General features: G+C 41.1%; 5 protein-coding genes across 15 annotated transcripts; 1 reads left to right on the forward strand and 4 right to left on the reverse strand.

Moving 5' to 3' along the window:
- Positions 1-510: 510 nt before the first annotated feature.
- Positions 511-11229, reverse strand: si:dkey-118j18.2. Its single transcript, XM_046371594.1, has 5 exons — positions 10717-11229; positions 10406-10486; positions 10130-10289; positions 4867-4999; positions 511-2653 (listed from the first exon to the last, which is right to left on the reverse strand). Exons 2-5 carry the CDS (start codon positions 10423-10425, stop codon positions 2439-2441), a joined length of 528 nt encoding a protein of 175 aa, XP_046227550.1. The 5' UTR covers positions 10426-10486; positions 10717-11229; the 3' UTR covers positions 511-2438.
- A 1262-nt stretch (positions 11230-12491) lies between these two features.
- Positions 12492-15476, reverse strand: timm21 (translocase of inner mitochondrial membrane 21). Of its 2 annotated transcripts, none has more exons than XM_046371980.1 (6): positions 14910-15476; positions 14528-14590; positions 14319-14416; positions 13098-13166; positions 12846-12951; positions 12492-12685 (listed from the first exon to the last, which is right to left on the reverse strand). In XM_046371980.1, the coding sequence occupies exons 1-6, from the start codon at positions 15217-15219 to the stop codon at positions 12678-12680; spliced, it is 654 nt and encodes a 217-aa protein (XP_046227936.1). In that variant the 5' UTR covers positions 15220-15476; the 3' UTR covers positions 12492-12677. The 2 variants fall into 2 exon arrangements, with proteins under 2 accessions (XP_046227936.1, XP_046227935.1); XM_046371979.1 differs by having other exon boundaries at positions 13093-13166.
- A 789-nt stretch (positions 15477-16265) lies between these two features.
- Positions 16266-85820, reverse strand: neto1l (neuropilin (NRP) and tolloid (TLL)-like 1, like). Of its 7 annotated transcripts, XR_006841381.1 has the most exons (15): positions 85601-85815; positions 85068-85216; positions 73576-74414; positions 72794-72850; positions 72556-72690; positions 71896-72144; positions 36807-36848; positions 36397-36524; positions 30544-30626; positions 29256-29401; positions 23228-23341; positions 20776-21403; positions 19837-19911; positions 19642-19694; positions 16988-18895 (listed from the first exon to the last, which is right to left on the reverse strand). XR_006841381.1 is itself a non-coding variant. In XM_046370664.1 (14 exons), exons 3-13 carry the CDS (start codon positions 73601-73603, stop codon positions 16931-16933), a joined length of 1656 nt encoding a protein of 551 aa, XP_046226620.1. In that variant the 5' UTR covers positions 73604-74414; positions 85068-85216; positions 85601-85815; the 3' UTR covers positions 16266-16765; positions 16914-16930. The 7 variants fall into 7 exon arrangements, 6 of the variants coding, with proteins under 6 accessions (XP_046226620.1, XP_046226619.1, XP_046226617.1 ...); XM_046370664.1 differs by lacking the exons at positions 16988-18895; positions 19642-19694; positions 19837-19911 and adding exons at positions 16266-16765; positions 16914-16976; XM_046370661.1 differs by having other exon boundaries at positions 16985-19694.
- Positions 85821-89226: 3406 nt separating this feature from the next.
- On the reverse strand, positions 89227-131006 carry fbxo15 (F-box protein 15). 4 transcript variants are annotated; one of them, XM_046370668.1, is made up of 10 exons: positions 129621-130549; positions 128445-128684; positions 126647-126850; positions 126411-126540; positions 126230-126312; positions 124057-124202; positions 123380-123504; positions 122985-123099; positions 90849-90955; positions 89227-90748 (listed from the first exon to the last, which is right to left on the reverse strand). In XM_046370668.1, exons 1-9 carry the CDS (start codon positions 129848-129850, stop codon positions 90888-90890), a joined length of 1341 nt encoding a protein of 446 aa, XP_046226624.1. In that variant the 5' UTR covers positions 129851-130549; the 3' UTR covers positions 89227-90748; positions 90849-90887. The 4 variants fall into 4 exon arrangements, with proteins under 4 accessions (XP_046226624.1, XP_046226625.1, XP_046226623.1 ...); XM_046370669.1 differs by lacking the exons at positions 89227-90748; positions 90849-90955 and adding an exon at positions 102853-103939 and having other exon boundaries at positions 129621-130547; XM_046370667.1 differs by lacking the exons at positions 89227-90748; positions 90849-90955 and adding an exon at positions 106879-109008 and having other exon boundaries at positions 129621-131006.
- A 3404-nt stretch (positions 131007-134410) lies between these two features.
- cbln2b (cerebellin 2b precursor) lies at positions 134411-137820 on the forward strand. Its single transcript, XM_046372065.1, has 4 exons — positions 134411-134958; positions 135346-135899; positions 136562-136681; positions 136788-137820. The coding sequence occupies exons 2-4, from the start codon at positions 135612-135614 to the stop codon at positions 136983-136985; spliced, it is 606 nt and encodes a 201-aa protein (XP_046228021.1). The 5' UTR covers positions 134411-134958; positions 135346-135611; the 3' UTR covers positions 136986-137820.
- The last annotated feature ends 6359 nt before the right edge of the window (positions 137821-144179 follow it).

Below are 144179 nucleotides of genomic sequence, written 5' to 3' on the forward strand. Positions count from 1 at the left end.
TAACGCCGATGATGCCCTTGAGCTTGTCTCGGTTTGGGACTCAGATTTCTCACAGAACTTTTAATCAAAGTTAGAGTTACATATTGAATTTTCCTCAGGATCAATAAAGTATCTATCAATCTATCTACTGGCATAAACTAGGAAGCCATTCAGGAGACAAAGGGCCTTTCTCACTCTCTGAATGAATGGGCACAAATTCCCACAAAAACACTCAAAAATCTTGTGGAAAGCCTTGTCTGTTTGGTGTAATGATCAGGTGTCCCAATACTTTTGTGTATATACAACACACAATTTAATCTAGTCTACTCCAATGTAGTCTTCCACAGCAGATGTATTCATTTGATTGTAAAATTTTGCATATTTAAAACAGACAGCTGCAAAAACCAAGCAGCTTTTTAGTGGAAATGTAAATAAAGATCTATTCTGAGACCAGACTGTAGACGTTGTTCCTCTTCAGTGCTGGGAAATTCTTTATAAGCGACGTGACACATTACGTAAAGTAAGAAAAGATTATAAACAACAGTTTAATACAGATGATGTATTTCCCCACAACAGAAAAACAAAATTAATTCTCCTTAATTCACAAAGCTACTGGAGAGCTCTAATGTCACGGGAATGAACATGAAGTGAACAAACAGGACATGCGTTACAGTAGAAGCCTGTAACACCACGGTGCAGGTGGTCGATCGCCATCATGTCGCCGCCGCCGCCGCGTTAGTAATGTCAACCAAGTTAAAAGTTCAGATGTTTTACACTGCAGCTTCTCTGTTGCAACCTTCAGGCTGTAAAGAGCACAGGAGAGATTTCCTTTGACAGGCATCAGTGACAGATGCTCCACGATTTATCACCACGATACCAAGGATTATCATTAAAATACATTACATTTTAACATTTAAGATGACGCAGCGTCGTGATATATCCTCCGGCTGTTATGCACTTTCCCAAATTTCATGTATACAGCTTTCATTTTGTTTTACTTTCTCTCGCGCTCTGCAGCGTTCAGAAACCGTACACGATTATATTGTTACTGTAACAAACACACGGGAGGTGGATCATTTGCAAGCATCTTCTCAAGGTTATTCAAGGATTATCTGAAATGCAGTGACAGAAAAAAGCACAGTAATAACGTTTGCCAAAGCAACACTTTTCCAGAAAATACAAACAGAACAAATGCACAAGGTTTGCAGATCTCTACCAGCCTGTGGTAGAATAACAGGAAGATTACTCATGTTACAAGGAACAGAAACTGCTATTAAAAAAAAAAAAAACAAAACATTTTTTGGTTAGTCTTCATTTTGCAATATTATGGAAAAAAAACAGTTTTGTCAATGACTTATGAGCAAGTGCAGTTTCAGTTATTATTTTTTGTCAATTTAAGCCCTTAGCCCAACGTTACAATCCATCACATCAAATCTCATTATCTTACATCTGAATTTGAAAGAACCGACTTTCTGAGACAATGAAATAACAAGAATGGTGTTTATACTGTATAGATGATAAAGTAAAGCAGCAACAGACAGAACCCAGCAGGAGAGGTGATAATCAGCAGTGTTCATTTATTTCTTCAACTCGTCCTCGCTCGCTCCCGTTCACAGATCTAATGGGCACGCGTACTGCCTAATGTGCCAGTATAATCAACATGATATATTAAACAGAACTGGTTATGCTAATGAGGCCATTACTTAAAACAATTATTGCATTCATTATCAAATGGTTCTCCGTCAACATACTTTGTCTTCAAATAACACACGTGCAGCACTAATGGAGCACGGAGAGCAAGAACAGCTTGAAGACGCTGGAGCACAATTTATTCAATATGCACACGTATGCTGCAGAATTGCCAGAAAAATCGAGTAAGACTCTCCAGGCTGAGAGCTTTCTATCACAAGTCACTGTGCTCAAGAACAATGCCTACAGACAGACAGACAGACACAAGTAATATCCCACGGATATCACAGCAGCAGGAACTACAACATCTTCTCATTTCCCCAAACGTGCTTTTAAAATGACTCATGTCTTAGATCTGTGAAAGGAAGTGGCTTTGGACATACAGAAGGACGCCATCTTTGCGTTCACCTGTATCTCACCGACTCCCTTTGAGCTTAAGGAGGTCAAAGGGGTTTTTATCCTCATCCTAGCTGGGGGGGCAGGTACTGCGGTCCTGACTGAGGCACACAGGCTTGCTGATATCATCTGTTATTGCCAAACTCATCAGATGACCACTTTTTTTTTCTTTTTTTTTTAAACAATACAAAGTAGAAAAACAAGTTAGTTCTAAAACCCACCAAACACACACACACACATGCGCGCACGCACACACACATACCCGATCAAACAAACATCTGCTCTCATGTGACGAGAGTTAGGCTGGCAACGATCACTGAGGTTGAGTGTCAGAAGGCAGTGCATGGAGAAGGCAAACTGGCATCAGGGACTGATTAGGTGGACCTGCTCTCTGAATCACTGTGGCTTGCAGGACGGTCTTGTTGAGCGACTTGTGCCAGGGAAGATGGTGTGTAAGGAGGCGGGGCTTCATTTACGCTAACGGAGTCTCCACCCTCAGAAATGAGGGGAGTGAGATGGTTGGGACGGGGAGCGGCGGCCTCATCGCCCTGAGCACATTCGCTGTAAGGAGGAGGCTTCAGGTCGTCCTCTGCAACATAAAATGAAAGGAAAAAGGAGAAAACAGGTCAACCAGGCGATCGGCTGTCTACAAAAGCAGAAACATCAGCTCAAACAAGCCTCAACATTAGAAGAAAGGAAAAAAAAGACAACAATCTTGATTCATTCCTGCAAGACTCGTTTTTTTTATGCAACAGTGACTCTGTTTTGATGCAGTGCCTCACTGCACACAGCAAACGCTCCCACTTTCTCCCCAAGCTGCACCAGCAACCGACAAGTGTGTGCAGCTTCACATGACAAACTGAGCATGAGCAGAGGAAGAGGTGGGCGGGACACTGATGCAAGTAAGTCTTTAGTGCGTGGGAGTCACCGAGAACAATGTGGTGAGAGGGAGAGTTGTTAGGAGCAACAACACAAAGAATACTGTCTGAGAAAACTGACCCCAGAGCTCTTCTGAAACTTGTTGCTAACTTGTTAGCACCTTCACAGCCACTCCCTCAACCAACGCGCAGTCTGACCACACTCTCATCTGATTGGCTGTCATGAATAAATGGCTCATATCATGACCTGGCCTACACATTTGACTTCTTCTCTTTTACTTTAATGTTCAGAAGTTCAGCATGAGAGTTTGGCTCAGAGGACGATGGCGTATCTCAAATGGTCACAGAATTACAACCTGATAACAACGGAATTTGAAACTGTGGTGCAGGAAAATATAGGAAACGATACTGTATGGCTGCAAGACCTTCCTACAGGACTTATTATACATTCATGCTGCCATAGTGAGCCCTCGAGACACTCGTTATCTCTCACAGGAAAAAAAAAGATCACATGGTGATGGTGAAAGTGAGGCTACAATATCAAGTAATACAATTAGCGTTAAGATGTCACCACTTCCACCTGCGATAACCACATCCTACTGTCAGACTGAATGAGCACTTCAGATCAAATGAGGTGCCATTTGCAGATCAACAGACTAAAACTCAAGATCACGACAACTGGCCGGGCTGGCTTACGTCCTCTATCACAAAGTCACAACTGCACTCTGGGAAACACCAATATGTTGTTCGTCACGTGAAAAGCACAGGCGCCGAGTAGAACGAGAGCACTGTGACTGGCTTTCCGCTCCTTTAAATATCACCGTGAAGAAAGGAGATTATCGGAGTGATGTCGGTTAAACTGCTGCTGACTTTTTTCTATTTACAAGAAGAGAGAGGAGACTCTAACTAACTAACCACACGTTACTGTGTGCTGCGGACGCTTCATATCCTGGTCAGTTCACACGCCTGTGAGCAAAGCTTACAAACGACAAACTTTGTGCTCGTTCTCTTAAAGAAGCATCACCCAAGTCCTTCTAGCACTAAAAAATGTCATTACATTTTAGTAAATTAACACAGTTTGGTTATACAACAAAGTAGTGATGCAAGTTAATTCTCGTAAAAATGAATTAATGAGATCGACAGTTCAAATACCCCAAACAATCAATCAGGCACGTGAATCTCCAGCCTGGATCCTAACGGTACAGTATTTGTCATGAGTAGTTCCAACCTGTACAGAACACGTGTAGGCAACTGGATTAATAAACTGTACTCTGATCAGTGATGGGGGTTTTAGGCTGAAGCTGGATTTACACGTCTGTGTTAAGAGGTTACGCTGTGCCCAGCGTTGGCAACGTGTGTCGGCGCCGCTGCTGCTGACGTGTGCTTCTTAAAAGAAAGTCGCTACACATCAGGAGTACGAAGATGCAACGCTGGGACTGCAAGAACTGTGACCGGTCAGACTGGGCTGCTTGTGTTTCCTACTACAAGTATCCAATGCCAGCAGAAACTGAGATTTCAGTATCACACGTCCAGCAAAGCCAGCTCGACTGCAAACCTTCTTCTTGTCTAAACCTAACTAATCCAAGTACGATGAGCGCATTAAAGATATCAGACGCTTAACCTACACTGTATGTTTTCTACAAGGGGACTCCCATTAATCGCTTGCTTAAAGCAAAAACCTGGATTCACTTTACTGGATCCTGTAAGGACCTTTTGCATTGTAAACCTGCTACTGAGAAAAACAGATGCGTGGACAGACCTGAGGCTGAGAGGAAATTAAGAAGACTGAAGAAGGAGAAGGGAAAAAATAAGAAAGAGGCCGTGTTCCTGGCTCGACTTTTGATCAGCTTATTGAACGAGGAAGCAGCAGGCACGTGCCATAGTGCTGTGTTGAAGAGTGTGTGTGTGTGTGTGTGTGTGTTACCTCCAGACACTGCCTCGTATGGTGGTGGCATGTCCAAGTGGGAGAAGGATGCAGCTGGTGGCAGGGCTGTGGGGGGCTCCTCTAATGACAGGTCATCCTGAACACCATACCAACTTGGCCAGACAGAAGTTTGCTACAAGAGGAAGGAAACAGAAAGTCTTACTGACAGATACAGCAAAGGAGAAGAGGTTATAAATACATAAAGTACGTATAAGTACACATACATGAACACATTCAGTGCACAGACGGCAAAAAGACGCAGCTTAGACAGTCACAGATCCATTAGCTAAAGCCAACAATACAAATGTCAACACTATTAGGACACTAACTCAGCTGGTTTTACTTTAAACATCACCAGAGGGGACACTGCTGCTGGTTATGACAATATTGGATTTATCTGCTCCTCCAAAGAGACAGTCTTTAACCCTGTAGACTCAAGCTGTTTCTGGAGTTTGTGTGCTCCTGTCTCATTTTTACTCACTGTGGGCATGTGTTTTGTAATTGCATTTAAATCCTGCACTTCTATGGAAACAATACAATCCTGACTAGAAGTTGGGAGAACTAAAAACAAACAGTTAGAAATCCATAACGCATAAAAAACAACTTGAAATGATTTTTTTTTAGAATAATAACAATAAGACACATTATTATACACCCATCAGCCAAAACATTTTTACCACTGACAGGTGAAGTGAATAACATTAATCATCTGTTTGCAATGCAATGTTCTGTGGGGAAACCTTGGCTTCTGCAATCATATGGATGTTCTTTAACCTCCCACCCCAAAACACCTGGAGGCTCCACCCCAAAAGATCCAGCAGTCCGAAGCCAGTGACAACAAAATACCCCCAGAGCTGTTTTGAGAGCACAAGAGGGTCTTATAAAATATCAAGCAAGTGGTTAATGTTGCGGCTGACTGGTGTACACACATTTTCCATACATATACAAGATTTTTCTACAGAGGCGATGTGTGTTACCGCTATTGGGAGAAAAAAAAAGAGACTGCAATTCAGTCAAACTTTCACTCAACGTTTCACTGGCATCATTACTGACTCACCAAAATCATTCGAGGCTTCTCAGTAGCCCAGAATTCCAAGTTTTTCCACAGGATCTGGTGAGTCCAAATGGTTTTTGGCAAAATTCGGCATACAAAATAAAGTAATTTCAATGAAATGTCGCTGTTTTTAGTTTCGATTTGGTCGTTTTTCCCGCTGGAAGCAGTAGTCACACGTGAGTCATTCAAGGACTGTCTGCTTTTTCAGTTTCTGATAAAAGGTGTAATTTTGGTAATTGTTCAAGAAAAAGTCCCTTAAAACCCACCGCTGGGTTGTGTGGCTCAGATGCATTGCTTAAAGGTTCGACCGAAAATCAAATTTATACACTGAAGCACTAATCAAACAGCAAGACAATAGACACTTTAATAGTGCTGTCCTGCAGGTTTTGTTCCTCTTTTCTATGTTTAAACATGTGTTTTCCAACTGAAAACCTGATCGGCATGGAACGTTTTCAGCCCAAACCTGGTGAACCACATTAATCACCCATAAAGTCGTTTACACAAAACAAGATGAAGCAAGATGTCTGCTGGAGAATTGCACAAACAGGAGGTGGTGGTGTTTGTTACTCCAGGCTGTGACATTGCAATAACATTTTGCAAAGATATGTTTTATAATATTCAGTTCTTTTAAAGAGGAAAGGGCTGAAATAACAGCAGACAAACAGACAAATTGAAAAAGGGTTGATTTTCTTCTTTGTCTTTCCTTCTTTGCATGAAGAAAAGACGACAAGGCAAGCAAGGAAAGTCAGTTTTACTGAATGATCCATTAGAGGCATCAGGCTTTCAATAAGTTTACGACTATCAGAATAAGTTTTTGACTATCAGAACAGACGAATGTTAGATCTTTTTTCCTCCTCTACCTCTTCAGCAGAAGCTCTCTTTTATTCTTCTTCTCTTGCTGGCAAGCAAAACGCAACAATAAAAGTAAGACAGCACATTCAGTCCTGGTGATGGACTCAACTGCTGCAGACTGACGCTTTAATTAGTTCAAAATTGCCATCCTGTTGTTGTGGGCGCAACAGAGATTGATAAGGAAAGATGCAGCGCAGGCAGACCACGACAAGTTCAAGGTAATTACCGGACAAACCGCCTATAATAGTCTATAGAGTCACAATTATCGTGACATGTTTTGGAAAAGTCAAACTGGATCCTCATGGCTGGGTGGCAAACGTTCAGAGGCCAGATACGAGTCACATCCCTGCAGCATGGCATTTAGGAACAACCACATTAAAATAAACAAACAAACACCACCACTTTTTCCTCTAATCCTCCACAACCGGACCAAAAGAAATTACTCTAGAAACTATTCAACTCTTCCATCTCTCTCTCCAGGGCCTGCCATGTATCAAAAGTTTTTCCTTTTAGCGCTTCTGGATTCGGTTTTCAGGTAGCCGCGAATGTCCAAGTTAGTAAGCGATACTACATCAAGACTTTGTCCCCCACGCTGTGTTTGATTCATTTAAACCCAGGACTACAGTCGTCTTGGCGTCCCTCCAGAGAACGTTCAGAGAGCTGGGTTATGGATGACCGTGGGGCCTCTCAGCAGCACATTCCATTAAAATCTAAACAGGCAACATCATACACCAGAGATGGCAGAAGGAACAAGGAGTAAAGGAAGAAAGGAAGAGGAGCAGAAAGGAAAACGGGGGGAAATGATGCAGCAGAGTGTCAGAGGAGCAAAACCGTGAAAGAGGACATGAGACATGAAAAAGCAGAAATAGAAAGATGAGTGAAGAAGATGAGATTGTGGGATAATTAATGAACAAGTAATTAGCGATCTGACAAAAGACACAAAGAATCTTGAACTTCCTCTAACATCTGACAAACACTTCAGACGGCACACAACAGGGCCTGCCTGCCTGCCTGCCTGCTCGAGGCAAGTAAAATGCATTATGGCATGTTGGGAAAGTAAATCTAGCGAGTCATTTCCCTGAATGGGCAAATGGTAAAACAGAAATAAACAGCTGGTGATGGGCACAGCTAAAGAGAGGGACATTTCAGAAAGAGTCGGGCATTGGACGAACATTCTCAACTATCCTGGAAACAGGAGTTTGGTCAGTTGCTTATTTGGACTACAATAACTTTAAACTCTGTTGTTATAAGACAACCACTTATGCATAACAAAAATCTGTTCAGTGGAAAGTAAAAACAGACTTCGGGCAAGTTTAACATTGATACTGAACCTTGTACATGATGTTATAAGTGGTCTGGGAAAACCCAAGGTCAAAAGCTCAGGCATCTCTTAGTTTCAACTGCATCATTTATTTATTTTTTCTTACAACGGAGGCATTTCCTGTTAGACAGAAATTCCAAACAATGCTAAAAATATCATAGTATGTGCGTCTTAGATGCAACTACCACAATGGAAAAGAACCCAAAAGCTGAGATAGTGTTAATAATAATGATGATGATAACTAATAGGGAGTGACTAAATGTACTTTTTAAGCACACTTCCATTTAAATGAATCTAATCTTTGAAAATACCCTTGTCATTCACGCAGCATCTTTTGCAGTAACTTCTAAGAAGAGGTTGAAGATAAGAAATCGGTTAGAAACATCAGAGAAACCTGTTTCGTATCAACCACAGAGCACATATTGAAAGCTTCTGAATCACGAAGATGGCTTCCAGGTGTTTTAGAGAGACAGTAAAGCAGAAAAGGCCTGAGGGGACACACAGTCATGATGCCAGCCTGAACCTGTGGCACAAGGTATGAGGAAAAAGGCACCACACAAATGGATGATGAGCAGAGACATTACTATGCTAGACATACTACTGAAAACATCAACCCAAATAAAACTACCACTTGAAGGGAACAATCAAGGGAAGCACATATTTTGTAAAAGACATAATAAAAGAAATGCTAAGACAACCATCAAGGTCATCCAAATTACTCTTAACGGGCATAAACTAATCAGAATGAAGACCTTCAAAAGGGACAAACATTTTAAATCTGTGTACTCCCGATGTCCTGTCTGTGTCTTCACTGACGATATTTGCACAAAATAATCTCACATGCACGGTTGAAATTTCACAAACTTGTCTAGAAAAGAAGAGCACTCAGTCACACACTCAAAATTACTTTCTAACTGAAGAAACGTCAAAGGTGAGACCTGCTCTGTCAGACCTCTGACATCAACAAGGTCAAACAAACAGAAAAATGTTAGCACCCAAGTGCATGGAAACGAGAAGCTCTAACAGATTAATGCAGATCGTCTACTGGCTCTGTATGTCACTGAAAGTGAAATGTGAGGGAAATGTGAGTGAAAGTTGACTGACTGAAAACCACATGAGAGAACAAACAGGCTGTCTGCAAAACCTAACACAACTGTGACCTTATCTGACTTTTTCTTACTTCAGGCTTGCAAACTTCACTTTACAATGCACTGCTTTCAGTGAGCCACGGCTGCTGCGGGGCCAAAATAACACTAATGCAGTTACAGAGGAGCTATAATCACATGGAGTCTGGCTGGTATATGATTTTAACACAGATGATGTTACCAACAAAACTCATACAGCCTATAAAAAAGCTGCTACTTTTTTACTATTTTATTTATTTTCATTATTATTTTATTATTTATTAGCTTGTATGTGCCTGCTTGGATTTGAAAGTTTGGCTCAACAGAATTGTCTGAACTTTCCCCAACGATGACAAAATATGGAAGGCTCCAACGGCTATCACAGAATGAAATAAATGTTCTTCTAGAGGTTCTCTAAATATCCATCAGACTCAGTGGTGATCAGTCTGTGTCTCCCGTCCCTCACGCTCTACGCCGACCAGAGGTCGCGCTTCCTCCAGTCGCTGCTTCTGCAGTAATTCACCGTTGCGTTATATTTTTTTTAATTTGCGGGGATATAGTGTATTAGAAAAATCTGAGGGTGTGGTTAACCTTTAAGTGCACTTTGAATAAGGTTACATTACTAAAACTCAGTCGGATGGGGAGTCACAGCAAGTGAAAACAGTCTCACCACAAACAATCGGGTCAAGCTGGATCCTGCCTTAAGTGCAATGTGCCTGCCAAGTGTACCGTACTCAAGTCTTTCAGCCTACAGAGTGACATTCTCTTTATTACCCAAACCTTTAAATACTCAGACTCAGTCCTTATAAAGACATATTCTGGAGGCGTAAAAACCCCCTCTGTGGTTGACAGCAGCGAGCTGAAAACGCAAGACAAGTTGGCGTTTGAATGACTGTGAGGGTCTGCACTTACACTCTGTCTCTCACACATCTGATGAAGGTATGCTCGTCCTCCTACAATGACTATCTGAGCATTGCGGGGGTTGCTCAGGTATGCTGCCAGCTGCCTCTGTCTTGATCGGTACCAGCACACGTAGAAGAATATTTTGATAATGATGAATATGATGACAACTCTGTAAAGATAAGACAGGCCTTTATTAGAGGAGGGCGAAACAGCCTTGTGCATCAGTTTGAAACTCCACTTACATTTAAAAACAGATGCAAATGTAATTATAGGTGTTATACTCACATGTACCAGTACAGTTCCATTTCTGTGAGATGTCAATTACTGAGAAAAGGCTCTCATAACTGGGGAACAACTTGCTGATCCCTGGCCAAAAAACGGGAACAATTTTGAGTCATTTTGCCCTAAGAAGCAATAATCATTGCGTTTCATGACACGCTCGAGTCTTCTCACCAAGTTAACATACGTGAGGTTAAAATGCTCAAGCACTTTGTGTAACTTAAAACTGATGTTAGGTTTAGCACGACATCTCCTCCGTTTACTTAGCTGCCTTAACTTGGCTAAACGCAAACACAAGAACGGGATTTTGAACTTACTTTATGGAGTGAACTCGACCTTCTGAGTTAGCTGGAAAGGTGTGCCATCTCCCTCGTCGTCATAGGGGATGTGATGCGAACAGAGCTTCAGGAACCAGCTGAGGCTACAGCTAGCGTTAGTCTGGCTAACGTTAGGCTATCGTGCGAAAGGCCACAACAACAACAGCCGCTACTCTACCGCTACGCATACAAAACAACCGCTAAAATGAACCGTGTCTGTCAGCATAGTTTCCTGGTACTGTCCTCAAAGTCACTAGCTAGTTATCCGTCAAACTACTCGATAACTTTACGTTGAGGAAACAACTAAACCAGTCCTGGAGAGTTCTAGCTTAGCTCATCTCAACGCGTTCCTTCTTACTGCCTCACACAGTGGGCGGCGTTCGTAAGACTGCTGCCTTCGAGCTTCCCGTAAACTGCTTTCTCTGAACCCCGAGCGCAGACGTAACAAACAATTAGTCGGTTAGTTTGTACGTTCAGGTGCTGTTGTTGATGTCAGAAATCGTAACTCGAATTGACGCTTCGGTGACGGTCGTATTCAGTCATTCAGTACCGAGCGACTTTGTGCTGCCATAAGGATAATGGAAATATGTAAGCACATCTAAGGAAGTTGATGTGTTAATTATTTTAAAAATATGGTTCCTCGATGAAAAATACCCAAATACTAAAATTTGTAAAGAATTTAGATGAGTAATTGCAGCTTCTCTGTATCTCAACATGAGCATTATCACAATAAGTGATTTAAAAAAAAAAAAAAGAAGATTTTCTTCCTTTCCGGGGTTGTTGCTAGCGCGTTACACTCATGTCATTCATAAATGCCAATATTTCCGAAGCTCTCAAAGGTAGCATAGCTTTAACTAACAAAAGAGTAACAACTGGACCAAATACAGAATATTTGAAAGAACAGTGTCGATATATTATGCATGTGACTGAACATATACAAAACATAATGTAAATATATTTTTATAATGTAGATGTATACAATTAAAGAATATAAAATACAATATGAAGCTAAATTTTCACTTATTGTTCGTTTGAGATCAGATGTTCAACCCATCTCATTTTGATAAAGTCTACAAACACCATCTCACAAAATCTATTGCAAAAAAACCATTCAGAGACAGGCCCGCTATTTCAAATACATAGAAAAATATTAACTGCATGAGAAATTAAATCGTCTATAAGCTCACGTCGGGTTGTACGTACATCGTGGTTCTTTGCCGCCATCTAGTGGAAAACGTTTTATAACACAACGTAAACGGACACCCAAGTGCAATTACTCATTAAAACAAAAACTGAAAGAGATACGTACCTTGAAAAGAAAACCAGACTTATCAGAAAGTAAACGAGGTGATCTCTGAGACAACAGCGTGACGGACTTGATCCTTTAGGGCTATTTGTTAAATGAACTGCCTGTGAACTGATTAGACCATACATCCAATTGAATTAACGTGACAGATCAATCATGGTCACATCCATATGTTCAAACTCAACCTGCTCAGAGAAAAGACAACACTGATACGGATTTTTTTTTATTGCGCGTCTGTTCTGTGTATGTAAAGTTAAACATTTGTATTACAATTTAAAAGCATCTTTGATTATAAATTATTTCAAAATTCGTCCCGGATAAAGCGGAAGAAGATGGATGGATGGATGGATCCTGGAGTCTTTCAGTCAAAAAAGAAAATACTATTTGTAGCACATGTGCATGATTCATAAATAAAACAAAAATATCAATGATCAGTTTCTGTGAAAGAGACCAGGATTTGCAAAGCAAACAGCTTTTAACAGTCAATTTAATTTAAATTAACAGTGCATCGTCAGCTACTTGTCCTGTTACACAAACACAATGCTTTTTCAGTGAAGTCCATTATCTTTCTCATCGGTTGTCTTCCACAATGATGGTCCTTCTTGGGTAGGTGTCTACATCCACAAATATGTAACGAAACTCATATTTCCCAGTTTCAGGATTCTGCGAAGCATCAAGAAGTTAAAACAAGATCTCAGCATTAAGTCTCAGCAGTCACACCCGAAATCATTTTGGCGTATACTTCACATATGTAATTCTTAAATATTGAGCAGTACTACTTTGGTATGTCACATCCTGCAATCTAACAAAAGAAAATACCAACCTCTTTTGACTCTGAATGTACAGTTCCTTTGAGGCCTGGCTCCGAGCCTTCGATGTAAAACTTTAACTGCATGTGCTTCAGTCCATCCTTCATGTACTCCAGATGACTAAGGTGGAAACACACACACACAAATGGTGCTTAACTTGGTTGCTTTTATTGCCCCACTAAAGTCTCATATCTGGACAGACGTGTGCAACTTATTCATCAGCTCACAAACAAATAATGAACAGAGTATGAAAATTCCCACCTGACCTGCTGCCTCCTTCCTCGACGCGTAGTCTCCCCATAACACCTGATCGGCTCCCCAAACGCACCGATCACCTACATTTTCAGTACACAAAAACGTTCTGTTGCACTTTACTTTTCAACACAAGATGAATTCAAGAATTGCATAACATAAAATAAATTTTGAGTTCATGTCTCTCTCCTGGGGCAGCCGTGGCCTAGAGGTTGGAGAAGTGGCTTGTGATCGGAGGGTCACCGGTTTGATTCCCCCACTGGACGGGCAGGAAAAATTTGGGTGTGGTGGAGTGATTAATGCGAAAAATGCCCCCCACTCCATTAGCCTGCGGATGTGCCTTTGAGCAAGGCACTTAACCCCCCCAATTTGAAACGGACTGGACTGTCTACTCAGCTGCTCATGAACTTTTACAGAGCCACGATCGAAAGCATCCTGTGTCTCAGTGTGACTGTGTGGTATGGCAGTTGCACAGCGCAGGACAGGAAAGATTTAGCCCGGGTGGTGAGGACAGCACAGGGGATTGTGGGCTGCAGTCTACCAGATCTGGACTCAGTTTACACTGCCCGAGTCCAGAAGAAGGCAAGACGCATTGCCACAGACCCCACCCACCCGGGCAACAAACTGTTTGTACCGCTTCCATCAGGAAAGCGGTACAGGAACATTAAAACCAGCACCAACAGACTCAGGGACAGCTTCTTCCCCAGAGCTGTTAAAGCAATAACCCCCCTACAGTGAAACACTCATACACATAGTCTGGCACTAGTGCACTTTGTTTTATCTACCTCACTCTGTATTCTGCATTTTGTACTTTGTATTTTATATTTTTATATTTTCTTCTAAGGTGTGCAATTTTTTATTTTCCTATTTATAAGTGTGTTTTGAAGCTGAGAATCTGCACAAAATTTCGTTATGCTTGCATAATGACAATAAAGACTCTTGAATCTTGAATCAATATGCTCCCCGGGCGCTTGATGCTGCCCACTGCTCCTGTGTGTGTTTCACTGCATGTAATTTTCCAGGTGTTGCATGTGTGTGTTCAGCTAAGGATGGGTCAAATGCAGAAGACGAATTCAGTGTGTGTATGTAAAAATATATATACTGCCAATAAAGCTGATTCTTAATCTTAAATTCATGCATTCAACGTAACACAGCTGAGGTGCTGTCTACAGTTCATACTGCTGTCACGAAGAGACATCCTGTTTGGCCTCAGTAATCTGTGATCTCATCCTTACCTCTGGGTCTAACCTGACTTTGTTGAAGGCTTTCCCATAGATTTTATTTGGACTTGAGGAAGAAAACAACTCCTGGAACACCACGTACAGCAGCCCACCTGAAGTACAAACAACCACACAGTGCACGTTAGTGCTCATATTTGTTATTTTGCTTAAAATGAGATGATAAATCTGTTTGTCTATGATGGAAATCTCGAGGTCGTAGTCACCTGTCACTCCAAGCCCGATGAGAACAACTATAAAATAGGTGAAGTCTCTGCCAGCTTCTTTCACTGGAAGATTAACACGGTGAGAGTTTTTATCAGTCAGCTCTAAATAAGATTATGAAGCTGCTGCTGGTTACAGCCTCACAAATGCAAACAGGTGTTAAATATATGTTTTTCCTCTTATAAAAGACAGAAAATTATAAGACATTGTACGTGTCTCAGTTACTATCATCTTGTCACCCTACTGCTCGTTTGGAAAAAGTCCACTTACTGCTGAGGTCTAATTTAAGACTTCTTTTCGTTGTCGTTACTTTATCTTTGCACATATAGTGGAACTGCTTTGACAGAGTGGAAGATATCTCACATGTATCAATGCCTTGCTTACCTTTTTGTGTAGCGGAAGCCTTTGGGCTCCCGCCCTGATACCTGGACACTGACTTGTCTCTCTCTTCGGGGCTGCTTTTGCTTCTGGCCGTGGAGTCGGTTGAAAACCCCCGCAGTCTGTGCGTTTGACGGAGGCAACTCAGCACTGCGATAACAGACGAAGCAGGCTCGACTTTTCTGCGGAAGGTCAGTTTTGATACCGCTGACACCGTCCTGTGAGTGTGTGTGAACACGCATTTCTGGACGGAGTGCTGTGGAGTTGTTTGTTGTAGAGTCCGATGCAGAGCTTTCAGTATTTGCATATAAGCCATGATGTCCTCTGTGAGTTAGCTTAACTGCACAGCCAGCTAGCAAGCGGAGCTAATGTGTCCTTTAGTCGTCTCAACGCCTCACGTTAGCAAGCTAAAGCAGTGAAAACCACAGTCACCTACCAGAGGCTACAGTTGGATAAAAGTTACTGTACGACGCGAACACACAGTTCACACCGCTAGCTAACTTACTTGGAAAACCAATGCACTGCAGCGGAGGAGCGAGGCGCGTCATTTTGTCGTCACACACCGTCCGCAGGGTTCATGGGAAAATGAGTTGTTTGTGTAGCAACTGTCGTCGTATTTACACACCTTCACAGACTGGTAATAATATGTTTATTTATTGTTATATTATTAATAGTTGTTAGTAACATTATAGGCTTTAAATGCGGGAATTTCCTGAAATAAATAAAAACAATAATAAAAAAACAATGTAAAGACAAAAAGCGTCTCCCTCATTTAACATGTATGATCCATGAGAAGTCTGTGACTGTGTCTGTGTGTGCAGAGACCCTGCCCTCTGACTTCTGTATTTTTTAATTTTCTCATTATTTTGACATTTATGGAGATCGACGATCCCAGAGAAAGATAGTCGTTTGTTGCACACAAGTCCTTTCCTTTATTTCCTAAATTATCTTTACGGTTGTGAAAACTAAGCTGCAAGCACAACACTGACATATTACCACACTTTAAATTGGTATCAAGCTATGTTGGTTTTCACAGCTAGAATTTTTTCTGCAGCATCAGCATATAAAATTTCCAACCTGTGTTTTTGAACAGTTGAAACCCTTTAATATAACTATAATTGTAAATTTATCTCTCAATATCGAGGACATGACCTCAGTGTCCCGAATGACGGGGGCTGCATGGTCCTGACCAGAAGTGAATATAAAATTAGTTTGTTACTGACAAAATGAATCATCACAGTAAAATCAGTAAACATTAGTTTATTGAAAACATCAGTCCAGCATTTTCTTAATGTTTTATCAAATAAATATGCAAACTAGTAAAAAAAAAAAAAAAAAAAAAAAAAAAAAAAGAAAGAAACCTGCCACAATGCAATGAAGTCCGACAAAGAGAAAGACATAAAAAAAGATAAATTAAAAAAGGGGATAGTAATCAGACATCAGTGGGAGTGGAAATAAATAAATGTTAGTTGACTGGTTAGTAGAATCATGTCTATGCACCTACTCATGAAGTTTAACATCACTCTGTTTCAAACATTCAGGTTTTTGTCTTCGCAGCAAGGGTTTCTGAAGTAGTTTAGATATAAAAACAACCTGATAACTCTACTGTAAAGACATGACATTAAAATAATAAATATTATAAGAAATCAGCAGCTCAAATATGCTATTTCATATCGTGACCGTTACATGAAAATGATTTTAAAAAAAACCTGATTCTGCTTCTTTTTTCTCCATGAACAACTTTACATTAAAGGTACTCTATTGTTCCAAAAAACCCAAAGTTTCAGTCCCGTATCTGAATCAGTGTTCCATGGCTCGTCAATCCCAGCCAGCTGTGGAGCACAGGTAGGGAAAATGCACCTCTGCGGTCCAAACAAAGAAGAAAAACTTGATGCATACACCACAAACCTTTTTTTTATTATTGTTTTTTTTAATTTTTCTCATCACAACACTCTACACTGGTAAAGTTGCTCAGGGCAACAGTTCACTCAAGATGCAAGGGAGAGAAACCTTAGCTCCGAATGCTGTCAAACTTGGCAAGATGCAGAGGAATGATGCATCTGTCTGATGTATCTGCAGAGAAATGAAAACACTATTACTTTAAGTCTGTCCGGGGCTTCCCAGCTCTCTCATCTGCTGCCTGGGATGCTTGTGATCGAATTGGTTCAGACTTTCCTAATTACTGAGGTGTCTGCCTCTATCTGTGTACTGGCAGCTGAGTTTGTGACCTTGTGGCGTTTGTGTGTGTGTGTGTGTGTTTGATGGAGAGGGAGGTATGTGAGTACACGTTTTTAATAAATACAGTAGAACAGAAGTGTTGGCCCAGTTGTAAAACAGAAACAACACAGAGACATCAGCAGAACGTCTGCATAGAAAAGAAACATTTTATTCGATATCTGCATATGGGTCTGTGTATGATCATGTATATATGCAGGAAAAAGTGGAGAGCATGGATGTAAATGATACATACATGACACTGAAGACAGAAAATAATATGCACATAGATGATATATCATAAAAACTGACACAGAAAGTAGGAAGTCGGACAATGACAGAGCGTATAAGAACAAAGACGTCATATGCATCGTGTGTGTGAATCGTTTGTGTTGTTGTGCTCACAGCTGCTCTTCTAATTTTCCACACGAGGCAGTTTGTTTTTCAGTTTCTCCTACAAAAGCCTGCCAGCGGTCGATGTTGTTAGTGTGAGTTCCTGTGTGTGGGGTTCATGTCATCCGGACAAACACAAAAAGTCAATTAACTCGTCTGTCAGGTACCTGTGATTACCTGGAATTATGTGGACCGTCTACGACTCGTTTAATTGTCCTGTCTGGGGAAACAAATCCTTTGAAAACCAGCAAAAAGCATATGACTTTGAAACATGAAAAGCTGAGCTGACAGGAACTACTGACCAAAAGCCAATAAAAGAAAAAAAGTGAAGCTTTATTGTTATTTATTTTTACAAAGCATCAGTAAAATCAGCCCTGAAAGATAACTGGAATAACTGTAAAAACTTCCATCTTTTCAATTTGCCTCAGTAAAAAAGTTTTAATACAAAGATGTTAAGCTCCTACAGTAGAAGAGATTTAGAAGACAAACAGACTTGAAGTAAACACATTTGCCAAAAATAAAACTCCTTGTCAAATTAAAAATGAATACTGAAAAGTTAGTCAGCATATTTAAAAGGGAATTTGTGTTCAAATGGAAATGGTGAAATTTACCTGCGCAGTTATCTCTATCTAACGATTTGCCAAAGCAACGACATGCAATGCAATTAATTAATTTTGCCATTTGATTTATGTATTAGTAGATGAAGGCTTCTTGTATTTTTATGTTAGTGTGTTAATGCTTTAATGGATATTAAAGAAGCATGCACAAGTCATACAACTCGGCCTTGAATTGTTATCCAAATTGAACTGCTTATTCCAACAGTATCACATTTGATTAGGTAATTGGTTAATCGAGTTCAATTCCAATTTGCACAAGTAAAGTAAATCTTCCACACTTGTCAAAGTGCAAGCATCTATACTTTGCTATTAACATAACATGTATGCTACTAATTTGAAAAATACATGCTTAAAAATTAACTTGAAGATGTTTGATCACATTCATTTTCTTATGAGTGAGGAATCTATGACAATGGCAGAAATGTTTCTGACTGACATTCCAAATTTAAAGTTAAATGGTGAATAATCAATAGTCATGTTCATTGAACAGGTCCATTTCTTTCCAGTGAAACAAAAAAATCTGGATAGACTACAGAGCACACAGAGCTGACTGATTTTCAGAACTTTCCCACTTCACAGCTGGAGTTTTTTCATCTAGTCCGTTGTGTTCACCTTCGCACATGAATTCACGTTACACATAATCAATATCCTTTCGTCAAAGTGTCCCTTCATCATCAGCATCATGCTGGTGTAAATCTCCGCTCCGCTTTTTCATATGTCAGTGACGCCCGTTCGTACTGATCCAGGATTGCACTATTCTCAAGAAGTCTACATGATGGAGACAATGCAACATAATGTAGAACATAAGCGGACACAGACAGACAACAGGACAGCACATCTCTCACACTAACAGACAAAACAATGGGTAGCACTTTATGTGGCTGCTCCATCATGTGCAAACACGAAGCTGCAACTGCGATTGAAGTAAATTTCTTCTAAATTTACCATCTTAATAAACAGGCTCGTCTCATCAGGTATCTGCAGCTCTGATGCTCATATTACCGTGTCCGGTTGTAGTTATTACAGCCTCATGAGAGCAGAGTCGCGGGGCAGACACATAAACTGTTACACACACAGGCATAAATGCTATGCTTCACAAAATCAATTACGACAAGTGACATAAATCATGCAAAACCACAGAGGAATTCTGTGTGAATGTGTGATCAGTAAAGATTTGCAAATTACAAAGATGAATGACACATTTAATTGATCTCAGTGTGCTTTTAGTGTGTGCAAAAATTCCCACTGATGTAATTTAATGAAAACATGTGGGATTGTGTCTGTTTTCAGCTTTGTGCTTTTACGTGAGTATCTCTACACAACTGATATACATTATTTGCTGTAGGCCTACTGTCAGAAAAGTGCAGAGATCAGACAAATTATCCGATAACAGCTTCAACCAAAGATCACTGGGAAACAGTCCATGCTAATGAATCTCCACTGAGTGACACAATGTATGACCTTGGGAGGACATACAGTAAACTTGAGCATCACAAAGACTTCAACAAACTCACTAGAGGGGCAAGATGGCTGCAAGCAAGAAAACCATCTTGGTGAAAATGAACAACTGAAAAACAAACAAAAAAAATTATAAACCTGCGCAAAAATCACAGAAAAGAAAAAAGAACTTACATAAAAGTATATACTGACTGGGCAAATGATGACTACACAACATATAAAGATGTTGATTGTTGGATAAGGGTGCTTACCTTGAGATTGTCTCTTAGACCCTAGTTGTGTTGTACTCTGATTCATGTTTGCTCAAAGAGCCAATGAGGCAGAACCTGAAATGTCACGGCTCTTTCGTTTAATATCAAACTCCTTATTGCATAGAGAGGTCAGAATGCACAATGAGCTACATAACAGCAATAAACTTCATCAGTGCTTTCCTAGTCGCTGGGAGCTTTGCATGCACACTTGTAGAAAATTAATAAACAGTCAAGGACCCCCTGAAAAGAGCACACAGAAAGTGCATGCAAGAGAAGTTCAGAAGTATTTCCTCCAAAAAAGTTGCTCTGATACCTTCACGTAGTGTCTTCGTAAACATGTGCAGTTACTTTTCAAGCAGTTAAGGTGCAAGTACACAGTAAAATATTTCTCTTTTCTATAGAAAATCTTGTTCATGCCAAAATGTTACGCTATATAGAATCTCGGTCATATGTTTTCACAGTTAGGAATATAAATGCATATTTTTAAATTTGCATTCATGTCAACGAAGTTAGTCTCAGAAGTTACGCACAGATTCAAGCCCTTGTGTTAGCATTCAAAATTGGACCGATTACAGAATGAATATGAGGTCTGTATTTGCTTAAAGAGCTCTAACAAACCTCAAAGTACAGCAGAGTCTAGAATCACCAGCTGAGGAAAACTAGCCTAACAAGTTCAAGGATGAGCATGCAAGAGGGGGCAAATTCGTCATAATTTAGCCCTTTGTGGAAGAACGGTTTTAATGGCAGAAAGGGGAGAAAGGATCAATGCAAACAAAGAAGCTTATCATAACCTTAAAAAAAAATAATGAGAGGAAGAACAAAGCTAAAATAAGAGTAAAACAAAAATAAATGTAAGTAACCCCAAACACATTTCAAGCATCCCCATAGTTAACTTAAAGGTTGTTGTTCTTTCCTCATCAGAAATCTATGGATACTGACCGCTGTACTGCCTTTTCGTGGCGTGAAAGCCGGTGGCTGGTGGTGGGAACTTCTTCCAGGTCGTCCTCCAGGTCACATCCATTGTCTGCTGCCTCTTGCGAGTAGCTGTGCTTCATGACCAAGATGCTCCTGCGGTTTCCAGCGGCCGGCAACAAGGGCCGCACTGCCATGGGCGGCTGTGGGAGGTCTGTGAGCAGAGCGGCGGCCGCTGAGTCTCGAGCGCTCAAGTTCCCACGGCTCCCTCGTCCACTTAGTGACAGCTGGGATATGTGGGCGGAGCCGGGGTTGGAGGAGGAGCCACAGTGGTGATCGTGGACGCAGCGCGAGGAGGCACGGCGAAGGGCGTGGTAGTTCTCAAAGTCTTCCGCCAGGTCAACTAAGTCTGCTGATGCCGCAGCGGCTGTGGTGGCACTCCGTAAAGTACACAGCTCATAGTGAGGCGGCTCAAAGACCTCTTGGAACATGGTGGGGTCAAAGTCCTCACGCCGCAGGATGTACTTTTTGCGTGGCTGCTTGATCTGGACGATGACGGAGACGATGAGGAGGATGAGGACGATGCAACAGGTGACACCAATAATGGTCCCGTTTGTGTTGTTCAGGTTGTCCAGGATGTTGGCTTTCCTCTTCTCTGTACAGCGAAATGGAAGCACAACAGAAAGGGAACCTTTATGAGAATATGAACAATTCTAAACTGTGCTGCAAGATGTATAGAGGTTTTATAAACTGCATATGCAAGGAGATGGGGCTTAGCTTATAAATGCATTAAAGAAAGAAAGAAAGACATCCTGTAGTTCAATTGTAAGGAAATCTAACAAATGAACCTTATCAAGTACAAGATTAAGGGCATGACTTTCACAAGCTAATGAAAAATAGGGCCAAAAAGGTCATATTGGGTCATATGTATAATCCACGCTACCACAAAGAGTAGCGCAGACTACCAGAGTGTGTTGAGAGGCAATCTGTGCGTAGATCCCCGATATTTAAATGCTGGATGAACACGTAGCACAGCACACTGAGCTTCAGTGACATGAGTGGTTACGCTGAGAAGTGTAAAGGAGAAAGGAATAAAACCTGACATTTTTCCACTAATGAGAACAAATGTGGGGATCACAGTGGCCCTATGCATTACTAGAGCGGAGCGAACGCAGAAGATGAAGTAACAGGCCGAGAAACATGGCCTCTTCTTGCTGAGTTCTGCACAATTTCAAATTGCAGTGTGGAAAGGTATCTTAGTCTGACGGAGGAATAGGCTGTGCAAGATCAATGAACTGATCCAATTTGTCACTGGATCTGCTTAAAGCCTTATAAATGAAAAAAAAAAACCAAACACATACAGAGTACACAGGTTTCTTTGTGTGCACTTTTTCTGTCTAATCTAAAGGAAGGAGGGTAACTGGAAGACTTTAATGCAAGTTCACTGAAAAAAAAAAAACGTGCTGAATGACAAATAAACTAAATCTTTTCTCAAATGAAAGCCAAGTCAAACAGTGTAAATAACATCAAAAACACACTGTGGTTTTGACATGGGAGCTTCAGTGCTGCAGGGCTCAGGGGACATGACAGAGAGAAAATCTGCCTTTTTTCACTGAATCCTCAGGCGTTTCATCTAAATCCTGGGATGGCATCAGTACAGTAAAGGAATCTGAGTTAGAGGTTAGAGGTACAGAGCTGTGTTTGGGGATCAATGTATAGATCCACTGGCTTTAAAAGTCCAGGTGGAGGGAAGGATTGAGCTACAGAGGAAATGAAGAAATTGACAGTATCGCAAAGTCAGGACACAGACTACTCAGGACCCACTTGCCTTGGGGCATGGAAACGGTAAAATAAGGACGCTTCAAAGAACGGAAACAAACAGCAACACATTTTCACAAGTATCCAGTTCTCGCACATTGATCTGATCCTGGACTGAGAGCAGGATCAGCTGACGGTGAAACATAAAAATCTGATCTTCTAAATTATATAATTCATTATATGTAACAATTGTGTAATTCAATTAGATGCTAAATACATTACTATTATTAACCTTTAATCAAAATAAAATGTAGCTTAGTAAATCCAGGAAATTAGCTGAAACAGACATCCAGAGATACTGAAATCTGTATGTGAAATAACCAAACATGTTGCCATGTAGGACACCGTCAGTCATAGTAAGAAGCTGACTGAAACAAAAAATGGTTCGGTGCATTAAAAAAATGCTCAAAAAATTAAGATCAAAACCTGGAAGCAACTAGTAATGGCTAAATTTTATACAAAAAAAAAAAAATCACACACTGGATATCCACCGCCATCCAGTAGTAGCGACAGCGAGTCGTAGTACTGGAGAGCCTGAGGCCCATAACGAAGTACAGCCGTTCAGTTCAAGCCCACCGTCGCTGTCCATGGTGCTGAAGTGTTGTGGTCTCTCCTAACGTCTCCTCACGGAGCTCAAATGAGCTGAAGTGTAACATCTCACCTTTACATTGGTTCTCATCCCAGGGGTAGACACAGTTCTGCATGCCATTGCAGACCAGCGTGTTGTTTATGCACATGTTGCTGTGACAGAAGAAGGCATCTGCATCGCATGGAGCTGGAGAAGGACAGAGCAAATTAACACCAGAGCTGTCACACTGGGAGCTTTTCATACAGAAACAGTGAAGAGGTGACCGTGCTGAGACATTATTCTCTCGCAATCTAAACAGAACCCACAGAAACAGTTGAGTAACTACTTTTTTTTACTGAACTTCCCATCATTAACAAAAGCAAAAGTCCAGAACGCAGCAGCACAAATCAGTATTTGAAGTACAGCTGAAGACAGGTAAGAGTGTGCCAGATTATGAAGAAATAAACTTGGATGGGCATGACTCACATCAGGCCTGTTTCCCCCTGAACCCATCTGTTCTTCATGAATTTTCATCCTCATCTTCAAACATTTGCAGACACAACTTGTGGATATGAATGAAATTCTTGTATATGTGCCTGCACTTGTGCATGCGTGTGTGTGTCATGACATTTCACAGTCATCTGCACACAAACAAATTCTTTCTGTTTATGCAAGATGTCGTACTTTTATTTGTCCTTGGAGCGCAGCCCTTGTCAACACAAATCTAAACCAGGCCATAAACAACAGCATGTCCTCAAACACACCATCACCACCGTGACACCCGCCATCCCAGTGTGTCCTGTCTGAGAACACCTTTATGTGACGACAGCATGATGGTGGAACCACCAATCACCAAGACATGCTCGTAAAAGCGATGTGATAATGTTATAGGCTCCGTTGTAATATTTATGTAACAACAGAGCTGCATAGTTTAAAGCCAAGGTGCCCTTACTCTCAACAACCAATCATACTAATGCATAAGCCAGCTGATTGGCCAATTCATTGCTTCCTACTGTCAGTCACATCGACACAGCAACCTGACCACAGGCTGAAATACTTTGTCTAATTTAATCTACTGTGTGTTTTGTAATTTCACTGCCACCTTGTAGAGATTTTATTAAAGGAATTACACAACAGTAGTTATCTCTTTATTATCTCGCAGTAGTTGTATTACAGTAGGCCACACTGCAGACTATGGCACATATGGCAATATTAGATTTAGAGGATTTTTGCATCAGTGTGATAAGATGGATTTTACTGGTTTGACCAAAAGTACATTTTCCCACCTGGTTATATTTATCTATAAACATTCTGAACAGAATTTCCAGAAAATATATTGTATCAAGATACACTATATATAGACAAAAGTACTGAAAACTGTCTTTATTATTGAATTCAGATGTGGTGTGGGGCTGTTTCTCAGGGTTTGGACTCGGCCCCTGACTTCCAGTGAAGGGAAATCTTAATGCTTCAGCACACCAAGACATTTTGGACAATGCTATGCTTCCAACTTTGTGGCAACAGTTTGTTGAAGGCCCTTTTCTATTCCAGCATGACTGTGCCCCAGTGCACAAAGCAAAGCTCCATAAAGACATGGCTGGATGAGTTTGGTGTGGAAGAACTTGACTGGCCCACACAGAGCCCTGACCTCAACCCCATCCAACACCTTTGGGATGAACTGGAACGGAGATTGTGAGCCAGGCCTTTTGGTCCAACATCAGTGTGTGACCTCACAAATGCTCTACTGCATGAATGGGCACAAATTCCCACAGAAACACTCCAACATGTTGTGGAAAACCTTCACAGAAGAGTGGAAGCTGTTACAGCTGCAAGTTTCATCTTAATGTCTATAGATGTGTAAGTCTGCCAGATAGATTTCATGGTGTAAAAACTACAATATTCACCTCTAATGTGTAGTGGAGGAAAACTATAAGATAACAGAAACAAATAATGTACATAACAAACATACCAATGGGGTACTGTGTGCGATACTTGAGTTAATGTTTTTGTTCCCTCAGAACAGTAATAAAAAAATCACTCACACAAGAGGTATACACACGTATGCATACTATCCATTATGCACAGGGAAAAGTACGTGAAGGGTAAAAGTATTTTAAAACCACTTTCAATGTTTGATTGTTCCAAAAGTTACTTATTTGCCACAACATGTGACAGTAATGGATGATTCTGTTTAGCTGTCTCTCTCTCTCTCTCTCTCCCGTCTCACACACCACACTGGCACTGGGTACCAAAGCAGCTTGCCAGTGCTATGGCAGAGTTGGGGACTGTTTGACAGCATTACCACCGTGATGTATGGCTGTTTTCATCCCAAGTGAATAATAACACACCAAATTAGAGTGACTTATCTCTATCTGTCTCTGTATCCCATCCTGTCTGGGACTTTGCCAGCATTTCCTGAGTCATACTGGCTCTCTGTGTGTTTTCTTCTCATTTTCTCCCCGTTTCTCTCTTTCTCAACCCTTTTCTTCCATACAGCACGTGCCAAGAACAGTTTTGTGTTGATAACCAGCAGAGGGAGCTCCCCTCCTTCTCCTTTCAATCCTCCCGTCTCCTCCACGTCCCACAGGGCGAGACCGAACGGTATAAAGAGTGAGATCCACACTAATCTCCTGCAAAATTAATTTCAAGACATTCTGTAATAAAACTGACCTTTTGCCCACACAGAAACGCTCCCAGTCACTGCTGGAAGCATAAATTAACTCCTAAATGAGTGGCTGATGAAAATAGTCTGAGTGTCTCTGCAGAGGCGGACTCCAAGAGCAAAGAGGCTTCTGCAGTGAAGTGCCAGGAGCAACACATGGTTAGAATCGAATATTTTAAATCAAATAAACACCACAGATCTGTGTTGAAGTTGATCTGTTTAAGTGGAGTTAGGCTATTCCATGAAGATGATGTGCTTTCACACCTTTATATTTTGTTTTATTTTCTATTTTTACAGTTACATTTTTTTCAGCTTTCACATGCACAGCAATCCAGTCCCCCGCTTGCTCTAATTTGTAACAGAGTTACAGGTTATGTGCAACTCACTCTTGTTTTCAACTCATAACTTTTTGAGGCTACACTTTTAGCGTTCCTGTCATCGCTGACTGACTCCCACTCTCTTGATGTGGGACTCGCATTTTTAAATGACGTGGACAGACTCCGACCCTGTAGTCCCTACTTTACGTCAAGACCCCTCAAATCTTCAAATTCCAAAGGTGACTGAGCCTTCACCATCGCAGCCCCCAGTCTGTAGAACAGTTCACTGCTTCTTCTTCCCCATTCATTAAGACTTTTACATCCTGACTAAAGAACCACCTTTTTTATTTATAATTTCCTCTTAATAGGCCCTTAATTATTAATCAAACTATTCATCTGTGACTGTCATTATATTCTGAACTTTTTTACTACTTTTATTATGATGTAACTAAATCCCAGTCCATGGTATTTCTCCAAACCGTTGCAAAAGAGCCATCCATCCATCCATCCATCCACCCATAGTCCCACAGTATTCTATTTAAAAGCAACCAAGATAACAAGTACGCAGATATGATATAATCTGATCTAACAGCCAACAAAGATCCATATGTTAACAGACATTAGCATACTGTGTTGTTCTCAGACTCCTTCATGCATACAGTAAAGAAGCTTTGCAGAAACAAGAAGGGATGTGTGTAGTGGAGCCAGAGCAAATTTCCATCTGCAGCCCCAGAGACGAGTATCTGTTGATGAGGCGTAACAATGCTGACAGCTAAGATGTCACACAAGCACATTTATCACCGAAGACACTACACTTTCTTTTACTTCGAATGAGTAATCTTACACCCTAGTTCTGCATAGCAGGATTGTGTGTGTGCGTGTGTGAGTCTAGAAACAGAGCAGGATCAGTGGTATCAGCAGGGGTGAACACAGCAAAGACAATAAAGGTGGATATTTGCGTTTGGGAACATTGCTCTCCCTATTGCAGAATCTCGCTGGGAGTCAGCAGCTGTGAATGGTACACTAAAAGCTGCTGGTCCCACTGGGAACGTTATTGTAAAAACAGCCCTATAAGCTGCACATCCTGTAGTACACACACTCACTTCACACAGTTGTTGTTTCACCCGAGGAGCAGAATTAAATAACTTCTTACTGCATTTCTGTAGTACATAATACGCATAACATCTCGCTGTTCCTTGTGTCAAGTCCAAGCAATGACTATTTTAAATAGATTTATTTTTGTGATTCATATTTACTAAAATGCGTAGCTGTTACCAGCACCAGCATTCTGTTCGGCAACCGTAGGGAAGATTTGTGGAATCAAACAAAATTTGGCGAAAAATCTCTTTTTCATGAGTTTGTCCCCACTGGCTGATGAATTTTTGAGTGACAACACAGTGCCCCAGATTAGGATACCTAAGGGTTATTTGAGATGAAGTTCTTTTGATAGCCATATAAACGTTGTTGGTCGAGTCATTAAAATTCCTGCCTTTCTGTTTCTTGGCAAGCAGTGATGTTTAAAATTTTGTCTAATTATTTCCTTGCGCCTTGACAAATACTTTCAAATGCAATGACTGCAGCCATTTGTTCAGTACATATAAGTAACAGAGTGCACACTAGTAAAAATGAGACAAAACCATACGTACACTATGTACCACAGTGGGTTTTACCTCAAATTCTTAAAATAAGTTGACGTCCACTTTAATCAAGTTTAGACTGAGTTACTGCTCAAGATCCCGGTCCACCTGTATACATTCGGTGTTGACAGGGTTGGTGCAGGGCTGCTTGGCTTTGCTGGATGCTGCTCTAAAGGCTGAGGTCTGGCTGGCGATTGCCTCAGTGACTTATAGGCAGAAGCGTTGCCCCGGCAACAGCACATCCTGGCTTTGCTTGGTGAAAAGGCCTTACAAAAGGGACACTGACTTCACAACAAAAACAACTCTGCCTGCCACTGCCATCGCCTGTTCTGCGGAAGCTAACTGCTTATCGCTTGGCGTTGCTACGATGTACACGTCCAAACCAGACTCCATGCAGGCATGTGTGGAGTGGTGACTGATCGTCCTTCAGGGTCTGATGACTCTCTGCGTGTGTGGGTATATTGTGTCATTCAGTCAATCAGCCAAGCATCACAAAGGGAGAGCGAAGTCAGCTTGCTTTTAAATAGCATGTCTTTATCCAACATTATGTCTTCCTTTCAATTACTACAGCAACAATATGACTCACTGTGACATTAATAGAGCAATCTGAAAGGAAGCATCCGGCATGGCTCTTCCTTTTGCCGTCACAAATAACAGAAATAAAGAGCAAAGCGCCTCTTTGAAATTTCAGCAGGATTGTAAAAGAAATTCAGTGAATAAATGAAAAATATGATGCAGTTTTTTGAGCAGCCCTTTGTACTTTAAATTTTTATCTCACCCTCTGAGAGATTCCTCTTCAAGACCTACAAATGGAGATGCAGCATTCAGTAGTGCTATGTTTGTGTGTGTGTGTGTGTGTGTGTGTGTGTCTGTGCAACTGACACATCCTGCATAAGCACAAGCCTCAGGGCCTCTTCATTCACCTCACTAGTATGAAGAATGCCCTCTGTGACCCCTGTCAAACTACGAGCTCCACCAATAAGAAGCCCATGAATGAATAAGGGGAAGACCGTGTGTGTTGGTTTACAGTACGTGTGTGAGTTTGGCTCAAAGAAAACTGGTAGATACGAACGTACTGCAGTTCATCCTGATATTCCTGTGTCTGCCTGTCCATTAAGAACAGCGCTGGTCGTACTGTGGTGCTGAGCTAAAATCTACCAATGCTGTCACTTTCACATTCACCCACGGGCAATATTCCCTATAATGGAAATCATATTCCTTGGTTTCCTGCCTGTTGCTGTTTAAATGGTCGTAAAACTAAATTGAAACCTCTGACAGCACCTTTCCCATGAATGACACACCATCTAACATGCCATAAATGTGGTCAATGTGCTTCCATCTCCCTTTAATGGCTGCCACTGAAGACCAGCACCTGTTTTATTTTGGTGCAAATGTCGCTGTCACAGAGTGGTGGTCTGGTTAATAAAGCTAATCAGTTTCGAACAGGAGGTGGGTCATTTTGCAATGAACATCTTTTTATGATGTGTGTGTCAGCTGTGTCTTACGTTCTTGGTAGGTTGTGAAAAGGATGCGGAAGCGGCTTTTGCGGCTGGCCTCATCCGCCCACATGCGAATGACGCCCAGCGTGGAGACCAGCATGATGTCATTGGCCACCGTGGAGCAGAACTTGCTCTTCAGGTCTTCCACCGAACTGAGATGAGACAGGATGAGATAAGAATCCATAGATTATTATCAAATAGCATTGTTATTTGCTGTGCATTTCAATAATCCACATTACTGAACAGAAGCCCAGAGCAGAAATGGTGGCTCATGTTTATTCAGGCCCATTATTGTGTGATCACTGCTTTATATTCTGGTTATCGCAAGACAATAAATTAGATTGCTGAGGAGCTAATATTTCTTTTGAAACCCATTGTAGTTAGCGATTCAATAATATCCATATCTCAAGGTATCAAATATTGTTTCGTTGATCATGATTTTAATATCTTCTTACCCTGAGATTAAAAAAGGTTTCACTTTTGCGAGTGAAGTTGCAGATAAAATTGTCATCTCGTGGGAGGCTTCGAAGAACAACAGTGTAAAAAGATGACGGCACTGTGTTGATGCTGACTTGGAAAGAAAAGAAAACCAACAGTGACCTTTCCCACAGGTCCATCTCGCAGAAGGAAAAAGAATTCTAATGTGCCAGTCTTTATGTTGAAGGTAAATCCGATGTGGCCTCCATGTAATACAATGATAAATCGTCAAGCCCAACACCGATTGGCGTTCCTGAACCAACGCGCTGCATTGCTGGATCGGGTCAGGCTGTAATCAGGCTGATGTTATGCAGTCCGAACCCAGCAAAACTGAAACTTATAAAAACTTACTTGAAATTTGTCTAGAATAAATACATATATTGATATTTCTCTTTATGTCAGAAATTGACTACTGTAAAATAAAAGTTCACCTTGGACATCTTAGTTTCCAGTTACCAAGTAGCTTATATTGGACAAACCTGATGTACAAACTAGAGCACGGTGACTGTGTCTTGCCAAAACCATTAATTTCTTATCCTGACATAAATATGTTCAGGTACAGTGTGAAGGACTCAGGAGGATCTAATAGCCTTTTATATCAGCAGAAGGAGTGGGTCACTGAAGTCTGCCATGTTGTCCCCCCTGGAACCTTACAACTGCACACTAGACCTTTGGGCCTTCAGCACCAAAAGCCCAACTGTAAGTTGTTATCTCAAGGTAAGTCATGATCACAAAATAAAGGGCCTAAATGAGTGAGCGACTATAGCCACAGTATGATTTATCAAAACAAAAGGGAGAAAATGTCGAGGAGTCACACCTGCCACCATCATACACTGCCACAAAGTTGCGCTTGCATTCATTGGAATTGGCCATCTCGTAGTCGAGAAAACGCAGGTAGATCTGTCGAATCCAATGAGGGAGAGAGGGGGTAAAATACAAAGACAAAAAGCAGATATCAAATGAAGAAATTTAGAGACACGACAGGAAAAAGGTGAACAAAATAGAACAGAGAGCCGTGACAGAAAAGATTTCAGCTCCCTCCTATTATGGCCTTGCATCTTACTCATTATCCCAGTGACTGATACAGCAGCTCAGTAATGAAATAAGACTGACAGACTGCAGCTTGTACAAAGTCATTACATATGCATTTCAAATGAGGGTTCAGAGACAGACAGAGTCTATTAGCTTTTGACTCATTGTCCATATCTGTAGAGATAAAGCAAACTACAACCTTGTTAAAGAAGACCTTGGACATTTTTGCCACAAGATTTGGATGTTCAAGAGAGAAAACGTCATCCACTTACAGTTCATGTCACACAGAGAGTCGTTCTTGATCCATGGGCTCCAAACATACACTATATATAACACTTCAGACTTTCAGACCATGGCAGATTTATGCAGTATATGGTTTATTATCTTATTGTAACATTCCCTCCTTGAGTGAAATATCCACCTTGCAGTCAACCACGACTCTTCACAACACCCCTTCTAGGTGAGACTAACACTTCCTGATTGCCTGTGCATCATTGTCTGTCACCCATTCATCAGGGCTGAGATCGCCCAATCACAGCTATGGTTCTGGTCGGCTGCGCACAGCACCCACCATCATTACGGTTAATGAGTGGATCGCTCCCGAACTGTGACAGTGCTTAAATGCCCAAAGACGGAAGCTGCAGATGGAGCAGGATAATGGACCTCGCAATGTCACCTCGCCTTCAACAACATGACAAGTGAAATGGATCGGAGGGGGGGTAACAAGCTCACCAATTTCCCCTGAGCTCTTATATTAGCGTCAGTAATCTCGGATATAAAATCTGGCTTCTTGACAGGGTGAATGACAGCATGATTAGGTCAGTGATCTGGGAGGAATGGCACGAGACACTGTGAGAGAGTTTGAGGAAAACTGCCGTAAGAACAAGTAAAGTACCAAGTAGTTTTTTTTTTCTTATAGATGGATGATGTTTAAAAATGGCTCTGTTCCATGTGGCATGTTGCCAAAGAGGTCTGCTTTAATGTGTTATTGTTAAGGTTATAGTCAAGGTTAAGATTATGGTTGGGTTCTCCTGGCCAACTTTGTCTCCATTTGTTTTAGAGTTCATGAGGCCAATAATGGGAAAAGGTATCCATAGGGATGTTAATTAGGTCACTTGGCCCAGTCATTTGAGAGATATTTTTCCACCCACAGCATAAAGAATGCAGTCGATGCAGCAGTCTGTAACCAATAAAAGTTAATTAAATTAAGGGGTATTAATTACAAATCCAAAACACTGCTGATGAACATTCGGTTTTTTGAACAAATTTCATCTGGTGGTTATGGCCGATTAAAGTGTTGAAACTACAATCATAAAAGAGAATAATCCTGCAGTTCGATCATCATAACTGATTCTGGATGGAGTCACGGGGATGCAGTCGGTGTTGGGGAAGGTGCTCGTCGGATTTTTGGTCTGCCTCAGCAGATGGATAGATGGCCATGAAATTCTCGATCCAAATGGAAAATGAATCCCACTAAATCATCCAGTACCTTGCGTGGATGGAACAGGGTTGTTTTGATATTGTCCATGATTTTAGTCCAGGATAGTTTAAGTAGGTTAGGGTTTGTGGTGCAATGACAAAGAGCTGATCATTTATGTTGTTTTAATGCAAAGTATACTATTGCCAGCACTTGTACTTGAACTGGAAAACATTACAACTCACTAAATCTATTTAATGTGCCCTCTAAAGTTACTACTGCATCTAAAAATGTTCTGCTGCCACTTTAAACTGCAATACCTGAAGCACTAGTGCAGGACAGATGGAAATGTTGCTTCTGGAGATTGCTGCCATTGTAAGCGCTGATAGTTCAGAGCTGAACTTATAAAAAAAATCAAGAACCAAAAGCCTTTCCACTTTGGTCATTCATTTCATTTTTACTGGAATGGAGTAAATGGTATCACAGACTGCAGCCTTTTCCATTTGCATCCTGCTGAGTCAAAGCATGGCAAAATAATAAATGCTATTCCAGTGCCTGTGATGTCTTTGCTCAACCTCTGCATTCACTAAAAGCAGTTTCTGATAGATGCCAGGTATTAGATCTGACTGTAAAGGCAGACAAGAAAGCCTCATTATGTGAGAGAACAATACTCAAAGCCAACAGATACATGCATCAGAGCTTCTCCTGTTGTTTTATCTACAGCTCTTGTTGCTGAGGTCTCCTAACTGACCAATGATGAAGAAAAATCAGAGTGCAGATGGCACCACAAAGCCAAATGACGGCAATGGATCAGATACAATCACCAATTTGTAGGATGAGAGATTGGCTCCAGCAGGAAAATAGGCTGCTTCTTCATTGATTCCACAGCGCACAATAATGACGCAGAATCCATCACTGACTGGGGAAGAATATGTTCTCACTGTGTTCGTGCTGTTCATTACAGTCAGAATGAATGTCCATATTTTGGCCATTATCTTCATGAAAAGATACAGAAGGTGTCAGACAGTGTAGGCAGGTGCGGTGAAAAACAGACAGGACACAAATGATGTCTGAGGAAAATGCAGTGACTGTAAAAAATAAAAATTTCTCCATAACTAACAGCTGTCTGCTGAATTTGGACAGCTGTCCAAACAGAAAAGAACAAGAGGGAGAAAGGTTACTAGAAAAACACAGGCTGCAACTGAAAACAACTGTTAAACTTAATATCCTATTCTTTTCACTGAAACACTGGTTTTGTCTTTGTCCAAAGGGGTGATGTCGTGTTGTTCGGATTTGCCAGTGGATGCATGTTGTTATTGTTTTTTGCTAATTAATTTGTGGTTTTTAAGGACGTTTTCTGAGAAATCAATTTATAGGAGAAACTGAAATTAAAACGACACACGGTGATGTAAAGCAATCACTTTATGGCATTAAAATTGGTGCAGTGCTGTCACTTCAGGCAACAACACACGGTCATTATTGCTTACTTGCAGGTATATTTTTCAGTCACTCTCCCCTTACCTTTAACGCCATTCCTCTCTCAGACACCTTCCATTCCACCCCTAAACACCATCCCTATACATTTAGATCTCCGATAAATGCATTATTAAGTACATATCTTTAGCTTAACCCCCTCTTCCTCATTTTTCCTCCGCCTCTGTCCCTCTCTCCTCCTGTCTCTCCAGAGTGCTCCGGTGCAGTCTAATTAGAGCCTCCGGTATAGGATGTCATTATCTCTCTGCTGTTTCTGGCACACTGTGTACAGTGCAGTACAGTATCAGCACAGGGAAATGAAAGTCCTGCCCTACACACAGCACAACTTCACACATGCACATACAAAGTGTTGGGTTGGGGTTTCACTGGAGTAGTATGTGAGCATGTGTGTGTGTGTGTGTGTGTGTGTGTGCATGAGACAGAGAGAGAGGGAGGGAGGGAGAGGGAGGGGAAGTGAGAAACAGTGTGATACAGTACTCTTTATATATTTTACGTGTAACTGTGTGTGAACAGTGCTGGTGGAGGTGAGAGCTCCAGGACTGTGTGTGACTGAAGATAGATTTGTGCTAAAAATTTTATTTGCCGACTTGTCCATCAGTGCCAAAGACTGTCAGCCTTTGGCCCGCGACTTGCCAAGTGAGACACTCCTGCAAGGCGAAATATGACACTGATTCAGACCAAGAAAAGTACATCATACTGCCAGGCTCGCTCGCTCTGTCGCTCCTTCATGCACATACACAGCTTCACACACACACACAGATGCATGCGTGTGACGCGTGCAGAATTGACTTATGGTCCTCTTTGGTGCTGTAGCTAGGTTGTTCTGGCCGACTTACGCAACTCCACTTAGAGGGATTGAGGAATCAATGCTGCTTTTATGAATCGACCGTTAACAGCCAGGTTTCCTCCCAGTACCTTTTCCAATAGTAGACTTATTGTATGGCTCCTCATGAGCACTGATGGTGAAAAGAATGGCTCTTGCTGGATGACGCAAGCCTATAGTGCACGTGGCCTTCAGGCTTAAACTAGCTGAATCTGAAGGACATTTCGGAAGAGAAACAAGGGCATTAGCAAGAAATACGCGACCTGAAGAATATGTCAGATAAGAGCCCAGCAACTGCTGCAGCCATGAATCACAGTCGCACCAATATTATCAGTCAGTTATATCATGAGACTGTGTGTGTGTGTGTGTGTGTGTGTGCGCGCTCAGCACAAGAGCCTGCGGCACAGTATAAAAAGCCTGCGTGATAAACTACTATGAACCAAATCACAGTTTTCATCAGGGATGGAACAAGGCTGAACGGCTTCCCTAATGTGGAATTTATGACTTTTAAAAGATCTCTATGGTGGCCTCAAAAAGGGAAGGATAACATCTTGTAACATTAACAGGCGCTGAATTAGTGAAACAAATAGTGACACAGTTAAACTGACACTGCAGGTGCCTTATCTTACTGCCGGGAGCATCGGAAGCAGCAAGTCACCATTTCAAACGTATCAACCTTTTGAAAAAAACTAACTATTATGGTTAAAATAGTTCATTTGCCCAAAAAGAAACAAAACGCACAAAGCTAAAGATGAATTTGACTGATAACATTGTTCAAAAATGATTCTACAGCTATCGCAATTGTATTGTTATGGAGAATTCTTTTGGCCGGGATAACTGTGCAGTGAAAATCTGATCCAAATTTTATGTATTAGGTCTTCATCGTTTCACAGGGTTTCCTCAGGGTGGCTGTACAAGTTGCACATTATTTATTAACAAGATACTTGTTAAGAGTATTTCCATGGTGGCCTTCCATTTGAGCTAAAAGTGAAGCACTGAAGAGAACCCAGACTGTATGTGTGTGTATGATCAAGCCATATGCACTCATATGAGAAGTATAGCATTGGTAAAATGTGGTGTTTTCCCGCACTGCTCCTCTACCCTTGGGAAACTTTTAATCCTGTCGCATTAATGCAGCACGGGTACTTCTGGTCGATAAGGAAGTATATGTTCAGGGTGTGTTAGGGGATGTAGCAAAAGCGTGCAAGTGCGTGTGTGTGTGTGTGTCAGTATTTGTGTATGCATGCAGGGCAGCGTGGAGAACAGTGGCAGAGAAAACAAACACAGACTGGAGCAGGCCTGAGGGTCAAACTGCATGGTAACACTATTTCATCAGCAGTAAGGCAGCTTCCTTCTCTCTGTCTGTCTGGTCTGGCCCCACTCCCCTCCCTTCTTCTCTATCTCGATCTCCTTCCATCCCTCTATTCCTCTTGGCAACAGCTTGCTGATTAAAAAAATGGGCCTGACCCCAAATAAACCCTTCTGCCTATCTGTCTGACCCCAGCAGAGGAACAAGTCCCCCTGCAGCCATGAACGCTCACACTGGGATACCGCTGACAGCTGGAGACAAACCTGCATGCAATATCAAAGCTTCCTGATGCAACCTCTGATCTTTCTGCATGTGTGAAGGAATGCTGAATGAAAATAGCAAATTAATAGGAAAAAGAATATCTCAGTAGAGCCTTGAAGCACGATATTACCCAAGGAATGAAGACGACAGTATTTGTCAAAGTTGCGGCATCTGTTTCTCTCGTTGATCTGTTGTCTGATATAACTGCGTTATGCTGTCATCAACCCAGCTCATAGGAACACAATTGCAGTTCCGTTTTATTTTATGTGACATTTCAAAATTTGGCAGTAAATCTGATTCAGAGTTGGATGGTAGCGAAGCTTATGTCACTGACCTTGGAGCGCGGCGGAGCACGAATGTACCATTTACAGTCGACGGCCTCGGCGGCGCCAGCCTTCCCGTCTCTGGTGATCTGATGGGACTCAACGATACCTTCTGGACCAACCATGTCATACTGACAAGCTGAAACACACATATGCATAAACACACACAGCACAGCACACATATACACATGCAGTTCAACGCACGTGGAATCACAAATACCAAGCAGGTGCACATAAGTAAATACTTTAGGCCACTAGGGAGCAGAGCTAATATAACTGGAAGAGTCACAGAATAAATTGGCTTTATTGAGATAAAAAAGAACACAAGGGAGAGAGCAAATGTGAAAACAAGTGAGAGAGAGAGAGAGAGAGAGAGAGAGAGAGAGAGAGAGGGAGGGAGGGAGGGAGGGAGTATACCTACAGGGCAGAGGTGGAGGTACTCCCAAGTCTGCAAAGTCCGGATCTGAGGAGAGAGCAGAGGATGGGTGCATTCATTTTTAATACACGATTACAAAATCAGGATCCTCACAGAGGCAAAACAACCAGGTGTAACAATGTACTGAGGAACTTCCTGCACAGAAAACTACAAACTGTTGCCCTCACTGATAAATTATTTTGGCACCTGTGAATATTTGTGGAAGAAAGCTGTTGACATGTTAGCTATCATCCATTTTTTTTCGTCATGCGTTTGACCACAAGTTTAGAAACTCCTGATTGTTTGTGGAACCTTTATGACAACTTCTGGACTGTTTGAAGAGGTCTTTGCATTACACATTTCCAACAATCCTCCTAGCCTAGCCAAGACCAACATTTTGTAAACAGTAAAGACAGAACAAAAGTATCTACAAACCGCTGTTTAAACCTCCTAAACCTGTTTACATTTAGAGAATCCATGGATGTTTTTAAAAGACATCGAGTAAGTCTTCAATGTGATCTCATGGGACGATGCATAAACAGCACATCACTTTATTTCACATATTAAAGCTTAACTTAATGTTGTCCACATTTTATGGGTTTTAGATATGCAGAAAAGGATGAAATCAGATTACTTTCACAATGTAACCTCGGCTGTCTTACTCTTTTGTTGCTTTGTCGTAAGCATCCTAGAGGTGTAGCTGGTTAGCAATACACAGAAGGTACAGATGAAACTGACTGAAATGTCATTAGTTCTGCAGCAGTTTAATAATAAACCAGACAGATGGAGCGTCAGAATCATACAGTTATTAAAACTGATCATATCTGCACACACTTAATGTCAGCCTCTCTGTTGCTAAGACATTTCAGTGTTGCATTATGTGGCTGTGCTCCTAGTATGGCTAAAATTATGGAAAAAAATGCATATTTCTTTGATTACAGAGATTTAAGCGCTTTTGTGCAGTCTGCTCCTACTGTATGTAAAATGAAGTACAGTGCATTAAATTGTAAATTACTCTTATGCTGAACCAGTGACTAGAATGAGCTCACCACAGTGTCCCCAGCCTCGAAAATTATGTGATATCTTCAACAGAACTATATTATTCAAAATCTGGAATCAACCAAATTTAGTGGCAATTAAGGCTTTGCAAGCAAATTTAGAGGATCAAGGTCAAACTCTTGCAGTTGATGTCCTCTTGGGGTTTCATTCACCATGCTAATCAGCAGAATACGCAGCTGTACTTTACAGCAACGTTGCTGTTAATTTGGTTTAATTAGGCTTAGTACAACAAGACCAGACGGGCCTACATTTTCTTAGAGGAAGTAGTTGTGGAAATCATTGGTAATGTTTGAGGACCAAGACGGCTGCTGTTTTCTAAGAGGAATAACAGACAGTCTAAAGACGTACAACAATAAGGTCATCGCCATAATGTCACTGTTGACTTACAGGACTGAGTACACTATAAGTCACAGGGATAATATGGGACTAAATATGAGTAAAAATTCCTCTGAGCTCACCAGTTTGTATCTTTGTTGCCTTTTGTAGTGTCAGAACAAAGCAGAAGTGAAGCTTAACGGAAATAAATGGAGGAGCAAAAACCTTAAATAAGCTATCAGAATTTTTTTTGCACACCGCTGGGGACTGGGAACCTAATTCTTAGCCAAACTTTTGAGAGAGTGGAAACTTTAACGGAGCCAAGCTGAGGCCATACGTTTTGTCAGCTAAATAAGAGAGTGGAAGCTTTGTCTGGTAAAGTTTTGAAAGTCAGCTTGAATCGAGCAGGTTTTCAACAGTTCTTTTCTGTATAATCTTGCAGTAAATTACATCAACAAGCGCGGGCTTGCTGAGGTGTGTTACCTCATCTTGCTAGGAAAACATCACAGCCTTGTCTCTTATCCCCAAAGATTCAATATCGCTCCTCAGATGACTTCACACAAGACAGAAATTGACTCTTGAACAATCTCTACTGTTCTTTCACAGCTTCATCTGTGTGTGAGTGTGTGTGTTTTACCCACCAAACCCCTGCAGACTTTCAGATATGCTATTGCTATGAACATTCCTGTCACCTATTAAAAATCTATTCCGAATAGTTCAGACTCAGTTCAGAATATTGAAAACCATTAGTGAAAGCACATTCTTCCTTAGACAAATGGTGGCGCTAGATTTGGACTACAATGGCACGGCATGTGACCTTGCTGCCATGCTATGACAGGCAGTACTGTATTGAAGGGAAAAAAAAAACAATAAAAAACTCCACAGTATTAAATGCATTCCTGCTGATCCCATTTTATTCTAGCCTATAGTGATAGAACGGTTGTGCTTTCAAAGATATGCCGTTAGCTGTGAGCTCTGGGCTGCATTCATTTAAAGGACAGAGCCTGCAGGAAATGGGAAACACAAAAAAGGCTTCACATTAAATCTGACTGTTCCTTGCCAAATCGAGACATGGCGACCACTGACTGAGCTCAGTGTGGAAAATGAGGTCTGATTGCGCAGCGTGAACGCCTTTGCCTAAATGTCACAATTTTTTTCTTTGTCTGCATGTATGCCCTAATTTTTCCGTCTAGACATGAGTTAGCGCTTCCGTGTTTGTACGCCAGACCTGAGGAGCAGACGACCTGACAACACTGCATGCCTGGTGACAGAACACCAGATTAAAAAAGGCGAATGAAATGCTGGATGAGGGAGGATGGGGGATTCAGTGTGTTTGATGATGACACTCACTGTATAAGATCTATAATTAGAGAGAAACTCGCGGTCCGGTTTTCACTGTGTTGTAGTGGGGATTGAGAAGAGGTGAACTTCCCCCTTTTGGTAAAACAAAGAAGAACCAGTTGTGTGTAAATCTAAAAGGCTGCAGAAAACCATCTCTCTCCTTGGTGCTTTCAATACCAGCCAGGACATAGAAAAACATTCAGGCGAGCACAAAAGTAGTCAAGTGAGGTGTTTAGGTTTTAACACACTACAATTCCCTCCCGATTAATTACTACTTTCAACTAAAGCTCAAATGATCTCATCTATAAAAAGGTGAATGGGGAATACCATGCCGTATTTAAGGGGCTCCTTTGTCCATTGATGGCTAAGTGGTAGTGAACTTTATGTTTTTGTCTTTTGAGGAAAGCATTGCTTGTAAAGTGTAAACAAATCCACCCACACGGCCCTTCTCCATGTGGAGACACTCACAGTCTTTTAGCTCCCATAGAAGTGAACCAAAGCTGTCCAGTTTCTTTCTTTATTCTGACAAATGAGCAGGCAATATTGATTTCTGTCACTGATAAATGCTTCACTGTATAAAGATATGAGACAGCACAAGCCCTGCTGCTAATTATTTTTGTGAGTAATCAGCTAAATATTAGAAAAGAGAGAGAAACGTTGATCACAGTCTCCAAAGATGCTCATTTTGTCCAAGCAACAAAATGTGTATCATGTAGGTATCATTTATTTAATTATTGTATATCATATATTATTTTCTTTTGTCCATATACATATATTTATACACAGTATCCTTTATTGTTATACTGTACAGTTAACTCCTGTAAGTGTCCTGCTTGCATGATCCTCTTCTGTGCGATTAAATGTATGTATAAATACTATTAGCAGAATATTACAAACCATGTGTATACCACATTTATAAATTCTGTAACCCTGTGCAATGAGCCAGTCACCACAAACATACTGTATATGTGAAAGGTATGTATTCTGTACATAATCTTTAACTTTATTTCATTTAGCTATTTTTGTCTTTATCTATTTTTCATATTTAACTTTCACCCAGTCTCTTTTTCTTCTGTTTCTGTCTCTTGAGCTTCTGTGATGGGTCAATTTCACCGCCTACCAGCACCTTACATACAGGTTAAACAAAGACAATATGATGTGTCACTTTGTGAGCTTAAGGGTTGCAGATTTTTTTGAACCTTTGGACAGAGTCGGTTTGCATCTGTTTCCAGTGTTTATGCCACACTAAGCCCAGCTATGTGTTGTCTGACCTCATATGTAACACACAGCTATGGACTGCTCCGTTTTGATCCATATATACAAGCCTCCATCCTGTTTATCCATTTCTTTGCATGTTTCCCTCCAGGGGGATGTACAGGTGTGTGTGTGTGTGTGTGTATCGAGCAGGTGGGCAGGTGGAGAAGCAGACAGGAACGGGGGATGAGAAAAATCAAAGTGGAAGACAGTTAATGAAACGGTGACCTCCAGGTCATCTGCACTGGTTGTGTCAGAGATTTATTATCGAGCTTTGGCATCATTTAACTCACCACGATCACAAGGCCAAGCAACCTCAGAGGAACAGATGCATAATGTACCCGGGCGCGCACACATATACACACACGCGCACATACACTTTTGATAAGGACTATTCTTAACATGGCAACAAAGGTCCCACCTAGAGACTGTTATGCCAATAAATGCTTCTCGTGCGACCCTTGACCTTTTCAGACTCTGACTTCTGAATTTCAATCAGGCGGGTTCCATCCCCGCCGCCATCAATCACCTCCTCTCCTTTGCTGCCCTCCTTGATTAATTGATTCAATCAATTACACGGATTGATAAAATGATTGATGAGCTGTATGAAGTGCGTGCACTCTCTCCACAGTGTATGAGTTAACCTTCATCACATCACTTCACGTTGCTACCCTGAAAAATAAATGTTGTTAACAAAATACCTGGCAGACCAAAGTGAGCACAGATAGGGACTTCACCATGGGAACATGTGGAATATGTGCACTCCATGTTGCTATTGTGCTCACACTGCAGCTCGTCTTGAGTGCTCGCTTTCTCCACTGAGTCATATGAATGCCTTTAACCCTGAGTGAGCTGAATCCAGAACGTATCCACACATGGTCACACCTTCTCTTCATAAAGCTCACATAAAAATGTAATCTTCTGTGACTTAACGTATTTATGGTTTACAACACAGAAAACGCTCACTTTATAGTCTGGGACGCAGACTTGCCCTGCAGCGCTGCACATATTGAGCTCCCCAGACAGCAAAAAACAGGGTCATCATCCTACAGCACGTAGTCCTGACAAAAAAGTATGCTCATACCATTGCAGAGTAGTTACACCTATGTTAAAAAAACATTGCTAAACCAGAGAGGCTCATTTTTTTTATTATATGAGCTTAGAGGTTATTTTTATTTTACTGAGAGGGCAAAGGCACACATACATAAATGAAACATCACAGAACTGTCATGAGTAAATTTCTAGCAACTGTACAATCCCAGAAGTAATGCATTGCTCTTCACAGAACAGGCACAACACCATGTTTTATTAATGAGACAAAAGACGTCTCATTTGGCATTGAACATTAGGCACCTCTGCTACGTATCTCTTCAGTATTAGCTGCTGAGCCCAGCGAATGTAAAGCAGCATATGAATGAGGCTCGCGGTTATCATCGTGTGGCAATATTCCAGGAATCAGCGGACACAAACATGCAGGGTGCACACACATACACACACAAGCAGCCCACACACAAAAACTCAATTTCCCAGTGGCCTCATTTCCTCTCAGCTGCTCAGCGGTGACATTTAAATAAGCATCTGATTAATAATCTCTGCTAAAGTGGTTGATCAAGCTAATGAATGGCTGCCATTAATCACACAAGGCACAGCTGTGGATGGAGCTGAGGAGAAAGACAGAGGAAGAGGCAGACAGATAGAGAGGGAACAGGAAAGGTTTTCCACACTTTGATTGCGTCCAGCACTTTCAATTATAACTAAAGAACAATTTTGGCAGAGCTGATTGTCTCTGTCATACACTTCCACTGTTTCCTGTATTGACTGTGTGGCTGCAGTTTTCAGTCTGCTTTCAGCTCCCAAAACAAACACACGTTACATACTGGATTATTCAAAACCATTGCCTGTGCAAACAAAAGACTGCTGTGAAAACCCCCCCTTTATTTCAAATGGTGCAGTAAAGATTAGCTATATAGCTAATGCCCACTCGACAAGGCTTTGTTGACCCCGCGGATGACAGAACAACTACACAGGACAGTAGTTGTGAAAAGAGGGGGCCACGGGATCTGCCGGGGACTGATAGGATTCACCACACCCTGGGTGTCATGGTCAGTGAGCTGAGTCCGTGCCCCAAACAACGATTAGCAGTGATGTGTACCCCGATGCCACGCCACAAGCAATATCAGTTTCACGCCAACGATCCAACTAAGAACTGCACTGGACTAGTCTGCAGAGGAAAAGACGGAAAGAAAAAGGAGTGTGTCTTGTGCTTGTGCTGCACAAAGTGACATGAATTACAATTTTTCTCTTATTTATTCATGGTAGCTTAACCCACTCTGCTTCACATTCATACAGGCATTAATGCCGCCTGCCCTTGACCTGTATCAGTACACTGAATGCCATGCGTGTGTGTGTGTGTGTGTGTGTGTGTGTGTGTGGGGGGTGCAGCTGGGAAACCTCAGAGGAAAAAAAAACCTTCTGAGTAATCCCCATCCTCTGTAGCTCAAGTGCCCTTGAGCAAGGCACTTAACCCCAGGACTGGATGTTCCAGTGGGGGTGTTCAGCATCCAGAAGTTGGAGGACAGACAGTCACAGCATTTCAGAGGCACAGATAACTAGAACTGTCATCTCTGTACTTGTGTGTGCACTGATGACTCATGTGATCCATGATTGATCTTCATAAAGGAAGCAGCTCTTGATGTTGGACGGGGCTGCAGTGTCTTGCTCAAGGACAACGCAGCAGGGAAAGAATGTGACTCTCACTCAGGGTCATCTTCTTCACCTTCAACCCCACCCATTGTGCCAGCTTTAAACCAATCTTAAACTGGATGATGTTGAAGAATAGGCTTCTTTATTACATAAAACTAGATGCAGCCACTTTATATTTTCCATACAGCTGAACTGTCAGCTGATTTCGTTTTTGATTTCAAACCACAACCTGAGAGCGACATGAGCTGGACGTGACTAGGTCTAGTTTCAACCATGTATCCAGTGTTTTTAGTCAATTATTACTGCTTTAAGTTAACAGTTTCACTATTTATCCAGTAATTAGATCTTTGTTTTCAATTAATAGATCCAGTACTCCCTCACAACCTGAACATTGTATCGGGTGCAAGGCTAGTGGCTAAACAAGCAAAAGCTCAGCACACACAGATCAATAGTCTTCTTATTTACCAGGAAGTTGACTCCCACATTACTGGGTATTTGCAACATTAGGACTGTCTTATCTGTATTTTTAAATAAATAAATTGTCAAATTTGTAGAAAACTGTTCAATTGTAGAAGAAATTGTAGTAAGTATACATTATAAATATTGTTTATATTATTATCTTAAATTTTCAAATTTACAGTCTAGAAGTCAAACACACTGAAGTAGTAAGCTCTGCCAACATATGTTAAATATATGACATCATGCACATATATAAGATTCAAGTATGGGCACAATACATTGCATCATAAAAAATACACTGATATTGCGTAAATTACGTGTTTTATTTATTTGGTTTCTTAATTAGTTTTGATTTCATTGATGAAAATGTCACTCTTGTCTCCAGCCCATTGAGCATGTTGGCATCGAAGGAGAAGACCTCTTATTCGTTAATTAATCTGCTCATTTGGCCATTCATCCATCCCTCTGTCCGCACGTCTGGAACGTTTCTACTCTTAGGAGTGGGGTTCCTGTTGCAGTTGCCTGAACGCTGAAAGTGTACGTGTCACACCAAATAAAAGTGTCCATCAAGATTTTTGCTTTGAGGGGACAGCAGGGAATTTGGTCACTGGGATGGAGTCTCACTTCATTTTGCAGCTTTATTCACAGTGATGGATTTGAGAAATCTGTTTATGGCTCGGTGTATGTGTGTGTATGTGTGTGTGTGTGTGTGTGTCCTTGCATCGCTTCCATTGGTTAAGCTGTTAACAGCTCTCCTTCCTCTCTCCTCCTTCATTCCTCCCACAATGCTCCTGGGAAACAATGACAAGGACACAAAGCTGATCCTGAAACAAGGCTTCTCAGCCCCTTCTCAACAATGTGCCACAATCTGCATGAATGTGTGTGTGTGTGTGTGTGTTTGTTTGAACATCAACATTCAGGTATGCTGCGGAGCTTTTAAATATCTTACTGTGGGCTAGTTGCATTAGTAACATGTAAAATCTAGAAGCTAATCACAAGTACTACAAAATTACTGAAGGTACTACGTTATTTTCCACGACCAAAACAAAAGAAGGACCAGCTTGCTTGCTAAGACAGCTTGAAATCTGGGTAACAGTTGCATGAATGGCAGTGATCACCAACACTTGTGAGACCCTGTGGTGCAGCAGCTGCGGGTGTAGTGCTCATAACTAATGTTCCACCACAGTTATCACATCGTCATGTGGGGATGTTTCTTCTGTTGGTGTCATCATCTTTTCTGTTGAAGTTTATTTGTGTGCTTTGGTGTGTTGACTTCATACTTACAGTTGTGCATGTGCAGGATTTAGCAGCTACTAATACTAGTGTTGTTTTATCCGCCTACACAAAGATTTCAGGCTATGGAGCGACAGCGAGGGAAGGGATGTTCGTCCCTTGAGTTTATCCCGAAGACAGCACTTCACACGCATTGCCTGAAGGGAGGCGTCACTCTCAAAGGCTACAGCCAGGGAACAAAAGTCTCCTGTGCGCAGTTAATGGGACACTTTAGCGATTTTACACATCAAAGTCTGTTTACAGGTTTCGGGAGCATACTGCTGCATATGTGAAAAACAGTTTCATGAAGCTTTGAATGAATAAATTGCCCTAAGTGATGTCACCTTAGTCAGCACCGACTGGGACTGAAGCCTGTGACAAAGAAGAAGAATGCTCATCATCTCTGCTTGAGGCAAGCTGCTCGGCGCTACGTTAGCTGCTATTAGAGCTGCACCGTGGGCAATGTAGGCATCAGGTGTTGACAAGGAAGAAGGGCGTGTGGAATGAGCTGATATCTGCAATCTGCTGCATCAGTTTTAAACAACAGAGTTCTCTTTTAAAGCCATGACCTGCATATACACACATCACTACACCTCTGGTATACTCTATGCAAGCAAATCTGTGTAAATGACTCTGCAGCTTTGCCAGTGCCGGGTACATTGTGCTCACACACGCTTGTATTAGTGTAAACTCGTGTGTGTGTTGTTGGGTATTTGCGTTCATAAGATGCACTGATGGCTCAGGCGGGAACCCATTCCTGATGGAGCAGTTAGTTGTCCCCAGGCTTCACAGGTGTTTCTGTCTAAGTGACGTCCCAATGACAGACACATTCCATCCAGGTTCCATTTGGGCAACCATGCAATAAATCAACACAACATCACCACTCTGCCACTCATTACTGCACACAGAGTGTCTGAGAAGCAGAGACGGAGAGATACAATGACATAAAGGGACAGAGCGAGGACAATTCTGCTGATCTGCAAACAATGCCCCCACCCCCTACAACAACAAAGGTAATTTGAGAGTCTGATTGCTTTCTTGAGATAGCGTTTCATTTGCTGTCATGGAATTATGAGAGGTAGCAGACTCCTGTTTCAATTTTCACTGCCGCTCTGCATCTGTTCCAGAGGGCCCAGGGGGGAATCAATGGCTTTTCTATGCCAACAACAGGCTACAATTTGACCCAGTGGGGTGATAAACTGCAGCCAAACACACACTTTAGCTAGTGGCCAATACAAACATGAGTGGATTTAAGGGAACGCAGAACAAACTGCTTGCCATGTTAGCGCAGTAACAGTCATGGTGTAGCATGGTTTAAGATTAGAAATAATGGGATTTCAAGGTGAAATTGTGTGTAATATTAGCCTTTAAATAAACCGAAACAGTGAGCTGAGGAAAAAATAAAGGAGTGTGAGGGTAAAAGCATTTTAGCATGAGGATGTGAAGAGACAGACAGAAGGACTGATGGAGGCCAAGAGAGAGCGAGGGAGATTATGAGAGATTAAGAAACGGGAGGAAGATGCAGATTGAGATTTTTGGCCTTCAAGAGCCATGGATTCTTACACTTTTCCAACACTAAAGTGACTGGCAAATTGTTGAATAGAACCATAATGGGATTTGCAGCTGCATTAAGAATATTACACCAGTAGTGCAGCTGTGCAGCACAACAGGAGCTCTAAAGGGAACTGGTCATCAGAACCGAAGCAGCGCAAGACATAAAACACACAGTTCTGGTAACAATCACAACTGTCAGCCGTGCTGGATATGTTTCCAAAATTCATGTTCCCACTGAGACCATAACAGCTACTTCCAATATGTCTTTCCAGAAACAAGGTTAGCCATATGGAGGGCAGTTTACTGGTATATAAAAGTGGAGCATTTAGAAGATGACACATTTGCTTTGAGGAGCAAACTTGAGCCCTTGAGACAATAGCAAAGGTTACCTTGCATGATGGGAAGTGTAGGATTTGGTGCGTTTTGGAGTATTAGCCATTATCAGGACTAAAATGGACGACTGACATTTCACCCTTAAGACTGACATAGTGAACCTTTTTTAGCACAATTTAGCTCTTCAACAGTTCCCTGTTCCACAGCTAAATGATCCACTATGTTCACTTGTGAGTCATGATTGTTCCCCAGTTCAATATTCTGCTAACACACATTAACAATCCTGTTATGTTTGGCTCAGTGTTATTGGAAAACTATCACACCTGTCATTAAAACTTCTCCCCATATGGTTGGATGTAGCCACGATTGTAGCCACGATTAGACTTCTTTTGGATTATTTTCCCCCTTCAGTAAAGCCTCTAATGGCAAACCAGTAACCACCACACTTTCTTTACACACTTCAAGAGGTCTCTCTTTACCACTACAGGCAGCCAGGCCACGTGAGCACGTCGTGGGGTTAAGAGCAAATGAAGCTGCTAGACTCTGACATGCACACACACACAAGCTTCGATCTTCTGTCTTCTTTACTTTAACCCTCGTCTGTTGGGATACACCAGGTGTTAAACTGGCTGAATCAGAATGAAAATATTAAGTGTGATGGGCTACCTGTGTCAGGTCTGATCGAGCCCTGAGGATAATCCGTGCAGGGCTGGATGTCTCTTCAGCCAGTATTGGAAACAGCAGCTGAATGGGGATACATAAGGCCATTTTTTGACGCTCTAGTTAATTCATTCCGCATTTGATCATACTGTACTGAATTCATTTTCTCTTTTTTACATAATCATTCAGTTTGAATTGGAATGGTCGGATTCATTTCCTCTCTACAAAATCATAAGCTCATAACACAAGTAATATAATGTACTCTCTGTTCTCGGACTAAACTACGTGCCATTGTCTTTCTCTTCACTCAGTCCTGCTCTTACCATCCCTGACTCTCTCTCTCTCTTGATGTGGTCTATTTCCAAAATACTTGAGCCTGCTAAATTTAGCCAACCCTGATTGTACATTAAAGCCATAACAGGCAGAAAACATTTATGCCAGTCAGCAAATTATTCTTGGAGAATAGAGAAACTGCATGACAGAGTGACTGGCAGTGAGCGGCCAAATCTGGCTTCGCACCCACTGCAGGGTGCATCTCACTGGATGTTATCTGGGGAACAAAAGAAAATTCACTTTGCGTACATTAAAGATTGCATCAGTTCTTCCAAAATGTCACATGGAGTATGAAATCGCACGAAATTGCCAGGTAAGTAATCAGCCCGAGTGGTTAAACATAATGATGGAAAATACCCAAGCTGATGCTTTCCTTGCAGCATGGCATATTTTCAAGCCATGGCCATTACACCCAAATAAGTAAATGCAATCAACAGAGGAAGAGAGCAGGAGGGGTGCAGGAGGAAAGCAGCGTGACACTGTAGTCACATGCTAATAGGAATTAAATTTCTATCTGCACGCTGAGAACTGCATTTACACTTGCAACCTCGGGTTTTACTGTTCCAAACAACTCCCAGAAGAGCAGACTAGAAGGTAATGGAGGGTGACCGCAGTGTTGGACTTCATTTTGCCAGCAATTTGGAAACAATGAAACAGCTGAAATGCCTCAACACTGAAATGAAATGGAGGTTGTTTTAGTAATCCACACCCTTAAGTATTTCAATAGTTTGAATCCTTTTATCATGCGCATTTCATTCTTTTTAATGGATAATACTGGCAGAGAGCTCGCTCATCAAAGATTTTATACAAAAAAAAAAAGAGGAACCTTTCTTGTTTGACCTTTCTTTAAACATCCTCTGCCAGCAAAAGCCGGCAATCAGATAGGCATTCATCATATCATAAATTCACTTGGTACATTTGGGATAAACAGGACCCGTGTGTGGGGGCTAATTTTCTTTTTTTTTCTTTTAAATTTTATCAGTGATGTTGTCCACATTTTTGTGCAACAGGTGACTGTGATCATTTTCATGAACATTTAAAAAAAACAAAAAAATCTTGGCTGGAAGAGTCAAAGAGAGAAATGCAGAGGAGAAAACTCTGCTGCTCTTCTTCAGCTGCTACATCAATGTGTAAAGAAAAAAGCTGACTGAAGCACTTCCTGGACTCACAGCGGAGCAGCAGAGGAGGTCACAATGTTGAAATATCTGTCAATTCCTCTATCACACTGAGCCAGGTCTAAAATACCTAATGTACCAGATATACCTCGACTGCAGTCTCATTTGTTGCTTCCACTGGGAGCCAGTAATCAATAACATGGCACTGATCTCAGCACTTCAGAGCCAGTGTGTGCACGAATGTGCATATTCATATACACACACTGTGTCAAAACAAAAACAAACGGGTGGGTGTGAATTTGTATTTTATTTGTTAGCTTTATAATGCATGAATGTAAAAGAAGTTTTAAATTTAAGAAGGTATGTAGAATTACATTAGTTACATTACTCTCATATATGTCAGTAAATGCCAGCAGCCTGTCAGCTTAGCACAGCACCACAAGATTTCATGAAAGCAGGGGTTGACAGCTTGTGGGTCTGGGTCTGTCCAAAATCTGCCAACAGAACTCTCAAACCCCAGAACTCACTTATTAATACCTTATGTCTTGATTTTTAAACCGTACAGAAACTGAAGTATTAAAAAAAGCTCACTGTAGCATTAGGGAAGTTATATGTTTTGTGATTTTACATTTTGCTTTGGTAAGGATAAAAGCCATATAATATTAAATAATGGGTTTTTAAGGTGCTGCTAGATGTTGCTGACTAAGAGCCGGTTTGACTGTGCCTCTCTGTTTCCAGACTTCATGCTAAGCTAAGCTAACCAGCTGCTGGTCAAGTATGTACAGCTGTCTCCCAAAATTTCAAACTGCTCCTTCATATCAACACCTCACAGGAGAAAAGACCCTTTAGGATTTATTCACCACAACAAAACACAGCGACAAATATCAGCATGTTCAGATGAACTATGAACTGAAACCCACAAATACTGCTGTGTCCATCAGCAGCAGCAGCATCACACAATAAACTTTAGCACACTCTCCTCCCAGCACATGACTGATTACTGTCAGCACCAACAAATTTCACTGAGAGGAGGGTCAGATATGAGGCTGTTATGGTCGATCAAACTGTAGCTAAGAGCTCCTGGACCCTGCATTCATATGTGTACGTGTATGAATGTGATCCGTACAAACATATATATATATATATATATATATATATATATATGCTATGTGTGTGCACACATGGGAACACACATCCAATTAAGTGGCTGCATGTGTACATTCACAATGTGCACGCATGCTCTGCTTTGATTGTCCAGATGTTCCATTTTGTTGTGCTGCTTGCTGTCATCGCTTTTATGACTGCTCCAACATGCTCCCATATGGACACATCTTTTGACAGGCTCATAATTTCAGTCAGCAACGGCCACTGGAATGCCTTCTAGTAAGACTGTAGTAAGACTGCTACAATCTGTGCTGTAACTGATCAACGATCGCAACCAACTCCGTTATCAGTCGGACAGTCTGAGAAGCACCCACACAAAGAACAAAAACCTTAACTAGATAACTCATTCATTTTCTTCAGTAGTTAGCATATTGCTGGCGTTGTGCAGAAAGCTGAAAAAATCTGAACTGTTAGCTCACTTGCCATGTAATTTGGCAAATGGTTCCGAGAGGATGGACCCTAATGTTTTTTGGTGATCACCTGACAACTCTGAACATGCACTGACAACAGTGTGATGCTCAGAAATTAAAAATGAACACAAAAGCAACAATGTGGGTGGGCGTTAGAGTTGGCGACACATCTTAGAACACCTCTGCCATCGCTCAGCTTTTACAGTGCTTCACAATGCAGAAAAATGTTGCTTTTTCTTGCAAGCCAAAGGTCCACTCGAAGCCATTGTCCCCTTGTACTCATATCCTTAGTGGAGGCAGGGGCATAGCAATCAAGCTGAATCTATAATCAGTCAGTACCAATGAGCTCCGTGTGAGACTAACCTTGAGAGCTAATCTATAAGTGTCCGTAGTGCTTAGGATGTGTGTGAAATATAACTACTCCATGCATGGACACTCGTTGGGTTCAGAGGCTTGAGAGCACAGGGAAAGCTCTAATGACTGCATTGTTGCTCTGCCTCTTTTGGATCTTATTCATATTTGCTAATTTTATTCGTCCACACCTACTTCATCGTTTCTGTCATGTTTTAATTCTCCTGTAAGTTACCACAGTCAACCTCCTGGCATCCCACTGAAATACCTGCTATGGATACAAGGAGAGAAAATGTTGCAGTGGGCATCAGTACAGCAGCCTGTACTATGGAGACAGATTAAAATAAGATAATACACAGTTGTATAAAACAGATACATAAAAAAAAACAGTTCTAACAAGTTTAGGATTTCTTTTAAGCCACTCTGAGCCGCAAACAATACCTATTTATCATCAGTATTTTGCAGTAAAGGTTTGGCTGATTTTAATCTGGGAAACAGTGGAAAAAGGAAAGATAATAATCCCTCACAGATCCTCTCTATGGAAGCTCTGTAGCTTTGCCCTCTATCTGCTCCTGCAGTATACTTTTATTGTTATCCTGCTAAAATATTTTAACAGCGCTCTTCAGGAATGTACTTTGCACACTTTGCATACTAACTTCACAGTGCAATCAAGGTGACAGTCTTGACAAGACGCCTACTTTCTCAACAAATTATGATGGAAAGAGTCGGACACCTGACCTCTGACAGGAGTTAGTGCATATTTTTGTGTTAAAACCAGCCCTTCTTCTGATAATGCTTATGTATGCAATGTTTAGGGGAGGGAGAGACAGACAGAGTGAGTGAGAGAGAGAGAGAGAGAGAGAGAGAGAGAGAGAGATTGCAGCTGTCAACATGCCAACCCTCCTCTCTTCTGTCCTGTCATCGTCCCCCTGCTTGTGCTCTCTATCCCATGGTGCAGAACAGAGAGAGGTTAGGAAAGCCTCTCTTCCTCTGTCTCTCCTCCTTCATCTTCCAGCCTTTGCCCATCATTCTTGGCTTGGAAATGTCAAACAGGCTGTCACTGAACCAATGTATGACACACTGTCAACATTTTCACCCATCAAATCATCCTATACACGCATCATATTGGTTACTGTTTAACATTAAGGCTCCATGTCCTGCAGTTCGTGAGTTTGACATGAGCAGCTTCAGCATAGGTTTCTGGATCTGTGGCCTCCGTGCTCTGCTGTCACTGTGAGGGTCTGAGGTCATTAGCCTCAGACTCATGAGAGCTTTGACAGCCCGGAAACAAAGACACCAGATTCAGGCCCTGAGGTCTGCATCATTTCACCGTGTCACGCAGACGCCTGGCATCACTTTGCATCAGGGATGTCGAGTGTTGCCTTGTTAGTAATGTGACATCCGTGTCAAGACACCCAATTTGATGGGTAACGACGTCAGTGTAACACGCAATGGTTGCAGTGGCTGTTTTTTGTTGTTTTTTTTTTTTCAAAGTCAGAGTCAAACATAAACACTTTCACTAGTTCTGTTTTGTCAGTACCTCTCAACAGCGTGTTTCTAAAGTGAAATACTTCTATTCATCTTTAAACAAAGCAGTCATTTTTGTCCCGGTCAGCAGCTCTTCTGCCCAGCTGATGATGAATCACCTTACGCTTAAACATGGCGTTTGTTAAGTACAGATGTCCAATAACAAAGGACCGTCGCTCAAGTTCAGCTCAGGCAGCAAAAGAGCAAGAACCACGAGGACTGATAGCATATGTGCACAAGTGTGTATGAGAGGGGGACCCACTCTGCTAAAACACTGCTAAAACCTTTAATTAAATATTGTCAATCAGCCAAAATTGTTTTAGTTTGGAAAATTGTTGTTTGGGATTATGATGATACATAGAAAAATAAATCCAAAAATTACCAAAAGCTAAAAAATAACCCATCATGGATTCAATTTTAAAATAAGGCAGAACTCTTATTTAAGTTGCGCACTTTGAGCTGTCGGATGTTTGATTAAGATGATGATCAACAAAGCTGAATCAGATCACATCTCATCAGTAACAAGGATTTCAAATGACCTTCAAAGCCGCTCTGAGTCATCCACACGGCCTCATATCAGGGTGAGGACGTGGCTCGATTTGAACGTTTCAAAAAGAACAAAAAAAATAAAACAAATTGTTGAGAAAGCAGAGTGTGATAACCTGCCTGGAGTCCGCAGGGTTTACTGCTGCTCTGTACTACTGTATTATTTTGAGTATAAATAAACAACTTTGTGACTATCCATGAGGTGCTTTATGTGGGCGCTGCAGTGTGATATTAGCGCGTGTCTGTGTGTGTGTTTCACAGTACATATGGTACGCATACACTGTGCCTGTATGGACAAAGACATGTATATATACATTTACTGTACTATTGTTGGTGTACATGTGTGTGTCTTCCTTTGTCTCTACAGGGGATCAATAGCAGCTTGAAGTTCAGGTTTCCTCTCTGAGCTCGCTGAAAACACACAGGAACACCTTGAGCACAAAGCCGGACCTCCACTGCAGAGATCCCGGGGAAGAGTATTTGAAGTTAAAAACATTTATAACCTCCTCCACCGAGACTCTGAAACAGACGTTTTATCATTACTGACACAAGCTCTGCAAATATCTGCCCTGTCAGTGCAGATTCTGATGCATTCTGTGACAGGTTCTCCTCTCCGTGTCTGCGTTGTACTGCAGGGGTGTGTGTGTGTGTGTGTGTGTGTGTATGTGTGTGTGTGTGTGTGTGTGTGTGTGTGTGTGTGTGTGCGTGTGTGTAAGCAGCAGGATGTACAGCAGGGAAAAAAAGAAGTGCATCTATTTGCCAGCTGAGAAAAGCTAATTGGTAAGTACAACTAACACGTTTTTCTTTTTCTCCTTTGGCTTTCTTGAACATTTGACTAACAAGATTCACAAATTCAAATTAGGCTTATTTTTATCTTCCTGTCACAGGAAATTCAAATTGGTAAGCAGTCATTATAGAAGTTGCAATTTCTTGGATTGCAATTTAAAAAAAATAAAAAATGAAATCAGAGTTCATCAGAGCTTGGAGACAAAACACTTTTTTTCCCCAAAGAGCATTTGATTTGATTTAATTTTTGATTTTGATTTGATTTTTTAAGTGGAAACTTTTATTTCCAAAGTTATCATTGAGCTACAACTTTAATTTGGGGTAGTTAAAACCTCCCCTTCCCTCAGCAGTGATGGTGCTTTTTCCCCCCATATAACGCTTCAGCTTTAAGGAAGGATAAGGCCTACTTGGCAGTGGGTTTCTCGCCTGCCACCAGCACAATAAGAAGGCAACAGGAGGCTAGCCAAGCACTAGCTCTGAGCACTAGCTGTAGGGGTCTAAGCAGCGGGGAAGCTGTACCGCAACATAGCTTTTGGTGCATGTGAGCCAGATTTGAGCATGAATAAATAAACACAGCAAGATCTATCCAATTTTCCCTCAGCCCGTAGGCTTTTAACCAGAATACTTCTGACACCTGCTATGATCATTCATTATCCCTGCCTTACATGCATTATTTCACAGGTGCCAAGTTAAAAATAGTTCTATCTATTTTTGATGGGTGCCAACGAATAAGTGAAATAAAGCCTACTTGTGCTTGACACAGCGCGTGGTGCCAGATGAGCAGATTACTGCTGGTTAAGCTGCTCCAACTATGGGTCCCACTACCAGATTACTCAACAGGTCACAGTTCACTTGTTAGAAAACAAGGGAGCATTTGGGGGATGAGAAAGAGAGAGAGATGCCCAACACCAGCTTCCTCTGAAGGTTCAAGCTTAACAGAGGCTTCTTTACAAGTGAGTTTCATGCATGTGAACTGGTTCAGGAGCAACGCACTTTTGCATTGCAACATGTGATTTATGTACATGAGTTCATTAAAATCTCCTGAAGATTTTCTCTGCATTAGAGAGGTTTTCTGTGAAATAACTTTCTGGCGTTAACTGCAATTTGTAAACGCCGGCATTCGATGCTCATTGGAATTCATCACTAAGCTCAATTTCCTCCCATCCTTATTTCGACAGCAGCCTAATGTGTAACCAGCTCCCGAGCTACAAACATGCCTGTGTGCTGCCTGTTTAACAAGTCAACAGAAATTCAACACTTTCTGTGGATTTGTCATTAATCACAGTCACATACATGTGTAGTGCTCAGTTAACACCTTCCTGAACCAAGTGAAAGCTACACTACACAAAAAGTACGTCCAGTGACTCATATCCCGGTGGGACATTTTCCACAACCACTGAGCCATACAGCATGTTCAGCTCGCTCTCAATGACCGCTGCACATGAAAGAAGCAGAGACGTCCCTTTTTCCACTTTCTTAATTCCACTTTGTTTCTTTCAGTTAATCGCAACACAAAGAGCAGGATAAAGGCACAATTTATCAGAAATGAATGTGCAAGTTGTTGTCAAAATGTCACCCTTCTTTTAGATACTGCATTCAAGCTGAAATGATTAGTCAACGGGTCAGTTAGTCATTATCAGAAAATAAAATGACAATAATTGTAATTGATTGCATAAACAGTGTGTTTCAGACATTTCAAAACTGAAGTTCTTTTCTCAGTTTGATATAACTGTAAACTAAATACTTTTAGATTGGTTTGATCTTTGGGGCCTCTTTGTAGTCTGTAAAACTCTCAACATTTTCTGCCGTTTTATAGACTAAATAACTGATTGTTTAATTGGGCAATAAGGAAATCAGCACACAGCAATAATCTTACTAAGTGCTTGAAGTTTGGCAATAACAGACTAAAAAGGAAGACAAACAGTTCAGCATCTTTGTCAATCACCTAATGACACAGACTGTGTTAACTAAGTGTGAGTGGTACATCAGCAAGATGCCCAGCGTGGTACTAAAAGACAGACGCAGCGTACAACCTGTCCACTGCAAAAGTGACAGGAATAACAGGCTGACACACAAAGAGTGACACAGGCGAGAAAAAACTGCTACTGGCTGTTGAGAAGGAGAGAGATGGAGGGGGTTTGGAGTAGAAGGAGAATAAGGAAGCAGCAGATAGCGAAGAAAAGGCAGGAGCTGTGGAGAAGGAGAAGTGAAAGGATACACACTATTAAACGGTATGGAGAAATGCGAAAAAGTATGTGATGGGAAGTGGGAAAAACAGAGTGTGACAGGAGCGGAGAGAGCTGGGGGGAAAGACGAACGTGAAGGACTGCGAGCTGCTTAAATTCGAGAGAGAGAGAGGTGATTAGTAGTGATGTGATGACAATGTGGACGAGTTTGTGTGTCTGTGTGTGTGCGTGCATGTGGCTGCTGATGAAGGATAGCTATCCGGCAAGAAAGGCAGAGAGGCAAGGAGGGGAGAGAGAGAGAGAGAGAGAGAGAGAGAGAGAGAGGGAGCGAGGCCGCCATCCTGGGAACAACAGGATCTGTCTCAGCAAAATAGAGAGGAGCAATCAATAACTATACAGTTAAGGTGTGTGTGTGTGTGTGTGTGTGTGTGTGTGTGTGTGTATGCACTGATGCACTGGGCTTTGCAGTTTGCTTGCACTGCATTTACACTGCTGCATTTTGATAGAAACATATGAATGTGAATGATGTCTGAATGTGTGCATGTTTGGCTGCAAATCTTTATCAATTGGTTAAAAACAAACAAACAAAAAAAATAGGTAACAATATCAACTCTGCCTTTGAAATAGATCCCCTAGATTCTGTTTTTTTTCTTTTTATTGTCTGACTAAGAGGGACATTTTACAGTTGTCAGCCTGCCTTTCCTTTAGCACCACTACCAGGCTAACATGTTTGGCTCTTGATGAAATTTGGAGATTTTTGTCAGAACCAAATGATGAAAAAGATGCATACAGAAAACACTACACCTACTTAACATCAGCATGTTAGCCTTGTCATTGTGAGCAAGATTTTTTTTTCTTTTTCATAATGAGGCATCATTGCCTTGCATATTCTTTGAATAAATTAATTTGTACTTTCAGAAAATCATATCAATTGATTAGGACAGTTTATGTTGCTTGCTTGGCTAAAAACTGAAGCACCTGGTCAACATGGGTCCTTTATCTCATCTGTAACCTCACTGCACATCAGATTACTAAAATCCATTTTTAGCTGATGCCCAGTCGTAATTAAAGAGCTCAATTTAAAGGTCCAGTGCATCGCATTTAGCAGCATCTAGCAGTCTGTTTGCAGACTGCAACCAAATGAAAACCCCTTGTCTTGCCTTTCCCTGCAGTGGCCGCTAAAAAGCCAATCTGCTACTACTACTGCAGAAACATGGCAGTGCAACGTGGCAGACCCCATGTTGTCGAAGCAAAACGATTTTTAGTTTCAGGCGATTATACACTTATAACAACGTAATTAGGAATATTAGATTTTATTTTATTACATTTCTGCCTGTAAATCCCCCTAAACTCTACACACTGCTCCTTTAAGAGTGGCAAAATATGGCTGCTGAGAAGATGTCACGATACAAGTCTAAGAGAACCATAATCAGCTTTATGCAAAAGTATGTTTCTGTGACCTGTGGGGAATGCAAAGTGCAATTCACATAATGGATGTTAATCCCTTGCATGGGTTTACTGTGCAAAGCTTCAATATTTATATTTTTATTATAAAAATAAAGCTTTATTACTGTCAGAAAAGTCTGCAAACATTAGTCTATGGCCACAGTCTCACACGTGCAAATATACAAATTCATGATGGATTAAAATGTGCCCACAGCTATCAAAAAGATGAATACATAGTGTACATACACTGAATTTATTTCTGTATGTAACCTTTGAAGTCAAATAAAATGGGGAGAAACACTCTGATCTCCTGGAGAGAATAACCCTGTTGGTCAGATTCACTGCAATCAAAAGGACCGTCTGTTTCTCAATGCATGTCAGGGGGAATTAAGACCCCTGAATGAGAAATCAAATCACACAGAATTTCCTTTCATCTTCTCTTGAATCGATAGCATGTCATAAAGTATGTTGGAGCAGGCCTCGCAGCATTCTGGCATAATCCACAGATGAGGATGAGTTCTTCTTCATTCTTTCACACAGTTTCAGATAGAAAGGAGTTTCTTGCGACACCTTTGAGCTTATTCTCGAAAATGTCAGGTTTCATCACAGTCACACTGACACACCACAATTAGTCTGTCTTAGGAGTATTTGTCCTTACAATACAAACATTTCCGTCATCCAATTTTGTCAATTTAGACTTTCTCCTGCTTGGGTGTTTGATGGATGTCCAGAGTAGTTTGGCAGTGGAGTGGAGACTAGGCTTTGATGTTCAGGCCCAGACTGTTACAGTATTCAGGTTGACTTTGATAAACCCCATTAGAGTGTCGCTATCTCCCCCTCTCCCCCTCTCTCCCTCCCATGCAAACACTTACAGACTACAAGCCCCAGAGGAACGGGTGTGAGGGCAAAAATACAAGGTTGCACAGACACTGCGTAAATATTGACTAAGTGAGTGAAGAACAGGAAGGTGGAGAGAATAAATAACCAGCATCATCTGCTTACAGAAAGGGCAGGAACATTGACTGAGATGACTGAGAATGAGTGGAGAAAGTCAGATAGTGGCAGTGGGTTGTGTTACAAAAGATCTACACATGCAATTTCAGGCTTTAGTTAGCATAAAAGATGGAGCGATGCATATCTCTGCATCACTGAAGACAGCTGGTCCTCTGAATGTGCAGGCTGGGCTGCAGTACGTGAACGTGAGCTTAATCATAAAAAAACGAATGATTCGTCAGGAAGTCGGGTGGAGGTCGGTACTCTACATGCACGCCAATGCAATGCCCCATTCACCACTCGCCACTATCTAAATTGAAAAGACTATTTATACCAACTTAGGGATCAGAAGTTAATGGAAGCAGTCATGCATCAATTGAGTTACATAAAAATGTCCGTCGGAAAAGGGTGAGATAACTACATCCTTTTAAAAGATTTTTAATTTTCTCAAATTGGCTTTTTGTGTCTGAAAGAGGGTGTACATGTGTGTGTGTATGTATGTGTGCGTGTGTGTGAGTGTGTGTGTGTGGTTGGAAGTTGTAGGCACATTACTGTGAGAGTTTGAATCGGAACAGAGAGATGTGCTAAAAGGCCCAGATGAAGATCTCGCTCGACTGTAATGAAACGCAGCCCTGTGGTACGATGGATACGATGGCCAGGTCGCTGCAGGTGCAGTTACAGAGGTGGGAAAGTGATGTGTATCTGTCATAAAACATGTACTAAAACCTTTGGCGTATGAGATGGACTCCTTGGCTAACACGCTTTGCCCTCATATAAACTGCATTGTCACTTGGTATCTAATACCTCTCATATAATCCCATCTGTTAGTTTATAGGAGAAAAATACGACAGTTTCTGTTGCCTCGCACATCTGAACCCCCGGCAAACTGTTGCCTCTAGCTGACGAAATCCCCCTCACATTTAATGAAATGAAAAACCAAACCCCAATCAAGATTACACTGAGAACACCCCAAAGGGATTTTGAGACATGTTGACAAAACACAAGCTGTGCCAAACAAATTAACACGACCCTCGCTGACAAAAAGCAGTGTAATTTTACTACACTACGCTTGGTTGGGAGACGCTGAACCACAATACCTGAAGCAGAACGAAATCCCAAAGAAAAGTGACCCTGCAAAGTCTTTCACCACATGTTTGTATTTTAACTAATTAAAATCAACAGCATGAGAGATTTAGCATCACACCTTTCTAACTGTTATGTTTTCCATTTTAACAGAGGCTTAATGAATTTAAAAACTCAACTGACAGCTCGGCAGCTGCTGTCATTGGTGCAGATCCCTTTCTGCTTAAGGACACACGTGGAGAGTTTAAGCCTCAAATAAAGTTTTAAAGGGGCCAAATGGAAGTTCAGCAGCATCTCATGATTGGCTGCACATTTCAACAAATAACTGACTGTGTTTGCATGTTGAGCGGCCCAGTGAGACGCTGTGCCCCTATTGGCTGGTTGAGGGGTCGTCCACCACAATGTGGAGAAGTTGTCGATGTGTTAAAAATCTGCTTCTGCCGGTGACCAGCTTTGCTATTCAGTATACATTATGTTATCATCTTTCTTTCTCTTCGCCGGAAAGCAATTAATGCTTGCAACTGCAGCAACTTAACGATAAAACGCCAGATATTTTAAAAAATACCCTTTGCTTCAGCCAGAGGAGTCAAACCACAGCTGTTTGACAAGCAGTGTGTCAAGAGATCCACCGCTAGGAGCTAACGCCTCACTCCAGGGCGAGTGCCACCAGCAAATGAATATTTAAGCCACACCAAAGCTCTCCTCTCCACACACTCAATTTGAGCATTTTCACTGAGCTTTTTCTACCACAATCCAAGTTTCCACAAAGCCTTGCCTCTTCAGAGGCACGATAAAGATCAATGAGTCAGACTTCCCTCCTGATCACAGTCAGTCTCTCCTATAAGCTACAAACACACAAGGAGTTTTATTTTTAGGGGGATTTAAACCTAAGCCAACCACCATCTCCCACATTTCTTTATTACTCTGTCTGATGAGTGACCCTGTGATTCTGTTTAAAGCCCTCTTAACGTGGCCTGTGCTGTAGTGAAATAATGTGAAGTGGAGATTAGCTCACGGGTGTGTGATTACAAACAAAATAAATTGTGTGGTGAAATGGCCTTTTGCATGTGGTTTTGGATGGAACGACAGTATTTTGCTCATCTTCGAACACCCAAGGAGAGCAAGTCAAAGCACTCTGAAATCATAAGAGAAGTTCATTTTACACAAAGAAAAATTACTTTCCTCTGTTATGAAAAACCAGTGCAGCCAGCACCCACACACATATTATCCCATCCTGTAACAAAGAGACAGAGAGTTAGAGAGCGGCTGTGAAATATCTAAAGTAAATCACAAGGTAAAGCTGGAAGACTTTTGAAATGCCAAGAAATAAAGTGTTGCCCAGAGGGCGACAAAATTCTGAGCCGAGCCCCACAGATTCAACCTAATCTTTTCTAATTTAAGAAAAAGAAAATGATGTCCTTGTGGCATACAGCTATCTAGGGAAAGGATGTTGATTTAAATCTCACTTGAATTCTACATCTTACCAGAAGAGCCCCAGAAGGATTATGCCTGAATATTTAAGATTGCTGTACATGACAAGGGTGGTTATGAAAAAGTGTTTTGAGAGAAAAGGACAAAATGTGTGCAGTACTGTACTGTACGTATATTCCACGAGAAGATAAATCTCACATTATTCAACTCCTCACTATTCTCTCTTCCTTATTATCACGCCTGTTCTTACAGCCAGCACATATACCAACATTACCTCTAAACCTCTACGCAAACCGGAGTTAAAAATGAAAAGGATTTTTTGATGTGAGGGTTCAGATAAGGAGCACTCAGTGGCCGTCCACTGCTTATGTCTGTGTTTGTGTGCAGGGATTAGGAGTAGCATACAGATTTGAGCAGTTTCCCCCAGCTAAAATCCAGCTTGAGTCAAGCCTTGGATGAGAAACTGTACCCTCCAGCACATAAGGACCCCAGAATAAGAGCAATGCTGTATTTTTGCATGTGCACCATTATGGCTAAAACAACTTTTCCCACCAATTAACTCAGCTGTTTACTCAGCAAGCGTGACTTTGGCAGGATGTTGTAACTGCAGATTTTCTTGAAAACAGATTCAGATTCAGCATTGTCAACAAACAACATCTCACAATTTTCTAAAAGTTACTTAACTGTAAACCTCACTACCCGGAATCATAACTGAATAAAAAAATAAATGGATGAATAATCTACCTTTTTTTTTTTTTTTTTTTTTTTGAGAAATTAAAGGATTTCCCAAAATAATTTGATTCCCCTGAGGCAGATCAGATACTTCATTATACAGAATGACTAAACAATCGTAGTGCAAGCATGAAAGAAGATAAAGTCAGCAAGTCTCTATTGCAGTCCTGGAGATAAAAAGCCAAACAACTGTCACAGAAAAACTGTTATCTAGTGTAGTAACGCGTATTTCATGCACAGAAATGTAAACATACAGACTGTTAGGGCAGTTTAAGCTGTTTCGAGGCTGTTTATCAGGAAGTGTGCAAATCACTGTGTGCCTCTGTGTATCATGAGCGGTCGTTTGTATGCATGCTAGGCATACAGGCTTATTAGAGGCCACAAGGTAAAAGCCAATTGGCATCTTTTATAGACGGTGGTGAGAAAAGCCAGTGTCAGCTCAATGAATATTCAGATAGAAGCAGAGCCTTGAGGGGACATGGAGCAGCCCCGGTCTTTTATCAGTCCTCCTCACAGCATGGCCATAACCTATTCACCACAATCCAAATCTTTCTCTGAATTGCTGAATTCTTCTTTCCGATCGTCTTTCTTTGTATCGCTCATATATACAGTAGTGTAGCTACGGGGTTCTTCTCGCTCTTTTCTGCCTCAGTTTCTGCCCTGGTGGTACATTTTCCTGCATAGGGGAATAATGAGTGCCAGCAGCGATGGGTGGCCACGTGCGTCGCATTGTATAGGAGTGCTGTGATTAATCGAGCTTGCCAAATGGAAAATGAAATGCCAGCAAGGCCATGCTGTTCAGCAGGCTGTTAGTGTTTGTTTGGGAGAGAATCAGAGATGAACACACATGATGGACTTTTTGACTTTTCCAGCTCTTTGCTCTCAGCACTGTGCCAGAAAGACTTCGGTCCAATGGAAGAGGATGGTCTTAACTGGCTTGCTGGACACCATTGATGTACAGTCAGTAGTCTGAAGAGGAAATAAAAATGTTCTCTCGGACCCCCTGCACCTCAATAATCACAGATGGATGAGCAATTCAAGCTCTGACAAGGACGAAAGAAGATGAAATGTGCAAGAAAAGCTAATGGAAAGCAACACCTCACGAAGAATGGGTTCATGTTTGTTATGTTGTCATCCTGACACTTCTTTCAGCTTTCGTGACTCAACATTTCAGAGCCAAGCAAATGTTTGACACCTTCAGCAAAATGGCTGAAAGTGAACTGAAACAACTGCATAGAACATCGCAATCTGTCGCACGCCTCCGGGAAACCAAATGTCACACAAACCTTTAGGAAGCCAAACAGTAAACATTTAAATCGAATCTGGTCTTTCCTGTAGGAACTGTTTAGCAGCCTGAGAGCTCACATGATGGATCCTCTGGGTGCAGTAGCAATCCTTTACACAGACGGAGACCAGGGGGATCTTTTTATGGAAAGTTTGGCCTGGCCTGAAATTCTGCCATTATGGTTATGAATGAGCTGCAAAAATCAGGCCTCACTTCATTACCACTTCTCCAAACCCAGCACAGATACAGACTGGTGGTGTAGACTCCAGGTTGAACCCTAAACAAAAACTATATATACATGATTTACTGAGAGAAGCTAGAGAGTCAGTTGTAAACCATAAACAACTTGTGATGGCTTTTCTATAAACTTAGAAAGGGGTAATGATATGCGTTAACCCTCTAAGACAGTCTCAACAGTGTATAAAGCAGGACAGCTGGTGATATGATCGGTGCTGCACTCGCATTTGGACCATCAGAAGGACCACCCATTTTTTTGTTGTCACTTCCTATAAGGGAGGATTATATATAGTTGGGGGCATCTGCTTGGATCCTCAACTGGTTTGTCATTCTGAAATGTTGTGAGGATTACTCAAAGTCCACATTTCATAATCCCATCATGGTCTTGCCCTCCTTCACTGTTGACATCGTTCTGCCAGGGGCAAAACAAAAGCTTGCCATTACCTATTAGATTACCCTGATGCCAAATGTGATTTAGGTCCCTTTGAAATCTGCTCTTAGATGATAAGCTGGGAATGCAGAGTCCAATCCACTGCCAAAAAGGATGTAAGAAAATGGGAAAGGAAGAAGGGGGGGGGTAATGAAAACAGAGCATTCATCATTCATACTCCTTTTGAGGCAGTTATTAGGCTTTTTATCCCTGTATGTTAATGCAGGAAATCCCTAAGGAAGTATCCTACTGATGAGGAGATGAAAACAAAAGCAAAACTCGTTAAGCATGGAAAGCAATCTGCTCTGTGATGTCCTTCGAAATTAGAGGTACAAATCAGGAGCGATGAGCAAACAAAACTCATTCACCTTCAAAAGATGAAAAGACCTTTTCAATCAACTCTTAAGAGAATAATTCCCAAAGACGTTTTCGATGGATTGAAGCCTTAATGTGTCCAGAGATAAAATGCACAGCTCAATCTCATAGCTGCCTAATACAACATAATGGAGAGAGTCAGGCTCTCAGCATGACAGCTAAGGATCCACCGCGGTGATAGGCTAATGAAACAAAGAGCCCTAGGCGAGCTGAGGAAGGGAGCAGAGAGAAAAACACACACACACACACACACACACACACGACAACAACGACAACCCAGCAAATTTCCAATGCAGTTCTGTGAGCAAAGACCATATGCATCCTGTGTATAATGCAGCAAACACTGTGTGAATGCACAAGAGACAGCTCCATTGTAGATGTAGCACAGGAAGGACATGGGAGTTTGAATAGGAAGGCAGCCAAGATTCAGTTACAGATTGGAAAGATGCATGGTGTAGACAAACACACACAGCATACTGTACTTGCATGCGGGTGTTGATACATATGGTGCATGTGTGTGTACAGTAGATAGACACACATACACACACAAGACATCCTTCACTCCCAAATGCTCAAACCAACAACAGCAACAAATAAACCCAGCTTGGTTTACATTATTGCAGACTTCAGCTACAACAGAGAGGTGCCCTGACCCCCACAGCATCTGTAGCCGAACAGCAGGCCTGGCTAACAAACCGCCACAGAGGATGGAGGCAGGAGGCAGGCAGAGCCACGGATTGATCTGCGGGGTAATTGGCTGGGAACGGCTGAAACAGCCAAAGGACATGAATATCATCCACCCGGTTGGACGGAGAGTTAAGTTCCATGGGGCGATAAACTCTGACTGGTTGTCCCCTGAGTGAAGGCTTGTTGTCTGATAAGCTGGCAAACATTTTGTGCCGCGTCCTCTCTGCTGAGCAGGAAGGAGCAAGGTGTGAAATCAGAGGTGGAGCAGGAGAGGAGTCAGGTAGAGTCGAAGTGGGGCAGAAAGAGAATAAAGAAGCACACACACACACACACACACACACACACACACACACATACACACACTAGGAAAAAGCGACACAGGAAATCCATCCACACATCTTTGAGAGGTTTGCAGCTAACAGACTTGTGGCTACTGACAACTCACAGGTCTGGTTGGTTAACCACTGTAGCTGGCTTGCTAATTCCTAACATGCTCGCCAGCCAGGAACATGCTATGGATGACCAGTTTTTGCTAATTTCTGTTGTTTATTGGGGTCAACATTTAGTGGGAACAAATCTGAAGAAAGAAGGTTTTTTCAGTAATTTTACTGTCTGCTGTTGTTTTCTCTTCCAAATAAGTTTGGATAAGTTGGAAGTTTGTTTGAAAACCTGAATGATCTTGACTGCTTGTGTCTTTTTTTTTTTTTTTTTGCTACATTCACAGTTCCTTGCTATTGAGGTGTAAAGTACAATGCTATTATTGCAGACTGAAATGATGAGAAAACTATGGGGGGGTAAAGCTGAAACCTTCAATGTGGACGCTGAGCCGAATTTCCTGGCGCAGCGCAGATAGCCTTTAAAATATGTATGCCTGGATGTCTCCCTTCACATGCATCTGCTGCATAACACAGAGAGCATGAGCCAGGCATGTCAGAGAGAGAGAGAGAGAGAGGCAAGGAGAGAAGAAAAGAGGCAGTGTTAGCCGAGAAAACGAGAGACAGAGAGATGAGTGAGGGGAGCGAGGGTGCGATCGACCTCTTTCACAGCTGCGAGAGGTGTGCCTGCAATGCTAACTCACTCCATCCATCTCGTTTTGCTAAAACAGAGGCAGAGTGGAGGGAAGGGTGTCTTCAGCTGAGCTCAAACACAGCAAGTGCCATTCTTCCTCACCACACACGAGCGCAGGAGATCCTTTTTGTTTTAAATGAGACTGATGTGTGCGGCCAGAACTCAAAAACACATGAGCTACTGCATGGGAAAACCAAAAGAGAGAGATTTTTCTTAAAAATACACATTTCTTGTCTAAACCACTATTGGCTTTTCTTTTTACAATGAAATGAGTCACACATAAGAGCAAACCAACACTCTGAGTAAACTACACCAACATATTTTCCCCAGCAGAGAAAACACAGACATGTAACAATCAGAGAAACAGTAGGCAGCGCTGAACAATCAGGGAGGAAACTGGATAAAGTGAGTTGCACATGGGGAGCAATAATGGCAATAAGCATTAGAGCAAAACATTGGAAGGAAGATTTTTTTGTAATTAATGAGGAGTTACTGTATATAAGCAGCTCATTCAAGCAAACACACTCACACACACACGCACTCTGAGATTTTGGGAGGACACCGCAAAATACACCACAGGAGATTTCTCTCTCCATTTCTCCTCATGAATTCCATCTACCTATCCTCTGTGCTCCTTTGTGAATCTGAACCTCTACCATGGAAAATGAAATTTTACTCCCAGTGCCTTAGGTGCTGTACCAGTGTGGGATGAAGTTTTGACAGTGTTTTTATTGGATTTAGGTCAGGAGGTATCCCAAGAGAAAAAGCAAGACCAGATATCACAAGCTCAGCTCCCACTACAAGACACCTATTTAAACTACCGTACGTGTCATGATTCAGCAAGTGCATGGTCTTTTTCTCACCTAGAAATTGCAGAGGTTTCTGTTAGCAGTTCAGAAGAACATTTACATGTTTTAGGATTTTTAAAAATCTACCAATGACAGCCGACAATTGGCCCCGTCGTCCAATCAGTGGATACTGAAAACTGATGTTACTGCGTTACTCGTGAGCTCATGTTCAAAGCTTCACTGACAGTTCTTCACCATCCGAGTTTACCATTCTTATCAGTAAGTAGATAACATGATGTGAAATAAAGAGAAATACCACAACTTATCAAAATAGATATTAGTGTGCATTTGTTTGACTCTTCTGTTGTTCCAAATCTTGTAAAACATTGTCAGAATATGAGCCCATGTCGGACTGTCCACATCTCACTGACTTTTAGCTACTGCTGTCTCAACACAGTAAATGAATGATAACTTGCCTTCTGCCAATCTGGTGAATGTCAGTGTATTCGGAAATATCATTCTGAGAATTCAGTGGATGCAAGTGAACCGAAAGCGACTCAAACATTTAAATGTCGGATGTTGCCACTGGCAAATGACTTTGGAGGCACATGTGAAACCGGGAAGTTGCTTAACTTTTCTGTCCAACCCCGGCAGTAATGCTGCGGAAGTCAGTTCCCTCCAAGAGCACAGAGTCGATCTCTATGGCTCAATTTTCAATTTTCCAGTTTGAGCCCATCTAGGTTCAATCTCATGGCCCTGCCTCTTTTATGATAGGCCAATATATCCTATTTCAGCTATAATCTTATATGACTCATTTCAGTGAAAGAAAAATCTCAGGACAGATAGACCAACTTATATCCCTTAAATCAATCAGTGTCATCTTGATCATGGATTCATTAGTCATGGCCTGAATACTAGCAGTGGTATTCAAGATACCTTAGGTAACATATGAGGCTGAATTGCATGTTGATCAGTTTCCATTTCACCATTTCATTCCATGAGAGAAAAATCGGGTTCAGTTTTTTTTACTGGGATGAATATCAGATTGTGATCGGCACAAATTTGTATAATTTTCTCGTTTAAATTATAAATGTTAGAGCAAAGGTCCAAGCAACAAGGTCCAATCATATCACAAGTCCTTGGATCGAGGAAATGCACAAATACTGCCTGAGTCTCCATATAGCTGCGTCTGCCTCACCAACAGGTCTCGGCTCTTCAAACAGCCAGCGATCAGAGTGCAGGGAGCAAGAGGAGGAGAACTTGCAGCTTTTATTTGCTCTGGCTTTGGCTTAAGGTGCCAAAAGACCACTTAATCTACCAGTCCACAGGGTTCTAAGGTCACGGCACCCGAGAAGACTGGAAAAGCAGAACGCTGCTCAAATCCCCAACAGCCCTGCATGCTCACATACACACAGAAATACACACTGCTGCACATGCTGTATTCGACTATTCCACCTGCAGTGCGATATTACATGTCAGTACTCCAAGGCTGCTTCACAGGTGCATTGTTTCTGTATCACCACACTGCTACACTTAGCTCAGTGACTCATTATCACTCAATTTCAAATACATTTTAGGTAAAAGGGCATGAGATTTCCATCCTTGACACGAGGATGTGATGGCTCCCGGTTGCTCTTTATGCTGCTTCAAAGTGGCAATAAGATAACATCTTGAGGTTGAGTGGTTTGCATTGCAGTTTTTTTTTAAACTCACTATCAATATGTACTTGAAGAAACTGTTTAGTAATTCATTTTCTTGCAAAGAACTAGATGAGAAGACACCACTTCTATGTCTGTATAGCAAAAGTAAAGTCACCACCAACAGCCAGTTAGCTTAACTTAGCTTAGCATAAAGACTGGAAACAGAACAGGCCCCATTTACCAATTATTAACCATTTCATTCAGTGGTTACAACAGCTTACATTTATTGATGTTTTGTTTTGTTTTTCTCTTTTATGGCCATAAGCAGAAAGGGATGGCAGCTTCATCTGTGACTGACTGTGTTCACTGGTCAATATTGTAGCGACATCAGCAAGTATCATATTGTTGGATGGCATCTAATACAGTGGGCTGCATAAGCTGTGCCTGTGAGTCACCTGAGAGTCAACATCCACTTGGTGAGCAGAGGTATTTTCTGACCACAGTGTAACGTATGCTCAGTCAGTCAGTTAACTGAAGTGAGTCACACGTGCAGCCTGCCAGATGGACTCCACGGCTGAGGGTTTTCTGCTCTGACACTTACAGGTGCAAGACAGTCTCATCGTTCAAAGTGTGTTTTTATAGCCGAGTTAATTCAACAGGAAACAGCTGCACGTGTGATTTTAAATTATTTGAAATATCATAAGTGTTTAAAATATTTAGAAGCTCCGTGATCGTTTGAATCGCATCACTCTGGCAGCCAAGTTCATTTAGTCACTGTTTTGAGTTGATCTCTAGTGTCTCTTAAATCAGCAGTTCTTACTTCCTCTGATGCCACATGACATGAAGTGCTCCACTGAAGTACCTCAACATATAATACGACACCGGATATTGTGAGATTCCAGTCGCTGCTCCTTCATTCACTGGCTGTACTAACCCACATTAGTCATCAAGAGCACAAAGCTCTGAAAGGACACTGGCAGAATGTGAAGGAGAGGCATAAGAGTTTTTATCTCTCTGCTCCTAAAATGACTGAGCAAAGAGAGTAAGAGGAGCTGATTCATGTGTGATTCTTTGTTGCCTCCTCTTTTCCCTCTCTCATTCATCAGATGAGGGCTGTATGAATTAGCATGGTTAGCAGAGCAGCTGCAGATGTGAGACTCTACTCCCATTGCCAGATTTCAGGGTATCAAGTTGAGTGAATTCAGGACTTTTATCTTCTTTAATTATGTAAATCATATGCCACAGATATTTCCTATCAAGTCGTGAGGCACAGCTTTTTTCTTTCCTCTCGGCAAATTTTCAATGAGACTCCTGAGAGAAGCAGACAGAGGAAACAATACTTCAAATGCGCATTACAGAAAATGCAGTCTGGATTCTCTATCTCTCTATCAACACAGGAAATAATAAATCCTTCCTGTGTAGTTACAGTAGTGATGCAATGATGTACTGTACTTCAATTTGTATTCACATTTGGGATGACAGTTTTGCAGACTGTCCCTCACTTCATTAGGAACGCCATGCAAATGGTTATATTCACAGTTTTGTTTGTTTTCTTTCTTCCGAAACCACTCTTAGTTCGGTCAATAAGAAGCAGTCGCTGACACGTGCAGCTGGTCAGCTGTGTGAAAGTTTGGTTCATGCAGGCTACTGTCTAAACAAACAAGATGCAGTGCTAATTAGTGAGCTTTGAATTCAGACACAACATGAGGTGAGCTGCATCCAAAATCAACAGAATGACGCAATGGGCACAATTAGCCTCGTGCAGTGTAAACCGAGGTGAAGGACTGTTAACATGACTGTACTTTATAAACATACAGAGACACGTACACACTATCCTGGACTGCACAAAAGGTCCAATGGTCAAATCAGTTGGCTTAAACCGGATGCAGGCAGGAATGACCCCGAAAGTTGTTCATTTAAGCCTGATGCGGCTTGATCAGGAGATGCAACCTCAGAATGGGGTTTCAAACTTTAAACTTAAGAACAAACGTCAGCTACGCAATGATGAATTTCAACATGAGTACAGATATGTACACTGCGCATTACTTGTACATGTTAAAAGTACAGCAGAGGAGGTGCTGTTAGGAGAGAGGTGAGAGGTGCTGTTTGGCTGACTTTGTTACACTACAAATCCAGCTAGCTTTGTGCTAAGCTAAGCTAAGCGACTGCTGTCAGTAGCTTCATTTTCACTGTGCAGATGAGAGCGGTACCCATGTTCACATGTTAACTGCTGGCAAAAGAGAGATTTAGAATATTTAATTAATCCTTTAGTGGTAGCATAGTTAGCATTTTCTGGTAAAGGCTTAGCCACTACGCTTTAGGCCTGCTGCTCAGTTTGCTCACCAGGTCACACATTTAACACATTCTAAATGGAAAACCTGAACTCAGAGCAGACCGAAAACCTGCAGCAGCAGCAGGAGAAGAGATTCATAGCTCAGCAGGCTCCTGTAACACAGAGCACATCCATGCCTGACACTCCCCTTCAGATTCGCGTCCATTCACGCTTTCCTGCCACTTTTCTCACAAGAACACAGCTACAGCAGTTTTACCTTAGTGTAGTTTTACATTAATTTGTTTTGACAAATCTCAGAAACGTAGCTGCACTTCTGTTTAACAATCCATGGTATCAAGTCCTTCACTTTATCCCTCACCTCTGTAAATTTTACTGCTATTGACCTCACTTCTTCACTGCAATTTCCCTTGAAGAGCCTCAACATCCTGATTTCTTGATAACAACACACGCATAGGTGCTTTAGAGATAAATCTGTGGTCCCTCTTCACCTTGATAGCTTTCTTTTCAATAGCCTGTTGCCAGAGGCATGTTTTTCGAATGAAAGGTCGATGTACTGCATAAGTGTTCATCATATAAACAATGACACACTCAAATCTCCAGTGGTAAAATTTCCCTGAAGGTGCAGTGGATGTGTGGAGACAAACTGCCATACTGTTCACTGTTTGTGTTTCCTGGTACTGTGCTTTTCAAGCCTAAAACACAGTGAAAAAGTTGACAGCGTTATTAAACCCAGTCAAGTGCAGGTGAAGGAAGATCAAATCACGCTTGTGCCTTGATTTCTTGTCATCAAACCTCACGCTGCTTCAGTAATGGGATCTCATCTGAAGATGAGGCAAATTAAGAAAGCCAAGGTTTTACACATAACGTCACAACTGTGTTCGACAATACCGATTAGTTTGCTACACTCGCTATGCCTCTTCCAGAGAGGAGCGGAGCTGCTGAACTGCATCAAAATCTGACACTGCTCCACATCCCTCCAGATACAGAGAGAAAAATAACAGCCTTGCCAGTCACAAGTGTGTCCCAGCCAATGACAGTATATTGCCAATGGAAATACTGAGTGTGTGCAGACAGACAATCAATAAAACTGCAAGAAGCTCCCACAAGGATGAGCTCCCTGGATGATGTTTGTTATTCATTTGGAGCCTTGCTGTTAGAGCTATAAAGCACAGATGTACTTACAGAGAGAGAAATGACTTGACAAGAGCTGCAAGGCAAAGACAACTACAAAAAATGTACCTGCAGTGAAGTTGTAACTTGCCGAAAAGCCCACCGCTTCCAGTTCCCCATCTGTAACAAATTTTATCCACAGGTATCGGCCACTACTCCTGATATCGGGTGGGCTGTGCTGACCGCAGTACCGTCCGAGCATTGGGGAGAAGCCAAAGGGTCCATCCCGAACCTCAATGTTGTCAAATTTACATTCCCAAGAGGACTCGATTGAATAATTCTCCTCAAAGTGCAGATCGATGCACTGCCTTGGGGGCGCTGGAAGACACAATGAAAATAATTACCACGTAGCACAAAGCAAGGAGTTAAATATTAGCTGTGCTTTTGTTGATTCAACCTGTTTCATTATCAGCACGCCCACATGTTCAATACACACCTCCAATCACCACTGTTATAGGCAGTTCAGCACTAAAACAGCTAAAGCTGCTTTAGCTTCTCCATTCACTTGATGATTTTTAGACCTCGAGTTGGTATCACCTCCCAGTGTGAAAAATACCATCCTGAAGCAGCCACTCACTGTCTAACAAACCAATACAGCTCATCATTCCCTAAGGAGGTGCTGTGAATTCCTCCCCCCGGGACAACCCTGTGAACGCTTTAGCTTTAGAGAATAAATTGTTGGATCACCTTGTTCCTTTTACTGCTGCCGTGCTCAAGGAGAATATTTACCTTCAAGGATGTAAACACACTCTGTGTCTGGGGGGTATTTGTTAGGGTAATTGGGAGACGTGAAGAGCCCTCCTTCTGGTTCCTTCACCCACGTTCCACATTGACCTGCAGGCTTCACTCCAGAGTTGTTTTTCACTACAAAAAAAAAAAAGGGAGGGAGAGACACAGAGGAGATTAAAGCTTAGAAGGAGAGGATGTTTAGGGAGTGAAGACATGCTGCTGTGGTGATGCAGATTACCTGCTGTATCTTTCCTTGTTGCCCCAGACAACCCAAGTATGAGAAGACTTGCAACAACTGTGAAAACAGAGAGATAAATACATTTTTTTTTTGACGGCAGAGAGTGATATACACATTATTGCTTTTCTGATATTTTCTCTGTTTTGTGCACAGCTTGATTTCAGCCGAGGGAGGGTTGAGTCAGCAAGGAATAAAAATGTCAGGTTTTGGGTTTCATGTACAGTACGGGCGTTACGCAAACCTGTGCTGACTGTAACCTTAAAGGATGCCTAAACAGCACACACAGCTAATCATAACAACAAGCAAATCTTTGTAAATTATCAGTAACGGCGATTTAGATATTCTGTGATGTAAAAAATGGAATCTTTTGACCTCCAGGCATGAACTTTAACTGTGTCATATCCTATTTGCTGGCAATCAGCAGTAACAAAACTCTGTTTTAAAAATGGCCACAAAAAAACATAAACAGACGACCAAAACCTTACTATCAGGAGCCACCGTGAGTATGTATTCCGCAAAATAAAATAATAATAAAAGGAAAAACAAAATAAACCTACTCGAACTGTGTGACCTTCAGCTGTGAGTTCACAGGTTGTAGGATGCTGTGAGTCTGTGCATCACCTCATGATGATTTGTTTCATCACATTCTGCTTCTGGTTTTAGATGTATCTGTTGCTCTGTTATGTGGTGCCGATTAAAGGATTACTACACTCCTTTCTGGTTTGGGTAAAAGCGAGCAATAAGAGCTTTGAGCAAGTGTGCCTCAGCTGGTGATGTCTTACCGTGATGGAAGCTGTGCCCATGTACCATGTCTATTCCTTTCACAAACGGCTTCAGACTCAACTAATTCCATTTAGATTTAGGAAGAAGAGGGGGGGAAAAGATTGAGATGAGAGTTTTCACACCTGGAAAACGCTCATACCAGACATCCTTTCGGTGTGGGGGGAGAAAAACAAATTTACTTCCTTAAAAAAATGTTGAGTGGGGAAAAAAAAAATCCTTGCAGATGTGACACACCACAACTAATCACCAGTTTCATATAAAACCAAAAACAGCTCCAAACACTCGCCAAATTTCCATCCAAGCGTTTCTAATACCCTTTGGTGCTTTTGATGCACTGAAAGGATTAATAGTCCCGTCATCAGCCCTTCTCTAATCGCTCCACCTTTGCAATCTTCGTTTGGAAAATATCATGGACAGCCTTGTCTTGTCCTTTTCCGTCCCTTTATCAGGAGAGGGGATCCTTCACGAGCATGTAAAACCATGCAACACTCATCTCTGCAGCGTTTTCTTTACTCTCTTTGGGCGCGTAAAATCCTCTGGAAAACACCGGACGGCCAAAAAAATTAAGTAGATTTTCGTTTGGGTTTCATTTGTCGCTTCTCAACAACGACAACAAAAAGATCTGTTAGTGTTTTTCTGAGTGCATCCTTCTGTCTTGGCTTCTATCAACTGGAGAGTCACCGCAGCCAGCAGGAGTTAATGTATGATCTCCCTCCTCCTTCCGTTCATTCAGCACTACAGCCGTCCAATGCGCCACGATCCTCACGTACTTTTGACGCACGCGTTCAAAACTTCTGTAGGACACCACTTCATCCTCACACACGCACGCAAACAGGCACTAGAGGGGGAGAAAGTAGAAAAGGAAGCGCTAATGTGTGTTTGCGCACGAGAGAGTGCGTATGTGCGCGCGTGTGTTTGAACAATGAGCACGCGCCGAAGATTTCATTTCAGCTCGCCGCGATGTGCCGCGCAGCGAAAAATGGAAAGGTAAGCAGAAAAGGCAATGAGATAGGAAATGGAATAAACAAGCAATAACGCACACAGGTCTGAGAGCGACTGCTATCAGCCTGATCTAACACGGAAAACCTGCGGAACGAAACTGAAATGCAGTCTTGTTCTGTTTAAACCAGAGGCATCAAAGCGTGGCTCTCATACTGCTTCTGCCCATCCACAATCACTGGCAAACCTCTTGGTCTTACTGTTGCCACAGTCCCTCTTTTCGTATTTAGAATGTGTCCTAAAATATAGTAAAAGCCCTACAGAATAAGGAACGACTGCCACCAAGGCCGTAACCGGATTGTGAACAAGTGGGGCTTGGGGGTCCAAATCTGCTGCTGAGTTCTTTGCAGTGATTCTTATTTAAATCCTTTTGTTTATATACATTTTAAGGATGATCATTGCTGACACAAAATGCACTTGGACATGTGGACACTGTGGACATGGGATGTAAATACGTGGTGACGCTGGCTGCAAAATGGAGGAAGAGAGACAAAATAGCGAGGGGGCGGAGAAAAGAGGAAAGGGGTCAGATAAAACGACAGAATGTGTCCAAAGTTTGGGATCATTTCAAGCCCCGACATATATCATAATCATGGCTTTGACTGCCGGCCACTTCAGGGTTATCTCTCCATGTTACTAATCTCTACAAGAAACAGAGAGATACAGTGAAGTAGATGAAGAAGCTGCATTTTTTTCCTCCCCCAGAAAAGCGACACAGATGCTTTACTTTTGTGTGACTGTCAGGATGTATGTAGAGGGTGTAGCTGCTCCCACACCTGATGACAAAGCTGATCAGAGGGTGCCCAGAGACAAGTCAGGGGCTCAGGCTCCCAAAATAGTCTTGGCACTCAGCAGACAATATCCATCTTCAGATACTGCTGCTGCAGAGGCAATCTTGGACTCCATCCCTCTGTGTGTATGTTAATGTCACTGGTTAGCATTAGGATCAACTTAAAATATACTGTTAATGAACCACCCTGATAGTGGATGCTGCTATGCCCATCACAGACTTGAGTACAATGACTTTGTCTGTTCTCTCTCTCTCTCTTTCCTTGTGTTTTTTCTGGCACATAAACCCTCTTGAGATTTCCAAGATGAAGACTCACTGTTGTCTCTAACGTCCTCCTCTTAATTACATCCTGTCCCAGAGATTGGCCTGTTACTCACGACTCTGAAAGTGTTTAGCTTTATAGCAGGTAGTTCAGACTTTGCGGGTGCCATGCTGACTTTGAGAATACGTGTGGGAGCGGGATATCTCAGAACCCTTTTCAACTAATAGGCTCCTGCTAATCTGTTATTAAAGTGTTTTAATGGACTTGGGATTTAGGACCACCCCCCTCCCCCAGTGCAAGATCTGTAGCCGAGGCGGTTATTTTCACGCGATTGTACAATCAACTCCCAGGATGCTTGAAGCCCACAGTGTAGCTGTGGCACGCTCCGCTTTCTCCCAAATTTCACAAACACAACAAAGAGGTGGCTGAAAAGAATTTAAAATGTCAATTTCGCTGCAAAGGCAAAGCTTATTATAGATCTCAGAGTCTGAGGGGATGTCAATAATATCTGCGCCCACAATACAATGCAGTGCCCAAAGCTTGTTATTGATTAACAGTGGTGCTGTGGTGTCTGACAACTTTATAAGCACAGCACCACACGTTTCTGATGGCTAAACTCTGAGATAAAGCAGCAGAGCTATATGGGAATTATTCAAATGAGGCTTATCTGGCGCACTGTATGCAACAGTAGCCCTGGTGAATTTAACAGCAGCCTCCAGTTTAGCCCTCCCGCATGTATAAACTGTCTGTTTGACTGAATGGCGTCGAGGCAGCGGGAGCATCTCAGAGAAATAATTCATTCAACAGCAGTCTCAAAGTCTGCCATTTTTAATTAAGGAAGTCTATCATTTGGCCGGAGATAACTGTTGTGCTGTGTCGGCCTAACCTAAATTTGTAATTGTAATCAGTTTGGGGAAATAGGACACGCAGGCTGGGACCATTTTACATGCAGTACACACATTACAATACAGTCAGTATAAGACATCGATATGTTACACGTGTACTGATCGGTTTGCTGTTTCATCTTCAATTAAATCTCAATCTCGCTTCTTGTTGTACAGCTCCGTTTTCATTACTGCTGTGTCTCCGGGTGTGGTGGAAGGTAACTAAGTACATTTACTCAAGTACTGTACTTAAGCAGTTCTTAGGTGCTTGCACTTTTCTTGATTTCTTGATTTTCCATTTTGTACTACTTTATACTGCTACTGTACTGCTAATGCCACTACATTCATTTGACAGCTTCGCTTACTTTGAACATTACTTTACAAATATAATCATGATGTAATATTTTAGATTCAAATATAACTTTATTGATCCCTGAGGGGAAATTCACAAGCTACCCATTAGATTATAAATAAATTGGTTTAACCTCGTTCACCAGCGTCAACATTAAAGTGATGAACACATGAATGCATCCAAACAAACTTATACACATTCTGCATGATGAGGACCTTTACTGCTGGTGCTTTAAAGTATATTCTAATGCTAATTCGTAGTTTAGAATGGTGAAAATTTAAATGCAGGACTTTCACCTCTAACAGAGTACTTCTATGCGATAATATTACTACTACTTAAGTGGAAATGCTGGGTACTTCTTCCACCTCTGCACACATGAGCTTCTTTTACAGTAAAACATGCAAACAGTCACAACAAGTTTGTCATCCTGTAGCATAGAAACCAGTAAGTAATTCATGCTTGCATCCAGTTCATTTGGCTCAGACCTGATGAGTAAACTGGGCTTTCACCTTCCACTTAGTGTCATTCTAATGAAACTGCCAGCACTGTTTCTTTTTGTCAGTCTAACAGGGGACGGCGTTAAAGAGGATAAACAATGAAGCTAATGCTTCCTGCCCAGTGGGACTCAAATTAACCTTATTAGTGACGCACTGAGGAGTTTGTTGGCCTAAAAAAATAAGAAATAAAAAAAAAGAAACTAAACCAAAAAAAAACTAAAAAACAAAACACCATTTATTTGTCATTCAAAGCGCCTTGTAGCTCATTAAGGAAGATCCAGTTACAAGAAAGGGTCACACCGACCACGGGCAAATTTTGAGCTGCTCTTTATGCCGCATTAGCTGTCTGGCTCTCTGGTGATAGACTGCCTTTATCCCGGCACTGCACCTGGAGCCAGTGGGAAAATAATTCCATCAGATGATAGCCCATAAACTACCTGTGGCTTTATTTCTGTGGCGGTGCCTTTGTTATTTTGCAATGCCACTTTAAGCCCTGTGCTCACACTCACGCTCTCCATATAAAGCAGCAGACCAATTTATATTATGTAAAATGAGGACAGGTGTGACAAATCAGATCAACACATGGCTACGGTAAACAATATTTGACAACAAAAACCTTCTCAGAGAAGAAAAATATAACGTGCTTGCCAGTTGTGCAATTACCGTGTGTAAGGAAAAGCGTCATATAGTGGAAAGACATGATTATTTTCAATATTTTAATTCTAATTCTAACGGTTTAAAACTGCCAGAGTAGGAAAAAAATATTCATCACTGTTTCCCAAAGTCCAAGATAATTTCATCACATTTTAAAAGTTGGATCCAATTAATTTATTGCACTTCTAATTAAAAATTACTTATGAGCAGCTGATAATTGCTGGCTAGTGTTTTTTCCTATCAGTTAACTTAGATGATTGATTGTTCCAGCCCTACATTGTATAAACTTGTGAAAGTATCATATATGCAAATACCCATAAATAGATGACACGTTCTCTTTATTTCACTCATCTCTTCATCATGTGTTCAGTGTTTGTTTACTGTATGTTCTGTGTAATCAGAGCAGAAACACTGGTGAATAACAGAACATCCTGTGTGTATTTTTTGGGTTGCCAGACATTTTAAACCGTTTTCCTAAAAATGATGTCTGCAAATGTGTGCACAGTCAGAACGAAGCCTTCGACACCTGTGACTACATAAAATGGGCCGTGTTGCTAATGAAGCTAAGATCACATTTTGCAACATAAACTCCAAAAATGTTTAGTGCTAGCATATTTCCTTTTGAGGAATTCAAAGTACCAAATGCTAATTTCACTTTGAACTGCTCCACATTCATCTCTCTCATGTCTCTTCAATGCTGCAACTCATCTGTCAATCACTGTGGTTTTATCCATCCAGCAATTAATCTCAGCCCAAGAGGGGCAGCTGCACTGGCTATGAACCTAAACGTCTGCTGAATTGCTGCGCCTGGTCTGCAGATTTCTGCCTCAGTTATAGTACTGAGAGCAGGGAGCTGCTTTTTTTTGCACTTTTCTGCAGATCTTATGTCTTCATGTTTCCTTTAGATGTCTTTCACTTCTCCCTGGTTGTCCACATGATCAAGCATGAAGGAAACAGTGACTTGCTGCCTCACAGGTGTCCTGGATTCGGGCTGATATACCCACTGCAAGCTGTTCTGTGCATGCAGCCCCAGGCCCCTGGGTTAAACCGACTGTGTAATTCTTCATTTGACCTCATTAGCCACTTGGTAGGGGTGGTGCCATCAACACTGTGGAGTGACACTCTGTGGGCCATAACACCCCCGATGGGAGAGTTGATGCCACAAAACACAGACTTTTAGGGACTGAGGTTGAGGGGGTGAACTCATATAGCTGACACTGACTCAGCCCTCTGTTTATTTACAGCGTCTTAGAAACCATGGTTCAAGACCCACAGATTCAGATTTCAAAACAGCAAAGTAGCTAATATGTTGCTTGCAATGAATTCAATTTGCATTTATTAGAAACTGACTGTTTGCCCAACCCCTAACCTTTTAAGACTGAAAAATGCAAGAGCAAAAGTGTAAAAGAACAAACAAAAAACTACATTTTGTGGGGTTATAATAAAAACATACATTGTTCAGGACTGGAATATTCCCCCAGTGGGAGAAAAGATGCAGTTGTATATCAGAGTATAGTGAAATAAAGATGCCACCTTCCTACTTTTCATTCGGTTTAGGGAGGTTTACACCCCTGAAACTCCAATCAAACTCTTAAGTCATGGTTGCTTATTTTTCAATAGCATCCATTTTTTTAAATGTGGAACACTGAACTCTTACTCTAGAGCTAACCAGCTCTACCCTGCAATACATAGACAAAATGTTTTTCTGTTTATTTCCATCTCTTTTACATGGATTATTGGTTAGTGAGGAACTTGAAATAACTCCTGCTTTTCTGCTGTTATTCTCAAACTTGATGGTCTTCAATTGATATATTCTTTTGAGCCTTATTTCTCCTAAATGGAAGCTTACAGGAAAACGATCAGAATTCCATCGTCTGCAGTCAGTGTGATTTATTTCTGATATGGCAAAGAACATTTTGCTCTGGTCTGTTAGCTTAGCCTCAGTCTTCTAACATTATATCATTGTTGTGTACTCTTCATCCAACTCTCTGAGCTTTCGAGTTTGCATTTGCTAACAGCCACAGCTGATAAAACCTGCTCGATTATTATACATTAAGCTGACATAATCATCTGCTAGAAACAAGGAGTAAGGAGAAAGGAGAAAGCTTGACAGGTTTAGAAACGTTAAGAAGAAGGGAAAGGAGCGAATGGTCAACTGCAAGACTAATCCCAAAAATACAATGAGGTCATTCTCCAACAGAAGAAAAAACAGTATGTGTTTAGAGTAATTTAATTCACACTCCCTCACTCCCTTCTGTGGAGGTGTAAAAACTGTTATTGGTCCTCATCCTGTGTTGAAGAAGCCCCACTGTACCCTGGCAGGGATTGAGATCATTTCCACTGAAATGCCAGGTGGGCTGTGTGTAGTGGTGAAAGATGACCTTTTATATTGGCCCCAATGTTTGAAGAGACAGCTCGGCTGCTGAGATCCTCTCACCCTTAAACAGCCCTCGCTTCGCTTCCACATTGTCAGTTACTTCAGCCTCTGTGCATGGTACATTTCATTCAGCTGAACTGCAGCAACTGATGTTGCTTTTGAAAATGTCACAGTGAAGTACACTCTGGGGAAATAAGTTCGGCTTACATCAGAGATTTGGATGTGAAGAATAAAAGTTGGATAAAACCAGAAATCAAAAATAAAAATCCAAGAGGTTCACTTCTTTCAGCACTAACCTGTAACACATAAACTACGTTCTGCCATTTTCGTTGAGAAATGTCTCATCTTCCTCTCAAACCCTGCTGGGGGAGAAGCTGTGTGTGATTTGAAAAAGTCCAAACCTACTCATTGATATGTTAAATCAAGTTGTTGATGTGTGACACATTCAGTTTTCTGGGGCACAGGGCAGCAGTTAATGTCTACAATAGAAGAAGAAGAAGAAATTATTTTGCGTAAGTAAAAGAGGGAAAATTTTATAGAAACTTTGTTTAATCTCACTAAGTTCGACGTGGTAAAGAATATCCAAACCCATACAGTGGAAGCTCCTGACTTAAAAAGCCATTCAGATTTAATTACTGTGGATGTTACGTTAATCGTTACATTTACGTTTGGGTTAGTGCTGTAATGATAGTGAATGCATAGTGTAAACAGCTGACAGTTTGGTGAATATCACAGTGAATGTTTCCACTGAGCTGAAAACCCCATGTCTTCAAACGCATTTATTTCAAACAAAATGCAAAAGGACACGGTGGCATATGGATCCATGAGTGAATCATAGGCCTGCCCAAATGCTGCAATATGGCAGTTAAATAATTCATCAAAAAGGGGGCTCTTGCCATATTTCTCTAATCTCTTACTATGTGCACTTAATGAGAGGCTGGTAAGAATTATTTTTTTGTGATTTCTCATCTGACTTAAATGATTTTCCTTTCATTTTCTGTGACATTAATCGAAAGATTCATATCAAAAGGCCAAATGAACATTTTAATGTCATGCTGGGCGATGGTAAATTGTTCTTACTGTTTAGTTTAAGGCCTCTGTCCAACCAGACTGTTTCATGTGATAGCTGACCTCTACAGCCAAAGAACATGATACAGGAAAAACCAGCTCATATTGTTGTCATTTACAGTGCAAGTAACGCGCCGGGTGCTTACATATTTGTACTGGTCAGTATTCTGTTCTGCAGACTCCTTCTTTAAGATTATCCCAGAAGTATAAAAAGAAAATTAGCATTTTCTTCTCGGATATGGTTGTATGTGGTTTAACAGTGTTAAACACAACAGTGTAGCAGCACATTATCAGTATAATTTGTATGGACAAGGTCTTTTGTCAACTTCATTGCATTCCTGCCATTAGGCCCGTTGGTGTTATCTCATCACTGCAGCTCTTACACAAACGCTGGAGCACTAGACAGCAGAAGAGCGCAGAAAAAATATCGTAGAGGAGGAAAATAAAGGACAGGATATGGGGAGGGGGAGTAGAGGAGAAGAGAGGGGAGAGATGATTAATGATGACTGTTGAGAAGACAGCCAAGGTGGTTAGTGAAATTAACAGAGGCTTAGCCAGCAGCAGACCACAGGGAGTGGAGGGCACTTCACAGGCCCACACCATCTCACATCCAGCTTCTGTTTGCGTGTGTGCAAACGTGTGTTCCAATTTGTGTCTTTACACGCCCTGTTAGAAAAATAAAAATATAGTCATCCTGCTGCAGCATAGGCTGCTCCTGTTGCCCAGTCCGTCTGGCTCATCTGCCAGTGTGAAAGCTTGTGGGCAGCTGGCGTTCAGCTCTAGTTGTTAAACTCAATGAAATCATAAAAGCAAGTGATGTCACCGATGTAAATTTGTCTTAGAGTTTCGAAAGTGAAAAACACACCATGTTTTTTTTTGGTTTTGTTTTTTTTTTTGGACAAATGAAAGAAATGCGAGATTGCGCTGAGTTTCAGAAGAGGCTACGATTTTGGCTTTTGCTGTTAATGTTGGCATTACTACTGCAGGTGGTGAGCCAGTTAGCCCTGCATGCTAACATTCGCAGCTTGCATTAGAACAGACTTTATCCTTTCCTTACACTTTATCCCTTTTATTTCTGGTTTTGGAAAACCTGGCACACTGGATGAGCCGTCTTCTCATTAGCCCATGTGCACAGTCTTGACTTGTGGAGAAATCCAAAGCTTTACATTTAAAGATCACTGTAAAAAGTGTAAACACTGCACCTACCTCAGTGAGATGTCATCTCACCAAAGCTTCAGATCAATAAATTGGAATGGACAAACAATCAATAGGGACAGAAATCTGCTTCAGCTGCCCTCAAGAAAATCAATGATTTTAATTGTGCTGTGGGACACATAATTCTGCCATTTTAATCAATCTTTTCAGCCTTTAACGAAAGCCCACCATAAAAACAACAGAACCTCCTCGGACTACAAGAGGATATTTCTGCGTCAAGAACAGATATGATTTTTGCTCGCAAACAGAAGAAACTAATGTGACATTACAACAAAACGTTTACGCTGTAAAACATCACAACTCATTAACATCTGAGCAACTGAGTGGAAAACATTTTCAATTTTGTTTTTAACATGAGAATCTGGCTGAAAGCCTTCCAATCTGTCTAATCTGTTTCACTCCCCTTCAGGTGCTGACACAAATCTGACCAAAACAGCACTGAGTAAAACACTATATAAGTGAAGAAAAAACACAACTTTGTACAAATGTTCTCCCATCCTCACTGATTATCATATTACTCTAGAATTTCTTCCGCTTTGGATTTTCAGAGTAGAATTCATTGACCCAGTGCCCCAGTGCTGCAAGTAACATCTCGCACTCAGCAAAGCAAGTGTTTACTATTCCAGTCTGATTTGAGAGTTGTTTATTAATTAATTAATTAATGTAAAAGGTTACTTGTTAATTACCGATTTGGGCTGACTGCTGCTGTTTTTCTGTCCTTCACACTGACGGCTCAGTACCCAGGAGACGGCAGCAGTGGCCTTGGTGATCCCTAGTGCTGCCTGTCCAAGACGAACTGCTGTCACTTAAGACTTGCAGTAGTCGAATGCTGATAGATAAGTGAGGCCACAGGGGACCCTTATTATTATTATTATTTGTAGGCATTCAGTCAGAAGTTTCCAATTAAATGCTTCAGCATAGACAAACAACCTGTTTAATGCTTAATTCACTGCCTTCAGTGGCGCATTGCAGGCACAGAGAGGGGACAAGCACATAACGTTGTCAGCTGCCATTCTTGGCCTGGCTGTTCACAGTCTTTGACTCCAGCATTGGCAGCAGATACACCAGGACACAACATGTGGAAATAAACACACAATGAAAGGAGTACACAGCGAGAGGGCGAGAGAGAGAGAGATTGCTGCAGCCCAGTTAGGAGTGTAGTGACAATAGCTTGACAGAAAATCAATTTGCAAGCTTTTTTGTTATTTTACCACAACAAAACGAGGTAAGGTTCAAAATGTTAAGGTCTGCAGCAAAATGAACAAGATAATCATGATTTTCTATCAGCTCCAAAGGGGGGAAAATTAAGGTTTCAATGCAGAATGTTAGATTTTGTTAATTTTTTTTTTTTTTTGGTCCTTTGAATTGAATCAAGCCTACAATATGAGATACTCCCTATTTCCAGACTTTGTTCGGCTTCCAATAAGTTCCATAAATAAAATACGTTAGAGACTGGCAGAACAGGCTGACATATCGTTTTCTGACATCTTAATTGGTGCAGCTTGCTGGGAGTCGTACACAGTGAGTAAACACTGCCCGAGAAGACGGCTTCACAAGGGAATTATAGTCTGGTAAGTAATGGGAATGCAGGAAAGTGTATTTGTCGAAGTCGCAGTTGATTTTATTTGACCTCTCCTCATAACAGCGGTGCTGGACTGAGAGCAGAAATGGGTGATAATTGGTAAAATCCTCCAAACTGGTTTGACAGTTTCATGTGGGAAGAGTGCAGGGACAGGGCAAAACTGCAAACTCTTGGACATAATGCTCAAACTCAGAGAACAGGAGATGACACAGTAAAAACTTTCTGTTGGTGCTCTAATATGGCAACTAAAAGGGGCGAGAGAAGGAAACAGAGTGAGAGGGAAAGCTACTTAGGATATGCCGCCTCTTTTCTTGTGCTTTATGCCTATATATTAGAGTGTAATTTACTTTTAAAGCACAGTACTCTCAAGCCTTTAGCAAAATTCCTGACTTTTAGACTTCCTACATGTCACGCCCTGGCCTCTTTCCACACGCAGGTTAAACTACACACCAAAGGAGATGAGATTTTATTTAGCAGAAGGAGCCTGGGTCCATTTCCGGCTTGAATATGTTTATTCAGTTCTGGAGACTCTTTGGCTGTAATCAGCTTGCATAAATCTCTTTGATGATAGCCACTAGAACATCTGCTGGAGCAATAAAAAAAAAAAAAAAAATCCAGGGAGGCAATAAAATGTCTGGCGGAACATATGCTAATGGAAATGTGAGTTGTTCCGAAAGTTTGTCCCAAAGTAATCACCACAATGTGACTATGTTATTTATAAATTCATATAACGATCATATTGAATGTTGCAAAGCTGATGTTATTTCCGTCTCTGCGGTTTGATGATCACCCCAAAGCGTGAGGAGCCTACCTGGCTGCAGATGATGGAGTCTCAGATTGCTGATCCAGCGTTGTCCTTCACTGGGTCTTTTTTCTCTCCTCCAAGCACCTCGTGTTCCTCTCACTGGCTTCACACAAGTTCACAGAGGGCTGCACGATGGATTTCTGCACACTCTTTACCTGCAAAACCAGGATTGAAAGGTACAACGATTTATCAGAGGAGTGCATGTGTGTCTCCATACTAGTTTGTGTGTATGTGTGCAAGGAAAGTCACAGGAAAGAAATGATCCACTACTCATTACATATTACTCAATGAAGAAGCAATTACATTACATGTCGAGCAAAATTAGTTGAATTACTTTCATTACTTAGCCAGGTGCAATCAATGGTGCATTTAAACAACTCCAAATGGTCCACACATTTGGTTTACCAAGCACTGAGCTGACATTTTGACCATTAACAGCTAGTTTAACATCACCACAGCTAGGCTACAGGTGTCCTGTTTAGCGTGGACGTGGACAGGAAAGGTAAAGTGAACGATGGAAACTTTAATAATAAACTTACAGGACAGAAGAAGGCAAACTAAAGCAGCTGGAAGTCCAAGTAAAGACCAAATCAGAAATAAACCAAATGAGGGAAACACAGAAATCACAAGTGACCCAGCAAACACAGGGAATGCAGGGACAAAGCAGAGCTTATATAGAGGGTATAAATGAGACCAGGCACAGGTGAAAACCATCAGGGCAGGTCAGGCCATCAAAATGGGAGGGAAAACAGACAAAGAGAGGTACGTAAAGCTGAACAAGAGACAAGAGGGGGGAAAAACTACATCAAACCACAAAACTACAAAATAAAACAGGAAATTAACTAAACTGAAGCTTTAAATCTGGACATATACTCCCTCAACTCTGAAGAAAAGCCGCTAATTGCTGAGTGTAGGCTCATCAGTGGTGTAAAGTAAAAAAAAACAAAAAATTAGGAGCAGCAGGAAGCCCTAAACACAACATTGATATTTCACTTTTTAAGCTGATGAGCAAATAGTTGCCTATTTTCACAACCAGCAATTATGGAGCAATGTTAATCTGGAGTCGTGCTTCTGACCAACTGATGAATGAGAGTCCAATATTCACTGTCCTGTGTCTCTGTTTTTAGCCTCTGCCATCTTCTGAAGGAAACCCAGGACCTTTTAGCTGCTATTTGCTCCATTAACTGTGTCTATCTGCTGTTTGGTACTGAACAGGTAGTGTGTTATTCTGAAACCTGTCAAAAGAAAAAGATTTTTGTGTCACACGTGTTTACAGTTTAGGCCACCAGGACAAGCTTAGTCAAATATTATGACACTGTCTAAGCGCTGGTCAATAACACGTCTCCCTGCCTGCCTTAATGTGTCTTCGCTGCATTTCAGCACAGCACAAAACAGAAGCAACATCGTGTTCTTTGTAATCAAATCGCTGGGGGCATTCACATGCAGAGCATTTCACTTTGTTACCAATATGACTGTGCCAATTGGGTCAATGCTGTGCAAACAACTGTGCATCTCAGCTTTTCTCGCATCTAATTAAGTCCAAACAGTTTGGTAGTCACATTCCTACATATGCCAGAGGTAAAGGAGCACTGCCTCCACCGTTTCGACAGGAGGCAACCACAGATGGGCTCTGTTGTGACCGAAGCAGAGTAAAACGGGGGAAAAAAGAGACAGATTTGTTATTTTTGGAAAAGGTTGAGAGGGTATGCTTTTAGATCGATTTTACAACAGAGGAAGCTGTTCCCAAATCATCCACTCCTCTTGTCATGTGTCAGGCTGACTTAATTGAGTGAGAGTGGTGTGGATGGGTGTCTGTGACTGGATAATTGATCCATTTTGTGGGTGTGAAAACCACCCGCAGAGCAGGGGCGAAGACACGGCTTCAGAAAGCATGCACAATGCTGTAATCTCCCCCTTTGCCAGCCTCAGTGCAGCACCGAGCTGTGGAATTTCTGCTGTGTAGCAGCAGAAGCCCTGCTGAGGGCTGAGGAACAATTTGGATGCCTTGCTTTCAATTTGAACCTGAGCTTTCTCAAGGGAATTGCCACTGCCTCTTTGTACAAGACCTCTGCAAAAATTGCAAAAAAAAAAAAAAGCAAAAAGCTTATCCCATCGTTAAATAATCCAGCGCATTTCATGGGCATGCAAATGCGGCGTCTAAATTGTGGAATATGTTTCTGTCTCGTCTGAATTATTAATTCGCTTTGTATTTCAGGAAACACAATGCAATCGCCTCCCACGACACGGGGCAGCTTCTGAATGCGCAGCATTTTCTGCTGAAGTGTATTTTCAAAATTTCAGCTGGGCGTTCATCAAAGAGCGTAGCTCCAGTGGTGTGTCAATGTGCCCTGGCTCAAACAGGATATACTGCTTCCATGTGTTTAATGTCTCTGCCACAGCAAGCTCCCACAGTGCCTTTAGACAGTGTTAGAGAGAGGGAGTGTTTACTTCTGTGTGTGTGTGTGTGTGAAAGAGAGAAAACAGCAACAGAAACAAAAGTACCGGGGGAGTTTGGAGCTTTTGTGTGTGTTTGAAAGCGTGTTGGAGGGAACGACGTAGGCAGATAAATAATTGTGTGTATACAGAAGGAGTGTGATGGGAGCTGTGGCAGTGTTTCCCTGGAGGGCTGCAGACAGCAGTGTAATAGATGGTTCAGGCAGGAGGACTTTCACTGACACTTGGTGACAGGGTGCTAGGCAGCCTCCCAGGTTGATGTCCTGCTGCCAGCTTTGGAGGAGTAACAGAATGAGAATCCCATGTACCGAAAACCAAAATTACACCTTTGATTCGCCAATTGACATTACAATTTTCTCTCTTTCTCTCTTGTGTGCTCCAGTAATATTTTGGGATTTATTTCTGCCCACCTGTATGGATTTGCCCACAAGTGCACACTAACCTGTTTATTTCATTTAATGTTTCCTCTTGTCATTCCAGTGTGTGTGCTGGTGTGTTATCTGTTATGGCACATGTGCTCTGCCAGCCTACACATCCACAATCTCCAGTTTCCACTAACATGCTGATTTGCTCAAAGGGATCCTCAGATTGATTCAAACTTATCCAGCCTGGGTGTTGTTTGTGGTGTTTGTGTGTGTGAAAGAGACATAACGTACGTGTGTGTGTACGCATGCATGCACATTTGAGCCCATTCCTCTGCATGCCAGTCTCAAGGCCACATCATTAGAGAAAGAGGGCTGTAATTAGTGAGTCCATGCATATTAAACAGCGCCCTGCATCCTCTGCCTTGAAAAACAGCACTCTGCTGCTGTCACTTGCAGCCAATAAGCCACTCTTAATGTCCAGAAGGTTGCACATATTACTCACAGAGCACTGAGGGTGATTAGCTACTAAAATCAGTAGTCATGGATTCGTCCATTGGCCTTTTATCGTGTGGTGTGAAATATCTACTGTAGTTAGATTAGAACAAGAAGAAAGGGGAGAGAGTCCTCTGATAGCTCACATTAAAAGTATCACCAAGCAACACTAAATCACATAGCTGAGATATGACGGCTGAAACAGTGATCAGAAGGTGCCGTCAGTGTGTCAGGTTATGAAGGAGCTGCGTCCATCTGCGCTGTTGTGCTGTCAGCAGAGCGGAGAGGAAATGAACAGGCTCCACTTTTGACTCCATGCATTTCAAATAATGAAGTGACCATTTCAACATGCTTCGAGACAACAGAAGGATAAACAGAAAAATTCTTGTGGACTGTAGTTGTGCCCATGTGGGAGAATAAATAAAGCTGAAATTGAGCTGTTGAGTTCTTGTTCTTCAAACATTCATGTTTAAGTGTCCCCCATACACATTTCCTTCTCATATTTATTACCTCTGCAGCCACACACTCAAGCTCAAATTATTGGGGCCAAAGGATCTGGAGTGAGGGCACTTGTTATTTACAAGCAGCCAAATGGGCTTATTATACACTGACACACACGCCGCCAGGTAGAGGCAATCAGTACTCTGTGGCTAAAAGACAAGGATCCTTATTTGTCTTCACTTTGAGGTTGCATTGGACTTTACACCTGCTGCAGATCAATATGGACTCCCCATTGCAAGGAGCAGAAGTCTGAATTCAAATAAAGAACAGACTGAATATTATTATTATTATTTTGCACATTAAAAGTCTAGTTTGAATTTTTAATAAAAACTTGACAGTCCTGATGTGATGAGTTGATAGTATTTACGAGTATGCTGCTTTTCTTTTTAAATAAGCTGTTTGGACTGGCTGTCTTGGACAAATGCCACACACAGTGTGTGCTTGTTAGTAACTAGGTTACAAACAAAAACACCTTTATGTGGTGGAGGTTTGAAGGTCTGAAGTCATTATGGCGGCTGACTCAGAGCAGATGCTGGAGCTCTCTAAACACAAATAGACTTAACTCTCCCTGTGGCTAATAGTTTTTGAGGTTACATCTCCGACTCTTTCCTGTCATCCCTCTTTCAGTTGCTTTCTCCTCAGTGCACACACACACACACACTCAAAAACGAAAAAGGTCAGCACTGAAACTGAATCAGAGTGCAGACTTTTCTTGGTGAGTCACCATTTTACTTTGAAGTAAGAACTCATTACAAACCAATATCTCCAGAGAACATCAAATTGCAAACAGAGAGAAAAAAACAAACACCTGGAATTCAATGTCTAATGAGAAATTAACACAGCAAACATCTTTCCCAGGAGCTGAAGACGTGGACTGAAGGGATGGATCAGGCTGACAGTAAAGAAGCCCCATCCACACCTGTTTTACATGCCATCACATTGCGATGATATGACTAAACTCAGTCAATCACGTAACCTGGAGACAGCAGAGCGGTGGCAACAAGACACGCATTCCCATTCCTGGGAGATGAATGCGTATTTCACTTACTACCTACAGAGTTGTTGTAGCTCCAAATGATGAATAGCCGTCTGTATCTTTATGCTGTTCATTCAGATGTTCCTGTAATTGACTAACTAATAGAACTCATCACTCAACACTTGAACAGCATCTAACTATTCAGTTCCCCCCTCATTTCCCTCTAATTCTGTGTCCCATTCACATGTGTTGTTTTTGGGTTGCTAAATAAAAAGGTATAAGGCACAAATAAATTAGGATTATTCACTGGAATAATGACTGTTTTCTCATCACCATCAAAAAATTACCCTGAAATCAAGAAGCAAATATTTTTTGTTAAATGAATGATCAGATGTAAATGTAATTTGTAAGCCCTTAACGAGCTTGTTGTTACTGTTCACACTCAGGCAATTTCTAATTAATTTCAGCTTCACGGGAAATACAACAGCCATGAAATTGCCATACATGTTGCGCAATCTCCTGCAAAATGTCTCCTGAGTGTATTGGGTTAAACTTGATGTGAAACTAGCGTGAAAGAGACAAAGTTTCTAACAAATAAATCAAATCATTCAACCTCTAAGCTTAAAATTTTTGCCCTTCCTCAGTCTAACGCAAAAAGCACACAGTCTTTTCAGTTGGAAATATAAACCCTCCACCTGCAGCCTTACTGTCACCAGTGATGGATAGAATGATTATGAGCAGGAGAGACAGAAGGAAACTGTGCAAACTCCAGGTCCGTCCTTTCCCATCCTCCGTGATAAAGAGTTGTTGAATTCCTCTTGGTCTGCTGTGACCCTTATGACATCTGAGTCCCAAGGGCCACTGCTCTTCCTTTGCTGCAGCTCACAGTCAAGAATATGCTGTGCAGACACACACAACACACAATGGCAACACGGGTGATGAGAAGTAGGCCGAACTGAAGCTATACCTGTCTGACCTTAACTTTCTTCTTCAGTTCACCTTTATTCTAAAGTCTTTAACAAATCCCATCCCACAATGTCACACTGGTCTGAGCCAATGCAGGCTGGGGAGGGGGTGTGTGCTGAAACAAATTTGCTCCAGTATACCTGAGAAAAGAAAAAAAAATGTACAAAAGAGAGGTTCAGTTGATTAACCTTGTATAATAAATTGCTTTTGATATAAGAAGCCCAGCAAGTTCATCTCTGGAGGATTGAATTAATGTTCACTTTCAATCTGTACACTGGATCTGCGATGAATGAATGTGTCGGGAACGTTCGCTTTCTACACGAACTAGTTCAAAGTTACTAAACATGAACGAGCTTATGAACGATCGTTCATTGAGCGCGTTCAGGCACAACACTGGAAAGGAGGATGATGTTTGGTGCTGACATACGTCTACAGAGGATGCAAACCCAAATATCACAGGGATTTGGGAAAACCAAGCTCACGTTTGCTTGATCCCACTTAATTGAGTAGCATAAATTATGCATTGAGAACAACGCTACATGATGAGCTACAATAGGCAGCCCTTGTCAGTTAATAATACAAGACTTCATTTCTTGCCCACAGTGGGCATGATAAATAGGTCAAAACCAACAGCAAGAAACACGCCGTCATGGGAACTTTTACATAAATCATTAAAGATGATATTTGCAGGCTGTGGCATGCATGTGTGTTCTGACAAAGTCGTGTGGTGTACAAGTGGCTGGACAACAGTGCTCTGCTTTTTCGGGATGATGGACCATATTTAACGCTGGACCTTTTTGTGAACCCAGTGCAATGACAAAACAGGCTGCCTGGCTTGTCTCTTGTTTATGGGCCTAATTGCTTGCTCCTCTTCCTCACTGGGAGATGAAATGTTTGAACTTCTGGGCCAAAGCACTGATGTTGCACTGGCAAGCTCAGTTCAGCTGGAAAAGGGCAAAAGACAAGACAGAAAAGGAAGAAAGAAAGAAGAAAAGAGCTATAACTTGTGACATAACCATTACCCCTGGGCTTTTCTTTCTCAGATGGCTCGCTTCTGAATCGCAGACTCAGCTGTCTGTGGACACTCTCTATTAAACGTTATCAAGCTGATGAACAAATGATCACTAATCAAATGGGCAATGAAAGATGTCTGAGTGGCGCGGTTTGGCAGTTAACTGAGATAGCTTCCTGAATAATTAATTTCTAATTGAAAAAGGTGAATAGGTTTGAAATAGCCATCCCTTGTGTAACATACATTAGTCAAAAGTCTGTAATAAAAGAGCAAAATGAAGAGTAAGATCAGGTAACATAATGACAAAATCAATTGGCAAAGCTTTAATCAGACTACTTATTTTCAGCGTCCAGGCGTCAGAGACTGATCCTGCAGCACTAGTCCATTCATGAATCAGGCACCACGTTATTATACCAAAACTTAACGCTTCATAGGTTTGTCAGAATCTGTGAAAATGACATCTTTGTTCCAAAGTTGACTCGTTTGTCATGCTACGTCCACTTTAAACTTGAGTATTTCACTGATTTAACGTTGCACTCCTGTATCATTATCAAGACTCAAAATGGAGACTTTTAAAAAAGACACAAATTGATGGAGCAAAATTAGAGTTGCACAAATTACACTCCGCACTCTTCTTTCTTGTCCAAACCTGATGCCTACATTACCCACAATGCAACTCAGCTGCTGGCAATTTGACTGCAGAGTTAGATGCCTTATTCCAGTAGGGTTGTGGCTATGCACTTAATCAGACTGTAAACTGAAAAAAAAATCTGATTGTTTTTCTATACCTATTGATCTGTTGTCATTAACCACTGAGCAAGTGCTGAATAAGATGCCAGGCCAGATAAACACAATGATGCAGATGTAACTGAGTGCAAGAAATGAGCAAAAGCTCCCATAACACTGGAACACTCGCAAAGGATATGGAGATGAGGACTGACTGACAGGCTCATCTCCGTCTGACAATCAGTGTGTCTGTACTCTCTGAACACAATGCAGTCGACTTTTTCAGAGCCTGACTGACAGAAGATGTTCTTCATCATTCCCTCCATCCCACTGCAAGGCAAAAACCTCAACCATGTCATTTGATGGCTGGGGCGGCTGTTGGCTGATGGCTGCGTTCAGTGTTAGAGCGAGCCAAGAGGAAAAGAGGGCTCCTCTTGACCTCTTCCATCTGAACAACTGCCTCTTTCGCCTAGAAGCCATTTGTGCTGCATTAGTGTCAGCAGCACCACCCATAACTGGACTGTGTTGTCCCCACAGCCATCACCCTTATCAACCAGCCCTCCATAGACACAAACCATCCCCACCCTCCGAAGTCACACTCATTACACGCACACACACACAGTCTTGTTTCTATCACCTTTGGGGACATTACATAGACTTACATTCATTTCCTGGAGGCTTAACCACCACATAACCATAACAATAAACATTACTTGGCTAATCCTGGCCTTAACCTAACCTTAAAGCACACCTTCGCTCTAATGGCTGAATTTCATGTCAAGAGGAGAAGGGGGTGGAGGTGGTGTAGGTGCCACGGCTGCCAAGTGACAGACGGCTCAAGACAGTGTTTGTAAATGCAAGACCACTGGTCAAGACCACCTCAAGATGAAGTTTCAACTTTCTGAAGGAGATTTCAAGAAATTCTTTGAATATTGACATGTTTTTGTAGCCGTGTTTGTGTCAAGACATCTATGGTTTTAAAGCCAAAACATGATCTTTTCCAACCCTACATGAGTGGATAGAGACTTAACCCTAACCAGACCTCAACCACAGAGTGAAGAAACGTGAAGTTTGAACATGTGTACAAAATGCTGATTTCTTCTCCATCAGTGTGATGTGAGGAATGCACCCACTGATGCAATGTCAGTGCATTGCAGAATACATTTAGGATAATTAGATTCACAAGTCAAGAGTTTTTGTTCTTTAGGTAGTGTCTCATATTTTACCACAGACTTTTTCATGTTTATCACAGAATCAGAAGCTGTTATACATCAGAATTTGTATTTGAAAGAGGATCTTGTAATCCACATATTTACACATCAGTGAAATGGGGAACCATCCTTTGCATCCATCCTTATGCCTACCTAAGGCAGGGCTTATGAAGTGTGATGAAAACATAAATGTTGCCTAAAGCCCAGTGATTACTTGAGGGCAGCTGCTACTCTCAACACTGAAACATCAGCTGTATTTTTTTTTTCCCTTTTTACACCAGATTAACAGAAACCAATATTGAGATGAATATATTAATTAGAGGTTTTATTAATCTGTTTGTTAGCAGTCATGCAAATCTCCCTGGCTGTTACTGGTTTATAGTTCCAACATATTAAAGTGAGTGTACTGTATATCCTGCTGCTTACCTCACAATAGCTGCCATATTCCTCCACTAAAGACAAATGTGACAAATAAAATATCCAGATTTCAATTAAAAGAGTGATTTTCTGGTGTAATACAGGAAAATCCACCTCTATCCCCCTTCTATCCCCTATTGAGGGTGGAAAACCTCCTGCAAATGAAAGAATCTTCTCTAGAAACCAGGCACCGAGCCAAGCACAATGTCTGTTGGCACTGCCAGCCCTAAGGATGCTAGCTATTTATTTTTCTTCTTTTTATGTTTGGCACACAGGAGACAAAGAAAGAATCCATTCAAGACTGGCAAAGGAGGGTGACTTTTCAAACGTGGCAATTAACCTGCGGCAAAAGATTTTTGGTTTGGATTTTGGATTTGTCAAAAAGAGAAGCTAAACTCCTTAGCTGCCGGTTGGTTTGCTTTGACAGAATAAAAGGCAGAAAACCTAATTATAGAACAGACGCAAACAGTTTTAACATCACAGAGGAGTTACATGAAGTTAAACAACACACTGGCACAAGAGGGAAAGTTTTCCAGAGCAGTAACAGTAAATCAAACACGCAAGCAATTAATTTGAGCTGCGTTTGAGATATTTCAAACGCAGCTCTGAGGTCCTGCCGCTCTGTCACGACATACTGTGTGGCACTTGATTACCATATTGAGTGCAGCAAAGTATCAACAAGATTATTACTGCTAACATAATAGGAAATAAGAGGCACCCCCCCACCCCACCACCACCACACACACACACACACACACACACACACACACACCTGTGCATTAGCCTTGACTGCCAGATAATTTAATGTATGACAACCAGCCAGTCTGCTTGGCTGTGCATTAGTGTAATAAACAATCTGTGTACACTACGGAAGTGAAAAGTAAACTGCGGGCACCTTTACCTGCTCTGATTAATGATGTTGTTTTCTGTTTAGCGTTGAGCATCTGGTGCCGCCCGCAATTGCACATCATGCATTTGTGGGAGTCGGGACCCAGAACATGAGACAGGTGACAGCGGGTCGAGGTGCACATGTAGGCCTACAGGACATAGCAGCATCCACCCCCGCCCCACCCCCACCCCCATCCCCCAACACTCCTATTTCCCCTATTGAACAACTCTGTCATTAACCTTCAGTCACGGCTATCTGATGGCAAAGCCCACTGGAGCAGCAACTCATTTGCTTAATAACGACCCTATCTAAGAATGAGGGATAGGAATAGGAAGTCTATCAGCAACGAACAGAGAGAAGTGAGCGTATCCTTGCCTCATTAACACACGGGATGGTGTGTGTGGAGAGAAGCTGGCAGCACCTGCTAACTTACACAAAGTTACCGTACAGTTTTAGTTTTAGTTTGTTTTGTTTTCTGACTCGGGCTACTTTTAAAGTGCAATAATCAGGTGCAACAGTTTCTTCCCATTTTAAATCATTATTCAATGCCAGGTTCAAGAGCTGTTCTATCACCTTACTAATAAGCCAGATTTGTGAGTGTTAACGTGCTGCGTGGCTGCAGCAGAAAGCGTATAGCCGAGGTTTGTCACTGACCGACGCAGACATTTGTCATCAGCTCGATCTGCCTCTGATGCCTGATGAATTGGCAGCCCACAGTGGAGATGGCAGGCAGGCAGCCACAGTACAGCAATTATCAATCACACACACTGTTGGACCGCGCTCATATTTCACGCCACCATGGATGACTGGATGGATGTCGCGCAGGTGGATTGATACGCTGTAAAAACTTAACGGTTATTGTCTTATTCATCTTTAGATGTAAATCTCGCTGGATGCAATATTTGCATTGAAAAGACTCACTTTTTAAAGCAAATGTCATGTGATACATTGACAGCGATCCATTACGTATGACAGCATCAGTCATATGGGCCGCATTTCACCAAACAATTTATAAGCCAGCCAATATACTACACACCAAGCCTTAAAAGTCTCCCCAAGGTACTCTATCTGACTCCACAGAGGTACTCAGTGTCACTTGTCTTCCTGGGCTAACTGTTAAGCCTGACAGCCAGTAGATAACTGCATTGTAGTACTCTGCAAGCAGTAAAAAGGGATAATATTTTGGGGGTAAATGGCCACACGCAGATAGTGTAATTTGAGCCTATTTTTAATTCAAAGAGCTACACTTGGGAGTATATCAGAAGTTAATGGTGCCTGTGAATCTATTTGTTCATTGAAAAATACATACTGAAGCCAGGATGAGCAATCACAGACGGGATGGCAAATCACTCAAAGTATGACTGACGTGAAACAAGAGAGACAGAAAGAGACGGAAGGCGAGCAGGGCTTTAATTACATTTGATAGAGATGGCACCTAAAGGACAGTTTATCATGAACCTATAAATGGTTTTGAGTATCTTTATAGAGCGACATAAGAGACAGCAGCTTTTACAACCCCTTCCACATAACCCTCACCTAACCCTATGGATATCTCTCCCCGTCCTTACGCGACATTGAATGGCCTAAATATAGCAAGTGCAAGCAACCTGATTATTGCTGGAGAGCCTAAGAAAACTTAAGTGATAGATGTGGGCATCAGGTATGGTGTCAGAAGCCCTCATAAAAAAGTAATGGGATAGCTGTGGACTGGGAATAACTGACAAACAGTCCTTATCATTTGTCTGCTAGTTTCTCCTTGTTACACTGTCCTGGGAATAAAAAAAATAAATAAATAAAGGAAAGGTATTCAGAGGTTATACAAAAAAAGTGTACACAGGCAAAAATAAATGAATCCACACTGAGGTTCGCTGGAGAAAGATGCACCTTAGGCAGGGACGAAATTAAGCTGACAAAATAATACAGAAGCGCTATTTAATGCTAATAATCAGCATTATTCAGCTCAAACTCACACACACTTTAGGCCGAGTGAACCACGGAAAAGATTATTCAACAGCACAGAAATTTGATGCCTTAAGTAAATAAATTAAATAAGACATATTTGTGTGGGATATTGTGGCCCACTTTAGGAGTCAAAACTGTGGATCTGCAGGCTGAGAGCTTTGACCTCACAGAAAATGTCAAGACCAGATCTTCATCACTCCCCTCCAGCTCCTTTACATTAATGAGCTTTTGTTCCTCGTGCCAGTGCTTTCCTTTCATTCTGCCAAATACAGTAATATGCAAAACAATTACCGGGTGATTTTTGTTCCATTACTAATTTGATGTGCTTTATCTCTCACTCAATACAACTTGATTATGCTGAGTTTTCATTGTTCTGGAGACGCTACGTGACGACGGACCACTCCATGGGAAAGAAGCCCTGCAGTTAAATGTAAAATTCTTATGACCTCTTAGTAATAATTAGGTGATTAAATGCATTATACAAAACCGCTGAAGATTTCAATAGACTCTGAGCTTTTAAAATGTCTCATCAATGCCGAACAAACGTTTTGTCTTCACTTGAATTTTTTAATATCTTAGCTTAGTTACTCCCAGTGTCAGATCTGCTCCAGGGGAAGTGGGATGAAAGAACCAATGCTCTAAAGTACTTGTTTGGACCTTGTATTGTACTCAGGAATGAAAACTTGCTTGTCAGTGCAGTGGAAAATCACCTGAAAGAATAAACTTTTCACGTAATCTGATCTGATTTGGATTTCATAATGAATGTCACGTTAATCAGGCCATTAAAATTACACTACATGTGATTTTCATGAAATCAAACCCATTTTTCGACACTACAAATAATTTTTGAACAATAGTCATCTGATGTTTTCGGATTCAGTAATTATCTCGTTTGTTTCAGTAGTGATGGAGTCCATTTCCTGTAAACTGTGTCAGATCTGTATGAAATCACTGCTAATGCAATACGGTCATCTCCTACTTCTGTTGCTTGACTGCGCCAGTGAAACAAAATAATGGTCAACTCTTAGCATTTTTCGTCAGCAGATCAGTTGTGTATTTCAGGTAGTCGGGGAACAACGAGGACAGTAAGCTGTTAGGTTAAAGTTAAGAGCTGCAGGTGAGCGGCTGCACGGAACAAAAATAACCGACTTCACCGTTTGCACCCTGTTGTGTGGAAAACTGCTTGTGTCGTACGCAGCGTGACATTTGATTGTGATTGCAATTATTACTGGCTGATTTCTTTATTTAAACAAAGTGGGTTTGTTTGGTCGTGCTGTACAAGGACACAGCAGTTCTGTTCTCAGTGCTGTTTCATTTCTGATAAAGTAGCTTCAACATTACTCCTCTTGTGTGTTGCCAAATCGAGGATGACAACTTTAAGGTTATTACCCTGTCTGCTACTCATGTATGTGAGGTTGTACATATATTATATGAGTAATAGTTGAAAAGAAGGAACAAACTTATGGAACATACTGGATGGATACAACACAAATAAAAAACAATGATCATGTCAATAACCTTTATTCTTTTTCTGTTTGCTGTATTTGCAGAATTTGTTGATACTGTGTTGCTGGATGAGTCCTACTTAATGCTGCAGTCGCTTAAAGGTGGCTCTTTTAAGTTTCAGGAAACTACCAAAACACACACCAAAAAAAAGCATATGAAACTCAAATAAACAGACTTTGACCTGTGGCTGAACCAGGAATGTGCATATTCCTGTTGTCAGACTGTAGCAGCATCTGGCTTGCCGGGGAAAGATAAATACGATTATGTTAAGGACACACTGTTATACAGCCCTGCAAAAATCACTAACACATACTGTATTTGCATTTAACCAAAATCTGAACACAAAAAAGCCTTTGTAGATGCAGAAATGCAGACATTTGATACTGAAAGCAAATGTTGAAAGTAAATTTTGTGCACAGTGTTTAAAAAATCCTTTCAAAATGTCCCATAAAGCTGCCTGAGAACATGTGGTAAATACAATAGCAGGTCATGAACTTTAACCCTACGTCTTATTTATGACCTGACGAAACGTTTACTCAGTGTTTTAATATAAAAGAAAAGAAGAATCAACTATATTCTTCTTTAAAAGTTTACTCAGTCTTTTAATATACTGGCATTGGCAATTATCACAAAAATGACGATTAATCACATTTGGCATTGTTGTCTAGAGATTAGATTACCTCTGCGGTATTTGTCATATTGTGTTTTTGTTTCACTCCCTCCATGCTTTCCTTCCTCATTCTCCTGCCAGTAATGCTAATGTCATCTGAAATGGCACTGGACCATCTCTCACATTACGCTTTTAAATCATCCATTTGATTACAAGAGACACAATTGGAAAGGTCTTTCCAAAATAGCAATTAAGAGCAGCGAAGCCACAGGCGTCGCAGCAAGAAGACCCAACTAAGGAGGAAGGCAAAGGAGAAAGGATGAAAAGTGGAAAGAGAAAAAGAAAAGAGAAAGCTTTTTTGCACGGCCAGCCAAGCAGCAATTGCTCTGCACAGTTGAGCAGTGGAGATAAGCCACAAAGCAGATGCCTGCATATCAAGTGCTTGCCTTAGTTGCCACATTTCCAATAGCTGACTCAAAGCTTTGATTCGCCGGAGGACAGTATGTGTGTGAGGCTGTCAGCATGTTGGGGTGTGAATGTTTGTGGGATTAGAAGGTGTTCAAGACAAAGGGAAACGTCTTTGAGAGGGTCACGGCCTGGTTATTACCTTTGCTCAGCATCTGAGACACGAACAGAGTGGGAGGCATCGATCATGTGTGGCTCGGTGACCGCAAGAGCCATTCGAGATGCTCGTGGAAACAGATCAGTGGTCTGACTGCTAACTTTAATGATTAAGAGCTGATTGAAAATTGAAATATAGTGGCTCCTGGTGCTGACATCTGTGAAAGGCTTGATGTTGATGATACAGAGGCTAAACAGATAAGAGGGAAGAGATGGTGCTTTCAGCCCGGGCTGAGCACACACAGACTCGATGCTGTAGTAAATCCTTGCATGGATCAGCAAGTAAAAAATACGCAGATGTGTCAGTACAGCTCTCTCAGATCAAATCATCTTTCTGTGCATTTTCCATCCTTGGGTGCACAGGCTGTTCTGCAGCATCATTCTCAATAATGGTTTTTGTTTTCCCATCTGCAGCATTGATGCTTCCAATCATGTTTTCATCCTTGTTCAATTTCAACTGCTGCCAACAGGTCTTGGTGAGGCTGCTTTCTCTGACATTTTCCTTTAATCTGAAGCCACTTTTAACTAAAGACATGCACTGGAGAAGATTCAAAGACATGAGTTATTGTTCCTAGACTTCACGTGTAATATGCAAATTTTCTTTTAAACATTCATCTGGTGTGAAATAATAGCTAAAAAAGCTTCTCATTTTTCATACACTACACAAAGTAATTACCAAGTACATGTCTTGTGCTCCAAGGGGTATAAGAGCGTAAACATTGGCTATAAACTGCATACGAGAGAACGTACAGCACATGAAAGCAAAGTGACTGCACAAAGACAAAGCTGGAATCAAGATATCCACAATATTCCCAGTGTCCATTTAAAGAAACTTAGAGAACCTGAATTGATTATTGCCTAAAACACTGTGTGAATTTGCTAATTAAGCAGTGTGTTAGAGGGTTCTGTGAGAGTTAAAGAACTGAAGAAGAGATGGTGGACCGAAGCTTTAGCTTTAATAAGCAAACATCAGGGCAGCACAGCCAATTAACGGGCACCCTGCAGTAGAAATTGCAAGAGCACATGAGATAACAGATTAGCACATTAGCACAGAGAATTATTAGCGAGCAGGGCCTGTGAGAGCTGAACAGAATGTCAGTGATTTATTTTCTATTGCTGATTAGGCAAAGGTAAACACCAAGATGAATGTTGTGTGGAAACTGGTTACTGATTTTGCCCATCAAGAGACACTCACGGGGACTATTGAACCACTTCAAGGTGTCGAAGATGCCGAAGGATTTGTCTTTAAAGGTCAATGAAGATGATGCACGCTCAGTCGAATCTACGTTTAGACATTTAGAAGTGCCCCTCCAAACTTGGCAGAGCCTGCGAGAACACTAGGATGTTATAAAGAAGTGTGGAGAGATAAGATAAGATAAGATAAGATAAGATAAGATAAGATGAACTTTATTGATCCCACAGTGGTGAAATTCACTTGTCGTGGCAGCAAGATAATATGGCAGTATAGATGGATGGATGTATTAATGATCTATGAAGTAGAATTTTATTTAATATTTCCCTTATCAAGAATGTCTTGATCCATTTGGGATACATTTGCACATATGTGTAATTATGTAAAATTATGATAATAATAATTTGTTAACTGTCAATACACCAGTTAAGGGTGTTTCATTGGAGACGTTACAATTGTTAATAAAAAAATCAAAAATCAAAACAAGCTTAATTTTGCTGGTGACTTTGATTCAGGGGGCTACACATGAGGCCTGAGGCTGAAAGAGGTCACCTCAAGGGAAGATCCAGCTTGTGTGAGTGAGACAGAGCAGAGAGAGGAGAGATCCGCTGAATAATGCATGCTGTTGCCCGTCTACAGTGCTGTAAACGTCGTTTGCCTAATAAAGACTGGCCTTTCACCAAATACGTATGGCAGTTAAGTACAGCAATTACATTACAGATCTGACCTTAACAAAACAAATGCCAGGTGGAGTCACTGAGCCTGCACTTGACTGCTTCTGGTCTTGTATGTCACTTTCAATTACACATCGCTTTCCATTAGAACTGCAGGAATACAACATCATCCTTTTTTTCCACCAAGAGGAGATGTTGTTTGAGAATATTTTGCTTTTTTGTTTATGAGTCTTTGACACCAACTGAAGAGTAAGGTGACTGTGACATGATATTTTATCTTTTAAAGGGAAGAAAAAAATCTTGGATGGAATCATCTGCCTTTAAATATTAAGAATTTCAAAAGAGAAAATGATTTTCAGCAAAGTTTCTCTTTATACACAGTCACTGGTTAAGACCAAGCTAAGCTAAGTTGTTGGCTGTGGTCTAATATTACTGTTCAGGCTGTATCAACCTTCTTATCTAAGTCTTGACAAGAAGGCGGATTAGCATTTCCTTTAAATACTGTTAGTTATGCTGAAAACAGACAAAAACAGTCCTGCAAAGAACAAAGAAGGGCAAAAATAATGTGGTTGAGTTAACTGTTTCGTCTACATGTCCATTATGAAGAGCTGTTGTGGTTGTGGTTTAGTAATACTGCTCAAAGTAACATGAATTCTTCATTAATGGCTACATATAAATGTCCTTAATACATATGCATAAATGCCGCATATGACAACGAAATGTTTCAAATGAAAGGCAGAAATGTCCTGTGGGCTTGGAAAATCGTCTGTTACTGCCTGTGTCCTTTTCTCATCAACTGCTGAACAGTCAAGTTTCGAAGATATATCGAGCGGCACACACAGCGTACATCACTCTGACGTTATCTCTCACTTTGATTTATTTGCACATCCACAAGCAGACGATTTGTAAACAAGTGAATGCTGCATGGGTTTAGCTTTTCGATCTGACAGATCATTAAATGTATGACTTTGTGAAGAATTTGTCCTAAAGCAGTCAGGTTATAGACAACTTAATAATAAATGATAATAATATTAAATGACTGTTTTCTCAGGGTGGACATTGTCTACATCAGTGTATCTATTTCAAGAATTTTTATGTTTTCAGCTTGTATTGTTCAAACTGTTCATTCTTGGAGAACAGTAAAGATTTAAGTAGGTAAAAAAAACTGTACTCACATTTCAGGTTCAAGCTCAGGTTTTATCACCGTGCTAAAAATCAGTGGCAAAAACTCTGTTTTGCATAAAATCCGAAGCACAGCATTGCACACAAGCACTACTGGCAAAAAGATGCATGAAAATGGTGTTTCATTAATCAACATAAAACACAATTATTTCCATCCAGTAAATCAAATCCAGCTCACGATGAACAATGTAGCAAGAAAGCAATTTTGTGGCCTTATCTCCATTTGTTTTACAGTTCTGATTAAATGTCACAAAGCATTTAATCATGCTAATTGTACAGATTTTGCTACTCCTTAAACATATTGTTCAGAGTGTGTACAAAAGTACAGCATGTAAAATTCCTGCACAAATCCACAGTTGCCAGACTCACATTGTGGTATTCACATGCACACGGGCTTGTTATCTTTCTATTGAACAAATCTATTTGGCAAGGATACGGAGCACAATATGCTAATGAGCTGTGCAGACCACTGGCAGCAAAATTAATTCTCAAGTTGTTCCTGGACTTTTGGAAATGATTAATCAACAGATTAATGACCGACACAATAATCAAGTGGAACTTTGAAATGTACACCTTGACAGAACATCCAGAGTTCAGCACAGCGGGGAGGAACACAAACCTGGCCGACTGAGTTATGGCTCCACTTTTCTCCTTCTTCTGCTTTGTATTTTTACCACTTTTTGACAAAATAAAAAGTGAGGTCCTAATTGGGCCACAGCTGAAAATCTGAAATTGCAGGACACCTACATTATCTGTAAATATCTGTTTTATTTTTTATCTCATTGCCACAAAAACGACAAATGACACTCTTCCAAATGACAGGGTATTACTGTAATTTAGTCTAAAATTACACACAGTATGTACGGTGTGATGCTGAGTTGTTTGATTCAAGAACATTTTGTGGCTTTTAGTCAGGCTGCATGAGTGACAGCAGCAGGGAATCAGACAGGATTAACTCAGTCTTTAATGTTTCCACCCTGCATGCAAAACAGTTGAGCTTGTCAGTTAAGATCGCATCCACAAAATGCTACAAGGGAGGTCATGAGAGAGAGATCAGCGGATTTCAGGCGTAGGCTGGAGGACGCACACGAGGCCTCTTCGCTTGCATTGTGATGGTAACATCTGTCGTAAATAAAAAAGCCTTGATAGTTTCACACAAAGGATGTACAGAGACAAAATGTATGTGTTTTAGTGAATGCTGAATAAAACTTGTTGCGGTCATGGAGGCAGAAGAGATGCTAGAGACTAATGGGAGTACACGTCAGCGACTCATCAGCAACCCATCTAGACATCTTCCACCTTAAACCCAGGTATTTTCCAGTACACGATCTTTTCCTAACATTTACATTAAGAAATGTAAAGTTGCAACTAAAAGAAATGTTAAAGAATGCTCACCCTAAAAGTCCAAAAAACATCGGCTGTAGTACCGCCCCACAGAAGCAGCATTCATGGCAAGGCATGTGAAATGCATACTGCGCATTAACCATGTCACACTAGCGAGGTAACATTATTAAAAAGTCAGACGATCGATATCAATCGCATTTTATCACTGCAGAACCAGCAGAGGAGAATGGATGGTGGTGGGGGGGTTATCTTTGCTTTCTTTTTGAAGAAGGAAAAAGATCTAATCCTGTTTATGTTTCAAACAGTTCAATTTCACTGTCAGCCATCTGAATTCAAAGAAGGCCCCAGAGGTGCTGAGAAAATGCCATAGGCCTGCAGTAGGCAGCCAAAGAGCTTAGTCAGGTGTTAATCAGTCAGTCAAGCAGCAGCACACCTCTTTTGATTCAAATAAGCTTGTGTAGATTTCACACAGCCACAGCCAATGGTGTGTCAGTTCGACAGATGTTCCGGTGTCAGAACTTTTCTGAGCATGTGCTACATTAAACTTCTGCCTTATTTTTAAGTCCCCCATGTGCCTTTTAAACATCTTGACTGTCTTGCACATCTACTGACTGCATCCTCCCGAGTAAGCTGACAGATTCAGACTGTGTAATGATTTGCTGACAGTAGTCCTCACTTTTACCAACCTACTGCTTTCTGAGAGGTGTTGGCAAAACACTGAGTTTGCTGTCTCACAAAAGCAAACAGATATTGGAGAAAAAAGATATGCTGTCATGCTGAATATACGCATTCACCGTAATGCAGCAGCATATGCTCTTCGAGATAATCCTTTATTATTCAGTGAGCTAGTTGTGGTCCTCAGGTTTAATTACCTGAATCACCCTTTAATCTGTGTAGAAATATGATACATATGTGCTTATGTGTCACTTATTTTGCGTCACTTGGCTGCCTCTTTGTTAATTTGAGTGCTTTGCATGATTGAGTAACACTCTTTGAATGTTCAGCTGCTTATTATTTGCCGTGAACACTTATTAGCCTTCTCTAAAATCAGTGTAATACAGACTCTGACTGAGGAGCTGATGAAGTGGACTCTGCTTGACTTTGTTTATTTTGGCAATATGTCATATTTGAGGGAATTATAATCAAAGTATTAAGCACTGTTTGAAGTGATTCACTAAAGCCGGGCATTTAATCATTCTGTGTGGTGTTTGATCCCGGCTCTCATCCCTTCAGACTAGTCCTTGATTTTTCTCCTTTTACTTAATCTAGTGCTTCATTTTCAGTGTGCGACAAAAGAGAGGCCCCATTTATGCCAAGTCCTTATATGGGCAGATTAATCCGTTTGGGAGCAAAAGAGATGTATGGATCTACCATCCCCATCCTCTCTGAGAGTCATGTATCATGTCGTTTTATTCAATTTAAAAAAGTAAACACTGGTTGATTTAAAGTTGTCTATTTCCACCATCACGAGATAAGGTAAGATAAGATGATTAACAACAGCTTTAACGTTCATTCAAAACTGTCCGATATTCACTCTCCTTTTCGCTCTGTTTTGGTCTCAACCAACTCCTAAATGTGAAATATTCTCGTGCTGTTAAATTCCCCACTTCTCTACTTTGTCAACTGGCTTATTGCTAACTTTGTGTGTCTGCCAGTTGGTGCTTGGCAGATACACAGATATTACTTTGCTGGAGACACTGTGATAACATCAAGCCTTGTTTCATGTTTCAGAGAGAATCCATTCAGATCGCGGTAGCTTTTCCAGGGGGCTCTGCTAACACATTACAAATATACAGAGTCAGCCAAAATAATGTATACACACATCAGGAAAAGAAAAACATGCAGAAATATTTAATTTGTATAAGTACTTCTATACATATAGATACCTCTTTCGAAGTTTGATCAAATTACGAAAAAACAGGATTCAGGATTCACGAAAACACTGTGTACCGTTGTACGATGTTTTCCCAACAGATGGCATTACCCTTTTTTCCTGATGTGTGTATACATTATTTTGGCTGACTCTGTATAGACATAAACATACACCTTTCACTCTACACATTTCATGCTTCAGTGTCATAAAAATATTAGTTTTATAAATATTGATAAAAAAATAATTACCACCAACCAGCTGCCTACAGTGAAAGAAAACTTAGGGTTAGCTGTTTGCTAAGAGCATTAAGTTTAAGACTAGACAAAGAATATATACATAAATAAAGAATATTCAGAAAATTAGATTGTGTATTTTTTTTCTATAGTGGTCTGGTAAATAAAGTGTCTTCTGTTTCCTGGTGGGGTTTCATGTATTAGTACAGTATTATACTGTAAATACTGTGTCAATCTGAGAGGGGATCCAAATAATGGATGAACATTCAGCAGTCATGTAGTGTTAACATGCAATACATGCAGTTCAAGTGGTATTTCACCTATTCCTGAGGGTTTTTTCCATTTCTTTTGGTGCCAATTTCCTTTGTTCCTGTCAGAATTAGTTATTAAGAACTGCATTCATTATTAGAGGCAAAACAAATGCACCTGACTGATGATTCTTTATGAATGAAGGTTAAAGCACTTTATCATATTATTCAGCTCTGCAGGCCCCTGTAGGATGGAGGAAGAGTAATAGCCTTCCTTTCAGCACAGCTCATTCATACTCCCCAAACAGTAAAAAAAAAAAAAAAACTCACACTAAATCTTGTTGATAATTTAACTTGGGGGGGAAAGCTGAGGTGCAGTGTGTTCTACATTTCAAAGGGGAATTCTTTTATGGATTCTATTAGCAACAACAGGTTAAAATAAAATGTCTTTGCAGTAGCAGCAGATAACACAAAAAGCATTTGTGAGATGTCATGTAAAATGATAAAAGTGTGCTCCTGCAATATCAGAGGCTGTTTGTCAAGTGTGTGTCATCATTTACCTTGTGCATTTACTGAGAGCTGTGAAGCTGATGGAAGAGGACAAATGATGAATCATTAAAGAGAAAAGTGGGATGATTTAAGCCCAAAATACACTGCCTGAACAAGGTCTCTCTTTTTTGTATTTCGGCTATAAACGTAATGTTGCTAAACCAAAAAGGTTGACAAAGTATGCAGTATTTCAGTTATGGCCAGCAAGAAAGCACAAGAACATAACTCTTGTATTAATTCCCTAAGATGTTCTGAACTTTATTGGCCATAAATTACAGACAAAACTGGTACACAAGCAGCCCACGTAGTCTTCAAAAAATGTTAATAAGATTGTGCAGCAAATGTTTCCAAGTTGTCTTGCACAGCATGAAATTTGAAGGTCTTTTCATGCGGAGTTAATCTCTGCTTGATAATGTGCCATCAGCTCGGTTAAAGTACTGCTAAATTTCTCGTGTTTCAGCCACCTGCGTACAATACTGTGGAGAGTTGCACCATCGGTATGTGATTTATTTTTCTGGATACTGGGGCTTTTCATTTGTTCTCATAAACAATGCCACAGTCAGATGCATCCATAGCTGGCACTCTCAGCTCTCAATATCACAGAACGGCTGTCTTTTGCATTCAGAAAACCCACAGCTGCGATTCAGTCGTTCATCTATCTCAGTCACCATTTTGCTGTGCCATGGGATCAAAGATTTCCTGAAATTATTACAACCAATACTCAGTTAGCATTAGCAGTTAGATAGCATGTAACACAGCTATCATACGGTGTAAACATGGTCAACAGTGAGGCCGATATCAATTACATCAAATGGCAAACAATCACACTGGATTACATTCAGAAACTGCTTCCTGTGAATCTCCTGGACACCTGAACACAAACTGAATCCGGCGCGGGAACTGGCAGACTCCACCACTAACATGACCGATATACTTTGCAGACATCCAAATACTGAATGTAAACTCATTTAAGGGCTACTGAAGAAAAAAGAATTAAAATAATGAAAATCTTAAAGATCATACCTGTCGCGTGTCACAATGGAGTAACACTTTAAATACCTGAGACTGTCCAATTATCAAAACAAAAGAACAACAACAAAAAAGATGAACAAAAAACAGATAATATCTGATATTAACATACTTAAAAACAATCTCACGTTTTCAAATAAAAAATAGGAGGAGAATAAAGAAAACAAACAGAAACTCACTTGGATTGCTCTTTAACTGTTCAAATGACCAACTGTGCCAACCTTCTCAGAGAGCCACGTTGTATTTTCTTTCATTGTGTGGGTGTGCCACCCTCCTTCTTTGTAATCCCAAGCCTCCTTTCTTGCATGTATCAGGATTCTGGTCCAAGGTCAGCATTGCACCAAGCCTGTCACCTTCCTAAATTCCAATTATGGTTTCGACCTATGCCCTAAGCATGTTGTGAGGAGTCCTTGACAGGCCCAATAAAATCAACCCAGGAGCCATTATCATATATCAAACACATTGCAGCATCCGCAACAGTGTCAGGGCTCGAGGTGAAACCTTCATTTTATGAATGGCTGCCCTGACAAGTATCACATTATTGTGAATACAAACTTAGTCATATCTACCAAATGAATAGGTGTTCACAAATTGGGTGTAATAGAATAATGGGAAAGCAATATGGGAGACATAACCATGTTATGTCCTCTCAAAATTAAATTTTGCGTGCAAATTATACAAGCATAAATGAATGATCCAATTTCACTGCAATGTGTGAACTAAAAACACTGCACTGAATGCCTTCAGCTATCAGTGGGCTGGAGCATCTTCATTGTTATATTATCATTAATAGTCTGTTGTGAACAGGGTAGTAATGGGGGCTGCGCAGAGCACCGAGCTGGAACTCCTGGATGTTTTCCTTGTTTCTGCTATGTTTCCATTCATCAGCAGATCTCACCTTTGGTCTTGCACAATCTGTAATTTAGTAAAACAAGAGCAGTACATGCTGTCATGGATATAAAAAGAAGCACAGATGCACCCTAAGTCCTGAAAATATTCTGAGCAGATGTATGTAAATTTATAATTCATAGTTTTTGCTGGTAACATAAGTCAAAGTTTGCTGTTTATTGATGCTGCAATTTATTGAATATGAATACCCGCACAGCTGCTGATGTGGATATTTTTAAAATTTGTTTTTCTGATTTTGTGTCATCGTGCCTCGATGCTCCATACCTCACTTTTTTAAGGACTGAAGGTCGATGAGGTGAAAACTGTACTGTCAGTATATGAACTTGGAATGCATAAGTTAGTCATACAAAGCCAGAAGCACACCCTGACATACAGCACACACACAGAACACACTCATTTACCACATGCAAATGACATTTCTGGTCTCATGGTACATGTTTCTGTTTGTCAAAATAAGAATAAATCTGCTTCCGCTATCAGCAAAGTAACACGCAGTGGAATATTAGTGAATACATGAAAAACTACAGTAAACACATCTTACACACCAAATACACTAAGTGATCACAGATTAACTTCCATCCTTCAGCCTCTGAACTGTACAGCAGCACGGGTTTGCAGATCATCATGTGTGTCTGAGTTTCCGTAGGTACAACATAGGCAATAGATTTTTATGCATTTGCTAACATATGGGCTGATCTACAGGCACACACACATTGTGGCTTTCTCACACATTCACCCTGTATCATATTCTCTCAAGGTCACACTTTGCTCTTGGGTTGACTTTGGTTTATAGTCACCAGCGTGAAAATATTCAAGAAACATCAGGTGCGTTTGGTTTGTTGCCGTGTCTGGTGTGCCCCTGAGAAATCACCGAGCAGTTCTTGCTAACTGGGCCTCGGGATGGATGATTTAGAACACTCTCTGCTCTCAGTCATCTTCTTAGTACCAAATAGTATAAAATATGTTGCTGGTCTTACAGACGCATGCATCCTGACACTTGTCTCTAGGGCAACATAAAGAGCTGCAAACGGTTCCAAGAACTGTACGAGGCACCAGAAGTCCTTAGGGCAACAGGTTAGACTAGTACAAACGCATGTCTCATTTGTCGTGGACAGGTACTGTATGTATCCTGTGATTATCCAAGGCTTTGCAAAGTGCCCTCAGCGGTGACAGTACTCTATTGATTTCAGTAATCACTTTGAGGTAATTATGCAGGAATACGCTGAATGAGCTCCTCAGGGACAACGAAGAATGCTTTCTGTAGCGCGACTGTGTGATCACAGCTCCCCAGTGACACCCGCCATGCTCTGTAGCAACCCTCTGCTGCAGAAAAGCTTTGACTCGACACATTAAATATGGGCATTGAGGGATGGAGCTTAATGCAACAGAGCAGCATCAAATACAGTGGGACCAGCATACATTACTGCATGCTTTAAAGTTTACTTTGTGGTTGTCTCGCTAACCCTCTTCTTTTAAGTCGGGGGAACGACTTCAGTACTGATAGTACACACTCAGCCTGGGGTTTGGGGGGCTGCTGTCAGGCTCCAATTACATTGACAAGTTTTATTTAAGTGATTCTGAAATGCAGACATAAAATAAGGAGGGAAAGCACCAAGCAAAATGTTGTCAAGCTTTTGGATGAGGTGAATGAAGCTAATGAATAAAGCTGGCATCCATCTAATAAAAGGAAAGGGACAAAATTACAACAAAGCAACTTATATAAGCTGATTCAGTACTTTATTGTAAGAGGCTGAATGATGTTAGCTAAACCCTGTCACCCAAACAGAAATTGTCCAATCATAGCGTTGACATTGTTGGAAAGTTTTGATTTCTCCTCATTCTGAAGCGATGTGAACATGACAGGAGGAGTGGTGACAGACGTATTCTGCATTTAAGGAGTTTGGAGGTTTTTCTTTTAAAGCCATTGGCGAAAACCAGATCGGCTATTGAAGATAATAAAGTTAGCTACTTGTCAGCGGTGCGGGAAAATGAAACTAAAATTAAATAATTTCAAATTCTAGTTCTATTTTAACCTTGTGATGGCATCTTCCAGATAACATTGCTGATATTTATGACCTAGCCTTAGCCTGCTTATCATAATGCGCCAACTTCAACCAATCTCACAAAGTATGCACAATTAATTATGAAACAGTGTGCTAACTAGTAACAGAAAATGTATCTGTAGCTGTCTATGCTACATGCAGCACATTTGTCTATTTGGTTGTGTTTATTTGCAGACCATGTGCTGAAGATGTTTCCTTAACGTGCTTGTGTTTTGTCTGTTTGCATGTGTTAAGTTGCAGTGTTGCGGACAAAAGCCCAAAGCTTCAAAAAGTGAGAGCCTTCATCAATTGATAATCCACGAAAGAAAAATAATACAACAAAAAACACACAGATAGGAATTTTAAAACGTATAACGGCATCTAATGGGGGCAGGGCTTAGCTGATGATGAATTAAATCGCGGAAGGTCGTGCACATGGTTTTGCGCAATAATGATAATATAATATAATAATAAGGATAAATGTGTGCTGGCAGGACTTGACAGAGCATTTCAGGCGTATGTGATGAACAGTTTCCGCTCAGTAAGCGCAGGTGATTTTGAGATGAGGACTGAGGCTGTTCCACCCAAGCTGTCACAGGAAGCTTGCAGCATCAGTTCCACTGACACATCTGAAATTGGCTTTGGTCTACCTGAGTGTATACACCGGGATCCACGTCGACCTTTTGCTGCACTGATCAGCTAGGAGAAAGGGCAAAGAAGTAAAGGACAGAAAGGGAGATGAGGTGAAACAGAAAGAATGCTTTGTCATGGTGGTTCACCAAAAGAAAAGTCATGTATTGTGTTTATAACGTGATATTAATGTTATAAATGAACAGAGGTAATTATAAGCTGCTTTGTTTCTTTCTTTTGATTCTCATATGGAAAGGTCTTTATATACTGTATATTGCGATCTTCTATCTGTATCTTTGATGTGCATTCAAATAAAACTCATCTGCATTGGCTGGAAGGCTTTCTTGAATATTCTAGTCGTACTTAAGTTGGCCATTTATCATGATGCAAACACTTTCTGTCTCTTTTGTTCACATACAGATTTATACCTACAGTGTCCCAAACGTCAAGGACGAAGCTCACTAGTTAAAACAATAAATCAGATGCCATGATTTGCACATGCCTGCCATTCTCCTCGACAGGGCTTATGTGTGTGTACTTCTTAAATCAAAAGGCTTTCTAGCGGCTAATGTGATTTTTCCCTGCATTTGTGTGTTGGCTGTAGCTCTTACGTGACTCTCACAGATAGTGGGATCATTGTAAATTCCCGAGGGTGTTTTTCAACAACTGTTGTTCTTAAGAGGCTCTAAATAACACATATCCCCCAGAGCTGCACTTATGCCATTCCTGCTTATGCAGGCTACTGGTATTATGTGTGATGCAATGCTCGTAAACCAAGTGGACTTGACACTCAAAATGATGGTGATGTTAGAGCACATAAAAGTTTAATGTGTAACCTGCTTTTAGCCATTTTTGGTGTTGTGTTGTACATGCATTTATAGCACCGCTAGAGTGTGTATTTTGCAAAAAAAAAAAAAAAAAAAAGCTTTGGGGAAACACTGATGTAAGGTGTTTTGGTTGCAGAATTTCCATCTGGGTGGGTGCGATAGCCTCAGACCTCTGAATGTTTCATATACGGCTCAGCTTTGGTGGACAGAATGTCCTTAGGGACGAATTCACTTCACAGATTTTAGGATCCAAGACTAAATACATTTGATTTTGTGTTTTTGTTATGGCTTTAGGATTGTGTTCATAACTGCTTTGTTTGCTTTGTTTAGATGCTGATAAGGAGGCCTCGTGGTGCATCAGCTGTACGTGCGCATTCAGGTGCCTTTTTGTTGAAAAACAGGCAACAAATTCATAAACAAATCTTATCTGTTTAGAGACCCTGCAGCTTAGCAGGTCAGAAAACCATTAGTGCCTTGGTGGAGGTTTGTGTAAGCCCAGTAGTTCTCTAATTGCAATACATTGGCCATTCAGCTCAGTAAATACTGACTGCATAGTGAATGAGATGATTTAGTCTGAAATATTTTGTATTGTTCTTTTATCATTACAGATAATTGTATGTATGAAGGAAACTATTCCCTTTAAGAGCTCAGCGTAAGCGGACTAGCCTGTGATTACTTTCCACTAACAAGCATTAAAGACAAAATATTAGACAGATCCAAAGTGAGAGAATATTAGCAGGACATGAGAAAGTCAATACACTGTATGTAATTCATATCAGCAGAAACTAAAGACTGAAGAACCTTGAAATAGATGCTGTCTATGTACTGCTGAGATGACAAAGGTCACACAGCGTACCCTGAGCTGCTGCTGGAACAACTGAAATGGACTTGGGGCACCCACAGAAAGAAATGCACTGCTGGCAAAAGCTCAGTGACATTGATGAATGTTGTCCTGTGAGTATTAGGTAATACTCTCTGATGAGATGCAGGGGGTGCTCCAGCCCACAAGGTTGCGAGTACAGCAAAAAGTGATGACGTGAGAATGTGTGAGTCAGTACAGCAAGGCCACAGGAGGAGGATGGAGGAGTCACGAGAGCAGTGATAGAAACTATTTATGCTATCACACCTGGACATCAGACATGAAAAAACACTTGAAGTGGTTTTTGTTCCTTGGGCAGAGCTATTTCATTTTATCACGTTTCTGGATGAGAAAAACAAAGTAAGAGTGCATACAGTGTACTAGTGCTCTCTTACTGTGGCACATTTCCCAACACTGATGTCGATGTTATCAGGCTATAGACTCGGACAACAAAAGATAAGCTCCTTATACTGGCAGTGTGGTTGCATTCCCCTATGAATTCTTGCAGCAGTGTTGCTGTCTTAATTAATTCTTTGCTCTGCCTTCTTGGAGTTTGTGCAAGCCAACTTTGACAAATCCACTAAGTTGTCATGAGCTGATTAAAACAACCAGTGACAAGATATTATCCACCGTTCTTCCCCAGTTCTTCATTTTGACGCCCATAATTTTAATCTTGAATTTCCCTCGGGATCAATAAAGTATCTATCTATCTATCTATCTATCTATCTGATGTCAGAACAGCCTAACTCTTCACAAAAACAGAAATGGAAGAGAACATGTCACAGATGCTGAAACGATAACAGATTAAATTCTTTTGCAGATGACAAAAATCTGAGTATATCGTGAGCCATTATTGTTTTGATCTGGCCCAAAGCTGCCTGGCAAGCAGAGTAATTTTCCCAAAGATGGGACTGCAGTTTGAATGCTCATCTTAAGCACTTGGTCAATATTAGGGTGGTTTTATTGACCATGACCAGCCAATCCCTCAAAACAGGCTTTGGGGGAAAACTACTAAGCCGATTATAAAGCAAACTTTCATAGACCTAAAAAATAGATTTCCTGCACGTCTGCCGAAAGAGTTCGTTTCAATCCTCTGAACTGAATTTAATAACTATCAGTTCTTGGAATAAGATAAGTGATTGAATTCCATGGAGTAATTCAAAAGAAAATATGCAATGGATACACTATGAACAAAAAAGTGAGTAAACAAACACAAGTCCAGGTGTTTGTTAGTAGAAAGTCCTCTTGTCATGGCTGTTCTCTGTATGAGAGACAGGTTAGAGAGAGTCACAGGGCGCTTCACTGCCTTCTTGTGGCCACTGTCTTACTTTGCTTACTCTTTTTCCAGGGTTCCCACTCACAAGTACTAGTGTCAGCACACAGGCTCAAAAAGCATATAATTAAATACCTTAAGAAACACTATGTAACATACTGCTAAAGGCTATTTTCAGGCAAACAGGAATATTCGGTTGGGTTTTTTTTCTGTAATGCCCATGATTTACTCTGATTAAAGATAAAGCCTCTTATCTCAAAATCTCCACAAGCTTCCTGAGCTATAGGGGATGTTTACAGCATGACAAGTTATGCAGACATGAAAAATGATCCCTACTTTTTCCAGCAATCACTATGGAGCTGCATTTGCTCTGTGCTATATTTTTCTTTTTTCTTTCTCCTATAAGTGCTTTCACATGAACATAAGAGAAAATTACCTATCCGGTTCGAGACCACTGGAAGACCATTCATCTTACTAATACCAGAGGTGAGTGATCATGAAGTGTGGAGACTCCAGTGAAAAAGTTGGGACCTAATGGTATCAATCATCATCATGCCTGCAAATGGAGATCCCTCATCACATGCCACACAAAGTAGGAGAGACAAACCGAAGCTCTCACCTCAGCTGCTACTAACTGCACTCATTAGTCAGATATGTTGGTCATTATTTAACACCGCGCCTCGAGGATTATTGCAGAGGGAAAACCACATTCATCAGCCCCATGCAGTTCTGACACATTCAATCATGGAGTGTGTGAGTAAAGGCAGTTGCATTTGATTAAGATTACAGCATAATGAAGTGAATTGCACCACACTTAACCTTTCACATGCATCCACTTTGGTGAAGTGTGTGTTAAGACTGAATTAATATGGTTACCATGTATGATTCTAAATCACATTAACTTTGCTCACTAACTAGTCTACAGCCATGCTAGCTTCTCTGTAAGGCTGTACTTAGCCTACTACTTTGGCACAGCAGTGCTTTGAGTGAATTACAAACATCTGGATATGAACATATTAACAATTACAACTGTAACATGTTGATGTTGAACACATATGTTTACAATGTTCACCACCTTAGTTTAGCGTGTTAGCATTTGCTAACAAAACAGAACGACTGAACAACATTTTGTGAACCACAAGGTTTGTATCATCCTGTTGGAACCATGAATGTCTGCACAAACTTTCATGTAAATCCATCTGACTGTTGATGAGATAATTTCTTGACAAAAGCTGTGGACTTACCGACTGACAGACCAACTAAAAACTAATTGAGCATGCCTTCCTCTTCAACTGGTAAGTAAAACACTTACCGGTAAGTGAAAAACACTTAATTTGCTGTTTATAAGGGGACTGCACATTTGCATCACGATTTCCCTCCAAAAGTCATATTCTTGTGCAAAGGCCAGTAGCCACTCAGAGCAGAAATAGTCAAGGGTCATTGTCATTGTGGCAGCTGAGATTGAATCTCATCAATTTAATATGCCTCATAAAGCCAGATCCTGGCAGCAACATAAAACATGACAGCAGATGCAGAGAGAATTGGTAGAGGAAATACACAGGGTACCAACAGCAAATAAAAAATATTATGGTGCTATGAGGAATGATGAAAATTTAACACTGGACATAAGACAAGAGAGGTGAAAGCATACAGCCCGTGTGGTAAACTAGTGAGGCTGAATGAAAATGTTATGAGTCAGCGACATTCGCATGATTTGGCAGGTTTCCGAGGAAAGGCCCAAGTATCAGTGTGGCAGGCTGCCCACATATCTGTCTTCATTTGCTTTTGCGACAGGTAAGAGTATGTGGAAATGTTATCCCTGCCTCAGTGACTGTCATCAACTTTAATGGGTGTCACACGCAGGTGGCGCCCTACAACAGAGATGTGATTAAAAGGCTATCATACCACGCCTGAAACCTGGCTGTGTTGAATGTGTCCATGAGACAGTTGAAGTAGCATCAGCAAATTTGTTGTCCTCACAGGTAAATCTGTGTTGTGGTGCGCAATGCGAAATTATAAAACAGAGAAAAACATAAGAACTGAACAAATCAGAAAAATAAAGCAGAACATCAGGCAGTAGTCAACAGACATGCAGTGTGGGTATAACTTTAACTTTTCAATGTGACATTTGAGTGAATTTCCCAAGCAATACTACACAGATCTACAGCAATGACCTCACATGAGCCCAAACAGTCTCTGTTTAATTTTTCATTTCAGTCAGAGCTGTGAAGTGCCAATGAAGAACTGAACATTTAACTCCACAGTAACAAGTCAGACACAAGCTATGAGCAATGGCTTTCTGGGAGTCTTTCCAGTAGCACAAGTCTCCACAGCAAACTGCTGCCACACAGATACAACTAACCACTGGGTTTTCAACAATTCATAACCTTGTAGAGAGCTTACTGAAGAGATTAACAGGGGTCAGCTGGATATATTTGACCACAAGTATCACTGACACTTCCAATGCACGCAGATGAAGCGGCACAACACTACAGTTGGCATCAAAACACACAGCTGCAGGTGTTTGGTGTTTGTACCATGATATCTCTGAAAACCTCAGTGCGCCAGTTCACACATAACGAGGAAGGCTTTCTTTGTGTCTCTCTGTTCTTCTCTCCCTCTTTGGTTTCCTCCCTCTCTTTCTCTGCCTATTCCCCTTAATGGTGGCTCAGATCAATAGAGTTAGCCTGCAGACACAGACCTTTGCTCTAAAACCAATTGTTCCAGGTACTCTGTACAAGCAGAGCCTGAGCCGTTTTCTGTGAAACCGGCCTGATTTTTGCATCCCACAAAGTGTCCTGGATTTGACATTTGCTTTAGTCAGAAAGAAAACATGTTTGTTTTGCTTAATGCCACAATCTTGTCATGGATACACGATGTCTGCAATAACAGCAAGCTAAATTAGATAGATATCGTGGGTAGATAAATATAAATAGTTGGACGTTTGGGGAAACACTTAGCGCAGCCTCTCTTTATTGTCGAGAGTTAGATGAAAAGGTCTTCTCACATCTGTCAAGTAAATACATCGCTTAGCTTATTCCACACACACAATTCCCAATAAAACCATAACCTGTAATTTTTACACATTTGTTTTTCATCCAGTATTTAGATGGTTAGCTTAGCTCAACAAAAAGACTGGTGATGGGGGAACAGCAAGCCCGGCTTGGTCTATCTAAACTTAAGTAACACAATGCAGCTATTTTTCTCTGTTTCTAGTCTTAACTATATGCCTTCATATTTAATATGCAGATGTGAGAGTGGTATTATTTTCTTACCAAACTCTTTTGGTGCTCAGATAACCAGGCAATCCGCTTTGAAACTAAATGCAGCAGAATCAGAGAGCAGTTTGGACTGTACTTGCCCGCCAAACATCTGCTCTGAGACTAAGATGTTACTGTGAGGGTAATATAAACTAGTGATCCATGTGAAATTGTGGAAAGTGCTTCTACAGTACAGTATACTGGATAAAGTGCTGACTCATACCACCCTTCTCATTCGCTGGCACATACAAAGAGTAACTTGTGAGAGGAAATGAGAGAAAAAATAGTTCCAAGCGATTCACCATCCAGTTATCCAAAATTAAAAAGGATGTAAAAAGGAGTGAAGGACATGGAGACCCCTGGGAGTGGACACTGTTCAAGGCTGAATGCTTTAAGAGCTTTAAAATATAAGTACTTTAAGTGGCGATGTGGCAAATTAAGAGATCAATTCATGTTTAATTTTAGCAATTTAGCTAGTATATTTTTTTTAACATGCCAGTACTTTTTCCCCAAGAAAAAACTTGTAATACCATAGTGTGAAAATACAACATTTACACTTTCTAAATTGTATATTGAACCAGGACTGGCTTTCAAACCGTGAGGCGTTATTATGGATTCCATTGCTTTTCTTGCAAACACTCAACCTACTCTGCCTCTGATTGGTTGTCATTGGCTGGTTGGTTAAGTTTAGGCATGAGGAGTGAGACAGGTCAGGGTTGGGGAAGAGTCAGAGGCAGAACAGAGAAGATTTCTTACAAAGTGAAGGTGAAACATCAGATTAAAGTAACACCAAACGGACAAATTTTTGAGAGAAGGGAGGATTTTAAGTAAAAGCAAAGATGTATTATCAGTAGATTCTACTTAAAGGAAATGAAATACAGACTACTTATAATCAAGAATTGTCTCTTCAGAAGTGGTTTTTTATTATTATTATTATTATTATTATTATTATTATTAATGATCCTACTGGATTTATATTACTGATGTTTTACCATGTCAGCAGTGTTTTACTCTTGTTGCCAGCTCAGGTGAAACTACTTTATATACTTGGGTAGTTTAATCTATGAAATGCATATTTTAGTTGTTGATCATATGTTTTGTGTGTACTATATTCATAAGGAACTACAGATAAAGTGGAAGTATGCAAGTAAAGCACAAATGCTTCAGTATTGTACTTCAGTGTAGTACCTAAGTAAGAGTACTGCAAGCACAGGAATACTACATTTTCTGTACTGTATATCACTGCAGACTGAGGCAACACTGGAACCCCAGTCAAATTGCTCAGTGAGCTCTCAGAGTCACAGGATGAGCTGCAGCTTTGATATAAATGGATTTCTCCACATCCATCTGGTCGTGATGCACCATTTAAAGGGGAGAATAAACCGGGGATCTTACTGGGCATCATGAGCCTATTATATTACTGTCACCTCTCAAAGCTTTGCCCACTATCCAGTTCTCCTTCCCTATAGGGATAGACAGAGTGGAAGAAGCAAATAAGGTGGATGAAAGGAGGGTAACTGCTGGTCTGGTGCTGCAGAAAGGTTCACTTTCAGCAATATAAATGCCTCAACAAAACACATTTTCCTAGATTATGCAGTTTCTCATGTGGATTCTTGGCATGGGTGTTTTAGATGGACTTTTTCCTGATCATTACAGGCATAATTAACTTCTCTGGCCTAAAGTACTCACCCAGCGGGGTAATAAATTTGAAATATTAGAGGTTAGGGATTGAGGAGGCGTTGCTCTCTATGATTATCTCCCTATATTCCATGTAATGTAAATTGAGATTTCTTAAGGCAGAAGGTCATTATAAATTTAAAAAAAAGACATATATATTAATTGTGTATACAGACACACACACAAAAGTGAGCTCCCTCCCTGTGAATGTCAATAGTTGACTGTTTTCCTCCAATGAGAGAGCTGAATAAGGAGTGTGTTACTGGCTTCAGAGGCTGAATAGTTTGCGGACCCAGCTGGTCACTCACAAGGGAGAGAATTAAAGGCTAAAAATGGAAGCAATTTTCTTCCAAGATTAGCCTGTGAGCAAACTAAGAGAGATGAGTTTAATGAAGCTTTATGTCACTAAATTTACCCTTTCAGTGGTTTGGCTGTGGATTCTCTCTTAATTGTTATTTGTTGTTAAAGCAGTTTTAAGTTGTCATCAACATATACAGGCTTGTAATTACTGTGCAAAAGGGCAGGAAAAACAAAGAAAGGAAGAAAAGGCGTTTTCTATATAAAGCATTAAATTATCAACAGAAAAGTCATTATACTGTGCTGACAAAAACAGTGCTGCAAGTCATTTACAGTATGTGTGTTTCTCACAGGCTGAAAAGCTGCAGGAAATGTAAAGCACTGTGCTGTGTAAGGATTCTCACATTGCTTACTGAAGAGAGCCATCTAGTGGAGAACAACATGCAGTATATTAGATTTTTAAAAGATGTAAATTTGTATGCTTGTGCGAATTTATTTTGACATACAATTCTTCATAGAAAAAAACCCCACTGTGGGAGCATTCAGTTGGTACAGTCATAAGTTAATACTTACTGCAACACCAGGGACTGAACTCACATGGTTCTTGCCATTAAAATCTTCTGTTTATTCATTACTCTGACTCCACTGTCATGTCTCCACTAGATAACTGGCTTTATGTTCTGATGAGTCTATAACTTTGCCCACAATACACTTGGCTCCTGGTTTTACTTATAAAATGAAGAATGAAGGATTGGCAGTTTGCAGCAGCTGATGTGACAGCAAACAGCAGCATGAAGGTCACTGTGATGGAAAAGTGTTATAACACACTTGTAATCTGAAAGTCGTACATGGTACACATCATTCAGTCCAAGTAATGGCCAATTTCATGAAATTTGTCATTGTATTAAGAGTCCAAGTCAGCAATCCAATGTACTGCTGTATGGCTTTCATCCATATAGCCATTAAACATCCACATGGCCACTGAACAGCCCTGACATGGATGGAGTCGGAGAGGACAAGGTCTGCAAAATATTAAAAACGACAACACATGGAGTCCTTATAATTCAGACCATGTCTCTATCCCATAATAGTTTTTTTTTTTTTGTCACAATTCAATTGCGAAGCTTGTGAGGAAAAAAACAATTCATCACACATACTGTTGCCTCTCTTCTTCCCTCTGGCTCATTTCCCCAAATGATTTTGGATCTAGTGCCAATGCAGTTGGTGATGCGTTTGGAAAAATAAGCATCTTTTCAAGGTGATGATGACCGTCAGCAGAGAAAAGGAAGGGAAGCCTCTGAAATCCTATTACCCAGAGGCTTGGCTTATTTTATTGCCATCAGCGGTGCTGGCCCATCAGCAGCACGGAAACGGTTTCCAACAATTGCTCCCACGCTAATTCTGTCGCTGTGGTCAGACTTGACCTGGGTGTGGACATTAAACTCAATTTTCATTTAAAAGTGATTGCAAAATGACAGACAATGAAACTGAGGTAAGGTGGGTGTTCAGATATAAATGCCATGAGAAGAGGAAACAACGATTTACACGAAACCCACAAAACTTCCATTTACACATGTAAGGCATTCCCTGGCAAAGTTCCATAAAATTAAGAATGATTAAGAGTTGAAACTGTTAATTAAAGGGTAGATGCATTAAAATTCTTAGTGTCTGCTCAGGGTTGTGGACACATTGGTTTTGGTAAAAGCAAATCCCAGTACAAGACAGGAAAAAATGGCAAGTGCAAGAAAGATATACCTCTAATGAGAATGGTAAGTGATGAAGGCAGCTGTGAGGGAGGATGACAAAGATATTACCAAATCTCCTTAAGGTGCTGTGGGCCAAATTTAAGTAAGCATCTGTGATGGATACACATTCTTGACAAGCTACTCCTGCTATCATCCTTCCTCCAGCATGCGCAGAAGGCTTCTATATCCAAAGTGACATCCATTCTAAATGGAAAATCACATTCTGTGCCCTGGTGGAAATATATCCCCCTACAGTTCATGTACAAAATAGTTCTAAGTTATTAGCGGAGCGGTAATACAGCATAAGTCTGGGTAAAATGAAAGACTGTCGTGACCTGGATCCCCTCTAAGTTTTATTTAAATGTAGAGTAGAAAACAGATTACATATTCAGTGTGAATTCTACTACGGATAGAGAGAGCTTATTCAGTCACCGTTATAAAGACCCACATCTGCATGAGTATGGCTTCTGACTCAAAATCCACAGGGTCTCCTTCAGATGTATTAACTAATCTGTTCACAGTGGCATGGCAACGCACTGAACAGATAGGAAAACGTGTCTTCATTGCTCACAAATGACTTACAAAACAACACAACTCCATCACAAACTCGTACAAACAAAATCTAAATAATAAAACATTTTATAACCTTCAGGACGTAAATCTGAAGATTTGTTTTTATAACTAATAGCTAAAACACTTTTGCAGCTCTAAGTTTGTATTTCTAACAGAATATTGTCTCTTTTTTGAGCAGAGTGTTACAGACATGCTGTGTGCATAAAGTTTCATTGCAGTACGATTATAATCAATAAATTAACTGATCTCAAATGACCAATAAATTGTTAATGAAACCTAAATAAGGTAATTCAGAAGGATTTTTGCGAATATCATCAAAAGATCATAAATTATTTAATACCTTCAATTAAAAATGCATCAATTTATTCAGCATTTAAAGACAAAATAATAAAAACAGTTTTAACTTGAGCGATTATGTGTTTGACCTGCAACATTTTCTGCATACAAAATAACTCTCTGAACAAATCACTGTTCTGAAAGTTTCAATTAAGATCAAAATTATTAATGGCCCCTAAAAGGGTGAAAATTTTTCCAGTGGCACACTTTAATCTCCCTATAAACAAAATGCTGTTGAGGTAAAATGAGCATACAAAGATGTATTTAATTAAAATATTAAAAAGCGAAATTACTGCAGACATACTGCAGGTTCAGTAATCTCTGCTGAAATGTTTGTTGACTTTGCAAACAGTCACATAGACGACTAAGCTTACGAGGAAAAACTTCTGCTTTTCCTCCATCCAAATAAGTTTCATCTTCACCTGACCATCTGTGTCCTCGTAGTGGATCAGGAAGTGCTCACCGTCATAGTCATAGGAGGTGGACGTCTTCTCCGGCGTCATGGAAACAGGAGAGCAGACAGACCAGAAGGGCTTCTTGAATTCATCCAGCAGAGTCATACTCATGATGCAGCAATTCTAGGACAAATATTGAGCAATAAACAAGTGTGAGCATCTCTTCGTTGAAGATGTTGATTTCAGTGGGGATAAGCATGTATACTATAATGTGCCAACTTCATGAGAATATTAATCAAGGAACACATCTATTATGCTAGCAGCCAAAACTGATTCTAAAATGAACTTTTTAACAGATCTTTTTTAACTGTTTGTCAGCATCACATTTAAGATGCTCTGCACATGCATTTCTTTGTCCCAACACCTCATAGTGAAAGAGTGAAGCCAGCAGCACGTGTTGTACCTTCACGGCGCCCTGCAGGGCCTCACACATCCAGGGCAGGGTGATGCTGCCTGACAGAGGTGTGTGCTGTGACAAGTCTGTCCTGCGAATGGCAGTGAGCTGGATAAGACCGTCACAGATCTGAGCTGGTCAAAGACAACAACACACAAGTGAGTCTATAATAATTAGTATTTTGGTGTTTGTTCACTTGAGCCACTTCAGCTAAAAGCATCAACGTAAAAAGTCATTTAACAAGCAAGGCTTCAGAAAATCACACAAGACAATTAAAACATTGCGATGCTGCTGGGATTTAAAGATTTAAAGAAGGTTTTTAGAGGAGAAAAAAGACAGAGAAAAATAAGATTGTCAGTGTATAAAACAGATGACACAGTAAGCCAAACTGGACAATAAAATCTTGTGTGGTGGTACAAAGGATTCATGATGTGCAAGATGGCTGAGGATAAAGATGTCAGAGTACAGAGTTCACTGTCCTGAGAAAAGAAGCTTTTTTTGAATCTGTGTTGGACTACAGAAGCAGTGTAACAGTAAATATCTAGTACAAGATTTAAAAACACATGGCTACGCAGTCTGAGTTTTGACATTGTACATTAGGCTGCCTCTGTATTCCTCTGAACTTTAACGTACACGAGAATCAGGCCGACTGCAATTAAAATATGAATAGGCTTTAAATAAATTACTTCTCCGGCAGAAGAGCTGGGGGAAGCTTCCAGACATGATTTCGCATACAGTGTCATGGAGAACAAGGTGTAGTCGGTAACCATGGAGACCGTATTCAGGGTCGATGTCATCAAAAGGGGGTCTGACCGTTGGTTCCACGTAGGGGCTGGAAAGACGTAAGAAGCAAAGAAAAAAAAAAGTAATTAAGTTTATAGTGAGTGAAGAGTGAAGAGAACACTAAGAAAAAGGATTTTCATTAGGAGGGCATTTCAGAGATGTATTACTTTTGTGAACTGCAATCCTAATGTTGTAACATCGTGATCTCACAAGAAACCAGGAGAGGGGGCTATGACCACACTGTGCTGAGTGCAACAATCACAACCCCACCTTCAAGACTATACAGCAGCTCCAGAACTCAATATCACTCTAACATGGACTTTATTCTCAGACACCCGGAAAGCAGCTGCAATGTGAATGCTGTATAGTTTGCCTCAAATTATACAGCATTCAGTAAAATTTCATCACCTCACGACTCATCGCAAGTGGTGGTGAGCCACCAAAGACTGTTTTTGTTTGGTCTTACACGAATTTCACAAGACAAAGGGACAAATCAGAGAAAACGCACATTGTTTTGATTAATGTTGCCCCCTGACCCTGGGCCCATTGGTTTTTAATCAGTCCATTTAATTAAAACTATGCTACACAATTACTAACAGAAACAATTAATTGGATGTTTTCGGCTTAAAGTGCCAATGAGGCTAACAGAATGGAATTAACACCTGCACTGTGATGAGTCCTGATGCCAAATGATTCAAGCAAATCAAGTTAGTTTCATTTGTATAGAATCACAACAAATGTTATTTCATGACACTTTTAATATGCAGCAGGTCTAGACCATACTCCTTCATGTACGGAGACCCAACGTTCGCCCATGAGCAAGCAGCACGAGGCAACAGCGGCGAGGGCGAAGAGCCTCACTGGTGTAACTGGTGTTGACACATGACAAGAACATTCTACATTCTGCAAACGACTAGAATTACCGCCTCGTGTTTGTATGCCTCCATGCACCAGTCAAGTTGCAGTTTATACCCTTGTCTGTCCAGGCTCATATAATGCATGTCGTGAAGACTATGAAGGATTTTTTTTTAAATGTTGTAATTTGGATTTTTGAATAAAAATAAAATATTTTACCTTCAAAAAAGTATGCTGCTAGTGATGAGGGAGTTCTATTTCTCTCCTTACTGAACAAAAAATAAACAAAACTCACACCAATATCTGTACTTATTATTTTTATCAACCTAAGGCAACCAGACTGTACAAAAGTCAGTAAAATGAAAAAATAAAACTCCTAGCTGCTTTCACAGCCACACGAGTGACCACACGCTGTCTCTTATGGTGACTGCATGCTGACAGTCTTTCAGATTAATTATACTTCGTGTTTCTGCTTTTGTGTACTTTTGAAATACTCCCCTTGGTTGCTTATAAAACAGCAGCAGTAATGTTTACAACAGCAAAGCCAGTATATAAACTCAATAACATCTCACTGTCAATAAAATAAATAATATTCCTGACTTCAAAATAGTAAGTGAAGTTTAAAAAGAATGAAGAACACAGACATCAGACAGTATCGGTCTTTCATCTTGTCCTCTTGTCCTCCTCCCTCTGCTGCTGATGTGATTCACCGCCTGCAGGTAGGCAGAGACAGGTGGGGTGGATTTGTCTCTGCCAGCAGCTAAGTTTACAAGAACTTGCCAAATTTTAAGATACGTGGCAAACCAATCTAAAATTTGTCATAATTATTGTATGGATTCTTGAGTTATGGATAGGTTAAACAGTTACCTTTGACCACCAAAATCTAATTCCAAGTGGACGTTTGTGCCAAATTTGCAGAAATCCCCTCAAGGTTTTCCTGAGATATCACACTAACAAGAATGAGATGGACCAAGAACCTAAACCATAATGCCTCCAGCCCTGGCTATTATCAGCACAGAGGTACAAAGATGTGGTATAGTCACATTATCCACTGGGGAGGTGAAATACACTTCAAATCCTACCCTGCTGTGCATCACAAATGGATCACATCCGTGGCATCAAATGAATCCGGTAGTCATTTGAGCCCTAAACAGCTGATGGTGATACACCGCACGCCATGTAAGCGTGTGCATAACAAGTGCCCATTCAAGTGCAGCCTACCAAACAGGAGATCCCTGGATGCTTCTTTCCACCAGCCTGTGGAAGTGGAGGGTGAACATGACAAAGGCCACGGAGCACTGGTCCTGCAAAGAGAGCCATCGCTTAAATTCGTGCTAAATAAGTCATTCTCAGTTTGAAATTATCCACCTCTTTCCTGCTAGAAGCTGACTGAAGTAATTACCCTCCACACGCCGATGCTGACACCAGGCTGTGGCAGCTTCAGTTCAACCAGTCTGTCCTGGCCAAGGACCTGCACACTTTTAGTCAGAGTCTGCATGTCCAACTTCACCACGAGGGACCTCCAGCCAGGTCTGACAGAGTGAGCGAAGAAAACTAAGTTTCACTGAGAAAAAAATTGGAAACAGAGACATAGAGAGGGAGAGTGCGTGTATGAAGATGGACGCCAGGCTGTCTCACTTCTTTAGGCCTGGGCAGTTGAGGGCTATCCTCCTGACACCGTGGACTTGAAGGGTGGAAATCCGCTGGTAGTTGGGCAAGCAGCCTCCTCCGGTCCAGCACAGAGTCACACATGACTCGGAGAACCGGGCCCAGCTCAGCTCATGTGTGTTCTCATGCCCTGACCTATCAGAGACCGTCAACTCCCAAGTGACATGCAAGTTTCTAGAAACAGACAACAAAATGTAGGAACACAGCAACATGACAGATGAGGGTTTAGCAATAAAAGCATGAACAGTTGTTTAAACACAGTGTAGTGTGGTGACAGAGAGGGGTTGAGAGCCTGGCTGCTGGCTCAAACACAGAAAAAACTGAAATGAAAAGGTTCTCTACTTCGCAAAGTGGGACATACCTCACCTAATATTCCCAAATAGTCACATGAAGACACCAGTGAATTGCAACTGCTGAACACAAATCCAATGTTTCAAACATTTATTGGAAGTTAATAGCATTCAAATAATTCCACATTGTTGGGTAAAGCTGACTTTTGCTCCCTAAAGCATCCAAACCATGAGTTTAACAGCTATTACATTTCCACTGACAGCAGTAGGGACTATGACTGCAGTTAAGCTGTTCTTGTTAATGAAATGATATGCAACGAATGAAATGAAACCACAGCTGCTGTGATAAATCTCTTGATCCAATTCTGTCTAAACTGTGATTCAGGGCTGCCCCTACTGTGATGCAGGCAGTGTCTCACTGAGGCGCCATCCAATATCAATTAAGTGGAGGGACAAAGCTAAAAACTGGAGCAGCCCAGGAGGCCCCAGATGACCCAGGGGATTTCACTCTGCATTGTCTGTATCTGTGATGTCTTGTGAAATGATTATTACCAAGGTAAATCGCATGATCCTCACTGCCTCTAACAGACAAACCCCCACAGGGAATTGTCTGAGCTGGTGGGAGGAGGGAGGAAGTGGAAGGTGTGCCTGCCTGCACGCCTGTGTGTGTCTGTGTGTGTGTGTGTTGTGGATGAGGAGTTGGGGGGCTAAGTAATTTATTTCAACAATTCAGACAGCCTCTGCAAGGAACACAATTATTTCTACTTCCCCTCTGTACCGTAGCGACTGCCACAGAACTCAAAATTGAGTGCAGCACAGCCTCTAATCAGAGGTTATAAAAACACAGCAGAAACCACAGCGGAGGCGATGAGGGAGCTTTCCCCTGCGTGCTGGCTTCCCCCGGAGCAGACATCGCATTCAGACAGAGACCTCCTTTCTCACCTTTAATAACAAAGTGTCATTTAGTGCGATATGAAAAACAAACTGCGCCTCGTTTTTGATTGCCAGCGGCTTGAACTGTCCTCCAGTCTCTGTGCCCTTCAACTTTCTTGACAGCGAGGGTGGATCTCCAAACTGTTTGCTAACCGCAAATAGTGCAAAGGTTCCCATGATACCTCACAGAACTGCTAAAACAGCTATACATACCAGACAGATGGCAAGTGGCAGACTATGGCTTGGTATGCAAAGTATGACCAACACATTTCTTTTTAGCTGATCTAAAGTAAAACATAAAACTATTTGACCCAAGGATTTCTAGTAGTATTATGAGACATTTGTCTCAACTTAGTGGCTAAGGGGTTCAAGTGATTGAAAATACATGATAAGCACTCAACTCGACTCGCCAGCAACACTTGTCGGGCTGCTCAAGTGTTTGGTAAGCGAAATGAAGTGAGTGGTACATTAAACAAATCATATGCCTCAGGTACCTCATCTAAGTGGTTTTAAAAAGAAGTTTTTCGCCTTGCTCTGTCTCTTACCTAAGGACCCGCTCAGTTTGGCTGGGCAGCCCAGTGTGACAACTGATGAGTCCAAGATGTCTTTTCCACTTGTTCATGTCACATTCGGCTGCAGTCCTGAAGTACAGCCGCTTCCAGTAGCCCACAGCGTGATCCTTCACCTCCGCTGTGGCCATCTTCAGAAGCAGCTCGTCCATACGCTGAGGTTTCAGCTTCTCATTTCTGCCAAACTCTGCTATGTATATCTTGTTCCACAGAACACTATGTTGACAGTATTGGAAGGTATAGAAAGGTGAGAGCTTGCTGTGAGTGACAAGACTTAAAGAAAATTAGCGAATGGCATTAAATATGTCCGGTAGACCATTTGGTTACAGGTTTAAGGTCTAAGACAACAGAGATATTCCTCTAACTGGTTTAATCTAAGTTCACACTTTGAGAAAGGTTTCAACTTATGCTAAAGTAGGTTTAATTTCTTACTAAATTCATAACCTACTTTAGGTTGCATGGAAATTATATTTTATTATACTAATTTTATATGCTTTGCAAGCCATAAAAGCAGAAAGTCATACAAAAGTAAACCAAACGTCACATCTCATAAGGGAGCAGATTTCTCCAAAGTGCAGCATGTTGAAAGTGCTGGTCACTCTGTGCTGCTGTCTTCTACTCAATCTGTGTTTTGTCACCGGTTTTAGTTTGCATCACACCAGTTCTCCATCACGGCGAATTACTGTGTTGCCCATGCAGGCTGCACAAATTACAGCCTGTCAGCACACTGAGCTCATCCTTGAACTTTAGAGTCTGTCCTAAGTATTGTTTTGTATTGTATTGTTCACTGATTCGTCTCACACACAACTCAAATCTCCACTTAATCCCATAATTTCTGCCTTGAATTTTTTTTTTCAGAAATAACATTCTCTATCTTGAAACGAGAAATTCTACAAGTCAGTGCACTGGACATTTACGTATCAAAACCAACAATTTTGATAAACAGATTAATGAACTGATCGACAAAGCAAAAAGATACAAACTTGTCTTTTTTTTACTTGATCAGAGAAAAACATACTTCAAATGGAAAAATAACCTTCTACAGTGCAGTGCTCAGAAAAACCTTGATTTGCAAACTGTCTTTATATCCTGTCAGACTGATCCCTAATATACTGTGCTATGTTACATGAACAAGACATGGCTTATACTTACTTATCATTGGCGAGCTGATAGAGGAGTTTACTGACGTGGCTGATGCTGAGAAGCGTGGAGGCATCCAGGTATGACAGAATCCGGATCAGGATCGCGGGTGGCAGTCTACGGAAAAGGTAATTACACATCACCACAAGAAAGTGACACCAGTGGTTTCCTGCCACGTGTTGCTCAGCATGTGGTTCAGTGAATGAGACAAACGCTCTCGACAGACTACTTAACAACTGCATACACTTCTAGCAACAACATTAAATAACCCATAGTCGTGTTCTCATTTAGCAGATTTGGTATAAAACTAAGACAATTTGAAGTCGCTGTTTTGTAAAGCGTCACATTTTCCTCTTATCGGTCTAAATGACAAAACAGAAGAGTGTCTCATCGGCCTTAATTGACACCCAATAGAGCCACCGATTTTGCTCACATAAAGTGGTAGCGTCAGGAAAAGACTCTTCTCAAGCTGCAGGAAGTGAATCAAAGGGTGAGCGAGATCCAAGATGTGAAGAAACAATCAGAGCAAGAAGCGTTCATCCACGTGAAATCTCAAGTCACCACTGTTAGATCTTTTATCTTTCGTGGATAAATAATGAGTATATTTGGATGTTAGAGGCAGTGAATCGTAATGTTTTTGTTTTGATCATTATTACACCTCTCTGTAGGGTTGAATGTGCTAAAACACTAAAAGGGCACATTATTCTTGGTTTGTGATACTCTTCATGTCTGTTATTTCGACATATCGATCGGGTTTGTCTGGTTGAACCTGTCCTGGCTAATGATGCCAATGCAGTCTAATTAAATCACTTAAGCAAGTAATGTATTCATGACATGTTCACATAATCTGCCTGGTCAATCACTGACATTCCACTGCATACCAATAACCAGATGAAACAACTTTTAAAACATGACACTAAATGAATAAATCATCTCTAGTGCAGTTTTAAATTGCTGCATACTTTGTAGCTTTAAAATTCATAATATTTAACCTCCCACTGATATTTGGAGCTGTCAACATGCAAAGGTTCTCTTTTAAGTCGCTTTTGGCATTTGCAAAAGTTTGAAAAAAAGGAGGTCACAAGTCACACGATGAACTCACAATATGCTGAATACGAGCGCTGCCATCTCGTGCTGATGACATCATTTGAAGCCACAGTCTAATCAGTGGAGGTCATGTGATCACAAGCAGGACTCTGCTGACAATCATGACGTTCCATCACCTTTTACCCTCTATAGGACAATTTATTTGACGTACAGCATCCTTTTCAGGTTTTAGTTTGGCCCATGACATCTTTGCTAACGTGTGTGTGCGTATGACTTTTACAGACAATGGTGTTCCACCAGCACACCATAAAAAATTAAGGATTTCAGGACTGATTGATTGATCAGTGAATCAGCAGCAAATTTAATAATTTATTATTTTTTTTTAACTCAGTCATCAAAATTTAAGAGTTGCCAACAATGAGAGCAGTGAGTGAAGCCGTTTCAGGAAACTGAGGCTGATTAAGCAAGAGAGACAAAGCACAATTTGTGCTTTTTGAGACAGATTACTAAAAAAATAAAACCAAAGGAAATAACAATGTGCATCACAGAACAATAACCTTCCTAAATATGAACATTTCTGTGCTTTAACGGCATAACACTCTTGTTTGGTAGTTCATACGTAAGAGAGAGTAAAGACAGACACTATATGTACTTACTGCATACATCCAATGGGCAACGAATCAGAGAAATCTGAACAAACAATCAAGCGTCTTCCACTTGTATTGATTTTGCTGTGCTTTTACTGTGCTTTGCTGCAAACACGGTCCATAAATCCCTTCACTTACTAGGCAATAAAGCCTTGACTCGCCACACTTTGTGAACACTGCCAGGCTGAAGTGTTGAATGCCACGGAGGTGAAAATATGAGCATGTTCTGATAGATTACCTTTCCATGGAGTTCTGAGGGGACGCTGGAGATGATTTGTCAGCACTTTTGGACGCCCGCACTGCCCGCACTCTGGAAGTAACTGCTTTTGGTGCCGCCATTTGTTTCAATGGTCTTGACCTTTTTGAGACACAACGATGGCGATGCAAGATAATTTATATCCCCGTAGGAAGTTAAGGCCATACAACAGGAAGAGCCACGTTTGTTTACATCGGTTTTGCTCCCAGGCAGCGGAGTATAACGTTAGGAGGAACACCGGCTAACGGTCACTTTGTAAACAACATAAGTTAGCCAAATGAACAGCGGCTGTTCTCCTTTTAGCAGCCATCCCGTTGCCACAGAGTAACTGTTCTAAAGTGTCTGCGTCCAGTCGCCATGGTGACGTCCGGTCAATTATTCTACGCGTAGAAACAATGCTTCCGGTGGGTGTGGCGGCACCTGCTTTCAAAATAAAATGATTTAACTTAAATATTTTGGATATACTTTGCTCGATTGTTTGTCACTACATCTGATTTCAGCAGTGATGGAAAGTACCTAAGTACATTTCACCAAATATGCGCTTTTAAGTACCATTTTAACGTTCTTCCTTTAGTATTTTCATTTTATGTTACTTTACGTTTGTTCACCACTATATTTCAGAGGAAAATATTACAATTTTTACTCGGTTACATTTATGTGACAAGCCTATGTTTACTAACTAGTTACTTGACTGATTCAAAATAATAGAAAATACTGTTAACAATATAATATGAAAGCATTTTATAGATTATTCTAGCATTATTAAAAATAGTCCACATTTACCACCTGCATCATTAAAGTGATTTAAATATTAATGTATCAATAATTATAATCCACATGTTATTCTGAGCCATTCTGCATAATAAGTAGTTTTACTTTTGCCACTTTAAGTATATTTTGATGCTAACACTTTTCTGCTTTTACTTAATTAAAATTTGAATCTATGACTTGCAGGCTTCTTGTACTGTAACAGAGTATTTTTACTCTGTGGTATTACTGCATTTACTTAAATGTGCAGGGTGGGACTGGAATAAATTTTTGGGATACTTGGATAAACAAACACACACACATACACACACACACACACTGCTTTGACTTATGCGGCCTTAATCCTAAACCTATTTCAAGACTTCCTCTTATAATGTGATGGTTTACATTGAGGGAATCTGTTTTCTGTTTTTGTCCACACACACACACTCACATACAGAGAGAGTGAGTTATAAAACTTACTGTAAGCTCTAGCAGGCACAGTATGGTCTGGCTTAACCTTTCTCTGGGTTAGCAATATACTTCCTCATAAGGGTGTTAGCTCACCAGGGGAGGGACTGGCAAGATTGATGTTATTTGCCTCTCCACACATGCTAAGATAGAGGTCACATCTACTGATGTAAGAAAAGAGAGAAATAACACAGCCTTACTTCCGCTTAGTCTGAGGTTCCTTTCAGGGTTGCAGTGAGCGAGAGACAGCTCTCAGATTAACTTGTTTGAGAGTCTGACCTCATTTCAGATATGAAGATACAGACTCATTTATGGCTGCACGTAACAGATGGATGAGCAGACAGATGGACACGCAGACATCTATTTTAAAGTGGGTATTTTAAACCTTGTGAAGCATATGGTGGCGTGAGCACAATGGGTGGGACATTATGCATATTATAAGTGCAGGACAAATTGATGATCTCACAGTCACAGAAAAGTAAGTCCTCACAATTCATGCTATTATAAATGCTTTGATTTGTACAGGAGAAATACCAGAACAGCCAGACTCATGTTATGTCCTTTTCTTTTACAAAAAGCAGATGACTTGTTTTAAGATCCCTCACATAACCGACCTCCCCGTTCCTGGAAGCCAGTAGGCTCTGCTAGCTGTCAGGGAAAATAACCATAACACTGTTGTCAGACTGGCCGATCAGCTTGCCTCATGGAAGTGAAGTCCCTTCTAGGGCAACGGCAGCCCCTGGTATGCTCATGCCATGTAGGCCACATCCCTTCCTTTTGCATGTTCCCCCATACTTGACATTTGATGTTTTCTGTAGCTATGTGTCCTTCTGCAGGCCTGGGGTCAGTTGTGGCTCTTGGATACCTGATGTCACTCTTCCGCATGGTTTGTCAGTCAGCTCTGACAGTGCAATGTTTGTCAAATGAGAGTGGGAAAGAGGGGAAGGATCACCATGATTAAGTCTAAAATAATGTCTTCTCTGTGTACTGCAAGTTGTGGATGATTATACAAGGATATTGAATTTATGGAAGCAGCTGGTAGACACAATTTGTGTTTGTGTTAAGGTTTTTAATGCTTATTCACAGTGACATTCGGGACCTTTAAGTATAAACATCAATTTTGTCCTCTCTACTTGTCCGTTTACTCGCATGCATTCAAAATACAGCTTTCAGCTTTGATGTGACTGTGTTGAAGGAGATGCAGAGTATTTTCTCGAGCTGATTAAGTTCAAGACAGTCCAAATAGTGCCTTCCCTTGTTAATGTAAGTGCTGTGCATAATGTGGCCAGTAACACATCTTTAAGTAGGAAAATGACAGCTCATTAAAGGTCTAATGTGAGGGTTCACCTCTTGTGAAGCCTCTCAGACTCTTTGGAGGTGTGAAGCACTGATGGGAACCCTCTACACTGCTCTTCACAGGATGATGACATGTCAGGAATTGAAAAGAAAGGCTAAGGGTGGCATTGAGAGCTTCAGGGGTCATTCTCTGTGAAGTGGGCGTTTTCTGAAGTGTCACCTGCTTTCAGCTTGCTTATACAGTGTTTGCTAAGTGTGCTGTGCATGTGGAATAATTTACTTATGTGTCAGTACACAGCCATTAATAAAACATGCAAACCAGATACAACAACATTTCGATCCCTTTTATTCCTTGATTTCTTTTTTTTTTGTCTTTGACTGCTTTAAGTAGTTGCAGATATATTGCAGACGGGAAATCCGCCACTGGATGGCGCACAAGTATCTTTGTTGGACTCAGGAAAAGACTAGTTTAAGACTCAAATTAGTTACATATACTGTACATGCATGCTGAACGTGCCATACAACAGCAAGGTTAACCGATGCAGCCCCTTTCATTTCGGATTAATCAGGGAGAGACATGAGAAACTCACAGCATATAAATGGCAGACACTGAGAGCAAGTGATATCTGCCGTCCCGAGGGACCTCTGAGCGCACAACATTGAACTAATTAATATGTAAACAAAGCCATTAAGTCCACGCATGTGCTCCTGATTATGGGATACTTCGGAGGAGTCTTGTTGCAGGGGCTACATACAAAGAATGGGCGTGAGTTGTCCCTCGAAAGGGAGCCCAGAGACTCTTGTTTTTTCAGCACCAGCGATCCGAGCGCTCAGTTCACAGTCTGCGAGAGACAGAACGAGCATAGCAGCGGGATGGAGAGCACAGGTAGGTCGTGATTTACCTTTCCTCAACAGAAATGCTTGACAAGTGCGTGTTTAACTGTAGTTAACTATTAAAACCATGTAAAGTAATAACTGAAACATCATTTTCCGTGGACATTATCATTTTTTTACAAAGTGCTGCGGAGCACAAAAGGAAATACTCTGCAGGAACACAGACAGTTGATTGGATAAATGACGGACAAATAGAAAATATGCATTAATGCATATTTTCTATTTTAGTGTTTTCTGAGAGTGACTGCCTTTCGTTTTACGCACAATAGTCATTTTGCGCACAGAAATTATGCTCAAGTTTAATGACTTAACTACACGAAATTCATTTCCTTCTCCTTGTCTGACATGAAAACTCTGTTTTTCCCTCTCAAATCATCAGGATTTACAGTAACAGTTGTCTGAACACACTCCCAACATCAACTAAGACGCACACGAGGGAGGGGAGTCACAGCCGGAGAGGGTCTGAGTGCGTCTGTGTGTCAGAGGGTATTTGAGAGAGTGAGGGAGCATCGCAGATTGAGGAAGAGAGAGAGAGAGAGAGAGGGAAGAGGGAACGGAGTAAGTCTGGACCAGGTGATCGAGTACTAACAAACCTCCAAGGGGCTGCCGGGTTGTATCAGTGTACACGGGATCAGCGATCCGACCATGGTGCCCGCGCGCTGTCCGGGACCCTGCGCCATGCTGGCTCTGACCCTCCTCTTGGGATGCGGCGTGGCTTTCTGCCTCGGCCAGAACGACACAGAGCCCATCGTGCTCGAAGGAAAGTGTCTTGTGGTGTGCGACTCGAACCCTTCTTCGGACGGAGGGGTCACCTCCTCGCTTGGCATATCAGTCCGCTCCGCTGGGGCAAAGGTGGCTTTTTCCGCCGTGCGTGGGACCAACCATGAGCCGTCAGAGATGAGCAACACGTCTATGACCATCTATTTTGACCAGGTCAGATGTCCACTGAATTTTGCACTAACAACATCAAGAAAAACTCGAATATTAATCAGATATGGGCCAGTATTTTAGTTAAATTACTGTTCTCTTTTTCCCCTCTCTTTACACCATACATCATATTTTCCATGGATGCACAGAACTTGTTTGAGCTCATGTTTCAGAAATGTATTATCACTGCTCACGCTGTGTGTGATCTGAACCATTCACTGTCTCTAGTGCAAAGAACACAATTCTGTTTTCCATTGAATATGATTCATTCAACGCTGTGCGTAATTGGCGTGATTTAGAACTGCGGTGCCTAAACGATTGGTCTGTGCCGGATCATGCATCACGTATGCGTCTTAGGCCTCGGCCGAATTGACGTGTGCATTGTGTCGCTGTTGATCCGATGTTCCAATAAGTTTTCACGGCTGAGGTCCTTGGACAGCGGCCTGTCATACGCATCAAATTGGGAACCATCCCAAACTGCGACTGAAGTTGAGCCAAAGCATTTGGCATACCGAAACCCGAGTATGACTGATACGCCTCTCTGCAGTCACTGTGCGTGACAGAGACAAACAATGCATTACTACAAAAAACAGCTGTCATGTTAAGTAAAGCATGTAAATGGCAAACAAATAGTGCTCTGTCTCACTGTGCGCCCTTTTTGGTCACAGGTTTTAGTGAACATCGGCAACCATTTCGATCTCAAAGCAAGTGTTTTCCAGGCTCCGAGGAGGGGGATATATAGTTTCAGCTTTCATGTGGTGAAGGTCTACAACAGACAAACCATACAGGTGAGCATGAATGAAGTAGTTGGCACGCATTCAGTATTTGACAGATGACATTTTTAGAAATGAACGTGAGACAAAAGTCCAAGCATGTGTCTCCCCGCTCCTGCAGGTGAACCTGATGCAGAATGATTATCCGGTTATATCAGCATTCGCCGGTGACCAGGACGTTACGAGAGAGGCGGCCAGCAACGGAGTACTGCTGATGGTTGAGCGGGAGGACCGGGTCTATCTGAAGCTGGAACGGGGCACCCTCATGGGCGGATGGAAATACTCCACCTTCTCAGGCTTTCTGGTCTTTCCTCTATAATCTAATCTGCGATGATCCACGTCGCACGGGACTCTGGTTATGTTGAGGAAGAAAAAAAACATGTCATTTATTTTTAACTTAAATAACTGTCAGCCAAGGAAGCCGACGAATATCTGTATACCTACACTCGTCCACTATCTAGTCAAATATGAACGTTTCCTTGGAGTTTCATCTATTCAAATCCATCAGTCAACTTTAACGCAATCTGGATGATTAAACGTATTGATCGGCCAGTGGCGTGTGCTTGTCGGGTATGTGGATTTTTTTCTTGCTTGGAGAACAAACTCTGCCAAAAGACAAACGGGTGTACCTGGGCAAAATGGACACGGGCGAAGACGATGAGCGGAAGAACTGATGTCCTGGACAGGCCGAGTGTGTTATGCTCTATTTTATGTTTGTATAGCCTTAAAGAATATATGGTTTCCGTCCAAGTGAATTAGGCTGTATGGAATTATGGACAACCAGAGAAGAAGTGCTTTCACGCCCAAGGCATTTTTTTGCACGAGTGGAAGTTTATATTTTATGTTTTGTGCTGTCAATGGTGTTGCGTTTGGATGCTGAACATATTGAAAATAAGCCAAATGTAGGCCGCCAACGAGTTTATTAAAACAGAAAAAAGGCTACATATTTCAGCCACCGGAGACGACTTAGAGCCCTTTTATTAAAAAAGTAATTATATAATTTATAAAGTACATATTCACATTATTGTGTGTTCTACATTTCGGAATCTGCGTAGCTTTGACTGATTTAATGTTCAGTGACGTTGCTCACCAAATGTACATTGTGGAAATAATAGAAGAATCCCTATATGTCCCGCTTAATAAAAGATATTGTATTGTACTATAGGCTAAGCGCATTTATCGCTTTTTATTCCCATTACTTTGCATTCAAAGGGAGCAGAATATAGAGAAACTGTTGTTAACAGTAAAGTAAATGAAGTTCAACAAGACCAAAGGCCTCCGGAGGGAACAGCGTGACCAGCTCGCTGTCCGAGGTGCTGAAATACACAGCTGGACTCGTTCAAAAAGTCTCACCACAGCACTTGTTACGCGAGACGAAATAAATAGAAGCACGTTTGCATGTAAGTAAATAGAGGTGCGATGTTTTTGTTGTTTAAAAAATAACCTTTAAAATTAAGTTTAGAACGTATTTATCGACGTTTCTGAATGGCAAATGTGACATTCCTGCTGGAGCTGAGCGTCAGGTTCCGGCACAGCACGACACTGGAGCGTCTTTACGCAGCGTGCGCCGGAGAGAAGCAGACAGAGAGACAAGCAGAGATGAAGCCCCAGTTATATAAACACACATTCTGATGGACGATCCCGGACGTTTAAAGGCTGATTTGTTTTGTTGTTTTCTATTTTGTTTTTTGTTTGTTTGGTTTTTTTTAAAGGCAAAAGTCGTCTACACTGTGGTTTAATGAGCGCAAAGTTCCCCGCCCTGTCGTGTTAGTTTGTCTTTTTTTAATCACATAATTGGATATTTCCACCCCCCACCCACACACACACATACACACAAACACACAACACCATAACCTTCTCTCACTCCCTCCTCCTCCCCGTCTCTCTCTCTCACACATACACACACGCACGCACACACTTAAACTAAACTGAAAGCCAGGTCAGAATCAAAGCAAACAAGTGACTTGTGAAAAGATCTTTGGATCTCTAAATGAATGATTAAAAAAAGAAACCAGGCATTGCAGAACACAGCTGAAGAGACACATGCTGACTTGGAGCAATTTTACAAACAATAATATATTGAGCTTCTCTGTTTTATTATTTTAACACAGGCTTTTTGTGAAAGACATAAGCCAGATGTAGAAAAGACGAAGGACACCTGCTGGTCATATGTAGCACAGTGATGAGGTGGATCCAGGTGAAAGGCTGTATCCTCTATTGATTTCCCTTCCTCAGTCAGTGTCCATCGTAGATGAGTTTGGGGGCAATTGAGATGTGGAGAGAAAAGCGAAAGCGCTGCTGCGGCTCAGTGCCAGAAAGGTTTTGAATACATGTGGAAGTTGTAGTTAAGTTGTCATATGGTCATTGAGCTCTCTTATGGGACACTATGGGGGTCAAAGGGCAAACTGTGTTAACGCGTTGCTTCAGGTCATTTTCCACTGAGCATGTTTGTGCTGTGGAGGAGAACACAGTTGTATTACAGACTTTGATTGTGTTAGCTCTGGGGACGCAATGCGGGACACACCTTTATGGAAGCTGAGCTTTGGTGGAGTACAAGCAAATGTGCAGCTGTAGGAGGAGGTCTGGAAAGCACAGTCACTTCTGAAAAATAAACATAGTTTCTTAACTGCTTTGTGTGGTGAAGAGAAGAAGCTGGCTATTGCTTTTCTCAGTCAAGCGTCAAAGCAGCGTAATACAGGCTGTAAAGCTTTAAGAGACACCTTTCAGTTTTTTAAGTCAACAAAGTTCTTGAGTGACTAGATGAAGACCATCCAATTGGTTGAACATGATGAAATTCAAACAGAAAGTCATTTTGTCTAGAAAATGTCCACTTAAAACAAAGCCAGCATGACAAAAACTAGTTTATGAGTAATGCGTTAAATCTGCCAGAAGAGTTAAGAGCCTTATTGCAACATTTTATGCTAATCCTCAGCTTGTTGAAACACATTCAACCCCTGTAGTGCTTCAAACAACATACGAAAACATAAAATTGAGAGTTTGTTCATGTGGGATAAGAATGGAATCCTACAGCTTCTGTGCTCAGAAAACATTTGCATTTATAATTGATAATATAATACATATGAGCATCTGGAAAGCTCAGTTTGATGGCTTGCTTCTTCTACTTGACTTTTAAAAAAAAATCCCATATACCTTCATCTTGTGGATGACAGAACACAACAGCTGAGAACAAAGAGAGAGACCTGCTGATAGCCTGCTGATGCCAGCAATAGGACTGCACAAAGCAGCAGAAACTGCCAGCAAATCAGAGCAATTTGGAGAAGTGTATTAAATTGGCCTATAAAGGGCTAATTGTGCCCATACTGGAATGAAAAGTCTGTTTCCAAATGATTCCCTTAGATAATTAAGATACCCGTCAAACGTGTACTCAGTGCACACAGCAAATGAGAAATGGAGGCAAACACACTTCTTGGTTATTGAGTATTGTCGGTTAAGGCTCCATCATGTAAAGAACATAACTTGTATGGGTGGGATCATTAAAATGCAAGATGAGAAATATTTGTTTAATCTAGGAGGACCTTTGCACCTTCAGTGTGCACATTTTGTCCAAATGGTTTTGCAACCGACAGCAGAACGCTCCTATTTTATGCAACCTAACTGGTATTTATTTGTTTGTGGCAGTAAATGATAGAGTCACCCTTGTTTTCAGTTATCCTGGAGTGTAAAAAATGTACAATTCATTTACTGCAAAGTACAATCAGGCTTCAAATATGGGGTCCATTCTTTATGGAGACACAGATGGCATTTTACTGTGCTTTGTAGGCCACATGCAGATAATTACAAAACCTGCAGATGCCATAAAAAAAACAAAACAAAACAAAACATGGCCTTTTTTTGCTGCTTTAAAGCATTATTTGTTCTCGCTCAGCCTCTCGTGATACACATCCTTTTGAGGATTGCTCCTTTAATATGCATGACTCCAGGACACAGCACATGCAGTAAGATCATAGGCTGGCTGCACTGTGGGCCCTTTGCAGCAGGGACACGCAGCAGTGCTCTCTGCACTGGAATCTAAATTATGAAATAGACTCGTCATATGGATGTCATCTCTGCTTCCAGGCCCTGAACGTCAGTTATTCATTAATGAGGTGGTGGTTTTAGTGTGTAAACACTCACGCAGGCTCAAACAAGTTGACACTTCTTAGCCATTATGTACATGCACGCACGCACGCACACACACACACACACACACACACACACACACCATCACAGAGTGATTCCCACTCATTCAGCCTTGAGGCAAGTGGCTCAAATTTGAAAACATCTTAACGTATCTCTAATCCGCTGCAGAAAAAGCAACATTAAAACCATTTTAGCAATAAGAATTAAAGTTGTCTGGTGTTGATTTGATTTGAAAGCTGTCTTCTGAAGATCAAGACAGCTTTCGGCTCCTCTTGTAGTCGCTAAACATCTAAACATTTAATTACATCGCCGTTGCATATCTTCACTGGGCGATTTGTTCAGTTTTAACAAGGATGATGTTTGGCAGGTAAAGTGTCATCCTTCCTCTGTTTTTTTTTTCAAATGTTAACAAGAAAAATGAATTTATCATTTGTGCCTACATGATGAATACCACCCTCTCCTTCCACCTTGCATCAAAACATCACGACTGATTTATTTGTTCCTTTAGCTGTACTCCTTTATTGGAAAAGGAAATAGTAAAAATTAAACCTTCCTCTTGCTTGATGTTGAAGTAGTGCATAATCTTGCTTTTCTGTGCAACAAAACACACCATTTGTGTCATATCTCAGTTGCTAATTGCATTATTAATTTAACTTCACATCATTGCCATTTTTCCTCACTAGTAAAAAATGCTATTTAGACTCAGCACTAAATATACTCAAAGGTCCCCTCCACACGCATTAAGGCATAACAATTCTCTAATGTGTGTCTGACGTGGTTTTTGCCAGGAAAAAAATGTAATTACCACATTAAAATCCTTTAAATGGGACCCAGTTCTTCTCCCTAATTAAAAATTCCAAAATATGTGAATATGCAAATATTTTTCATTTCCAAACTTCAACTCCTGTCTCCTCAGTCCATTCTCAGTGTTTGTGCACTGGAGACGTCAAGTTTCCACATCATATTCGTGTACGCTGAACACCGGATGGGATGAAATTGGCTTTCAAACTATTTGTACCGTCAGAAATCGTGATCGTAGGCTCCGCCTCTTAAATCAGTGGGCAATGGATGCACATGAATGTGAACAGTGTCACACTGCACATGCAGTGCATCAATCTGCACAGTAAAACTCAAACATTTGATTCTAGGAGCAAGAAGAAAAACTCATTTATTACTGGAGGGGGACTTTAAAAATGAGTAACGCAATCACAGGAGTTATTTGTTAGATTTTCATTGTAAAAGTGTCAACGATTGAGGTCTTTCACCTCCAAACATATCTTCACAGATTCCACAGTATCAGCACATACTTTCCCATCCAGAGAGCCAAGGTCAAGAAAACATGTCGACACACTGTTGGCATTACTGTGAGACCCTTAAGAAACCATTTCCATTCCTGAAAGCCCAAGCTGTAGCTTAGGAGCAGAGGAGCTGAGCACTCTGCTTTACTCGCATCCTCTCAGGGCCACAGAAGGCAAAATATAACAGGAAAACTCAACAATTATCAAGCAATTACCTCTAAATGTGCTTTTCACCGGCTGGTCAGTTTTACTAATGAAGCCAAGTTGATGTAATATTTGCATTTGGATATTTCCTGAATTTCTACACCTCCTTCTACTTCTTCTCCTATTGGAAGTCAGTGTGGGGATGTAGATTGTATCTCTCTCACAGACACGTCTGCCAAAGGAGAGAGACCCTAACAAGATTTTCAACCTTTCCTTTTGATTGCAGATGAGCTAAATGCATTGGTATGCATGAGTGGGAAAAACCCCTCAGAAAAGGTGTCTTTTGCTTTAGATTCATTTTCTCCCAGTCCTAGTCAGTCACTGTTATGGCTGAAAATTGCCTTATGTGTGATTGTGAGTTTGAATAAGCCTTTCACAAAATTATTTTTATTCAAGCTGTTCCCAGGCAAACCTACAGGCAGTTCCTTTTGGGTCTGAAATGATGCTTAGGGGCCCACTCAATCTAATATCTAATGTGGCTGTGAGTTAAAAAGGAGATGCATACTGAATGTCAGGATTTATCACCGCTTTTAATGGTCCAGACCTCTTTATGTCATTTTTAAAACCTCTTTCTATAGGTCCTTTTCCAAATGAGCCTTGCTAATTTCACGGGCCATGATAATGGCAGCATTTTGTCAGCAAAGCATGGAGACATAACCTGCATATCACATAAAACCACCTGTGTCCTCCTCTAGTGGGAAGTGAGGCAGACTTTTGACCACTGGAATATTTTTTTTTATTCTTAAATACAAGACTGTATCAGATTACATACATACAGTTAAGGCTCTGCAGTGGCCTAGCTAATTTGCACTTGAATAGCAAGACACTGATGCAAACGGAGAATACACTGAGAGGAAAACATGTGGCAGTGGCTTGTTAATAATGCATTTGTTTGCCAAACAAATAAATAGACGCATAACACAGACAAACATCAGTCACAGAACCGCCTCTGTGAACAGGCCCATCCCTGAAGAAAAGGAGGAGGGTGGGGGTAAGGAGAAAGACAGAGAAAGTCTGTTTATTCCTTCTGCCACAGCCAGCAATATCCATACTGCTGAAACACGCAATTCCCCAAAGAAAATACAACCCCGTCCAAGCCCACCCCTCAGCACCACCACCACCACACACACAGTCAGTAGGCAACATGGAGCCAGGCAACCCAGGCTCATATGAACAACTCCTTGATCTGCTGCTTTCCAATACATCATCTGTCTACGCATTAGATTCAGGCGCAGCAAGCCTGAGAGAAGCATTCTGAATCCCAGCACCTAACCAGTTTAACTACATTCATTAAAATGGGGGAAAACTGTGCCTCAGCACAACTAGCTGGGGTGGATGAGAAAACTCACACTGAGGGTTGCTGATCCTTTGAATCAAGGACACATGCATAGAAATATATACACTTGTGTTACATGCGCAAAGAGAGAAACATGCACACTTACACAGCAGCAGCAGCACCAGCGATAAGATTATTTTTACAGGTGTGGGTGTGGATTCTGGTTATGGTAATTTTATAGATCATTTGGAACGGATATAACACTGGGTTTAATAAGGTTACATTTCTTGCCCCTGTAACTGGAAATAGACTGTCAACAACTACAGCCAGGAAACCAGTATATGTTACATTACTGACAGAAACTCATACATAACTCACTATTTGAGGTGTTTCAGCCATATTTTGTTTTCTGAGCAGATGGGACCAGACAGGCCACAAATCAGGTGTCACATGTGAGTAGATTTTTTTAATGTTATATGCATGGATAAAACAAAAAGAAAAAAAGAAACAACATGCATAAAAGCACAATCACCCACAGATCAAAGCGTCAACAGCTTGTCAAGTGATAGAATGATGCTGACGCTCGCTCTCAGTT

Source organism: Scatophagus argus, chromosome 18 (genome assembly GCF_020382885.2).
Source record: "Scatophagus argus isolate fScaArg1 chromosome 18, fScaArg1.pri, whole genome shotgun sequence".
Classification (NCBI taxonomy): Eukaryota; Metazoa; Chordata; class Actinopteri; family Scatophagidae; genus Scatophagus; species Scatophagus argus.

Coding starts and splice junctions, on each gene's coding strand:
- fbxo15 (XM_046370666.1), bottom strand. CDS start 129,850: ATGCAGTTGTTAAGTAGTCTGTCGAGAGCGTTTGTCTCATTCACTGAA. Junction 128,685..129,620: donor TATCAGCTCGCCAATGATAA/GTAAGTATAAGC, acceptor CTGTCAACATAG/TGTTCTGTGGAACAAGATAT. Junction 126,313..126,410: donor TCAGCATCGGCGTGTGGAGG/GTAATTACTTCA, acceptor CTCTCTTTGCAG/GACCAGTGCTCCGTGGCCTT.
- si:dkey-118j18.2 (XM_046371594.1), bottom strand. CDS start 10,425: ATGGAACTGTACTGGTACAT. Junction 5,000..10,129: donor AGATGTGTGAGAGACAGAGT/GTAAGTGCAGAC, acceptor TTCCTCTTGTAG/CAAACTTCTGTCTGGCCAAG. Junction 2,654..4,866: donor ATACGAGGCAGTGTCTGGAG/GTAACACACACA, acceptor TTTATGTTGCAG/AGGACGACCTGAAGCCTCCT.
- neto1l (XM_046370659.1), bottom strand. CDS start 73,603: ATGGTACATGGGCACAGCTTCCATCACG. Junction 30,627..36,396: donor GTGCTCCGCCGCGCTCCAAG/GTCAGTGACATA, acceptor TGGATTCGACAG/ATCTACCTGCGTTTTCTCGA. Junction 18,896..20,775: donor CACGAAAAGGCAGTACAGCG/GTCAGTATCCAT, acceptor TCCATCATGTAG/ACTTCTTGAGAATAGTGCAA.
- cbln2b (XM_046372065.1), top strand. CDS start 135,612: ATGGTGCCCGCGCGCTGTCCGGGACCCTGCGCCATGCTGGCTCTGACC. Junction 135,900..136,561: donor TGACCATCTATTTTGACCAG/GTCAGATGTCCA, acceptor TTTTGGTCACAG/GTTTTAGTGAACATCGGCAA. Junction 136,682..136,787: donor ACAACAGACAAACCATACAG/GTGAGCATGAAT, acceptor CCGCTCCTGCAG/GTGAACCTGATGCAGAATGA.
- timm21 (XM_046371979.1), bottom strand. CDS start 15,219: ATGGCTTATATGCAAATACTGAAAGCTCTGCATCGGACTCTACAACAA. Junction 13,167..14,318: donor AAGTCAGGTTAGACCCAGAG/GTAAGGATGAGA, acceptor CTGAAAATGTAG/GTGATCGGTGCGTTTGGGGA. Junction 12,686..12,845: donor TACATTCAGAGTCAAAAGAG/GTTGGTATTTTC, acceptor GATGCTTCGCAG/AATCCTGAAACTGGGAAATA.